We start from the raw sequence: 144,179 nt of genomic DNA on the forward strand, positions 1-144,179 counted from the left end.
ACCTCAAAGCCTCTTCATCTCTCACCTACTCTCTTGAAGTAGCCTTGCATTTGGAATTCCCAGACCACATTTCTCCCTGTCCAATATATCCTCCACCCATTTGTGATTAAACTTGTTACATTCATCCTATTATTTGCCGCAGTCTTGGCTGGGCACAAGATCACGAGCCACCACAGCCCACAAGGCTTTCTTTTCCAATTCTTTTCCAATACTTTCTGAATCTCACGAGAACTCAACGGGAACTCAAGGGAACTCAAGGAACGGGCATGCCTGAGGCAGCAGGATACACCCTATTCCCCCCCCCCCTTCAGGGTACACCTTAAACCTGGAACTTCCCTAAACCCAAGGACGGGATACTCCCTAAAACCTGATCAGCTCTAAACCCGGATCCGCCCTGGTCCTTGAGCAAGGTCACCTTACTAAAGCATACATGCAATGTCCCAGCGAATGTCCTCTAAGCAACATGGGGTACGCTGGCAAGGAAATTTCGATGCATCAATCCTACTTGGCAATGGCCCTCAGCAATTATTGAGCTGCAGAGAACCCAGTCCGTCCTGAGCTGAAGCACAGATTCCTGAGCACCCATGCAAAGGCCCACATGACCTGACCCCAATCTACCCTCTGACCCTGCCTCCCCTGGCCTCCTAAGACCATAAACAGGCAGCATGGATTATTCACAGATTCTTGATGATACCCTGTACTTCCTCACCCCCATGCTTTGATGACGGTAATTTGCCCCAGGACCCATATCAAATCATGCTAAGTCAAATAGACCTAGGAATCACCCTAAGAAAAACTGTATTTCTTGATTTCACATTCTGGCCTATTCTTTCCTTTAAAATCTTCCTGGTAAATTATTACTCCTGCATGGGTGGTTATTTATTTGCCTTTGGCAACTCTGCTTTCTGCTCTGATTTTGACCTGTCATCTTGAATCTAATAAGCTGTTATGAGTTGGACTGTTTTTCCCCCAAAAAAAGGTATGTTGAAGTTCCAACCCCTGGTACATTGGAATGTGATCTTATTTGGAAATAGAGTTTTTTACAGAGATAATCAATTTAAAATGCATTCATTAAGATGGACCCAAATCCAATCTGACTTCCAGCCTTATAAAAAGTCAATATTGGACATAGAAGCAGATACATAAAGAAAGAAAACTATATGAAGATACAAAGGGAAAAGACAGCGATGTACCTAGAGTGATATATCTGCAAACAAAAGAAGGCCATGGAATGCCAGAAAACACCAGAAACTAGAAGGTGAAAGGAAGGATCCTCCCCTAGAGCCACCTGAGAGCTTGGCACTGCTAGTACCTTGATTTCATACTTTCAGCCTCTAGAACTGTGATAATGCATTTCTGCTGTTTTAAACCACCTGGTTTTGGCCACAGGAAACTAATACCAGGTCTTTTCAGTTCTTAGCCTTCTGATTGCCCACTGCCTCTTCTTTGTTTCTCCTATTGTTCTTTCCTTTAGTCTCTTTTGGTAGCTCTCTTCACACCAGCAACAGCTACCTGCTAGCTTTATATTCCTCACAGTAGCTTTGCTATAACTTTTATGGATAGATAGATACATACATACATACATACACAAAGTATTTATACTATTTATAGTATATAAATACTATAATTTACCATATATATGGACATACATATGGTAAAGTGTACTATATATATATTATATATATATATATATATATATAATATGTATATAGAGACATATTAAAATCAATTCCAAAAGATGTCCTTGATTTTTTTATAGGAAACACATGAGTTGCCACCTTTATGTCTTTACATCTTAAAATCAGATATTTATCTCTTAACTCAGAGAACTCTAGCCCTCCTTTAGTGGGAAAGTCACCCTACATTCTAAATCATCTCTCAAGAGAGGGGGCAGCCCATAACTTGTACCTGTATCTTGAATGTGACCAATCAGGAGGATTTTCTGTAAGACCGGTAATTTTGAGACCTCTGGCTTTTTCTAAGTCATCCTTGCTTAGGGTCATCTACTTTTTCCAGGCAGGAGTAATGGATCCTGGGATCATTCAAATATAAACCAAGTGTTCCAAGTTTTCTTTATTTGCTTAACAGACATGTACTAAATGCCCAATATGCACCAAGCACGGGAGAGGACAAGTTGACAAACAGACACAACTGCTGCTGCAAGTGAGGTTGCTGGTGATGAGTGGGATGGACAGAAATGTACAATACCATAAAGGCTGCAGGGGAGTCTAGTGCAGCAGTATCTGGTCCAAGACTGGGCCCCCCGGGTGGAGCACAACATTCAGGTCCCAACATCCGGGCATGTGTGGTAGAGGGAATAATGCCCCCTCAAAGATGGTCATGTCCTCAAACCACAAACCTGCGAAGGTTTCCTCACATGACAAAAGAGACTTTGAAGATGTGATTAAGTCCCAGGAACCTGAGCTGGGAAGATTATCCTGGGTTATCTGGGTGGACCCAAAGTCATCACAAGGGTCCGCATAAGGCAAACTGGAAGGCAAAGAGCCAGAGTCAGAAGCTGCTGCAGTGATGGAAGCAGTCGGGGAGAAGGACGTGCGGAGACACCACACTCCTGGCTTTGCCAAAGGAAAAAGGGGCCACAAGGCTTGGAAGGCAGAAAACCTCAAGAAGGCAAGGAAATGGAAGCTCCTTAGGTCCTCCAGAGGAACACAGCCCTACTGATCTAATTTGGACTCTGACCTCCAGAACTAGAAGACAATAAATTCATGTTGTTTTAAGTCACCACGTTTGTTACAGGAGCCTTAGGAAACTGATACCCATGGGGAGGAGGGGATGTGCTGACGGACCGTACACTCTTTCAATCTGCACCACTGAGGACCAGTTCTAGCCCGTGGGCCTAAGTACTAGAGAATCTCTAGGAGTTCTTCAACTTCCCAAGGCTCTGAGGAGTGGGATACGGTACCCTGTGACAAGTACCTACCAGCCAGCATACATTCCAACCACTGCTGCACCCCACTGGAGCCCAGGGCCTGGCCTAATCACTGCTTACAACAAAGAGCTGTAATTCGTGGGTTCTCTATCATGGGGCAGGTATGCTGCTAGACCCACCACCATTTATACCAGGCCTAATTTCCCCACTCCACAGGGCAAGTGCTAATATTCCCATCTTAAAGAAAATGGGGCATTAAAGAGAAGCCACATAGACATGAGGCCTGGTTTATGGGACTTTAAATTCCATTCTTTTCATCCTCTACCATTAATGTTTCTGAGGTACCTAAAATGATGTTTCTTTGTGTTTGTGTCATTCTAGTTCCAGGTCTCACTGTCACATGTAGCAGGTGACAAACAACTCAATTTCACTAACTTCTGCTCCCACTTGAATAGCAGAAGACCTCCAGCCTCCTGTCGGAGGCTCCCGGCTACTTTGGTGAGACCTAGGGTGCATTTCCTGAAACTCACAAGGAGCCTCACTGTCTTCCCTCAAAGCCCATCACTCCCACTCCTGGAAGGCCCCAGCAGGAAGGTGACTCAGTCTAATGCAGAGGCTCCTGGGATGTCCTCTAACAGCAGGGTACCAACCCTCCCCAGAAGAATGTGGCTGCCATAGTCTCCCCAGAGTCACATGTTGAAACAAATTAACAAAGTGGTGGTATTAGGAAGGAAGCCTATGGAGGTGATTGGGCCTTTGGGAGTGGAATCAGGAACCTCATGACAGAAGCCCCCTAGAGCTTCCTGGCCAGTTCCACTGTGAGCACATTGTGAGCCCTCACCAGATGCTGAATCTACCAGCAACTTAATCCTGGGCTTCCCAGTTTGGAAGAACAGGAAGAATCAATGTCTATTGTTTATAAGCCTCCTAGCTTATGGTATTCTGTGATAGAAGATCAAGTCAGCAGCCTCCCCAGCAGCCCTCACCAAGCAGATGCAAGGCTAAGATCTGTACAGAGATGTGAAGAGGCCCAGAGCAACTTCTGGGTCTGACCAGATCCCTTTCCAAAACAAGCCCCTCAACACCAGCCGGCAGCCCTCTCTCCACAAAATGCTTGTCACACACAGTCCACACCCCTCCCCTCTCTGCCTTCCTCTTCACAGACCCCCACCTTCCCATACCCACCAACTGACAAGGCAAGTCATAAGATACCCTAAGACATGTGGATTATATGAATCCCGGGTCAGAGCACACCAGGACAGGCCACACAGCCATACAGTGTGTGCAACTGACAGGCCTTTCACATCCACTGCCACACCTGGTCTTCACAGTGTTTCTTCCAGGGGATGATATCACCCCAATCACTGTAGATGAAAAACAGACTGGAAACTTTAAGTGGTTAGCCAAGAGCAGTGGCACACGCCTGTAATCCCTGCGACTTGGGAGGCTGCAACAGGAGTACCATAAATTTCAAAGCCAGCCTCAGCAACTTTGTGAGGCCCTGACAACATAGCAAGACCCTGTCTCAAAATTTAAAAATAAATAAATAAAAAGGGATGGGGATGCTGGGCACGGTGGTGCAGTGGCTCAGGAGGCTGAGCTAGGAGGATCACAAGTTCAAAGCCAGCCTCAGCAACAGTGAGGTGCTAAGCAACTCAGTGAGAGCCTTTCTCTAAAGAAAACACAGAATAGGGATAGGGAAGTGGCTCAGCAGTTGAGTGCCCCTGAGTTCAATCCCTGGTACCCCCTGACAAAAAAAAAGGACAGGAGTGGGGGGCTATGGATGTGACTCAATGGGTAAGCACCCCAGAACCAAAAAAAAAAAAGTTAAGTGATTTATTCAGGGTTGCTAATAAATGGAGGAGCTAGGAACAGGATCTGGCCTTTACTCCTATTTCAGAGATAGTTCTAACCACCCATCCATAAAGAGGGAAAGGGCCCCTGAGAAGGAAAACTTCAAGGAAACCTGGAGAAATACAGCTGCTTGTGGGCCTCAACAGACCAATGGAGGCAGAGAGACAGCAAGAAAGTGTCTTTGGGGAGCATAGCTGGAACTCAGCCCTTGCCTCCTGCAGATACCCCGCTAGGCCAGTCGGCACACAGGCATTAAGGAGAGGAGGCAGAAGAGCCAGCCCAGGAAAACCCACCGTGCGCAGAACATGGGGAGAAAGTTTCACCCCCTGTACAGGAGACCAGCCTTGGTTGAGGTCATCTACCTTTTCCAAAGTATAAACTATAAAAGCCAGAAAGGCTTGAAACCCAACTGAGAAAAAAAAAACTTACAAAAGAAAAAGAAAACTGGAGAGAGACAAAAAAACAATAAAGATTGAGAATGAGGGTTTTATAAGTTAAAAAAAAAAATTGGCTCTCCATTCAGGTTAAAGGTTTGTTTTCCATGTTCACTAAAATAGAAAATGGCAAAGATAAATACATAAAGAATAAAGGGCTTTATCTGGAGTCCACAAGCTTCTCCAAATTAAACTCAGTGCAGAGAGGTATAAAGGGCCTTTTATATAAACTCAAACGTTCTCCAAGAAAATTATTTCCCAAGCAAGCAGGGCTGTGGGCTGGTCGGCGCTCTCTGCTTCTGCAGTCCCAGGGACGAGACTGAGATCTTTAAGTGTTGGATGGAGGAAGGGAAGGAAAATGGCTTCTTCGCTTTGGGGTGGGGGCAAGAGTTGAGGGCAGCTTGGTCTCTTTTATCATAACTTCTCCGGAAAGGCCCAGAGTGCATGAACACGACATTCTGAAGCAGAGACTGAATTTGAACTTCAGGATAAAATGTGCACTTTGAGAGAAGAGTAGGCATTTTCCGTGGCACACCTAGTGAGATTACCACTGAGTGTGCTGACACTCCCAAAACCCCACACCCTCACCTCTCTTCTGGGCCCAGTGGCTTCCTCAAGCAAGGGGACTCTATGGATGCTCCATGAGTGTTGCTCACTGCCCAGCGCCCAGTGCTTGAAGAGTTTGTGGCAGACTGTACATGCTCAATAAATAAATACTGAAGGACTGAGTAAATAAGGATATCAGCAAACTCACCCCAAGCACCATAGTAACCCCCCCCCATTTCTGAATAATCCAAGTACCAGGAAGTACCAATTTAGAATCCTAGTCATATATAGTTGACAGAAAATTTAAAATTTGACTGAGAAAGATCAATAGAGTAGAGGAAAGGGAACAGGGAGAGGAAGGAAGGGAAAGGGGAAATTCTGGGGACTGATTGGTGCAAATTCTATTTCATGTTTGCATAATCACGTCCAAATGATCCCCAATATTACATATAACTATAATGCATGAGCAAAAATATTTTTTAATTTAATTCATGATATGCAGTCTGCCTGAAATTCTCTGAGGCTACCAACGAAACCTGGAAGCACCAGATTTTGGCCACTGCTGGTTCACACTGCCCTGCCAGTATCTCCACTGTCCTGGGACTGATATATGATTTTTAACATAACAACACTCATAGAATATGCTTCCATCAAAGCACTCCATATATAGCTGATTGTAGATACTTCTAGAAAATCTGAAAGAGACTGACAACCTCTTAAGCTTATCTCCCAACTATTTCCACACAGAAAGTCTGCTTTGTTCATCATAGACTTTGCATGGATTCCCAAACATACCAGGTACCTTTCTGCACACACCAGGAATATTTTTGCCCAAGCCACTACCCCTACCAAGAATGACCTTATTTCCTCTTTAGTTGTCCAAGTCATATTGATTCATCAAAATTGTGAAAGCTTGTAAGACTTGAAGTCATGGTCTAGCTGAATGTTCTTAGGGAAGTCACTTAGTTGTGCTGAGTATCTGTTTCCTAGATTGTAAAATTGGAATAGCAAAAATAGCAATGATAATATATTACAAGATCATTGTGAGAATTAAGTGAAGCCCCGGGCATTCCAACTCCACTGTGTGGCACTTAGCAGAACACTCAGATAATTCATCTCATCCTCCTCCTTTGAGCCTCTGCTTCTTCATCTATAAAATGAAGGTCCTGATAATGTCCTCCTGGAAGGATTCTCATGGTGATGAGCTGAGATAAAACAGATGCAATCACTTTGAGAATGGTATCATTTTGGTGGTTTCTTCTAGCCTGGCTCACAGGAGCCAAGCAGAAGGTCAACACTCAGTGCTCAACAAGAGCTGTCTTCTTGGCCCTGCACGGAGAACTGCCTGGACCCCTCACAGAACCCAGCATAGACCATCTTAAGGTTTTTTGGTTGCTGTTATATTGGTTTATTCTGACTCTCTTAGTATTTGCTATCTTAACAAAATTAATACAAAATATTTATTTTAAAAAATAAAAGATGAAAGGATTAAGCATAATCCTCCAAACGGAATAAGTTAAAAAGAAAACTGCAGTGTTAAGAAAACTTTAAAGTTTAAAATGCTGCAGCAGAATTTAATCAACCTTTAAAAGAGGAGAAATGAAGAGTGCAGAAAATTAAATTGTATGGAGGATAAACATGAAAATTTCACCCATAAACACAGGAAAATATTGAAAGGGAAAATTATTTGTACAGATGACAAAATTGGCCCAGTATATGCAAGGTAATCAGAATAAGTGATGAAAGTGATATTCTAAAAATACTATTAAAAGAAGAAAATTTTCTAGGAACTGAGAAAGGGTTACCTTAACCAACAAAGTTATGGTAGTAGTTAGTGACATGTCAGGCTAGGTCATTAAAATGCCAGATGCTTCTGCCTTGTTCTGTTAGGATGCTCTCTGGAACCCAGCCACCATGACTTGAGAAAGTCAGGCAGCCACATGGAGAGGCCACGTGTAAGTGTCTTGGCTGACAGCTCTAACGTTCCAGCCACAGACTGCATTAAATGCCAGACATGTGAGTGAGCAAGGCTTCAAATGATCCCAGCCCCCAGCCATCCAGTCACCTCTAACCTTCAAGTGTCCCCAAGTGACATTCTGTGGAGCAAGATGAGCTATCCTTGCCAAGCCCTGACCAAATTGCAAGTTTATAACCAAACTAAATGTTGTTGTTGTTTTTTTAAGCCACTATGTTTGGGGTTTTATTATGCAACAATAGATAACTTAAGAACCAACCCAAAACTTCACAACTAAAAAGAGGTAGCACATTTTAAGAAGTGGCTTTTGCAGTGACTTGTGATTCTGCCTCAGAGACATGGGTAACATGGCAGAAGCAGAGGAGCCGGCAAAGGAGTCAGCTTTACATCCTTCCTTTATGTCATTATGGAGGAGGCTGCCCTGGGATGTTCTGTATCCTGAGAATACTAAATTCCCAGAGTATCTTTCCAAAACACTCCCTGTGTTGTTATCTAAGAGATTCCTTAGTAATCACCTGGGGTTGGAATATCTGTTTGATGAGTGTTCTATACACACACACACACACACACACACACACACACACACCACTGCTGTTATTAATGTGACCAATAAGAACATTTTTTAATGTTTAGAGCTCAACTTGGACAGAGTTCTTCTCCAAAAGAAAAGATCCAGGATCCACTTAGATGGGGTAAATACAGGGTTTTTTTGTTTTTGTTTTTGTTTTTGTTTTTTTTTTTTGCAATATTTTTAAACCAGTTTAGGACTGTAGCAAATTACAATTCCCAAAAGTTTGGGGGGGAGTGGAAACCAATGCCTAGCACCTGAAGACCTGAATTCTCTGGGCAATGCCCTACTCCTTTTGGTTCCCAAAGACCTTCTGCAGGTTACTTGCTATCAGCCGACTCCCCACCTAGCTGGGGCCATCCTGACCTGCAGAACCGGGAGCAGCCATCTGGTTGCAGGCAAAAAACACTGCTAGGTGACTCCCTCACCAGTCACAGAGGGACTGACTCATCTCCAACTTACTACCTCTGAAAAACTAAGAACATCAGTTTTAAGTCACACAATACTGGCCACATGGAAGGACTCAGAGCATGGGGGTAGCTATGCCAGGGAAAAAGGAAGCCCCTGGACCTTTGAAAATAAAGGGGTTTACAATGGAAAACATAACATAGGAATGATTAGCATTTGAGGAGATTGAAATGCTAACTACCCTGATTTGCTCATTATGCTTTGTATATTTATATTGAATTATCATATTATACTACATAAACTTGTGCCAAAATTATGTGTAAAACACAAAGGCTTAATATGCAGTGACCAATAAATACATAGAGTCCCTGACTTAACAATGGTTCAACTTAGTATTTTTCAACTTTGCAATAGTGTGAAAATATGCATTTAGTAGATATTAAATTTTGAATGTTGATCTTTTCCAAGTCTAGTGTGGCCCTAGAGTTTAGACTCTTAACCATCATGTCACACTGCTCACAAGACCTTGGGAAGAAAGGTTTGGGAAAACCCGCAACTTTCCATTTGCAGTAGAAAGAGGAATGAAAATCAAGTCAGAAATCAGCAGTAGCACAGAACAGCTGTGCGATATGGGAGGAGATACTTAAGTTTCTTCACTTCAGTTTTTTTTTTTTAATATATTATCTAGGAAGAACTATACTAACTCACAAGATAAATGTGGGAATAAAATAAGTGCATGGGGTAAAAGAGAAGAATACATTAGTTGGAAATTGCACTCCACTGCTTCATAACAGAAGCTAAATTTTTTTAAAATGTTGCCACAAGATGCCCATTCATTTAGTTCACACATTTTTAAACTCCCAGAGGTAGGTAGTCCCAGGAAGCTCTAGTTCTATGGTGTCATTAGTGACCCAGATACTTATCTTTCTCTATACTCCTTAGCACATGGCTCCATCCTCAAGGTTGTCTTATGATACAAATGGCTGCTACAACTCCAGCCATCAGGTCTACCTTCCAAGAGAAGTAGAATGAAGAAGTTTAGGATTTTTTTTAAAAGCTTGCATTAGCTGACTGTTCTCCCTTTTAAAACTTTCCCAGACTTTCTACCAAACAACTGCCTACAGTTTTTTAAAATTTTTTTTTAACTGTAGGTGGACATGACACCTTAATTTTATTTTATTTATTTTTATGTGATGCTGAGGATTCAACTCAGTGCCTCACACATTCCAGGCCAGTGGTCTACCACTGAGCTACAGCTACAGCTCTCTGCCTACATTGTATTGGTTATCAAGTCACATGACAATATTGTACAGTAAAGAAAGTTGGGAAACATGATCTTGTTACTGAGCATGCTTTCATCTAAATGAAATCAGGATCCGGTACTAAAAGAAAAGAAGAATGGATATTGGTTAGGCAATCAGCAGTCTGGCCACAGAAGGAAATTATATTGTATTGTTCATCAACTCTGGCCAGATACCTCACATAAATTTTATCACTTCATCCTAATAGTAATCTAGAAAGATTTAAAAGTTATAATTACATTTATAGATAAAGAAATGGGATCAAAGAGAACAAGCAAAACATATGAGGAAACAGATGTAAGCCCTATGTGACTTCAGAACTTGAACTCCATCCACAACACCATTCAACCTCCAAAGTTTCTCTAAGGAAAAGATTTTGTCAAGTTTCAGCACCTTTAAAACTGTTGCATTCATACTTAAAATTGTCTCTGTTACTTTCCTAGAGAAAGTGAGGAGCTAACTTCAGTTATTTTGCTTTATGCAAAAATGAAACTGCCTATCATTTCGGTTGGTAGAGGAGGAACAGTTACTGAGCATCCATACATAAATGTCGTGGTTACTGATGTGTTTGTGTTTGGAAAGCATTTCCTGGCCTCTCTCTCCAACCATCAGGATAAACAGGCAACAAAGGTCATTTCTGCAGAAAGCACACAGTCACTCTGAGCCACATTTATCCCTCAAGTCCCAGTCTCCTTTCCCGCAGCCACAGAGTGTTTACGTTAGAAAATATGATCATTAGGTTTTCTCTCCCCCAATTCATTCTGAAAAGAGATATGGCAGAGGACATAGAACCACATCCAAATTCTACAGTTCCATTTGCATCTGGGTCCATTCCAGAAATCCGAGTGTTGGAAGAATGAGAAGGTTCAAAGCAAGGAAGGAAACAGAAAAGTTTGATCGGCTGTAAACAAGCTCTTCAACACCCTTTGCTCAGTCTCCAGAGACACCTTCCTGAAATTCACTTCCTTGCTCTAACTAGAAGACAATTCTGATTTGCACAAACTGGAAATAAATTCTTGTCATTGCACTCTCTTCCTACAGTGTGACCTTGAGGACATGTAGGCACACTCCTGAAAGAGCCGGCTTTGTGGGGCCCACCATGCTGCAGCTACAGAGACCGTTGGCAGGCTCCCACCACACTGTGACTTCCATGGCCTTTCGAGTGTTCCAGAATACTTCCTTACTCCTCTGCCTGCAACATTTCTTTTGGAAGAACAAGTCTTTTTTACTTCACTTCAGAGATTCCACATATTACTATTGGTATTCTTACCTGAGAGCTGATTTTAGTAGGAAGGAGAGAATGGGGACAACACAAAGGTGGACAAAGACGGTCTGACAGCCAGAAGGTGAACGATCTCACAAGGTTTTCTTTTGGCAAGTTTTTAATACCTTTAACATAGCTTCCCTGAAAAAAAAAAAGTGTTCTGATGGCTTAAGGAAGAGGGAAAAAAGGGACAGGTATTTTCAAAGGACTGCAGGAAAGTAGTGGGGGTAAAGGAGAGAAAAGAGATGAGAGACAGCAGGCACCTGACACTTCAGAAATTTTCTAGGGCTGGGGTTGTGGCTCAGGGGCAGAGCGCTTGCCTCACACATGTGAGGCACTGGGTTTGATCCTCCACACCATATGAAAATAAATAAACAATATAAAGATATTGTGTCAATGTATAACTAAAAGAATACTTTTTTAAAAAAGGAGAAGAGATTTTCTGGAGGCAAGAGAGAGACAGAGGATGCCTTGGTGGTCTCCATCTGCCTGCAGCACAACATCCCCTAGAATTGGCCCTGAATCAGTTTTTAGAGAGGTTGAATTTAAACCAGGAGATTTCATGGTGCAATTTTCCTAGATTTTATGCTAGGAGGCAATAAGACTGGAGGGAAAATTAAACATAAGGAAATACAGAAAGGAGTCATTTCTGGTCTGTAATGTGGAGAAAATAGAGGAGTTACTCTCCTTCCTCCTACACTGGAGGCCTCGTCAGTGGGGTTTGTAAGGCTCTCTACACCAGCGAGAGCCAGCTCTGAAAGATGACATGATATCAGGGTGAAAGGAACCTCCGAATAGTGTTTTCAAGACCTTTCATACATTTCAGAGCTGCTCCTAGGCCTAGGTACGAGGGGTAATTAGGATACTCAGTTGTGACCTTGGCCATTTTTGATAGGGCAAGGAATCTGCATGGCCAGAGTGAGCTCACAGTCCCCTGCTAGCCCACTCTCTTGGAACTGAGGACCCTGGAGTTTCTTCCCAAGCATCCCAAGCTGCCTTGCAGGCCCATATGGGCTTTTCTCCAGATCTTTCTTCATAAGACTATACTGCCTGATGGTATGTGCCACTTAAGCCCAACGGGTAGTTTTTGAAAGAAGAGTGGCCATAACTTGGATGTGGCCACACAAGGCAGCTCTTGATGCCGATCAGACTTCATTCCTGGAAGGGAAATATACGAGTCAGCTCTGGAGACCCATTCTTCCTCACTACACCATTGCAATATGAATGCTACACAGATTTTGAGGAGTACACATTTAAAACTGTCTTATTAATTGAGATATGCTTATCAAGATGGAAAGATAGAACATATTTTATATAACACCTAGAGCCTGACTTATAACTTGCAATATATGCTTGGCCTGGCCCTGCATGGTGGAGGCTGAGTCCACATGGTTTTATTTGAAGTTCCTTCACTCATGTAGGAGAAGAGTGCTAGACCCAAGGCAGGACAGGGGAATTCTGTCTAGGCTCTGTCACCAACTTTAGTGCCCTGGGCTCAGACATGTGAACTCTTGGACTTCAGAGTCCTCTTAAGCCTAATGGGCTAGAAGTTGCATTAAGTTTCAACATTCAATGAACAAGGGACTTAAGGGCTCCATTCACCAATGAGAGATGGAGCAGACAAGGGTTTTGCCAACATGACTGCTAGAATTAGAGCGGAAGGAATTTCAATATCCTGCTTTGACACTGTACCTTTTCTATTGACAGAACTGCTTTCACAGAGGCCTGACTAATAAGAAAATCTTCCACAGACCTACAGCTTTGGAAATTCTCATACTCCAGGACCCACATGATCACATTTTTCTATGATTAGGACAAAGTTTCTCAGATAGGTGTTGTTTACATTACAGAAATGGTTCCAAAATCAATAAGAAGTGTTAATGCCTTATCTCTCCCCAAAGTAGAAAAACAATAAAGAATGTTGTAAGCCATGCCTGGGAGGCTGAGAAGTGCACACAGTCATTTCTAATGCAAAATGACCACAATCCTGGAGACAGCATTTATCTAACCTCATTTTAGAAAGCAGTTCCTCTAGCCAGAGGAATCATCCCAGAAGAAAACTATAAAGTGACTCTGCTTCCCTTGCCTCCTGCTTCTACCCCAAGTTAGGAAAGGGCATTAGGAAGCCTAGCATCATTAAAATATATGTTAATCTATGATTTCCATGGAAGAACAAACTTTTTTTTCAATTTTTTATTTTTAGAAATACATGACATTAGGGTGTATTTTAACATGGAGTATAATGTTCCAGTTTTGTGGTTGTACATGATGTGGAGTTACACTGATCATGTACTCATATATGAACATAAGAAAGTTATGTCCAATTCATTCTATTGACTTTCCTAATCCCATTCCCCCTCCCTTCCCTTCATTCTTCTTTGTCTAATGTACTGAGCTTCTATCCCACCCCCACCATTGTGTGTTAGCATATCAAAGAGAACATTTGCCCTTTGTTTTGGGAGGACTAACTTATTTCACTTAGTATATAGCCTCTAGTTCCATCCATTTACCTGTCAATGCCATAATTTTGTTCTCCTTTAAGTCTGAGTGATATTCCATTGTGTATATGTATCACATTTTCTTTATCCATTCATCCATTGAAAGATACCGAGTTTGGTTCCATAGCTTAGCTATTGTGAATTAAGCTGCTATAAACACTGAGGTGGCTGCATCACCATACTATGCTGATTTTAAGTCTTTTGGGTATAAGCCGAAGAGTGGGATAACTGGGTCAAATGGTGATGTCATTCCAAGTTTGGGAGAACAAACCTGATTCTACTAGAGTTATATCATAATCCTCTCATTTTTAAATTAGAACAAACACAAAGAACAATAGAGAGACGTAAATCATATCAAATGAAAGTGAAAAGTAACTACAGAAGTTAGGTGGCAACTACATGGAAGGATGCACAGTAATCAGTAGAATCTAAAGAAAATTGTGATAGGAGTGGTCTCACCTAGGACCATGGGAAAACAAATATGGAATGTGGAAGATGATGTTTAATGCCATGTATTGGGGGAAGAAAAAGGAGGAACCCAAAATAATACAAAACATTGACCTAGAGTGACTAAAGAAATGATGTCAACAAAAATAAATAATTCTGAGAGAAATCTGGAAGAATCTAAATTTAGATATAAGATGAAGGTGTTGACAAGGGCATCCAAGTGGAGCTGCTCAGGAGGCATTTGGATATTTGAGGCTGAAGCTGAGCAAAAAGAACATCGAGCTGTGGATTTGGGTGTCATTCCAAATGGAGGTCACAGATGAAGCCACAGAAGCAAGTGTATGCTAAGAGGAAGAAATCAGGAGAGCTATGAGAACAGCAGGTTGAGCCCACGGTCATGGGATGGAAGAGCAAAATGGATCCATCAGACCTCTAAAGAAAATGGTGTGAGGAGAGCTGGAAAGAGAACCAGCGCAGGACAGTGAAAGAAAGTTTCAAGAACAAGAGGTCACTCAAGTTCTTTCAAGAAGAATGATGCCTGGGAACACAGGGGGATCTTAATATCAGCAATGACCTTTATAGAAACCAATCTAGAGGGAAGGTCAGGGTTAATGTCAGGTTAACAAGTTAAGGATAAGAGCAGAAGATTCAGAAATAGCAAGTGCACAGTACTCTTTTGAGAAGTTTGGCACCAAAGGGATGATAGCCAAGGGATCAGCAGCAAGAGACACATGAGCATGATTTGAAGGAGAAGGGAAAACCAACCAAGTATCCAGGATACTGGCAACGGCAGGTCACTGAGGCCCACACTTACTCCAGGATTGCCAGAAGGAATAGGTTACCCCACAGCCACTGGGAGAGTGCCAAGAGGTCTCGTGGTACTCCCCTTCTGCTTCCCTGCTATCAGAGCTGATTAGACCTCAGTGTCGGGAATGTGCCTGGATTTTCTCAGAGAAAGGAGCAGTAGAAACACAAGCCCTTCCGATAAGCAGCCCAAGCACAAGAAACAAAAGTTGGCCAGAGCCATCCCAAAGGTAAGGGTTGATCTTTATGGGAAATGACTCAAAGGTCCCCATGGACCTCCTGAAATAGAGGTTTCACGACCTGAATACAATAGGCAATCAGCATGAATTTGAGACACAGGAAACCTGATTATGAACATACCTCTGCCATTCTTTTTATGTGAACCAGGTCAAGCTCTTCAACCTCTGAGCTGCCATTCTCATCATTGAGAAAAGAAAGAAAATCTCCTTGACCTTTCATACCTTCATGACCTTGGGAGATGAAGACCCTTTGTCAGTTACAGAGGTCTCTACAAATGTATATTTCAGAATCTTTGGTTATTCCGTTAAGACAAATAAAATTGTGTTATTAATGGCCTCAGAAACTTTAAACCAAAGTTTTAAGCCTTCTGTATCATGACAGTGTGGTGTTAAATTTGCAATAAAGTCTGCTGCCTGAAACACCGGGCTGGTGGGGGGACAGTTACACAGCAAGCTGAAGATAGTGACACAAGCAGTTTTAGGTAACATGTTTTTTTAAATACTTCTTTCAAAGTCTTACTTTCAGTGACATCAGAGAAAGAAAGAAAATCTGGGGTCCTTCCTATTAATCAGGAGACTTTAAAATTTTTAAAGTTTTGTTTCAGACTACTTGACAAAAAGATTTTTCATTTCATGTTTTATGTGAGTAGAGAATTGACTAACAAGGGACTAACTCAATCAAGCTGTTGTATTTTATGCATTCATCTGAATTTCCTGACTGAATTATAGCTTCTTAATTCAGGGTTTTTTTTTTCCATTTACGTTTTGTTGCTATAAAATATATTTCCATTAAAAAAAAAATCTGGTTTCAGCTGGGGTTGTGGCTCAGCAGCAGAGCGCTCACCTAGCATGCACGAGGCCCTGGGTTCAATCCTCAACACCACATAAAAATAAATAAACAAAAAAAGGTATTGTGTCTAACCAAAAAATAAATATTAAAAAAACCTGGTTTCTTTATGGGACATTTGTTGGCCTAAAATATAAAATTGGTAAATTTTTTAAGTTCAAAAAATTGGTAGTTTTTGTTCCTACAGAGAGAGAGAGAGAGAGAGAAATTAGCAGGAGTTATGATTAAATATCTAGATATGAAGATGAAAACAATTGATTCCAAAAATTTTAAATGGAGAATAGTTAAGATTGAAAATAAAGAATTTTCTTTAAGGAAATGAACTCAGCATACAACAGAGAAATCTGCATATGCATACTTTTGTGTATCATGATGCCAAGGTAGGGAATCAGCCTAGATGACCATTAATGAGTGAATGGATAAAGAAAATGAGGATACCTGACCTAATCAGGCAAGGAACTCAAAGCAGCATTCTCTGTCTCTCTGTCTGTGTTTCTCTCTCTCTCTCCCTTTCTCCCTCCTCTTCCTGTACTCTAAGATATCATCTTACTCCAGTCAGAATGGCAGCTATTATGAAGATAAACAACAATTGTGTTGACGAGGATGTGGAAGAAAGGTACACTCACACGTTGCTGGTGGGACTGCAAATTGGTGCAGCCAATACGGAAAGCAGTATGGAGATTCCTTGGAAAACTGGGAATGGAACCACCATTTGACCCAGCTATCCCTCTCCTCAGACTATACCCAAAGGACTTAAAAACAGCATGCTACAGGGAAACAGCCACGTCAATGTTTATAGCAGCACAATTCACAACAGCTAAACTGTGGAACCAACCTAGATGCCCTTTGGTAGAGGAATGGATTTAAAAAATGTGGCATATATACACAATGGAATATTACTCAGCAATAAAAGAGAATAAAATCATGGCATTAAAGGTAAATGGATGGAGTTGGAGAAAATAATGCCGAATGTTTTCTCTAATATAAGGTGACTGACTCATAATGGGGTAGGAAAGGGGAGCATGGGAGGAACAGATGAAACTCTAGATAGGGCAGAAGGGTTGGGGGGAGTGAGGGGGGCAGGGAGTTAGTAATGATGGTAGAATGTGATGGGCATCATTATCCAAAGTACTTGTATGAAGACATGAATTGGTGAGAACATACTTTATATACAAACAGAGATATGAAAAATTGTGGTATATATGTGTAATAAGGATTGTAATGCATTCCAATGTTATGTGTTTAAAAAATAAAATCAATTTAAAAAAATTAAAATGCATATGTGTGAGAGAAAAATGGTCAGACAGTTTGAGGAAGAATTGAAGTCAAATAAAAGGTTGTATTCTTGAGTACATACATACACACACACACACACACACACACACACAACTTATCAGTTTTAAAAAATGGAATCATGTCATTTGCAGAAAAATGGATGGAATGTTATTTTACATTAAGTAAAATAAGCCAGACTGAGAGAGACAGATAGTCTATATGTTTTATCTCATGTGGAAACTAAACAAAAAAATTTTTTTCAGTGACATGAAAATAGTAGGGGGACTATAAGGAAAGGAGAAAGGGACCAGGGGAAGGGAGTAAGAGAAGGTTGTAGGGAGGATGGATATGATCAAAGTACATTATATGCATGTATGAAATGGTCACAATGAAACCCTTTATTTTGTAACATTAACATATGCTAACAATTATAAGAAAAAAAGCTGAATTTTATTCAAGTATAAGAAAGACCTTATTTAAAATGGAATTCCAGTAATATTTTGGTCCTATTAAGACCAAATTAATGTCTCAGAGTCAGGAACATAATAGGTTTCCAATAACCATATGCTAAATAAGAACATTTTTATTAGTGCACATTAATTTTACAGAATAATGGGTTTCATTGTGGCATATTTATTATACATGAATATAATATATTTTGATCATTTCCACCCCACAGTACCCCCCTTGCCCTCCTCATCCCTCTACCCTGATCCTCTTATTCTCTCATAGTCTCCCTGATAAGAACATTTCTGCTATAAGGAGCTGAGACCACATGTGCAGGGTGGTTTCCTGAGTGGAATGACAGCCACACAAGGTAGAGTGAATTTCCTGGACACACAGTTGTGTTTGGACACCTCACTGGGAAAAAGTGAGGTTAAATAAAAGGCTGTACTCTTAACTTTTTATCCTCGTTTGCTTGAAGCTCTGCCTAACGACAAAACATTTCTAAACAACGTATCAAGTCCCTTCCCTTCTGGAATTCTATAAAATATCCAAAACAGAAGATGAAATAAATTAAAGGAAGTGCAGAAATTGAGCCAGAGGATATTCTTCTTCCATAGATGAAGCTTGGCTTCAGAAACCTACCTTTTGAAATGACTTGGAATGATTTGAACAAATAGAAAATATGGTGCCTTGGGGCTAGGGGTATAATTCAGTTGGCAGAGTGCTTGCTCACAGGCACAAGGCCCTGGGTTCAATTCCCAGCACCACACACATACACACACAAAAAGGAAGAAGAAGGAGGAGGAGGAGGAGAGGAGGAGGAGGAGAAGAAAATATGGTGCCTTCAAAGTTCAAAATTTACAAACATTATCATGCTTAATATAAGCCCCTTTTGCTTCACTGGAGAAAGAAAAATTTGTAAATTATCTGGATTTGACCTTGTTCCCTATGATATATCTCAGTTAACATTTAAGTGCATTTATTGAGTCTCTACTATGTGCTAACTGCTTTTATACTGCCTTCAAAATAATGCTGCAGAATTCAAAAAAGTAAGTAATATCTAGGTATTAATTGGCAGAATCTACATATATATCCAAATATACTTGGTTCAGCATTCATTTTAAGTACTTCTTTGTTAATATGTCTCCTTCTATATTACAAGAAAAATCCCAAGACAATGTGTGCTCTCACTTCTGCTCCTCCATGTGAAAGGAGAACATTGTATGTCAAATAGAACCCTCAACTTTTAACTAGGCACATGACTACCTAGGAAAAAAGATTTCCCAACTCCCCCTCAAGGGACTACGGAATCACCCTCTCTGTGAGCCATACTGTGATCTCCATAACCAATATGATGGAGCCTTAGACACACAAAGAACTATAGACACCTCCTCAACCCACCAAGAGTGGCTTTCAACAATGCTATAGATCAATCCCCCCAAAAGGGGCCATTGCCTCTAAATCAGATACTTTTCTCCTCAAAGAGAGTTTGTTTACTTCCGACTGCATGGATACCCAATATTTTCACTGGGATCATTAATAGAATGACCTCACAATTCTGTTTGCTGTGTCTGGTTTTATTTACTGCTTAATCTTCCACCTTTGTCCATATGCCCAGAGGCCTCTGCAATAGGAGGTTTTTATAAGTCTAATAAATAATTATATGCAATATTTACTGCAGTCCATTCTTGTTACATCAGGTCCCATTAAAATGAAAAGAAAAAAAATACTAATTCTTTTCCCAGAGCAACTATTATATGTTATAAAGTATCTCCATTTTGGGCAAAATAGGCAAATGGATTTGGACTATTTTAAGACCCTTTCCCTCAATTCAAATAATCAGTCTCTCTGATGTGACAACTCTTTGAAGATTTCTTTAAAAGTTGTTAGTAATGAGTGCCTCTCCCAATATGAGTCTGAACCCAGGCTAGTGATATTGAAATGCCAAAGGAAAATCCTTTATACTAGAGGCCATCATCTTTCTAATTATAATTGGGAAATCACATTGGAACATTTGCCTTTGAGACTTGTCTTCATAAAGTGAAGCCCCACATTTGCCCCTAGATCAGCCTCTATATAAAAGTTAATTTCTATTTTATTCAAAATATACATCCTGTTCTTCCTCTTTTGTCCATTTTCATAATAACAGAAATTGATTAAGAAAGTGTGAAAAATAATTTTTGTCTAATAATGTTTTAAGTGGTGCTTTCTGGTATACACAGCATTTCATAAATTCTACTTATTTAATTTTTATATTATTCTTGCTAAGACTTCATAAGATAAATATCATTATAGTGATTTCCCACAGAAGGAAACTGAGACTCAAAGAATCCTAATTCTGTGCCCAATATTGCACACCAGTGTAAAGAGTCAAATCCAGTTATTGATAATTAACAACTGTCTCCTAATATATTCTCTTTCTTCCTTTGGTTAATACTAGAAGCCCCAACTAGACATTTCCCAGCTCCCTTTATACCATCAAGTTTTATCCGAGGATATTCCAGAGAAAGACATATATATAGCATCTAGGCAGGGCCTGTGGGAAGTGGAAGGCCCTCCTCCATCCCATTCTTATTACTACTAGAATGTAGTCATGATGGCAGGAGCAGGGGAAGCCATCTTTTACCACAAGGTGACCATGAAGGTCATCCAGAGTAGAGCAACAAGGTAGAAGAAGCTGGCACCTCTGCAGACTCTTTTGTATAAAGTGGCCATACCATCCTGGACTGTCTACAACCTGACATTAACATGAAATACAAAAGAGAGATGGAAAAGAAAATTCCAACCTTGTTTAAGCTACTGTTATTTTGAGGTTACTAACAACTGAACTTAACCTTAACCAATAAGTCAGTCTTAACTGAAAAGTAGTTTGACTCCTTTCTAGTACATGAGGAAGATAAATGACTGGAAAAAGAAATGATCTGAGTAGGCCCTAGCAAATGGCCTAAAAACCAGTAGTGATAGGAAAACCTGCTGACTTCTGTAGGACTTGACCTAGCCATTTGATTACTTTATACAGAGAATCATTTTTCCAAGTACTCTTGGGTAGAAAAACAACTATATCAACATCCTCCCTCTAAATTGAATGATTCAGCTTCTTAAATGTCAAGCTTCCCCAAGAAGTAATGACCATGGAAAGAAATTATGGGGCTGAGAGATACATCCTTGGAGGCTGTGCTGTCCCCCTAATATCAAAAGCCTTCTTCCAATACCTAATCATGCAATACAGGCTTCATCTGAGACCAAGATGCAGACAGCTTGGTCCTTCCATGCCCTGATGTACCCCCGACAAGCGTACTTCTCTCTCTCTCACTCTCTAGCTCTCTATCTCTGTCTCTATCTCTGTCTCTATCTCTGTCTCTATCTCTTTCTGTAGAAGAGGCAGTTTATTTGAGGGCTCGTGGTATCGGAGGTCTTATTCCACAGAAGGCCGGCTCCATTCCACAGGGCTCAAGGTGAGGCTGAACATCACGGTGGGAGAGGGTGGCAGCTCACATTGTGGCGTGGCAACCAGGAGGCAGAGATTCACCCCTCCCTCTCTCCATCCTACCAAACTCAAATGAGGAAAGGCCGGTGAGGTACACATGCCTTCATACAGAGCACAAGTCCCTGTGCTGGGCAAATCTCTCTCTACCCAGCCCTCCTGTCTGGGAGTTTAATGATCATCCGTCTCAGAAGCCCCTCTGATTCCTCCACAAAAGTCACCTTCCAAGTGTTCCCAAATATTTTATGCCTGCCGCTATCTTCAATTTCTTCGTATTAAATTAAGATGCTCTGTTTGCTCAACTGTCTTCCTCATTAAACTCTGGAAGGGCAAAACTCTCGCTCACTCACCACTGATTCTAACAATCTGTAGTGTCTCTATATTTCATTTATATTGTCACATTTAATCCTTACAACAACCCTTATTGTCCTAACTCTGCAAATGAGGGACTAAGCACAAAGACATTACAGAATTTGACTAAACTACAGAGCTAACCTACACAAGAGGCAGAGATGGGGTTTAAATGCAGGCAGGAGGTTCCCCAGATCTCCTAACCACTCTTTCATACTGCCTCTTCTATGTCAGGTTAAGATCCCTCCCTCTGTCCCCCTTCCTCTATACTACTGGTCTTCCTTCTATTTATGTATTGGCTTTTAAAATTTGTGTTTAGTTGTTGATAGACCTTTATTTTATTTATTTGTATGTGGTGCTGAGAAGCGAACCCAGTTCCTCACATATTCCAGGCAAGTGTGCTACCACTGAGCCACAGCCTCAGCTCCTATTTATTGTTTTTTAATTGGTTCTTTACAGATATACAAACCAAATTCACTGTGGTATATGTGCATATGTACACAGCATCATTTGGTCAATTTCATTCTTCCAAGGCAGGGAGAAGGACGTACTGGAAACCAAAACTGAGGAAATAATCCCATATCTGTATGATTATGTCTAAATGAACCCTACCATTATGTAGAACGATAATGCACTGATAAAAAACACATCCCAAAAAGAGAGAGAGAGAGAGAGAGAGAGAGAGTTTTATCCTTGTTTTTGGATTAAAATCCCCTGGGGATTTTTGGTGGGGGGAGGGGAGGGAGGCAGTTGGGATGGGTGTTATTTATGAAAAGAAAAGAGTGTTACTTTGCCATGTCATTTTCAGGCCTGAAATGCAAGCCTGCCATAGCAGATATTACCCTTGCCCTGTCTAAGTTCCTGGGGTTCCCGTGTTCCAGTGACCTCCCAGTGCCCATGTTTGCATCTGTTACCTCAGGGATTTTATTCTCCGCAGAAATTTGCCTTGCCCATAAGCAGCAGGCCAGAGAGGCTGGGAGATAGCACCTTCTGGAAGTTTCCCAGGACCAACGGCTCTAGTGCATTTGTGTATATATGCCCCAGTTCCCTCCTCCCTTGAGTGGGATCATTCAAGGTTTGCACCATTTTCCACAGCTCTCCAAGGACTAAACTCCAGTTACCTGCCGTGGTAGCTGGCTCAGAGCATGGCTATATTACTGTCCTCTGCCCATATCATTCCCTACTTCCCTGGTGGTGCTCTCTATACTTTCCCAATAAGCTGCTTGTATTTTTATCTCAAAGTCTACTTCTGGGAGAGCCCAGGTGTTGTGTTGTACCACTCCAGATGGCCCAATTTCACTACAGTCTGTGGGAACGTGTCCCTGGAATTGTGCTGTGTACAACCCAGATGACAACCAAGAGAGGGAAGATGCTCTGGGTTGACTGCCCTATCTTAATTAGCTATCTTCCTAGCACATCACCAAACATCTGTCATGGGCATAGCAGTATGAACACGAGCCTGTTGCTTGATTTCCCTCTTGAACACAATAAGTCTATCTCCCAATAATCTGTAAGTCTCCTGATCAGAACACGATTGTCATTGCACCTTCAGTGGCTGGTCATGCAACCAAAACTAGGAGAACAAAGGAAAGGATGACAGGGAAGCTCTTAAGACAAGTTTGGCTGGTAAAGAGGCTTTGGAGCAGAGCGAGGGAGTGGAAATTGCAGAATGACTTGAAATAGGACAGAAATCTAACAGAAAAGAACCTGGTAAGAATCAACCTGTACACAGAATTTGAATTTCTTCAAAAACTCTCAGTCCTCAACATTTTTAACAGTAATTATCGGGACATGAAGATTCTCAAAGTATTGCTTGACAAAGCAGAAAAGAGAGAGGTATTCATTTCTAGATAGTGGAAATTGTACATTAAAACCATAACACCTCTTTAATATGCACCTTTATTTTTTTTTGAATTTTGCCATTATCAAAATACACCAGAGGAAGTGATTTTGTTGGTAGATTTCACTTTGTGCTTCCATTACAAAAGGAAAGTGAGCACCCTCTTGACAGTCACACTTTGCAATAACTAGTGAACGTAGCTGGGCTCAGCCCTTGTGGGGAGTCTGAAAGCACAGTCTGGACCATTTCAATTCCAGTTTCAACTCTTAAATTTCAGAGAACTCACATTTCCCCCCTCCCATCACATCACCCATGTACATTCTGTAGATGAATAATCACCAAGAGGTGGAACACGGAGGGGTGCAACAGTGAGATACAGTTAACCGCCTTCCAGCTTCCCATGTAAAAGAGCCTTTCTTGGTATCTGGAGGGTAAAGATCAACAAACCATTTTTTCTTTCTACTTGAGAATTTGACTTCCAGTTAACTTTCTCCCTCTGTCCCCTGGTTAACCTGATAAACTTGGTGTCAGCTCTGTTGTCAACTGTTTTACTGAAGGTAAAAATGACTCCTGATCAGTAGCTTGATTCTGGACTAGGCAGAATTAAGAAAAAAACATAAACACCTGATGGAAGTTGTTTAAGCGGAATTGGCTCCTGTGGATCATGAGGCTGGCTCTATACCCACTGGGTATGAGTCTAATTCCTTGCATACAGGAAGCCAAAACAGACCCTTCTGGTTTGTTGCAAGGACAATAGTAAAGACTGCAGCAGAGGAGGGCCTGACATGGCACACTGGCACTCTGGGGTCCCTGTCCCATAGCATTCTGAGAAGAATGGGGCCAAGGGTCGCCTGGGGTCATCATGAAAATATAATATGTACTTGAGCCTAAGGTGAGGGTGCCCTGGTGGGTACTGCAGTATCCATGCACAAACCCTTCATTTAACTTGCAAAATGTCACTTCCCCTAAAAGCCAACAGTGAGAAAAGATGACAAAATAACCATTTACTTTCTCCTCTCCTTGTCCCATCACCATGGCACCCATGCTTTAAAAAGCTCCCATTAGTCATTACTGATTAGGAATCATTTCTTTCCTCCTGTGAAAGGCCCTCCTCTCCTCACGACCTAGGCTCCATCAGTCCCCAGCACGCCAGCAACTCTTCAGTCAAGCTGCTTTTCACACCTTTAGTTTCTCTGGTTCATTTTAAATTCAACCAGTGTCGGCTTTCTTTCTAGACAGTTTTCCTGTTCGTGGTTTTCTCAGGCCTTATTTCAAAGTCCCCCTGTGCTCGCGCATCAACATCCAGCTCTTCGTGAACATGTTCTTATCTACTTGGTCCTCTTCCCTCTCGTCTTCATTCACACTTATCTCAACACTCCTCTCTGTCCCCCAAGAATACTTTTCAGTACTGCCAAGAATATGCTGTTTGGGGAATAATATCTCCTTAGCAAAATTCACATCTTTACTGAGCCTGTTTTTTTTTTTTTCCTTTTCCTGTTTTCTTTTATTTGGAGACAAGTTCTGGCTAAGTTGCCCAGACTAGCCTTGAACTTGCTATCTCCTGCTTCAGCCTCCCAAGTAGATGGGCTTACAGGCATCCGCCACTGCAACCAACTGAGGCTTTTTTATCATTGCATAAATCCTTCAAGCTGTGGCTACTTGAGCCCCCATCCCCTCCAAAAAAAATGAATATTAGGTAAATAAACTTATAAATATGACAATGGCCCGTTTTGTCTTAGACTGGTTCTTTACTGGAATTTTTTTATTTCCTGCTATTATCTTGAAATAAATTTTCATGAGCACCCTCTAGATTACAGAAAAAAGAAGTTAGATGCACAGGGTTCTCAATACAGTGGTATTGGAACATTATTAGTCCTTTCTACTATGGCTAGGAAAGGAGCTCATGTGGGTTCTCACAACTCATCTAAAGATAGGACTATGATTTTCAAGTTCTCAAAATATCTAGCAGGAGAGCTGTGCATATACTAGAGACCCCACTAAGAATCTGGTCTTGAAAAAAATTAATAATGATTCCTTAAGAAGAATGGGGCTTGGAAGCTGGGAACAGGTAGCTTTCTTTCCAAGGAAGAAACTGTTCTGTTTTTTTTTAGGTAAAACAATACAAAATTGTAGGTGAGAGTGTTTAGGTACTATTAAGAATCAATTAAGGGGCTGGGGATGTGGCTCAAGCAGTAGCGCGCTAGCTTGGCATGCGTGCGGCTCGGGTTCGATCCTCAGCACCACATACAAACAAAGATGTTGTGTCCGCCGAGAACTAAAAAATAAATATTAAAATTCTCTCTCTCTCTCTCTCTCTCTCTCTCTCTCTCTCTCTCTCTCTCTCTCCCCCCCTCACTCTCTCTTTAAAAAAAAAAAAGAATCAATTAAAATTAAAATTTTATATCAGATCATCTATATAGTATTTTATTTATATAAATATATTTATATTTATTGCTTGTCTCAATTCATTCTGAAATTCCAGGTGGGTTAGCTAAAGAAGATAAGTTTTTTAATTCTACATAAAATAAAATACTAAAATTCCTTTCTGTGTGCATGAGAAGTTGGATCTTGGAGACCGTGACTGCCGACTACCCCTTTGCTGGTGCTACAGATGATTGCAAGTGCAGCTACTGAGCAGGAAAATTTAACCTCTGAGGCTTACAGGTTACCAGGAGCATCATAGCTCTGAAGCTGTGTCTATTGCTGTTTTGTTTTGAGTTTCCTTTGTTTACTGTCTGACATTTAAACCAAGTTGAAAAGGTAGACAAAAGGCTAACCAAGAAGAGTAGAGAAGAAGTTCAAAACAAAGGGAAGACTAGTTTCAAGTTCATTCGGTTTACATGTAACTTTACAGTAGGCACTGATCTTTGTACTTTTGTCTTCTTGACTTGAATTAAAATGTGTCATGCTAAGATTCTGCTTGGACAGAGACAAGTTTTCATTAATCAATAAAATATTGCTCTGTTCTATGAGGTCCAAACATACTCTCATCACGGCCAAGTACAGCAAACGTCTAGACGCCATAACCACTTGTCATCAGAAACCAGTCAAAGAAACTCCTGGAAGAAATAAATCTTCGGAATGGCTCCAGTCCCATTTTAGCTCTCAACACCCTCACTCTCTCCACTAATCATTGGCTTTATTTCAGCTGCTCATGTGCTCCAAGGCTTCTCCATGTCCACTTGGAATATCATGGTGCTTCTGTCCTGTTCCCTGCTTGACTCATTTCTGTTACACATCTCATGTCACTGTCACTTCCCTCAGGGAGGCCCTCCCAGGTCCCTCATGCAGTGCCCTGAAGAGCACCACCACACTAGTAACTCATCATTTAAGGTGCACAGTCCCTGCTGGACTCCATATTTTCATGGAAGGAGGGACCATTTTTCTGTATTTGCCTGGAACACAGTATAACTCCTCGCGCCCAGTAATGCTAGCAAAGATTTATTAAGTAAATATAAACAACAAAATATTTACATGTAAACAAAGACCTGCTCCAATCTAACACCAAATTAATACACGGCATTCCTATATGGACTGATAGAGTCAAGAGTGGGCTAGCAATTCAAGCTCATAAAAGCCAAATAGTTACAAGTCCAAAAACAAGGAGACTCTTCAGCCCTTGACATCAAAAGCCAAAGATCAATTCAGAAAGTTAAGCCATTAAATCAACTAAGAGATCAAGTTGTTAAAAACAAACCAAAGAAAAAGCAAAAAAAAAAAAAAAAAGATCAGTCATAACTCAATATAAGAAGAGCCCAAGAAGCTATGTGCGATTTTGGGCTGTTCTTGGTTCATTTCCAGAACACCATGTAGGAGGCTTAGCACATTGAAGCAGAGATGATAGATTGAAAATAGAAAATGTATGCGTAAGTCTTGGATCAGAAATAGAGGCAAGCAAGTCAAGTCTTTGGAAAAGCAATTTTCAGAAGGACTAGAAGAGGATTATAGGTGGTCAAAAGTGACCTGAAACGGAAATAAAATCAAGGTCCAAAATAAGAGCAGCAGCTGCCTTCAGTGAGCAGTCACTCTGCTTTGCAACGCAGTAGGCGCTGCAAGCGTTGCGCACTTAGTCTTTGAACCACCCTGTAAGGTGGGCATTGTTACGCTCTAAGTTCATAAGAGGTAACTGAGGTTTTAAACAGTGAAGTCGTCTTCCCACATTCTTGCAGTTAGTGTGAAAACTCATATTCAAACCTACATTTGAGGGCCCAAATTCTTAAGGGCCCAAATTCTTAAGCTTACTGTTCTACAAATTACACATATCTGAAGATCTTCTGCCCCATTTCTACTAACTGCACATCATTTCTGCCCCTTTATTGACATTTCCAGCCTCCTCCGCCCCCCTCTCAAGGTGTTCTGGTAAAAATATCAGAAGACTTAGGTTTAAGTCCTTCTCTCCAGAGTAGCTGCAGAATGTTCCATAAAGAAATACTGAGAAGGGCTCCAAAATAAGGTCAGCCAACTTCTGGTGTGCAGCCCCCTGTTAAGGTCCATAATGACAATACAATTGTAAAGTCTCACTTACATATTTTTCAATTCAGCATATGTGTCACTGCATGTGCATGCTTCTGTGGGTCTCTGTACATGCATGTGAGCTCAAGATACTGTCTAGAAACATGAACACCAAACTTTCACACAGTGATTGATGGGAAGGAGAATAGAATTAGAAGCAGGGATGAAGGAGAGATATTCTGTCTAAGGCTTCATCTTTCTACAATGCTCTTACATTTTACATGTCAACTAGGTTATACTTTAATTTAAAAAATAAGTCAGTGAGCCCGTTTTTTCTGCTTGATAGGAGTAGTCTGTGGCAAGTCAGTCTCTTCTTTCCCATCTCCACTATTGCACAATCTGCTGATACTTCCCTGGTGGATACTAAATTCCTTGCTTCTGCAAGAGCTTGCTGCAATTTCAGCCTATTGCTTTTCTTTATCCTTTGTTCAACATACTAGTACTTCTTTGATAATGGACACTATGATCACATTGAATTTGACCACAATGAACATATTTCTTGACAGTGCCCAGGACATTTTAGGGTTCCATAGTCTCTTTGACCACAGAAACCTACACAAACCTCAGGGATGATCTGCCCTCAAATGAGTGGCCCATGCAAACGATTGCAATGGGTTCTACTAGCCCATCAAGTTTCATGTCAATTCACCTGCAGGATGAAATCTGAAATAATCTTTAATTCATCTGTCCCCCTTATATCCCAAATCCCCAGTTTCTGTTTTCCCCCATGTTATTGTTTTTATAAAACATATACCATCAGCATATGAATATGTTCTTTATGAAAGAGTAAAACCATGCTAAAATGTATCAAGTAGAAAGTGAAAAACCCACCCTTGCCTTTTCCTTGAACTGTCAAGTTAATCACTAAAAACAGCTTGTATGTACTTCTTTCAAACATTTTCAGGCACACAATATTGTTCTGTGACTTACTTTTATCATTTTCTCATTCCCAATATATTTCAGATCTTCTCTTGTCAGCACATTTGGGTCTGCTTAATTCCTTGAATCATTCCATGGAATGATTATATCCTCAATAATTTAACCACTACAGTATTGATGAGCATTTAGAACACTTCCACTTTAAAACTATCACAAACATTGCTGCAGTGAACACCCTAGCACATGTATCCTAGCACAGTTTTTAAATTCCCACTTTTGTCAGTTTTGACAAATATTAACAAATTGCTCTCTAAAAATATGCCAATGTTGTTTCATTCTCTAGCATTTTGTTGTTGTTGTTTTTCCTATCTACTAAGCTGAAAGAGTCTCCATCCTTCATGAATTGTTCTTATTTTTCAAAATTGTCTTGGTGCAGTTCTCCTTCAGGGCAATTTTACAATCAAATTTTCAAGTTCTATGATTGTGTGTGTGTGTGTGTGTGTGTGTGTGTGTGTGTGTGTGATGTAAGCAGCCAGTGCCTTGAGAAGCAGGCCTCTGAGCCCATCCATTGCCCAGGTGTGGACGGTCCCTTTTATCCTCAGTGCTCAGTGTGCAGGGGAGATGCAAAAAGGCAGGGCTCTGGATCCCACTGCACCTATGGATTTCCTACCTCTGTGGCAGTAATATCAAGGGTCTCAGGCAGCAGAAAAAGAAACAGGTCTACTCTAAGGCCTCATCTCACAGAGTATGAAGGACAGGCCCAAGCAGCCACATAGCACATGGAGGGGAAAAGGTTTGGGGACCAGAGAGGGCAGGCTGTGACCTCAGCCTGCCCTAGTGTCTGTGTGAGTCCAGGTAAGTCACATGACCAATCTAAGCCACAGTCTCCTCATAAGTCAGTAACATAGAGTTAGGTACCAGCACATCAGAGGTCTGCCGGAAGGACTAGATATAGTGTGGAAAGTGTCCAGCACAGTGTCTGAGGCAGGAAGTAGCAAGAAGTTAATAAAAGGAGAAGTTGCTTTCACTAATTTTCCGTCAAACCCTCTTCAGGAACCTGGTGCTTTTGTAATTTCTCCTCTCTACTCTGTACTTCTACTCTTCCAAAGTTCTACTTGATATCACACTACTGGGTGTGAGTGTCTTAAAGATTGGAGTCTGTGTCTTAGGCCTTGCTGAGGACTGAGAAGCCTGAGCTCTGGGTGTCTCTGTAGGCCACGGCTCTGCACCAACCCCCACTGCCTTATATTTTCCCCTAAGGCTGTGTTCTTCATTGTCCCCGCTACTGACTTCACAAGTATTTAGAGAGCACCTCCTCTGACCTATACACCAGTGGAACTAGTGGATACAGTGGAGGCCCCATGGATGGCCCTGCCCAGGGCAGCACACGTCTTCTCGCCTCCACTCTTGCACAAGCATGTCGACGTTGGCCACCATCCCAGATCTATTTTCAACATGTCTCTCTCTGTTCTATACCACCACCCTCTGCCAAGCTCCCTCCACATGTCCTACACACCTCTCTCCTTTAAGGATGAGCTTCTTCCAGCAAGCAGCCAGGACATAACCCTCTCTCTTTTAAAAAGTCATAGCATCATCAAGGATATTATACTGAAAAGCACTAAAATCGTGCACATTGAGAAACCTGGCTGTTAGAAAATCATATCTGGAATTGCAAAGCCAAAATAAGCCAGCTTTAACCCAAGACAGATGGAATGCTGAGTGTGTTAAAGCAGCCCTGTCTTGCTCTAGGAGTCGATCGGTATCCTTGTCACCACTTCTGTTAATCAGAATCATCTGTGCTAATGTGTATAAGTTCCAGCTAATGTGTATAAGTTCTGCTCTAGCACAGCTTGGAGAGACCAAATTCCCAAATGCAGGGCCCACATGCCTGGCAAGTTTAATAAACTGAAGGCTGTTTTTCATGACTGGGATCTGTTATCTCATCCACAATGCTCAATGCTTAATTCCAGCACCTTCGTGACTGTAGTCCCTCAAGCATAATGGCTAGTCCTTTAGGGTGAGCTGACCAAGTACAGAAAATGACAAGATATGCCACTAAGAGATTTTTCAAGTGAGGGAAGGTGAACTCAGAAAAAGGGATACAAGGTCAGTAAAGAGTCTTGATTCTGTAGATTTGAACATGATGTAATTCTATTTCCAGCAAATTGGACCAACAATCCCCTCTCAAGTCCCCAACTCCTGTTGGAGGAAAGACTTCTAAAAAGATATACCAGAATAATTCATAATTTTTCAATCACATACAGCCGTGAAGACAGATTTATTTCCATTCTTTAGATTCAATGAGTTTAGTTGTAAAGCTTTAGTCTTGTCTTAGAGTGAGTACTGTGGGGGTTTTAGAGGAGAAAGGAAATGTGGGATGTACCCGTTCCTCAAAGTCATGGTTTCATGCTCTCCTTCCTACCTGAAGGGTTAAGTAAAACCTGACACTCAAAAGCTGACTTGAGGACCTTTGTTCTTTGCCAGGCAGGAGAGCTCCTGGAGTACACAAGTGTTGCTGAGGGCAGAAGAAGGGTGAGAAGGAGTTCACCTGCACTCCATTAGCATATATCAACTCTGCTGCACACATGATTTCAAGAAAAATTCATGCTTAACTCATAAATGCTGGAGCATTAACATTTCTGAGTAAAATTAATGCTGCTGACAATTATTTCTGGGTATTTACCAAAAGCCTGTTAGCCTCTCACCTTCTTGACACATCTGATCAATTCTATTATTAAGTTTATTTGATTCATTGATGAACTGTGTCCATGGATACTGAATATTCAGTTGCTCACATCATGGTCTGCATTTGACATCAGAAGCGAAAAGCAAACTGTGAGTCCAACCTCACATATGTATAATGTAAATAGGATAGAATTTATTCAATAGGCGTGAGGATACTAAAAATAGCACGGCATTTGTAGCTGCAGAACCTACAAGCAGGCTGTTCACTTTGCAAGCAAAGAAACAATGAGAAGCACCATTAGTACCAATCAGGATGAAGCTAACAGATTCAGGTGTTCACTTGAGAGAAATATTTTTTAAATAAAAAAAGAAGAGCTATGAAAATGTGACTTCTGTTTAAGCAATACAAAAAAGCACTGCTCAAGGGACATTTAGTATGATAAGTCAAGATCATGTGCTGTCATGTGTAACTAATTAAAACAAACAAATAAATAAATAAAACTTAAAAAGGGACATTTAATAATAGAGCCTTTTTTATACGTATAGCATTAATTCTGAGCTAAAAGTACACTTTGAATGATTCATTGACAATTATGAAAAACGTGAATTTCAATTTATATAGAGATGAGTAAGACAGGCAGAATATGAATAGATATAGAAACACATACACACCAGGATGTTGGGAAAAGGGCCTAGGGGAACAAGAAGACAAGCAAGTCAGCATCAGATTGATTTCTTTTGAAGAACAATGGAGAAAAGTGTCTTGGAAAGTAAAGTTCTTCTTCCAGGAAGGCTATATTTGGCCTTAGTTCTTGGTTCCCCCTACCAGCAAGTTGGCTCAGTAAAGAGCTGGTTAAAAATGACAGGCTGTTGAATGTTTTTGGGTTTTTTGTTATTTGTTTTTGTTTGCTTTTTGCTTTAATGCTTCTGTTGTCATAGGAACAGCATCATCTATTTTCTAAAAGGTGGTTAATAATTACATTTGGGAGGAACCAAATTTTGTCCCAAACATTAATTCAGCTCGTTACTATCTCTGATTCTATCATCCTAAATGTTAGTACTGAAAATCCAGAATATCTTGGGAACTAATATCAAGGAAAAGACACTAGGTCTAGATTCCAAAAAATCTATTCAGACCCCTTCGTATGGGTCTATGAGGTCTAATTACAAAATCATGATGCATGTGTGTGTTTCTGCAAGCAAACCAGAACTTGCCTAAAGAAAGGCAAGCTGTGTCCTGCAAACTCAATGGGAGTGTGTGCTTAGTCCAACAATGCTGCCATTGTTTGAAACTTTTCTAGAACTCTTCTTGTTTTAGTACTTTCAGAGCCAGTTTAGAAGCCCCACTGGAAAATCCATTTCCTAACCTTACAGACATATCTAGTGCAGTGAATAATGTTATGTCCCTATCAAAAGCCACTATGGTGCCAGAGAGAGAAAGAATGAACTATTCTCATTTGAACTACGAGCAACAAACCATCCTTACAAAATATGTCTATGCACACTCATTAGGTGGCAGTTATCAAGGAAATAGAAAATAAGTGTTGGTGGAAATATTGGAATGCTTGTGCATTGCTAGTGGGAGTGTAAAATGATACAGCTGCCATGTAAGGCAGTGTGATGTTTCATCAAAATAAATAAATAAATATAGAATCACCATATGATGCAGCAATTCCACTTCTAGACATGTGTTCAAAAAAATTGAAAACAGGAGCTTGAATGATATTTGTACACCAAAGGTCATAGCAGCATGATTGATAATAGCTAAAATGGGACACAACCCAATGACCATGAGCAGATGAAGGGATAGACAAAATGGGAATATTCTTCCCCCAAAAGGAATAAAATTCCAGTACTTGCTACAACATGGATGAACCTTGACAATATTATGCAAAGAGAAATAAGCCAGATACAAAAGGACAAATATCATATGATTACACTAATATGAGATACCTGGAGTAGTCAAATTCACAGAGACAGAAAACAGTGATGGTTGTTAGAGATCTGGGAGCAAGGGAGAAGGGGAAATTATTGGTACAACTCTTCAATTTGGGAAGGTGAAAAGGCTCTGGAAATGGATAGTGCTGATTGCACAACAAGATGCATGTACTTAATGCCAATGAACTCTACATTTAAAAAAGATAAAGGTAGGTGTGGTGATGCACACCCATAATCTCAGCTACTTAGGAGGCTGGGTCAGGAGGATGGCAAGCTCCAGGATAACCTGGACAACTCAGTGAGATTCTGTCTCAAAATAAAAAGTAGAAAGGGCTAGGAATGCAGCTCAGTGGTAGAGCAACCCTGGGTTTAATCTCCTGTACTGAGGGGGAAAAAAGGATTAAAGTGATCAACTTTGTTACATATATCCTACCACAATGTTTTTAAGCAGCTATTAAAACCAAAAGCATCCTGAGTCTCTTTAGACCTGCAAGTTCTTTTCTCATGTCCACAGCTTGGTATATATAGAAATTCTCCAGCATCAATCAAAACATTTAAAGTTAAGTTAGCTTTCCTATCACTCTTGACTGGACCCTGTTTTTCACTAAGAGAAAAGCAATTCCTTAGCCATGAGACTTAGTGCAAAGTTGGGTTGCCAGATTTATCAAATGAATACACAGGACACCCAACTGAATTTGAGATGAATCACAAATAATGTTTTAGGATACCTATGTCCTAAATGTTGTGTGGTACAAATTTATACTAAAAGCAAAAAAAAAATTTTTTTGGCGGGGGGGATGTATTTATCTTATGTTCAAATTTAAATGGGTGTTTTGTATTTTGTCAAATTCCAAATGAAATTGCTTCTAGTCTATGACATCACGTCTTGCCTGAAAAGGATGACTCAAAAGCCTGTCACTGCTGTAGTCTGCTGCATTTGGACATAAACCATGGGGGTCATTAAACCCTCTAGAACAGAGAGTAGAAAATGAAGCACAGATCTGGTCACAGCCCATGTCTCCTATTACACAATAGTCAATACATCTCCCAAATCCAACACTTCAGCTGTTGTCCTCGGCCCTGGGGTTAAGTAATATTCCATTCTACCCATTATCTTAGCTCTCCGCGGGGTCTGGAGCTAGAGGAGCCTGATGGATTGTATCAGTCTCCCCTAATTGCTCATTAGATTTAGGAATATCACATTGAAAAGCTGTTTACCATATCACTTGGAGCTCTCTTATCTAAATATGTCTGTGATGATTTCCAGCAACAGGAAGGCCATTTTAAAATGATCACTGCCAAGTTCTTCTGTAAATACACCCCCAGGAATATTGAACGTGTGTAGTACAATTCTCAAGTAAGCTTCATGAAAAGGACAATAGAGTCTCCATTTTACACCTAAAGGAGCAGCATGGTGTGGGGTGTGGTGGTGAAGGCCTGTAATCCCAGCTACTCGGGAGGCTGAGGCAAGAGAACCGCAAGTTCAGGGCCAGTCTGAGCAATTTAATGAGACTCTGTCTCAAAATAAAAATTTAAAAGCAAGGCATGGAGCTCAAAGGCATAGTGCTCCAGGGTTCAATCCACAGTATCACCAAGAAAAGAACAGGAAAGAGAAGAAGCAGGAGGAGGAGGAGGAGGAGGAGGAGGAGGAGGAGGAGGAGGACCAGGAGGAAGAGGAGGAGAAAAAACACAAGAAGCACCAGCAAAATGATCACTGGTTTTCTTGGCCAATAGTCCATTTCCAGTCCATCACTTCCTTCTCCCCACCTGCTTTTCCATGTCCCTGTGTGCTGCTGTCTTATCATCTGGTGTCAGAGTCAGACATGTCTATGTGTCTTCCTTGATCAACTTGTTGGTTTTCTTGGGCTTGATAATCCTCATGGTTACGCTGGCCAGAACAAAAGAAACAAAAGATAGATGATAGACAGATAGATAGATAGATAGATAGATAGATAGATAGATAGATAAAATGAATATGGACTTCACTGTGTCACTCCTAGCTCAGCTACTAAAGGAAGCCAAGGCACAAGGAACATTTATAACTCTGTCCTCAGGCTATTGTGCTCTTGGTTCTCCAGAACACAAATATGCACTTTAATTCGACAAGGACCCATAGGGTTCCCATTATACCTACAACATCATTAACTGAAGCAAAGGAGTCAAATTATTAAGACCTTGTCACTATCCATAAGGCATTTGTAAACTAAAAGCAATCTGGGGAAGGCCTTTCCTGATTTTCTATGAAACACCGGGCCATCCTTTCTCTCCATTTTATATCTACTCCTATGAATCTAGTTTCCTTGGAGATCTAACCTTGATCTACCTCACTTTTATCCTACAATCTGTTCAATGACTTCAACTCCCACATCTATGTGTGTCCGCCAAAATTCCTTACCCTGCCCTATGCCTGGATTTCCCAACTTCCCACTGGACATCCCTACCTGGATATCTGTTCAATGTGCTTCCAACCTAACATCATCTTTCTCCCAGATTCTTGCTCCCAGCCCCCTCATGTCAATGGCTTAACTATACACTAAACAGTGGAAAGTCTGAAACTCCTCCCTCCTCACCTCTCCAAGCGCAGTTATAATATTCACCCAGTTACACTATGCATTGTGTCTCCTGTCTCTGCCTTTCGCCCATCTCACCAGCCTTGCCTAAGCTCTCTTCCTCATCCTCATATCTGTGGGCTACAGCAGCTCTGTAGCTATTACTCTGCCTTCACTCTTCCTTCTCAAATGCGTCTTTAAAACTTCTACCAGACTCATACTGCAACCACTAGTTAAATCACATTACTCTCTCATGCAAAAATTCATACTGCCTCCACATTGCCTGGAGGGGGAAAAAAAGTTTAGAGTGATAGTGATATTCAAGGTTCTGCTATTTAGCCCCAACCTCATTTTTTTTTTAATACAGGGATTGAACCCACGGCCTCCAAACAAGCATATCACACACTCTACCACTGATTTCTGCCTCCCAACCTCATTTTTAGTTCTTTTTTTCCATTGCCCCAAACATCTTACTTTTGAGCCGCATAAAACCTTGCATTTTCTACACGATTGCTTGTGGAACTCTCTGCTCAGTGTCTCCTCCTTATGGACTGTCCTTCTCTCTTGGAGGAAGCACAGGTGCCAAAGAATCTGAATTCAAATGCATTGTGTGATATTGGTCAAATTATGTTTACCTCACTTTCCTGAGTTAAAACAAACAGTTTGGAGATCCAACATGGCGGCGGGCATGGAGAGATCAAGTCTCTGACCTCTTCAGCTGTGCAGGCATAGGGAGTCGTAAACAGTCTAAATACTGTTTGCTCAGGATCACTAGGCAATGCTGAGCTAATGTGGATCTGGGGCGAACAGTCTGGGCCTCTCAGAACACACACTGAGCCTGGATCGGCTGATTTCAAGCTCCTGTTCGCCTGCTTCCCGCAGACAAACAGCTGTGACTCAGCACTAATCCATCCTGCTGAAACATCTGGTCAGCCCTGCTGATCCTACGGAGGTAAATGCCAACTGAGCCTTCATAGGTAGTGGCCACAGGTTTGAAACGGGGCTTGGGAGAGACAGTAAGGACCCACCCATTGCATTGGTCATCCGGCAAAGGGAAACGAACTGTCACCATTTGCAAGAGATACCACCATGGCAGAGAACTGACGTCACCAGACTGCGGTGGCGGAGGAGATAACTTCATTGAAACCTGCGGCTACAGGTGTGTAATCCCCTAGCCTTCCTTCTCCACACATCGGGGAAACCTTAAGGGCCCCTCCCAGCTCTCCTGTGAGCGCCATAGCCAGACCGAGGGAATCAGAAGTGGCGCGGGACCCGTGACACAGAACTCCCGGCTACCGCTCCCACCAGTGCTGACAACTGAGGTCTCTTGCACCAGCTACCGGGGGCGTGGCTACCAGAGGGCAAGTAAAATTTGCTAAGGATTCTCAGCCCCAAGCTCTACAAACTTAGGGTCTGAGGGAATGGCAAACAGGGAGAGTGTGCCAAGTCGTTCATGAAAACAGGGCTGCTGGGAACAGCAGACCTGGCGTGTAGCCAGTATTGTGGTGAGCATCACCGGTGAGAGTAGCCTGGCTAGAGGAAAAGTGGGGAAGTGACTAGACACAAGAGGAGGCCCTAGGCACTAAGGATTGGAGACTCGCCCAGTCTGGGAGGAGGAGCTGCTGCAAAGTGATTGGTTCCCGCGTATTGACAGGAGAAGCTTGGCCTGGTGGGCACAGCTCCACCTACTGAAAGAGAAGGTAATCAAACGCTAAGACTGCATTTATTAGGTTTTTTTTTTTTTTTTGGTTTTTTTTTTTTACTTGAGATTTTTTTATTTTCATTTTTCTTTCTTGTTGTTTTTTAATTTTCTTTTAATTTTTTTAAATTTTTTTTCTTCTAATTTTAATTTTTTTTATTATTATTATTTTTTAAAAATTTTTTTTCTTTTTTATTTCCTATTTTTTTTTTCTTTTCTCTTTTCATTTCTTTTCAATTTTCTTATTCCCCCTTCCTTGGATTCTACCTGCTTACTCTCATTCTCTTTAGTGACTTCTTCCCTTCCCTTCTAATACCTTTCCTCCCAAGCATCAAATAAATTTATAGGAGTAAACAGTAACTCAGCAGTCAAACAGAACAAGAAGTAACATGAGCAGCTTTAAAAAGCAAGGAAGAAAAGGAGTACAAACAATGCAGGACAGCCTAAATATTCAGGAGGAGCGAGAGTCAGCAGAAAAATGGTCATATAAAGAACTCAAGGTACACCTTAGACAGATGGAATGGAACCTTAAAGAGGATATGAGACAGCAAATTCAAACAGTGAAAGAACACATTGAAAACGAATTACATAAACAGATAAAAGAAGAAGTTAAGCATCTTTATCAGGAGATACAGATTATAAAAATATCAAACAACAATTCTAGAAATGAAGGAAACGATAAACCAAATTAAAAACTCAAATGAGAGTATCACTAACAGAGTGGAGCAAGTAGAAGCCAGAACGTCAGATAATGAAGACAAAATATATCATCTTGAAGAGTCTAGCCAACACAGAATGGCAGGTAAAAAAATCACAAGAAAAACATCCAAGAGATATGGGATAACATAAAAAACCAAACTTAAGAGTCATCGGGATAGAGGAAGGTATAGAGAATCAAACCAAGGGAATGAGTAACCTGCTGAATGAAATAATTACAGAAAACTTTCCAGAAATAAAAAAGGAAACGGATATACAAATTGTTGATGCATACAGGACACCGAGCATACAAAATCACAGTAGACCAACGCCAAGACACATTGTTATGAAGATATCCAATATACAGAACAAAGAGAAAATATTAAAAGCTACAAGAGAAAGGAGGCAGATTACATTCAGGGGTAAACCAATAAGGTTAACAACCGATTTTTAATCACAGACACTGAAAGCAAGAAGGTCATGGAACAATGTATTTCAAACACTGAAAGACAATGGATGACAACCAAGAATTCTGTATCCAGCAAAATTAAGCTTCAGGTATGACAACAAAATAAAAATCTTTCATGAAAAACAAAAGTTAAAAGAATTTGCAGCCAGAAAACCAGCATTGCAAAGCATCTTGAGCAAAACACTACACGAGGAAGAAATGAAAAACAATAACCAAAACCATCAGTGGGAAGTGCCTTGGTAAAGACAGAGGGTGGGGAGAAAGATAATCATGGAGAAACAAACTAAATTTTAAAAAAAGGATAAATAATCAAACATGGCTGGAAGTACAAACCATATATCAATAGTAACTCTAAATGTTAATGGCTTAAACTCTCCAATAAAGCGACATAGGCTGGTATCATGGATTAAAAAAACAAATCCAACAATATGCTGCCTCCAGGAGACACATCTGATTGGAAAAGACATACACAGGCTGAAGGTGAAAGGATGGGAAAAAATATACCACGCACACGGTCCTCATAAGCAAGCAGGGGTGGCCATTCTCATATCAAATAAAATCGACTTCAAGACTAAGTTAATCAAAAGGGATAAGGAAGGACATTATATACTGTTAAAAGGAACCATTCACCAACAAGACATAACAATTATCAATATTTATGCACCAAATAATGGTGCTGCGACATTCATAAAACAAATTCTCCTCAAGTTCAAGAATCAAATAGACCACAACACAATAATTATGGGTGACTTTAACACACCTCTCTCACCATTGCACAGATCCTCCAAACAAAAGTTGAATAAAGAAATTATAGAACTCAATACCACAATCAATAACCTAGACATAACTGACATATATAGAATATATCAACCATCATCAAATGGATGTACTTTTTTCTCAGCAGCACATGGATCCTTCTCAAAAATAGACCATATATTATGCCATAGGGCAACCCTCAGTAAATATAAAGGGGTGGAGATAATACCATGCATTTTATCTGATCATAATGGAATGAAACTGGAAATCAATGATAAAAGAAGGAAGGAAAAATCCTACATCACATGGAAAATGAACAATATGTTACTGAATGATCAATGGGTTACAGAAGACATAAAGGAGGAAATCAAAAAATTCTTAGAGATAAATGAAAATACAGACACAACATATCGGAATCTATGGGACACAATGAAAGCAGTTTTAAGAGGGAAATTCATTGCCTGGAGGTCATTCCTCAAAAAAAGAAAAAACCAACAAATAAATGAGCTCACACTTCATCTCAAAGCCTAGAAAAGGAAGAGCAAAACAACAGCAAATGAAGCAGAAGGCAAGAAATAATTAAAATCAGAGAGGAAATCAATGAAATTGAAACAAAAGAAACTATTGAAAAAATTAACAAAACTAAAAGTTGGTTCTTTGAAAAACTAAATAAGATTGACAGTCCTTTAGCCATGCTAACAAAGAGAAGAAGAGAGAGAACTCAAATTACTAACATATGGGATGAAAAAGGCAATATCACAACAGATGCTACAGAAATACAGAAGACAATTAGAAATTATTTTGAAAACCTATATTCCAATAAAATAGAAGATAGTGAAGACATCGATAAATTTCTTAAGTCATATGATTTGCCCAGATTGAGTCAGGAGGATACATAGAATTTGAACAGACCAATATCAATGGATGAAATTGAAGAAGCAACAACAGACTACCAACCAAGAAAAGCCCAGGACCGGATGGGTATACAGCGAAGTTTTACAAAACCTTTAAAGAAGAATTAATACCAATACTTTTCAAGTTATTTCAGGAAATAGAAAAAGAGGGAGCTCTGCCAAATTCATTCTATGAGGCCAACATCACCCTGATTCCGAAACCAGACAAAGACACCTCAAAGAAAGAAAACTACAGACCAATATCTCTGATGAACCTAGATGCAAAAATCCTCAATAAAATTCTGGTGAATCGAATACAAAAACACATCAAAAAAATTGTGCAACATGATCAAGTAGGATTCATCCCTGGGATGAAAGGATGGTTCAATATACAAAAATCGATAAATGTTATTCACCACATCAATAGACTTAAAGATAAGAACCATATGATCATCTCGATAGACGCAGAAAAAGCATTTGACAAAGTACAGCATCCCTTTATGTTCAAAGCATTAGAAAAACTAGGGATAACAGGAACTTACCTCAACATTGTAAAAGCTATCTATGCTAAGCCTCAGGCTAGCATCATTCTGAATGGAGAAAAATTGAAGGCATTCCCTCTAAAATCTGGAACAAGACAGGGATGCCCTCTCTCACCACTTCTATTCAATATAGTTCTCGAAACACTGGCCAGAGCAATTAGACAGACAAAAGAAATTAAAGGCATAAAAATTGGAAAAGAAGAACTTAAATTATCACTATTTGCGGATGACATGATTCTATACCTAGAAGACCCAAAAGGGTCTACAAAGAAACTACTAGAACTAATAAATGAATTCAGCAAAGTGGCAGGATATAAAATCAACACGCATAAATCAAAGGCATTTCTGTATATCAGCGACAAAACTTCTGAAACGGAAATGAGGAAAAACACTCCATTCACAATATCCTCAAAAAAAAAAAATACTTGGGAATCAACCTAACAAAAGAGGTGAAAGATTTATACAATGAAAACTACAGAACCCTAAAGAGAGAAGTAGAAGAAGATCTTAGAAGATGGAAAAATATACCCTGTTCATGGATAGGCAGAACTAACATCATCAAAATGGCGATATTACCAAAAGTTCTCTATAGGTTTAATGCAATGCCAATCAAAATCCCAACGGCATTTCTTGTAGCAATAGATAAAGCAATCATGAAATTCATATGGAAAAATAAAAGACCCAGAATAGCAAAAGCAATTCTAAGCAGGAAGTGTGAATCAGGCGGTATAGCGATACCAGATTTCAAACTATATTACAGAGCAATAGTGACAAAAACAGCATGGTACTGGTACCAAAACAGGCGGGTGGACCAATGGTATAGAATAGAGGACACAGAGACTAATCCACAAAGTTACAACTATCTTATATTTGATAAAGGGGCTAAAAGCATGCAATGGAGGAAGGATAGCATCTTTAACAAATGGTGTTGGGAAAACTGGAAATCCATATGCAACAAAATGAAACTGAATCCCTTTCTCTCGCCATGCACAAAAGTTAACTCAAAATGGATCAAGGAGCTTGATATCAAATCAGAGACTCTGCGTCTGATAGAAGAAAAAGTTGGCTCCGATCTATATATGTGGGGTCGGGCTCCAAATTCCTTAATAGGACACCCATAGCACAAGAGTTAATAACAAGAATCAACAAATGGGACTTAATTAAACTAAAAAGTTTTTTCTCAGCAAGAGAAACAATAAGAGAGGTAAATAGGGAGCCTACATTCTGGGAACAAATTTTTACTCCTCACACTTCAGATAGAGCCCTAATATCCAGAGTATACAAAGAACTCAAAAAATTAGACAATAAGATAACAAATAACCCAATCAACAAATGGGCCAAGGACCTGAACAGACACTTCTCAGAGGAGGACATACAATCAATCAACAAGTACATGAAAAAATGCTCACCATCTCTAGCAGTCAGAGAAATGCAAATCAAAACCACTCTAAGATACCATCTCACTCCAGTAAGATTGGCAGCCACTATGAAGTCAAACAACAACAAGTGCTGGCGAGGATGTGGAGAAAAGGGTACACTTGTACATTGCTGGTGGGACTGCAAATTGGTGCGGCCAATTTGGAAAGCAGTTTGGAGATTCCTGGGAAAGCTGGGAATGGAACCACAATTTGACTCTGCTATTGCCCTTCTCGGACTATTCCCTGAAGACCTTAAAAGAGCATACTACAGGGATACTGCCACATCGATGTTCATAGCAGCACAATTCACAATAGCTAGACTGTGGAACCAACCCAGATGCCCTTCAATAGATGAATGGATAAAAAAAATGTGGCATTTATACTCCATGGAATATTACACAACACTAAAAAATGACAAAATCATGGAATTTGCAGGGAAATGGATGGCACTAGAGCAGATTATGCTTAGTGAAGCTAGCCAATCCCTAAAAAACAAATACCAAATGTCTTCTTTGATATAATGAGAGCAACTATGAACAGAGCAGGGAGGAAGAGCAGGAAGAAAAGATTAGCATTAAACAGAGACATGAGATGGGAGGGAAAGGGAGAGAAAAGGGAAATTGCATGGAAATGAAGGGAGACCCTCATTGCTATACAAAATTACATATAAGAGGTTGTGAGGGGAATGGGAAAATAAACAAGGAGAGAAATGAATTACAGTAGATGGGGTAGAGAGAGAAGTTGGGAGGGAATGGGAGGGGGGATAATAGGGGATAGGAAAGGTAGCAGAATACAACAGTTACTAATAGGGCATTATGTAAAATTGTGGATGTGTAACCAACGTGATTCTGCAATCTGCATTTGGGGTAAAAATTGGGAGTTCATAACCCACTTCAATCTAATGTATGAAATATGATATGTCAAGAGCTTTGTAATGTTGTGAACAACCAATAAAAAAAATAGGGGAAAAAAAGAAAAAAAAAACAGCTTAACATATATTTTTCTGCTCTTGGAATGTGCCCCTAATTATACTAAACTCTTACTTAACCACGTTTTTCCATTTTTTAAATAATAGAAACAAAATCTAAATATAGACAAAATTTTGTGTACCTTGTGCACGTTTTGTGAGTTATAAGATAATATATTTAAAAGACCTTACAATGCTTAATGTATTCAGTTTTAGTTTGTGTCATTGTCATTGTTAATTTACCTGTATTTGTCAATTATTACTCATCCCTCAAGGCCCTGATAAGATGGCACCTCTTATAGATACTTCCTTGATTGCCAAAAACCATCATTAACTTTTCCTTTCACCTCTCATCAGTAAGTTCATCCCTCAAGTTAGCTCATTTCATTCTGCCCTGCATTTGAATTTCTTCCTTATAGGGATACCCTTCCAATCCCTTCTCTCCACCTGCACACCTCACCTAAAAAACACAGGACAGCAACCTCCCATTTATTCAGGGCCATTTGGGGCTCCAGCCAAAACTTTCAATTCAGATCTGAAGATCAAATGAAACTCACTGTTGTTCAGACCTAACCTCCCACTGACAACACTGCTCTCAACAGTACTTGAGAATACAGAAAAGCTTTTCATTTTCTATTTTTATTCCTGTTGCTACAGTAAGTTGCCAGTTCCCCCTCATTTTTTCTGCTCTTGGAATGTGACCCTAATTACACTAAATTCTTACTTAACAATGTTCTTTCAATTTTTAAAAAAATATATGTATTTTCTAATTCCAAATTTCTCTTAAGTTTTCCTTAAATTCTGTTGACCCGTTTATCGGTGCCCCCAAAAGAACTTTGAGAAAAGTTGGAATGATATCAAAAAACAGATGAGCAATTACAAATTATGTACTTGGGTCTGTTGAGAGCTCCCAAACTCATCAAGTGTAGCTCATACAAAAAGATGTACACATTTTCCAAGGAAATTCATGGTCTATAGTTAAAATATTTTCAATGTCAAAAATTGCATATTTTATTCATTTTTTGTTAGGATACAATGGCTTGCCAAACTAATAATATTGACTGGATTTTGCTCAAAAGATATACTCCCATTATAATTAGAGAGCAGACTGAAGCTAATGGAAATTTTACCCGAGCAATGGTGTTGTGGTTTCATACCAGAAGCTCTACTTCTCACTCATCATCTTTGCTAAAGCAAATCCTGAGGAAGGTGAACACAACCCAAACCTCATAGTTTTGCCTAGATGCTTTTTTTCCTCAAGTATTTTCAAATTCAAAATAAGGTTAATTTACAGGAAGTCGAAAGTTATTCTGTTTATGCCACACATTTGGGGGCTGTGCATACAAATATTTACTGGACTTGAAAATTCAACGTCCTAACACAAACCATCTGACTTTAGGAAATCAAATACATACAGCAATGATTAACAACAGATGAAAATGTTGTGTTCTCGGAGTTCCACATTTTGAACTTGGGCATAACCCTCAGGGTAGGCACTCCTAAAACTATGTAGGGCTTTTGAGAAGTGTGTTTTTATTGCTAAGTTCTGTTTCTATAGTCCCACTCAAACACAGAGGAAAACATTATTCTCTAAATGAAGTGTGGTTAAGAATAGAAAGTAAATTAATAGTCTTTGAGACTTCCTGAGTTGAACTTTGACCCTTTCCAAGAAGAACTTATTGTGAAATCTTTCTTTTCAGCTAAAATGAGTGAATAACTAAATACAGCAATAGAAGTACCATAGCATTGCAAGTTATAAAGATCTTTTCCCTTCCCAAGAAGACAAGACAAAACTTGAACTTCAGTTCTGTATGATGATGTTTCTCAGTTTTCATATTTAAAATCATGTAGGTATTCCATGGTCAGTAATGATTCACAGGACTATAGAACTCTGGACTGCCACTATTTCACCTTATAGATTTAAAAAAAAAAAAACCAGAAACTTGCACTAGGTAAAGTTTCTACTTATTTAATAATGTTGAGACAAGAATGCAGATCATCCCATCTTTCACTTCAGTGTTCTTTTTACTCCATAACTAAATGTATCACCACCTTCTGCCAGAATCACAATATCATGGGTTGCAAGATCCTGAGGGACAAGACAATGTGGAGGCCAAGTATCTAAAGCAAGTTGTCCATCTCCTTTACTGGGCAGACCCTGCAATTTCCAAGATAGAGACACCCACTCCTACTCTGAGTATGTGCCCTCACCCCAAACATTCTTGAGTGGCCAGAGCCCACCACCAGGAAGAAGCCAGAGTAGATGTGAGCAGGATTAGAGTTCTTCCTATGGTCACACCAGCTGAGGAAACCCAGTTTCCCACCTAAAGGAAGGATATTTACTGCAGGTTGAAACCACCAGCTTTTCTCTGGACAGGACTTTTTGCCTCTCTAGTAGGATCAAGGCCGCCCTGTATTTGTCAGCTAAGGAAACCATTGGGAAGTACCACAGACTGGATCACTTAAACAGAAATTTATTTCCTCTCAATTCTAGAAGATGAAAGTCCAAGATCAATGTGTTGGCAGGGTTGGTCTCTTCCGAGGCCTTTCATTGGCTTGTAGATATCTGTCTCCTCCCTGTGCCTCTGTACATCCCTATGTCTTAATTTCCTCTACCTATAATGGCATGACTTGGACTAGAGCCTCCCCTAACGACCCTGTTTTAACCTAATTACCTCTTCAAAGACTTTATCTCTAACTATAGTCACTTTCTGACTTTCTAGGAATTAGAATTACAACATATATATTTGGAAGGAAAAAAGTTAAGCCCATAACATATCCAAGCTCCTGAACATATCCAAGAACCAACCAAGACAATCCAATAGCCTGTTTTCCTTGCTCCATTTCTTGCTTCTAATTGTACCAGATGCAAATTCAGGTTGGTGCTGATCCTGCCAGTGGGGTCGGTCTTCATGTAGATTCAAAACATCACACCGTCTGCACCATTTCCCAGGCTGTCTCTTTCTGCTAAACTCCAGAAAACACATATGCACTGTCTTCCCTGAACACACACACACATACACACACACACACACACACACACACACACACACACACACAGGAGAAGTTTTCCACCCTGCAGCAGATCTACTATAGATCAGACCCTGCAATTCTATACTCACAGAGAATTCCCTAAGTTCCAAAGAACTTCAAAAGAAGCCCATTGAAATCCACTGTGGAAGAAGCTCTCGTGATCCTATTTAACTCACTGTGACAGGCACAATTTTAAAGATGTCACCCTGAGATTCCCACCCCTGGTTATTCAAACATTAATCTAGATACTACTGTGAAGGGATGTTGCAGATGGGATCAAGGTTACCTACAAGTGGGCTTTAGGAGAGAAAGATTATTCTGGATTATCCAGGTAGGCCTGATATAATATCATAAGTCCTTAAAAACAGAAGATGAAGGTAGAAGAATCCCTCAGAGAGATGCTAGAACAGAGATGGGACCAAAGAAGAGGTCAGAAGAATTCAAAGTGTGAGGAGGACTCCTTCTGTCAAACGTGGCTTTGAAGATGGAGGAAGGAGTCCGTAAGCTAAGGAATAAAGTTGTCCCAAAATGTGGAGAAGAACCCCTAGGCCGAGATTCAGAAAGTAGTACCTCAGTAGTACCAACACATGAAACTGGATTTGACCAAGAACTTGAAGGTGCTTGGAAACAGATTCTTCCCCCAGAACCTACAGTAAGAAATATATTCTGATGAAAACCTTAATTTTGGTCTCGTGAAGCCTGGAGCAGAGGAATCAGCCATGCCAACCTGAACTTCTGACTTCCAGACTTGTGAAATGATTAGTCTGCATTGTTTTAAACACTTAAGTCTATAGTGGCTTCTTATAGTAGCAACAAAAACTAAGAGACCTATTCTGTTACTAAATTTTGTCTTTTTTAGGAATAAATTCCTTCTCATATCATGTAAGCACAGAGGTAGGTATTACCACTAATTAATTAAGCATCATGTGAAAAGTTATACAGAGCCTATAAATGATTCTACAGATGGGTAGTTTACATCATCCTAAACATGACGCCACACTCCTACAGTCCACAATTGTATTCTTTGCCCTGAATTCTCCCCATGTTAGGGGACCCTCTGGATGTCACGGATTCCTCAGTGAAAAACTACCCTTCAGGTAAATTCTGAATCTGGTCCCAGAAGGAACTGTTCTGATCTGCCTCGTTGCTTTTTGCAATATTCCACTCTTCTGACCTCACATGGCATTTGGAAACAATAGTGGCATGGACTTTTTTTTTTAAATCACTGGTTTGAAATAAATGAAATGAGAATTTAGAAAAAATGACACCATCAAATGGATAAAAATAGCAATGAGAAAAAAGAACAACACAAGCTCTAGGCAAGAATCTCCTGAGAGAACAATAGAAGAACATAATCCCATTTTGGCACAAGAGTCTCAGGAGGTAAATTGTTCCAACTCACCTCCAGGACTCAGCCACCTCATGGCCCTGAGCCCTCCTCAGCTCAAACCCTGGGTCTGTAACTATGGGGAACTGGGATTTCTTTGAACTGAACAAAAAGGCCTTAAAATCTGCAATAAACTCCCATAGCTTCTCCCAAGTGTTAATCCCAAATCCTGGGTCCCTGTCACTGGTTGCCTGCTCTCAGATACCACTGGAACATAACTAATGCTATCACTGTTCTCTGCAAAGCACACCAGCTCCCACTTTCTCTTTCCTTTAAACTGTGGCTCCTTGAACCACACTTTATGAGCAATATTCATTTAAACTTACAAACTTTTTACAAGTGTAGAAAGCGCATTTCAGAGAGGTTAAATTGATTTTTAAGGTTAGGACTAACTTTGCTGAGAATAATTCTTGTCTTCTCTGGAAAAAAGCTCCTCCCTCCTCCTCAGGGTTGTGCTAAACTCTAAAGGAGGATGTTCCACCCTGGACTGCTGATAGCCACCTTCAGCCATCTTCCCTGTCACAGGTAGGAAGAGTGAAGCAGAGAGAATAGAGCCAGAAGGTGACTGGGTGGGCGATGAAGCAAAGAGAGGGACTCGTCTGTCAACATCATTTGAGTGTTCGGATCAGCTGCCCGAAGCCACTTCTACGGTATTGTTCAGTTTTGTGGTGAGAAAATTCTCCTTTGTGCTTGACCCCCATTGAGTAAAGTTCTGTTACAATCAAAAGTCTTGACTAATAAAGCCCCGAGTTCAAGAAAATTGCTGCTACTTTTCATTTTATTTTCCTCTTCATTTTGGTATGAACCTATGATTGATGAGGTAATACCACTGCATTTGGGATTTTAGTTAATAATTCAAATACATTTGACATAATAAATCACTTGTGTAGTGTTTCCAAAAGTTGGAGTTCCAGTTCTTTTTTTATTGTTGTTTATTTGTTTGGTTTTAATTTTTTATTTTATTTATTTATTCTAATTTGTTATATATGTGTTTGTTTGTTTTTGTTTTTGTTTTTGGTACCATGGATTAAACCCAGAGCATTTACTACTGAGCCACATGTCCAATCCTTTTTATTTTTTTATTTTGAGACAGGGTATCACCAAGTTGCTTAGGACCTCTCTATATTGCTGAAGTTGGCCTTGAACTTGCCATCCACTGGCTTCAGCCTCCTGAGCTGCTGGGATGATAGGCATGCACCACCACACCTGGCTTGATTGTCTTTTTGTTGTTTATTTTGCATAAAGTTGCCCAAAATTTTATTGGCTACTAAAAGGTTTTGACTTCTCCAATAGAGGAAATAATATAGCTCAAATGAAAAAAAAAATACCTTCAAAAAAATGCTCACCATCTCTAGCAGTCAGAGAAATGCAAATCAAAACCACCCTAAGATACCATCTCACTCCAGTAAGATTGGCAGCCACTATGAAGTCAAACAACAACAAGTGCTGGCGAGGATGTGGAGAAAAGGGTACACTTGTTCATTGCTGGCGGGACTGCAAATTGGTGCGGCCAATTTGGAAAGCAGTTTGGAGATTCCTGGGAAAGCTGGGAATGGAACCACCATTTGACCCTGCTATTGCCCTTCTCAGACTATTCCCTGAAGACCTTAAAAGAGCATGCTACAGGGATACTGCCACATCGATGTTCATAGCAGCACAATTCACAACAGCTAGACTGTGGAACCAACCCAGATGCCCTTCAATAGATGAATGGATAAAAAAAATGTGGCATCTATACACAATGGAGTACTATGCAGCAATAAAAAATGACAAAATCATAGAATTTGCAGGGAAATGGATGGCACTAGAGCAGATTATGCTTAGTGAAGCTAGCCAATCCCTAAAAAACAAATACCAAATGTCTTCTTTGATATAATGAGAGCAACTATGAACAGAGCAGGGAGGAAGAGCAGGAAGAAAAGATTAACATTAAACAGAGACATGAGATGGGAGGGAAAGCGAGAGAAAAGGGAAATTGCATGGAAATGAAAGGAGACCCTCATTGCTATACAAAATTACATATAAGAGGTTGTGAGGGGAATGGGAAAATAAACAAAGAGAGAAATGAATTACAGTAGATGGGGTAGAGAGAGAAGATGGGAGGAGAGGGGAGGGGGGATGGGAGGGGAGGGGAGGGGGGATAGTAGGGGATAGGAAAGGTAGCAGAATACAACAGTTACTAATAGGGCATTATGTAAAATTGTGGATGTGTAACCGACGTGATTCTGCAATCTGCATTTGGGGTAAAATTGGGAGTTCATAACCCACTTCAATCTAATGTATGAAATATGATATGTCAAGAGCTTTGTAATGTTGTGAACAACCAATAAAAAATAAAATTAAACTATAAAAAAATACCTTCATTAGGACTTACTCCAATTTGTATATTCTAGTATATTCTAAGTGTTTTCATAATATAATATTTTCCATCAATAATTTTAATTCTGTAATAAAGTCACATTTAAATTCTTAAATTGGATCTAGAGATTCTAACAGATATTGAATAATATCTTTGATTATTTACTATTTTTCAAGGTATTTTATTTGAAAAAATAAAGTTTCTAGGTAAATAATAAACGGACAAACATACTCCCCAAATTGGAGCTATGTCCATGGTCAAGAAGCTGGCCTGTTTGGGCCTGTGTTTCTTGCCCACTGGCTTCCGGTTGGGTTCGGCCAGCAGGAAGCCCCTGCCAGGAGTGAGGGAGCAGAAGGCCACAGGGGTAGGTTTCTCAGCTCCTTCTCTGCAGCATCACTTCAGGATTGATGGTGCCTGGCTCTCTTCTTCTGGGTTCTGAAGCTGCTCCCTCACGCTCTCAGCCCTTGGGAGGTGATGGATGGCCCTCCTACTCCTACAGCACCTTTGTAAAAAGTGCCAGTATTAAACTCTCCCCAAATATAATCATCTGCATGTGCTGTCTCCAGCTAGTGCATTCTCTTTCATCTCAGCTTACATGTCACTTCCTCAGAGAAACAGACCCACCGACTAAGTCACCGTGCAATAACGTGGTACTCTGTTAATTTATAGTACTATGATAGCTTTCAGATATACTGATTTCCACATTTCATATCTCCTCCCCGCCCCCACCATGGTACGCTCCTCACTAATAGACTGTAAGCTCCTTGAAGACAAACTCCACATCTTCTTTTTCTCCCTGGTAGCCACAGTATCTAGCTCAGAGTGTCCCATGTGATAATAAATAGTACTTGCTATCTGACCTACTACTAATCTCTGGATTAATGGGTTTAAAAAAATGTTTAGTTGTAGATGAACACAATACCTTTATTTTGTTTATTGTATTTTTATGTGGTGCTCAGGATCAAACCCAATGCCTCACATGTGCAAGGCAAGCGATCTACCACTGAGCCACAAGCCCAGCCCTGGATTGTTTTATTATTGCTTATATTCTTGCAGTGGGTTTTTCCCCCCTTCAGAAGAATTAAAGCATTGATCCTCCCTCCTTCCCTCCCCTCTCTTTCTCTCTCTCTCCCTTCTTTCTGTATCACTACCCTGCATGTAGACATTATTAGCAAACATTTATTGCACTAAATGGAAAGGGCTGCAGGGAATGATCTACTTATTTAATAGGATGCCTTTGACAATATTCACTTTGGCTCAGACTTTGGAAAAACACCAAAGATCAAATACATTCTAAGAATAGCGAATGAACCATCTGGAGGGAAAATACACTATTCTTAGAGTTACATTTATTTTCCTTATGATGTGAACTTCTTTTATCTTTTGTCAATACATATGTACTCCATTAAATTGAAAAGGTTTTATTCCCTTATTATGCAATTTCATAATGTCTTTCCCCAAAATTGATATCCCTCGGTTGTTCTAAATCTTGTTTGGTTAAAAAAAAAATTCTTCCTCTAAACTGAGTAAAGAAAATAGAAGTGAACTAACATGGATGTAATTATATCCTGAAAGAAATTGTAGCAGCTGGTGTGGAAAGTTGAAGATAACCAGTGTTGAGGCTTACAATGAATGACAGGTGAAATTTTCTAAGTTTATGAGTTATTTTATGACTCTGTTCACTAGTGTATTCTAAAATGAGTGTAGTCAAGACAATCATTACTAAGGAATTAGTATAAGATAGATCATTTCAAAGGTCATATGTATAAAGCAGCATATATGTTCTCAGTATAAGAACCATATGATTTAGGATCATATCCTGCACCATAAGACATGGCATACACATATTCTCAATAATAGCATCAGTGATCCTGATGTGCTAATGAGTAAACAGAATGTAGAAAAAAATGAAAACTTTGAGGATCATTAATTTGGCCCAAAAGATATTTAGCTGAGATAACAAACATCAATAAAACATTTGTTGATAATCATTTTGCCTATCTTATTCTTTAGAGTTTAGAAGAGTTTATCACATACAATTCATATAGTCTATGTATCTTTTTTAAAAAGAATCTTTTACCAAGTTGTTTACACACATGCTCATTTCTTGTATGTTTGCAGGCACCGAGATTAAGATTTTATCCATTGCTATTACAACTCTTTTAAAAGTGGGGATTGCCAGGTGCGGTGGTACACGCCTGTTATGCCAGTAGCCAGGGAAGCTGAGTCATAAGCATAATGAGTTCAAAGCCAGTCTCAGCAATAGTGAGGCACTAAGCAATTCAATGAGATCCTGTCTCTAAATAAAATACAAAATAGGGCTGGGAATGTGGCTCAGTGACCAGGTGTCCCTGAGTTCAATCCCCAGTAACAAAAAAATAAATAAATATATAAGCAAACACATAAATAAATGTGGGGACTATCCTTTTCAAAATAACTATTGTAAAATCTAAATATTCGTATTTGCATCAAAAATTTTAGTTATAAGAGAAGATTCATGGAACTGATATTCACATTCCTTTTTTCCTTTACTTCCATAATGTTATGGAATCTCAGGAGCAAAAGGCAAGAGAGAGATGTATAACAAATGCTTTAACTGTTCAAAGGATTGGAATTGGAACCAGGAGAAAAGGACAATTCCATATTCAATTGATTCACTCCGGTTTCTTCTTTATCTGATTTGGATCAGACCTGACAAGGGCAGGGTCAAGGTAGAGAAGCTGGGTTGTGCATCCTGCTTAGAAGTTTATATAACCATCCCATAAACATCTAATGGCAAGGGCCCCCAAATTATAGTGAGGCATAATACAGGCAAAAATCTATGTGCATTTCAAAAGAAAATGACAGTTGAGGTGGATTCCTAGATTTTTACTTCTAAAAGTACTCAAAGCCTGACATGTCTGTGAATTAGCACCTTGAAAGCCCATCCTCTTCTGTCATCAAATTTCCCAGAAAATGTCCCTGATTCAAGCCCAGAGGTGGGACTTCAGAAATAGAGCTGGGAAGTCCTGCACTCAGGTGCGCTCACTTACTTAGCTTCCCTGCAAGGGCACATGACCAGTGATCAAACCCACCCACCCTCAGACAACTCAAAGAAATCTTCACTCTGAGAGGCCTGGGTCTCTCCTCCCAACTCCCACTGCTTTTCAATTTCCTCCCAAATCACTGAAATAAATGCCAGGTCATGACGATAAATTTCCAAATGGAAAAATACAGACTTAATAGGCACTGCAGAAGGACAAAGCACACGGATGTCTTTTAAAAGAGCAAACTGATGAATGGCTTAATAAATAGGCTTCCTCTCTGAATGAGGCAAACGTAAGTTGAATGACAATCCCAAGTTAAAAAGAGATTGTAATGGAACTATCTCCTGACCCTTAATTACCACAGGTTAGGTCAGGAGACAGCTCTAATGAGCAGGCAACTGCAAGAATTAATGACTTTCTAAAATGGCTTCTGGCTTAACATTTTTAGAATGTGTCCACCAAACCACCTACATTATAAATCAGGAATTTGTGTCCCTGAGAAAGACAGAATCTCTCCGAACCTCTGTTCCTTACCTATAAAATAGCTAATGTTTATAAAAATGAACTTCAGTGTACATACGGATAACTTGGGGAGTTTATTAAAAATATAAGTTGCTAAAGTATCATTCCAAGAGCTTTTGATTCAGTAAGTCTTGGGTAGGATTTTATTTTCTATACAGATAGTTCCTAAATTTCATTTCACAATGTAAAATGTGCATGTGGTTTTGTTTTCTATTTTAAAAATTCTATCTCTATAATTCTTCAATTTTTAAATATTATGAAATGAACAGCTTCTATTGACAAAATATAAAATAGATACAGATTTGGGCAACATACATTAGAAAAGAAAAATATTGATATCCTTTGATTCAATAATTTTAATTCAAAAAACAAACAATCCTTGGGGCAGAGAGAGTTTTTGTACAAAGATGCTCACATATGAATTATTTTGTGGAGATGGAAAAAAATTCAAAATGACAAAAATGGAACAGTCATTTTAGTTAAGTTATGTTACATTTATAAATAAAATATTTCATAATATCAAGTAGTTAAAATTGCTACTATGTATAATTGTAATGATCTGTTCTTTATACATATTTAATCTCCAATGTTATGTGAAAAAATAGTATAAACATATATGCACCTACATGTACACATAGAGGTTACTCCATCCACACACCCTCATTGGTACACTGTAATCCTGCTAGAATAGCACAGGAGAAAAAGGCCACATGAGGACCACAGTCAAGGTGATCTTTCCTTTTTTTTTTTTTAACATCCTTTAGCCTAAAACTTAAAAAGTGATAATTCCAGAGGAATAATGTGGCCAAAGGGTCCACATACCTGTTTTAATAGGTTTCCTAATTATTTAGATATGGTAAGGCCAACAGAACAGGCGATGACTTCCATTGAAAAGACAAGGGACCACACAGACCATCACCAGGCCCTTTCACAAGGCAGAGGGAGGGAGAACCTATGAGCAAATACCTTTATTGTGGCTTACAGAGGTAGGAGCCAATAAGAGATGAATCTACTATTACAATTGGAGACCTCAACATGCCTTTATCAGAAAAGGACAGATCCAGTAGGCAGAAAATAAGTAAGTAAGGTCACAACAACATCATCAATAAACTGGATGTAATGCACATCTGCATAGTATTTCATCCAACAACAGCAGAACAGACATTGTTCTCAAGCTCATGTGAAACATTCACTAAGATAGACTATATTCCACCCATAAAACACACCTTAATAATTTAAAAAAATAGAAATCATACAATGTCTGTTCTCATACCACAATGGAATTAAACTAGATGTCAATAACAGAAAGACAACTGGAGGATCTCAAAACACATAGAGATTAAACAACACACTTCCAAATAAAACATAAGTTAGGGCTGGGGTTGTGGCTCAGTGACAGAGTGCTTGCCTCACATATAGAGGCACTGGGTTCGATCCTCAGCACCACATAAAAATAAATAAACAAAATAAAGATATTGTGCCTATGGGAAAAAATGAGTTAAAGAGGAAATCTTTGAACTAAATGAAAATGAAAATGTATCTAATCAAAATTTGGGGAATGCAGCAAAAGCAACACTTAGAGGGAAATTTATAGCATTGAGTGCATATGTTAGAAAGAAGAAAGATTCAAATCAACAACTTAAGCTTCCACCTTAGGAAATTAAAAAAAGAAGAGAAATTAAATCCAAATAAGCAGAAGAAAAGAAATGCAAAGTAGAGCAGAAAATTATATTGAAACCAGAAAATCAATGGAGAAAGTTAATGAAGCCAAAAAGTGTTCTTTGAAAAGATAAATAAAATTGACAAAACTAGGAGGCAAAATGAGAACAAAAATTATTAACATCAGAAATGAAAAATGTCATACTACCACTGAACCAATGGGCATAAAGAGAACAATAGAGGTATATTCTGAACAATGTTATCCCCACAAATTTAATAACTCAGATGAAATGGAGCAATTCCTTGAAAAACACAATCAGCCAAATATTTATATAAGCAAAAACTGACTCTCTGAAAGGCAATATCTATTCAAGAGGGTGAATCAGTAATTAATATTCTATCAAAACAGAACACATCAGCCCCAGATGGTTCTCTTTTCACTTCGATTTTTAACAAACATTTAAGGAAGAATCGTACCAATTCTCTACAATTCTGTTAGTATTCCCACTAAGTTCAGGAACAAGGCAAAGATGTTTCCCCTCTCATCACTCCCTTTCAACTTTGTACTGAAAGTTCTAGCTCATAAAATATGGTAAGAAAAAGGATTTAAAGTATATGTAGATTGGGAAGGAAGAAATAAAACTATCTTTGTTTGCAGAGGACATTATCATTTATGTAGGAAATTCAAAAGAATTCTCTTACCCTCCCTCTTTCTCTTTTTCTTTCTCCCCCTTCCTTCTTTCCTCCCTCCTTCCCCTGGAACTAAGAAGAGATTATATAGAAAAGTTGCAGGACACAAGATCAACATTCAAAATCAACCACTTTCCTATATACCAGCAGTGAACAAGAGAAATTTAAAATTCAAAACACAATACCATTTATATTATTACCCCCAAATGAAATACTTAAATATAAATCTAACAAAATATATACAAGATCTATACAAAAAAAAAAACTACAAAACTCTAATGAAAGAAATGGACAGACCCACAGGCAGAAAATCAGCAAGGAATTAGTTGGATTATTTGAAATAAATAAAAGACGAGATACAAGTGCTCATGGAAAGACATAACATTATCAAGATGTCTGTTTTTCCCAATCTGATCTACAGATCAATGCAATCCCAATCAAATCCCAACTAGCTTGTAGATATAGAGATACAGATATGGATAGGTACTGGGGATTGAACCCAGGGGGCATGTAACCACTGAGCCACATCCCCAGCCCTTTTTTATATCTTATTTAGAGACAAGTCTTGCTGAGTTGCTTAGGGCCTCGCTAAGTTGCTAAGACTGGCTTTGAACTTGCAATCGTCCTTCCTCAGCCTCCCAAACTGCTGGGATTACAGCATGCACTACCACATCTGCTAGATGAGTTTGTAGATATTAACAAATTAATTCTGAAATTTATATGGAAAGGCAAAAGACCCAGAATTGTCAAAAAAATTGAAGAACAATTAGAAAACTGACATTACCTGACTTCAAGACTTACTATAAAGTTTGAGAACTAAAGACAGTGTGGTGTTGGTTAAAGAATAGACAAAAAAAAAAAAAAAAAAAAAAAAGAATAGACAAATACATCAACTGAATAAATAGAGATCCCAGAAATAGATTCACTAGAGTTAAATTGACACAAAATAGTTAACTGAGTTTTTTCTTTGTTTTGTTTTGTTTTTATTTAGTTTTGTTTTGTTTTGTTTATTTTGTTCTGTTTTTACTGGGGGTTGAATTCAGGGGCACTCAACCACTGAGCCACATCCTCAGGCCTATTTTGTATTTTATTTAGAGTCAGGGTCTCACTGAATTGCTTAGCATCTCACTTTTGCTGAGACTGGCTTTAAAATCGTTATCCTCCGGCCTCAGCTTCTAGAGCCACTGGGATTACAAGCGTGCACCAAAATGCCCAGTTTAGTCAACTGATTTTTGACAAAGGAGCAAAGGCAATAGAGAGAAAAAAAATCCTTCAACAAATAGAGCTAGAATAAGTGGACATTTTCATGTACAAAATAATAATGATCTTAATAATGAATTTAGACATATGTCTTACATCTTCCACAAGAACAAACTCAAAATGAATCAAAGATTTAAACATAAAATACAAAACTATAAACCTTAGAAGATAACAGGAGAAAATCCAGATGACCTTGCGTTTGATGATGATATTTTAGATACAACATCAAAGCCATGATCCATGAAAGAAATGATTGGTAAGCTGGATTTTATTAAAAATAAAAATTTCTATTCTGCAAAAGACTCCATCAAGAGACTATCTGGGGAAAAAAATTTGAAGAAGATATATTTGATAAAGGATTCTTATCCAATATATGCAAAGAACTCCTAAATTTCAAAGATAACAGTTTGATTGAAAAATGAACCTTAACAGACACCTCACCAAAGAAGACACACAGATAGCAAATAAGCATACAAAATGTGCTACAATGTGTCACCAGGGAAATGCAAATTAAGTACCACTACATACCTACTGAAATGGCCAGAATCCAGAATGCTGACAACACCAAATGCTGATGAGAATGTGTAACGGCAGGAATAACAAGAACTCTTACTACTGGTGGGAGCACTATGTAGTTTAGGCATTTGGGAGGAAAGTTTGGTGGTTTCTTACAAAACTAAACATACTCGTACCATACAATCCAGCACTTTAACTCCTTGGTATCTACGTAAAGGAGTTGAAACTTAAATTCACACAAAAACTGGCACACAGACATTTATAGAAGCTTTATTCATAATTTCAAAACTTGGAGGCAATAAAGGTGTCCTCTATAGATGAATAGAAAAGTAAACTTTGATATATCCAGACAATAGATACACAACAAAATATTAATATGAGCAATATCAATATCAACACAAAAGGTAAATGGTATATCAAGCCATAAAAAGACATGGAGAAACCTCATGCATCTTACTAAATGAGAGAAGCCATTCCTAAAAGGCTGCGTACTGTATGCTTTTAACTATCTGAAATTCTATAAAAGGCAAAATTATGGAAACAGGGATTGCCAGGAATACAAGTCTTTCTAAACTTGTCCAATCTGCAAAACACTAAGGGGAAGCCCTAATGTCAACTATGGACTTGGGGTAAAAGCCCATAGTTGAGAGTATGGGACTTTGTCCATTTCCTTAACAATGTACCAAAGTAGGTTCATCAGTTATAACAAATGCACTCTGGTGGGTGATGCTGATGATGGAAGAGATTGTTCACGTGTGGGGAGTTGAAGCCTATGGGATATCTTTATACATCCTCTCAATTTTGCTATGAACCTGAAACTAAAGTAAGTTGGTCTTTAAAAAAATGATCAGTGAGAGAAGAGGGGAGGGGAGGGGAGGGGAGGGGAGGGGGGATACTAGAGGATAGGAAAGGCAGCAGAATACATCAGACACTAGAATGGCAATATGTAAATCAATGGAAGTGTAACTGATGTGATTCTGCAATCTGTATACAGGGTAAAAATGGGAGTTCATAACCCACTTGAATCAAAGTGTGAAATATGATATATCAATAACTATGTAATGTTTTGAACAACCAACAATAAAAATTAAAAAAATAATAAAAAAATGATCAGTAAAACTGATGCCATAAATATTAGAAATGTAATACGTTAACTGTTAGAGAACCAAGAATGCTATTACCAAGAGGCAGACCTAGCCCCTCTGGGCTGGCTCAGTTATGTGTGATTATATATCATTTATTCTGTATATCATTACCAAGGAAGAGCCCAACTAGTAACTTTATCAATCCCACCTTGTTTGGTTGTTACAAATAGAGTTATTATACTTACTCAGGTACAGTGCTCTTGTCATGCATCATTATCTTACATATATCACATCCAAAGAAAAATGAAGGTAGAAACCCAGTCAAGGTGCAGGTCACCTGATTTTGACCACCAGCATCACTAAAATTTTAACTCTGATGGTTATGTAAGGTCTGTAGTCAGGGTCCACCTGCCCATTGTTTATGCACATATCTATCCATGTGTATGTGTCTATTCACCCACCCATATGTCAATCTCAATCCAACTATGAACAAATTCTTTAACTCAGAGACAAGTAAATATCTGAAGGAATTCTAACACCAACTTTTAATTCTTCTTCCCTGGAAAATTGGTGTTAAAAAATGCTATATTCCATTGACTAGAAGAACATTCTCCATCCTGTCTAGTCCTCTTCACCTATTTAATTTTTCCTTTGTTTCACATTATCAATGCCAAGATTCTGCATTGTATTTTAGGGCCTTTATTATAAGTTGGTCACAGATATTTTATGATGGTTTTCTTTTACATAATCGTCCAAGGACAGTTTTTCAGTCAAATCTTCTATCAATGAATATTTAAAGGCTTTGCTTGTTCTCAATATGCAAATCACTGGATTCTGATTTTTATTTTTTAATGTTATGCTGTTACCCAGAAGAAGTTATCAGTCTCTCTCTCTCTCTCTCTCTCTCTCTCTCTCTCTCTCTGTCTCTCTCTCTCTCTCTCTCTCTCCTGTCCTCTACAGATCTGTGACTGGTTTATTTGAGTATGCATGTGTATACTCTTAGCAACAGTACTTTGGAGAGTTTCTGCATTGCATCAAGGCTGTAAACTGTAATAACCACTAGCCAGGTATACCTTTGACTAGTTTGGCCAAACAGCACTTTAAAATCTTGGACTTCAGTGTCAAATTTTAAAATCAGAAATTTTTTTTTAAAAAAATAGTATTTTCTTGAGGTCCTACTGAAAATTTAAGTTCTGGCAACATTGAGCTGGAAGTTAGTAAGAGACATTAGTGTTTCAATCATTTGCAAAAAACACTTTGTCATTCAAGGCATCTGGGTCTCATCCCTGGTTTAACCACATCATGCCTCATATCATGTGGCTGAAAACACATGTAAAGTAATGTATAACAGCTCTGATTCTGTGGTTGGAATATAACACTGTCAAGCAGCCCTTCTCCAGTGCTACCACATTCCAGAAATTCTACATTCTGTCATGAACTCCAGGGAGTCTTGTTATCCTGCTGTCAGAGCACATCCACTGACTTGCATGTCCAACCCTAGGGATCAAGGGTTCTCTACTCCCTGCCCTTGGGTTACCCAGACTCAGTGAAATCCTCATCAGCTGATCTCATGTAATCTGAAGCACACAGAATGGTGAGAGTCACCTGAAAGTATGAGGATTCTGTCCACTTACTTTACAATCCCACGTTCTCTTGTTTCCTCTTATTTTTCTCCCACATCACATTTTGACAATAAGTCATTTCCAGGACCTCTCCAAACTTTTCAAGGGAACACATCTTAATAATCACACATATTCTAACATAAAATCTTACATTTAGACCATTAAGAATTGGTAACCATTCAGACATTAGAAACCACTGCTTTCTTTTCTGAAGTTCTCACAATTACAAAGATCATCAACAACCCACGGATACAAAGAGAGTCCCTAAATTCATTATCAGTGTTTGGGCTGCCTACATGCTTCATCCAGATTGATCATCCAGCCCCTAATAGGCCAGCACCCTTGACCATCAGACCCTGCCTGGGATAACGCTCTGCAACTCTGCATTCAAAAAATCTCAGAAAATCCTGAGACCTCAGCAAAAATTGCTCACTGGCTCTTTAAAATTTAAAAAAAAAAAAAAACCAACATCATTTCACATTAGTCACATCTGGGCCTGACATTGTAGGTTGAAAGTGAATCATCATTCAGAAATTATTTTGGTGCAAAAGCTAAACATAAAGACTCCACCAGATAAACAGTTTTTATAAAAAGGTTTCATGAGACAACAGTCTCTTCTCTGGCATCACCTCCCGGAAATGATGAAATATGATTCATTAGCATAGATCAACTCATATTCCAAACAGAGTACAATTGCTGCTGGGAAACCTGTTCCCCAGCACAGAGTCCTTATCTCTTAGGGCCCAGAGGCCAGCCTGGGTGATGAGGCACCCTTTGTCCTTATATAATCAGCTTTTGTTTCAAACTCAAGTTGGATCATTTCCACCCTGCAAAGGTAATGGCCCAGCTCTGTTCCCACTGCTTTCATGAGAACTGCCCCAAATAAAGTGGCCCATGACAATATCCCTTCCAGGAGGCCAAAGCACTTGTGTGGTTTGCTTATGACCTACTATTATCCACTGCTTTATGAGTTAATGTCCTAATAGTCATCTTTCCCTATAATTGAAGCCCCCTTATTCCAAATTGTAATATCACAGGATTCTTCACCAGGAGAATTTCTTTTCTAATAATACAATTATGAAAAATGGAAATTACTTATGTTGATAAAAATTGGAAAAAGAGATAGGAAGGAACCTTCACTTGACTATTCAGAGGGAGCACAGTCCTCCTGACTGGTTTTAGACATCTAGCCCCCAAAACCATGGAAGAATATAAATTATTCTGGCTTTAAGGCATCAAAGTTCACAGTATTTTTGTGATTGCAGCCCTGGGAAACTAATACATGTCATAGGCTTCCGCCATTTCCTTAAGAAGTTCCCTTCACATAGCTGCTGCTCTTTGAGCCTGGATTCCAGCAATGGACATACAGGGAGCAGATCTGATCCCAACCCACAGTAAAGGCCAACCTGGCCAGGCTTGCAGCTGAGGCAGAGCCAACCAGACAAGCCCACCTAGATGCACCAGGCTGCAGTCAGCCTGCAAAGCCATGAGGCTAGACAATGAATTCCCTCTGTTTCACAAGCTACTGAGTTTTAGGTGATCTGTGACGTAGCATTGTCATTACTGTAGAGTAGATACAGTGTCTCAGACTCCTCTGAAGTTAGGTGAGATCATTTGACCAAGTCCTAATCAATGCAATGTGGGCTGACATGATGTACACCTCTGGCCCTGAACATCCCCACCTATAACCCTCTTCCATGCTCTTTACTCTTCCACAGCAGCCTGAAACCCAGGGGCTGAGCAGGGAAAGCATGGAGCCCCACATCAACTCACTGCTCTACAGATCCTGCTTCCCAGTTTACTAAAAATAAACTTCCACTGAGGCGCAGTGGTGCATGCCTGTAATCCCAGTGGCTCAGGAGGCTGATACAGGAGGATTGCAAATTCAAAGCCAGCCTCAACAACAGCGAGGCACTAAGCAACTCAGTGAGACCCTGTCTCTAAATAAAATATACATTGACAGTTTTTTTATATTAAATGCTGTTATTAAAATGTATTTTCTAATTCATTAGCAAAGGATGAAGGTTCTACCTCTAGGTGCCTAGATCAAACTTTCTTTTACTTTACTTTAGTTTAAATGTTCATCAATTCTCTCTCAGGATTACTTTAACTGCTTCATAAATGAATCTCCTCATCCACTGTCTCTACTCCTCTAGCCCACTTTTGTAAATTGTGGCCAAATAATCTTCCTAGATTACAGCTCCTCTTGTGTTACTCACCACTCAACTACCTTCAGTGGCTCCCATTGACTCCAGACTTTCCCCTCACCACTCCCCTTCACACACATTATCGTACCCTTCATTTTTCTTATTCTTTCTTAAATATGGCTATGATTTCTCTCCCTCTATGACATGGCTTTCCCATCATCTCCAATTCCCTAATCTAGTTCACCTTTCAAATAAACTTTCCTCATGAGTTTTACTTTCCCCTCTGTTGCAGCACTACCCTAATAAATAATATGTGCTTCTCTTTCTCATTATCAAGGCTCTTGTTTTGTGTGTCTTTCATGTAATATATCACAATTTGCTTTTTATTGTAGTTATTTCAGTGCTTGGCTAATTCAGTCATACAATGTAAGGTCATTGAAAGCAGAAGAAGATTGTGCCAGATGTGGTGCAAGTGCAGTGGATCAGAAATAAATGTTGACTGAACCTTTAAGCATAATATGAATAACTTATTGCCCCTATTAAAGTAGAATCCCCTTGCTGGTAGGACCATATCTAACTTACCATTATATCCTCCATAGCATTTAACCAGAGTTCTGCACAAGAGCAAGTACTCAGTTAACATTTGCAAAATGAGTAAAGCGGTAGATTAGATGTATGGATGAAAGAATATATGGCTGTAAATATTATAGACTCATGGTTGCATGGAAGAAAAGGTGGATGGATGGATGGATAAAATGTGTACATCTCTCTATAATTCATTGGTTATTATTAGTTCTTGTCATTGGCCCAGTTGCCAATTCACTTTGAAAGAAGCAATACTCAACAATGGCCATTAGTGAAAAATAAGCTATAGAGGAAATCACTGACTCACTTTTGACAAAGTAGACATGCATTTAAACCCAATCTACCTTCCTGAAAGACTAATGAGCTGTTTGGCAGGGGATATTCTCTGAGCAATGTGAATGAAATTCTGTACCTGACTACCAGTGATCAACTGAGGAGGAACAGTTGGGACCACTGTGACCTACCCAGCCATTGCCCACAGCAGACCATAACCTCCACTGTGAATAGCCCTCTGGGTCTGTTCTTAAAGGATAAATGCAGAGCTGACTGTAGAGAAAGCTGAAGAAGCAGTCATTTTGGCCATGCAGGTCCTATGCAAAATCATGAAGAAAGGAGAAGTGTTTTCAGTGATTCCTACTTACTCTTCCTGTCCAGATTTTTCTAAACCTTTTTTCATCCCATAGACATATTTAAGCTGTCATGTGCCACTACAGAAGAAGTCTAACAAAGTAGATCAAAACTAACACACACTAACATTATGGTGCTCTCTCAAGGAGAATTATATTTTATAACAAAGAACCACTGAGAAAAAAAAAAAAGAATGTTAATCCAAAGAACTGACACCCTAATGCTACAATATTTGGTGCAGTTTCTCAATCTATTTGTCTCTTCCAGAAAACAGAGTTTAAATCAGATATGAACCCAGAAATGTGTTTCTTATGTGACAATCCCATATACTTAGAAGAATGGAGGAATGGATGAAAGAATGAATGAATGGATGGCTTTCTGGCCTGGCCAGAATTTTTAGACCCAGAATCTAGACTCCAGAGACTTCTTGCTGAGGCAGCAAATTATTTGTATGCCCCAGTAAGAATCCTGGATACTGAGGTACAAAAAGCATTTGATTTTGCACAATTGCAATCTAGAAGACTTTGCATTCAGCATTCAGCAAGGCTGAACAAGACCAACAAACCTGGGGGGAAGGAGGGACTCCTCCATGAAATACAAGAACCACTGACAGGAAACCACACCAACTCACTCACATCTTGTGTTGTTTTCTCCTTTTACACTGCTGATAACTAGCTGGGGGAAGAGTGGATCAAATAAAAGCAAACTTGAACAAAATCCCAGGCATTTCTCTCACCTATCTCAAAGTCAGGCCATTCCCTGGGTCTGGCCTGACATAGTAGTTACCAGAACCTTCCAAACAAATTGCAAAGGGTGTTAGGGGTTTTTTAGGGATTATTCTCAGAGCATCTATGCAGATCATATAGAAGGGAAGCAGAGTCCATTGGTCTTTTTTTGTTTGTCTCAATGTTAAATAAAGATAATATTATATATTTAGAAAATTCTACTATTAATATATTTGTGTTCAAATTTTTGGAAAATTACCACACTGTGTGAATATATTATATCGTGGATGAGAAATCCCTATTACCATATATCATAGATGAGAAATCCCTATTACCAAAGTTATTTATAAATCAGGAAGTTAAGTGGTATTTATAAAGTGATCTTCTATTGATAACATTGCTTTTAGATACATCATCTCAAGTCCTCAAACCAACCCTGTAAGTTTGGGATTATTATTTTTATTGTTATTAACATCATTATTAATTTATAGATTTGGAAATTTATGCTAACTAGCTTCCCTGAAGTAACAGCAACTAGTAAATGATGGTTCTAGGACTCAAATTCAGATTTCATAATCAATATTCGATGTTCTTTCCATTTCATTGTGATTCTTCAGCAAAATCTTCCAGCATTTTCCCCCTTTCTACTAGACTAGTGATCTTGTGAACTCCTGAAGATAGGTCCTCTGAAGTGACTGCTACCCTCTGCAGTTTCCAAACTGCCAAGCATATGCCAATCAGTGTATTTGGCCTAGGTTTGGGGCCCTCCAGAAATGCTCATGATCCCCATAAGTGTTCTCTGAACAAATGGATTCTTGGGTCTCTAGACCATACATGCTCACTCAGAGGGCCTCAATCAACTTGTAGGATTGAGGAGGATTTTAGAATATATACACACACATGTACACGTGTTTATGTGTATGTATCTGTGTGCTAGTTCACCTCCCAATCAATTACCCTCAAGCCTCCCCAGGAGTTAATCAGGATCTAATTTATATGTGGTGTAAAGCTATAATTTAGAGATCTCTGATGTTCATGAACACCACAATTACTTTCAATGACTAACCAGGAGGTGCTGACAGCCACATAAAATCTCCTGTTCCATCAACACATCTCAAAAATATAGTAGAAACTGCACCTGCAACTTAAATTCCTTAATATGTGTCACTGACTTTTTGAAAAGCACTAATAAATGTCAATGGCATGAAGGGCAGGGATTATAGGCTTCTTTCTTAGGAAAATACTACTATGTGCTGGCTGGAAGCCAGCAGCATGTCATTAACTGGGATTGTTCAGCCATTGATGCAGCTTATCACTCAGTGGTGTTGGGAGAGACTAGGGACTGGGGCTTTGCTGTGCTCTTGGAAGTCCATTCAGTCTCACCAGGGAAGCTCACAAATAACAGAACTAAACTCTCATAAATTGTATCTTGCTTATCGGAATTGAGATCTGCAAATTGCAGGGAAATGCAGTGATGTTAGCCAGAATTCTGTAGGATGTCCATCTCTTCTGGTATATGAATCTAGGAAATTAATCTGTGGACTCAGTAACTAGGAAATTTGATGCAAAGAGGTTAGTATTGGAGATAGATATGCTAGAATGGTGCTATCTAAAATAAATATAATGTGGGTCATACATGTAATTTTTAATTTTCAAGTAGCCACATGGAATATCACTTTGACATATGCCTAATATAAAAATTATTGAACTACTTTACATTTTCCTTAGTACTAAGTCTTTGAAATTCAGTATGTACACTTTCATATCAATTTGTACTAACTCACCTTTCATTACTCAAAAGTTACACATATTTAGTGGCTACTGTATATTTCCCCAAATAATGGAAAGACTACATGAAAATGCAACTAGGTTAGCTGGGTTTCTCTAGGCTTTGACATATAAAAGTAGCTTAAGCAAAGAGGGGATAGGGCAGGGATACTGCTCAGCCTCAGAGATCACTATCAGATATCAATGATCTCTCTTATTCCCACTTCTTCCCCATGCAGGTTTGGTCTCTCCCCTAGTGTTCCCCACGAGCTAGATCTACAGGTTGCCAGGAGAGTCTGGACTCACAACTTCCAGCATTATCTTAGAGAAGAGAAAGTTCTTCTCCATCAGCTTCAGTGTGAAAAAATCCCAAGGAACCACTCTGGTTGGCCCAGACTGGGGAACATGTCCACCTATGTGACTAGGAGCACAGGATGCTGTAATCCCATATTGCACGGTGCTCTCTATATATTGTGTTCCTCAGAGTCCACCCTAGAACCTTACAGCTGGAGTGAAAGGAGACTTGGCTTCCAAAGAAAGGGGATAGGTATTTCCCAAAAGAAGGGGAGGTTCAAGCATAAAAGGCCAATAATACTGAGCCACTGTCTCATAGAACTTAGGGAAGAATGTCTCCAAGCAGCCCTTTCCACAGACCAATTAGGAGGTGCCAGCAGCCACAAAAGCCCTACTGGTCCTAAACACTCAAAAATAACCAGAGAAAGATAGAACTTGGGTCCAGGTTTGCAATCTCAGAATTCAGCCTTCCTTTCAATATATGGATGATTTTAAGTGGAAGTGGTACTCACCTAAAGTATGTTTTTAACATTGGAGGGGGGGCATTTTTGATTGTCATATGATTAGTGCTATTGGAATTTAATAGGCAAGGGCCAGAGATGTTAGTCATCTTTCTCACTGAGTTGCTTAGCACCTCACTTTTGCTGAGGCTGGTTTTGAACTCAAGATCCTCCTGTCTCAGCCTCCAGAGCCACTGGGATTATAGGTGCAAGCCAGCAAACCCACCACATGTCATCCTCTTGAAGTGGCTTTTATCCAGGGTGTCATCAAGTAAAATTTTCCTAAAAGAAGCCTCTGAGACTCTGAGCAGACTTAACCCATGAAGGCTCCTGGTTATTATCCCAAAATGGCTACTGTGACAACACTGAAACCAATATCAATTACTACAGAAAGGTTGGCTGGTTAGTCACTCCACTTCTAAGGCATTAAAAGGGGGATATGAGATTTTAGAGGCTACCATCAAATGATGATAGCCAAATGATACCCTTGATTTCTGTTCTGTTTTCGTTTACTAGATGCACTTAGCAATCTGGAACACAGCCATCATTTTTTTTCAGTTTTTGTTGTTGTTCTCTGGTTTTAATCAATTGATGAGGTATTAACCCAAATTCACACATGATAGACCAACAAATTCTATCTGAACCAGCCTTGCCAATCACTGTCACCATCAGTATATCTTTCCTCCCTTCTGACATTTTGATGTGCCAACCATTGTGGTGAGCCGTTTCTGCGGACTGTGGTCGCCATTACAAGATGGCGCTGGCTCCGCTGTGGTCTGTGACAAACAACTCCTTATTTGGGAGAGTTGGCACGTGATGTTTTAACACCCTATGAGAAAGCTCCACGTAGCAGCTTCGCATTGGGGCTTGGGATGCTTTATTAAGGCTGGGAGGGGCGTCCGAGAGAAAGAAGAAGAAACATCAGGGGCCTGAATAAACGGCTGAAAGAAGATTCCTGTTGTTGCGTCTTCCTTGCGGGCAAGGGGTCGCGACAAACCATGGAGTAGGTCAGACAGACAAATGGCAAAAGGAATGTGCTCTAACTCCTGGATACTAAGAATACCTCATTAGGAACACCAATAATTTTGTCACCTGTACACAATAAGCATGTTCACTTCACCACATGTTTTTAAGGAAAAGGAGGAACTTAAAAACTCAAGTTCTGAACAAGAGTTTACTTAAGAGGAAAGCTGGATTTGTTCTAATGATGCCATCCAGATCTAGAAAGTGAAATTTCCTAATCATCCATGGAGAAACATAATAAAAAACATTCTTGGCTAAAGCCATGATATCTGGTTCTATGGACAAAGGAGCCAGTCAACTTGTCATGAGTTCTAATGACTCTCTCACTTCTGTAAAGCCTGTTCTCATCCTGCTGCACAGAGGATTTTAACACTCAGAAACCACGTTACCACCCTATATATATACCCTCCATAACACATAAACCATTTGTTTTCTTATTTTTTATTTGTTTTCTTATTTATTGTGACACACACCTACGACATCAAGACATGACATTTTGGACTATAAGAGCTGAGTCTTTCAATCCAAAGTAGGGTGACCTGAGAGCAGGTACCTTGGACCTAAAACTAGAGGACTCCACATTGGATCCTCAGCTTGGCAACTTGCTTACCTTCCATGAGTCCATTTCCCATCTGAAACATGGAGAGATCTAACTCAAAGGTTGCTGAAGATCAAATGAGTCAGTTTTATGGTCTCTGGGGTTTCTTTTGCTTACTCATCCAGCCTTCCACCTCTAAGCTTTTTTTCAAAGTCCCTAGACTTCCTGTCTGTAATAGTCAGGATTTTTTCAATTGCAAACAACAGATACCCAACATGAGTGGCTTAAGCAAAAAAAAAAAAAAAAAAAAAAAAAAGAATGTACAGGCTTTGAGATACTGAATATACAAACAGGCCGTGCACACACCAAGAACCCTGGTTCACAGCTTCTTCAGCAATCATCCCAGGAAGCCAAACTATGCCTCTGCAGCAGTGAGCTCAAGTCTTGGTCAATAACTTCCAGTTTCCCTAATTTTTTCACTCTGCTTCCAACTTAGGACCAATTAGAGAAAACCAAAGATGTCTCCCTCACCAGTTACATACATTGGCACGCTTCCTAGCCTTCCTCCAGTTTCCTGTGCCAACAACCTCCAACTAGGGCACACCTGAAGTCTTCCCACATTTCCACTCTTCAGCTTGCCCACTCCTTGGCCTCCCTTGGAATCTCTGCCAAACACAAATGATGGTGGCCAACTCCTTTGCAAGCACTGATTAATAGTCTCCTCTCATTCACATCTGGGTGGTATTAATTTCCACAGCTTGAAAGCTATCAGAGGATGTGTGGGTGGTGAGACTAGAAGCAGGCAGTTCAAGTTATGCCCTGTAACTCTTTCTTTCTGTTACTCGCCTTAGCCTCCTTCCCAGTGTCGGTGTTCCTCTTCCCCTTCTGGAGTCAGGCTTCTTCCAAACAGGTAGGCAAAGGACCAGGCTTATGTGGCACAATTCAGGAGCCAAAGCAAAGAAGACCTCTCCTCTCCCAACTTCTCTGACAACATCCTCAACCCTGCTGTCCCATGGCCACCTCCCACCCCCAGTCTTTTTTTTTTTAAAGAGAGAGTGAGAGAGAGAGAGAAAGAGAGAGATAATTTTTCAATGTTTATTTTTCAGTTCTCGGCGGACACAACATCTTTGTTTGTATGTGGTGCTGAGGATCGAACCCAGGCCGCACGCATGCCAGGCGAGCGCACTACAGCTTGAGCCACATCCCCAGCCCACCCCCAGTCTTAATCCTGCCCTTGGTGGGATATTAGAGAGACACAGAACTTCTGCTTCTGGGAAGATTTTTTCTTCCTCTTATGGTTTAGGTATGAGATGTCTCCAAAAAACTCATGCATGAGACAATGCAAGAAAGCTTATATGAGAAAGCTTGGGTTAAAAAAGCCTTAACCCTCCCATCTACATATAGTGGGGTTGGGCTCCAAATTCCTTAATAGGACACCCATAGCCCAAGAGTTAATAACAAGAATAAACAAATGGGACTTACTTAAACTAAAAAGTTTTTTCTCAGCAAGGGAAACAATAAAAGAGGTAAATAGAGAGCCTACATCATGGGAACAAATTTTTACCCCTCACACCTCAGATAGAGCCCTAATATCCAGAATGTACAAAGAACTCAAAAAATTAAACAATAAGATAGCAAATAACCCAATCAACAAATGGGCCAAGGACCTGAACAGACACTTCTCAGAGGAGGACATACAATCAATCAACAAGTACATGAAAAAATGCTCACCATCTCTAGCAATCAGAGAAATGCAAATCAAAACCACCCTAAGATACCATCTCACTCCAGTAAGATTGGCAGCCATTATGAAGTCAAACAACAATAAGTGTTGGCGGGGATGTGGGGAAAAGGGTACACTTGTACACTGCTGGTGGGACTGCAAAATGGTGAGGCCAATTTGGAAAGCAGTATGGAGATTCCTGGGAAAGCTGGGAATGGATCCACCATTTGACCCAGCTATCGCACTTCTCGGACTATTCCCTGAGGACCTTAAAAGAGCACACTATAGGGATACGGCTGCATCAATGATTATAGCGACACAATTCACAATAGCTAGACTGTGGAACCAACCTAGATGCCCTTCAATAGATGAATGGATAAAAAAAATGTGGCATCTATACACAATGGAGTATTATGCAGCACTAAGAAATGACAAAATCATAGAATTTGCAGGGAAATGGATGGCATTAGAGCAGATTATGCTAAGTGAAGCCAGCCAAGCCCTAAAAAACAAATGCCAAATGTCTTCTTTGATATAAAGAGAGCAAATAAGAATAGAACAGGAAGGAAGAGCATGAGGAAAAGACTAACAGTAAACAAAGACAAATGGGGGGAGAGAAAGGGAGAGAGAAGGGAAAGCATATGGAAATGGTTGGAGACCTTCAATGATACACAAAATTATAAGAGGTTATGAGGGGCAAGGGGGAGGGGGGAAAGGGGAGAGAATTGAACAACAGCAGAGGAGATAGAGAGGGAAGATGGGAGGGGAGGGGAGAGGAGGGGGGATAGTAGGGGATAGGAAAGGTAGCAGAATACAACAGTCACTAATATGCCATTATGTAATAATGTGAGTATGTAACAGTTGTGATTCTGCAATCTGTATTTGGGGTAAAAATGGGAGTTCAAAACCCAATTGAGTCTAATGTATGAAAAATGATATATCATGAGCTCTGTAATGTTTTGAACAATCAATAAAAAAAATAAAAATAAAAAAATAAAATTTTTTTTAAAAAGCCTTAACCTAATCAGTGACTTAATCCCCTGATAGGGATTACCTAGTGAGAACTGAAGAGAGTGTAGCTGGAGCAGGGGGGGTCCTTGGGGACGTGTCTTTGGGTTTTTATTTTGTTGTGGAGAGGAGAGTCTTTCTCCCTCTGCTTCCTGGTGCCATGTTCCCAGCTGCTTTCCTCCACCACACACTTTGTCATGATGTCCTGCCTCACCTCAAGCCTCGAGGAATGGAATCAGCCATCTATGGACTGAGATCTATGAAACTGTGAGCTCCAAAATAACTTTTCCTCTTTAAAATTGTTCTTATTGTGTCTTTTGGTCCCATCATCAAAAAAGCTGACTAAACCACCCCTCTATTTGACATGTCCAATTTTCTCCTTTCCATGTTATCGTTCCCATTAGTATCTAAGTGTGCTGTAAAGTCTCCTTATTAAAAAGCAAAACAAAACAAAAACTCTCCCTTACCCACAACTCTCTTTCAATCTGCTTCATTTCTCTGCTTCCCTTTAGAGTAAAATTCCTCAAAAGGTACAGTGCTTCGTGTCTCCTTCTCTCTCTCTCTCTCTCTCTCTCTCTCTCTCTCTCTCTCTCTCTCTTCCTCTCTCCCTCTCCCCCTCTCCCCCTCTCCCCCTCTCCCCCTCTCCCCCTCTCTCCCCCCCCCACTATAACAAGGCTGTAAACGCCCAATTCTCTAACTACTCTTCTAACTACTTCCGCCTTGCCCAGTGCAAACATCAGTGCCGCCCTCAGTTGAGCTCCCCTCCCTTGGCATCCGTACCTGGTCCCTTGCACCTTAATTTTCTTCATACACCTTCTACAAAATCCACACTGTCCAGGTTTACTCCTACCTCAGAACCTATTTTCTTCTCTATTTTTCAGTGCTGGGTGGTACCCTAGGGATTCCTTGTTGGATCCTCTCTCCAGCTATTGAAGACCTTTATAGGTGTCCTCATCCAAATCTAGGTCATTGCATTATTTAATCAGATGACATCTAAATTCTCCCCTAAACTCTGAACTTATATATCTGCTATCGTGGGATCTGAATAAGCCCCCCAAAGACCCATGTATTAAAGCCTTGTTCCCCAGTGTGGCACTACTGGGGGGTAGATGCTTTAGGATATGGGACCTAGTGTGAGGTCTTAGATCATTGGGTCATGCCCTTGAAGGGTATTACAAATTAGAACAAAAAGTATATATAAAGTCATTTTTATTAAATTTTTAAATATTGCTGGAACAAATAGTTAAATCAAAATAACTAACAGACTAAAACTGAAAATAGAAAATTTTAAAAGATTTTTTTAAAACTTCATTAAAGAATGACATTTTGTTGAAAAATAAAAATTGACCTGGGGAAATATTAATAAAAAGTATATGAAATTAGCCACAACTGACTCCATGTGATGTAATCTGACAGACCAATTAACCCAACCCTCTTGACTAAATTTGGATCTATAACATTGTAACTGGGTAAGTTGAACTTGTTCAACATAATGACCACAAAATAAATAGTACAACTATAAACTTATAAGTTGTCTCTCTGAATTTCCCATGAAAAAGAATTTACTTAAATGAAACTAATTTTGGCAAGATCATAATAAAAATAGAAAATAATATTTTTTACCGTTCTGAAGATAAAATTGATTAAGCCATTGAACTAGCTTCGTGGAGTTAGCTCCATAGAATATGCTGTCATAAAATTTTATCAAAGTTAGGATAATGCAGAGTAATACTCCATTGTATATAAATGCCACATTTTTTTGAAAAAAAAGGGGGGGGAATGAATTACAGTAGATGGGGTAGAGAGAGAAGAGGGGAGGGGAGGGGAGGGGAGGGGGGATAGTAGAGGATAGGAAGGGCAGCAGAATACAACAGACACTAGTATGCAATAGGTAAATCAATGGATGTGTAACCGATGTGATTCTGCAATCTGTATACGGGGTAAAAATGGGAGTTCATAACCCACTTGAATCAAAGTGTGAAATATGATATATCAAGAACTATGTAATGTTTTGAACAACCAACAATAAAAATTTTTTAAAAAGTTAGGATAACACTATTTAAAATATTACATTCAGAAACACAGAAATCAAGTTAGTAGGATAAAACCATCTACTTGATTGAAACTGTAAGACTGAAATCTCCTTCTCTTCCAGGTAGAGTTTCCTAATCTCTTAGACTGGCCTATTGCTTTGCCAACATTTTTTTTTAATAGCAACTGCTGAAATTACTACAAGAAAGTAAGACCCTCATGAGCAGAGTTGCTTCACATCTAATACGTAGTACTTAGGACATGTGCAATGATTGCCCAACAAAAAAATTAACTCCATAATTCAACACCTGGTTAAAGTTTCTCAATTTAATGTGCATCAGGATCACCCAGAGAATTTGTTTAACATGCAAATGCAAAGACCCCCAATCCCAAGAATTTCTGAATCACTGTCCAGAACCCCAAGTAATTTCAATACAAATGTTCCAAAAAGCACATTTTGAAAAGCACAACACCAGGCATAAATAATTATAATAACTAGAAAGTAGTCATGATATGCATCAGTTAAGAATGTTTCTAGCTATAAGTAAGAGAAAGCTGGACCTATGGAAGCTTACAAGCAAGAAGTCAGGTGGTGTGCAGGTGCTGGCACTGGTTCTGCAGCTTAAGAATTTTCAGGCTGGTATCTCTGCAAGTCACTTGCCTGCCCAGTTATTTGTCGCCCCATGTGTGATAAATGCCTGCTACAGTTATAGACATCACATCCATATTCAAAGGAAAAAGAGGGGTGAGCAGTGATTCCTTTTTATAGAGCAAGAAAACAACTTTCCAAGATATTGTCCTATAGACTTTCCCTTACATCCCATTGACTAAAACTGTGCAAGTGGCCATCCCTAGCTACAAGGGAAACTGAAGGCAAATATCAGCTTTTCCTGTGCCTAAGGTGAAAGGCATAAGGAGAAAGGGATTGAGAATATTTGTTGGTTTTCTCAAATATCTGCCATATTGTAATCCCCAGAATCCCTTCATCTACCTAGCTCACCAAAGAATAATCCTCACAACAGCCCTGTGAGAGAGTCCGTTACTCGCCCCTATTCTATAGATGAAGAAACTGAGGCACTGATGGGGTAAGCAGCTTGCCCAGAGTCATTCAGCAGGTGAGAGAGTCCAACCCAGGCAGTTGGCTGCAGAATCCATGATCTTAACCTTACCTTGAGTTATTTCTAACTCCGTTCTGTGGAGTTAAAAATAAACTCAAGGTGAGCAAGTCTTGAGCTGGCATCCAACACAGATGATGTCGACCTTTACTGCACCATAACATCTAGTAAATCAGGCCTTCAAATGCCACCTGTATCTTTATGCCTCCCTTTCAAATGCAGCCTCAGGATGAGGTAACATTTTTAATACACATTAAAATTCAAAACTTGTCATAGTGCCTGGTTTATTTTGGGTCTGGTTATCGTTCATCCTACAACTTGGCACAAGAACCTTGTCCAACCTGCAAGCAGGCTAAGAAAGTGGTGCAAATGAGGTCCCAAGACAACAGTAGGCATGTCCTTATTATAGGCCTGTTTTCCAAAATGGAAATTTGTTTTTCAAATTCTCAGTAACACTGAGTCCCTGAGGTCCCGGTAACAACTAAACTGATTTATTCTAACTAAGATGTGTTCAGGAAGTTCAAACATCCAAAAAAAGATAACCTTTCCCTGGAGCTGTGCATATGGGCAATGAAAATAAAACAAGACAAAATGTAAAGTTGTGAACAACCAATAAAAAAAAGACAAAATGGTAAAATTAAGATTTACCTCCTTTAGAAAGCCAGAACATTTTTCCTTTCCCTGATCACAGCGAAGTGATGTTATCTCCAAATAAATTGTTATAGAAATTTAAATATTAAGAATTAGGCATGTATGTCATTATCTCCGACTGTTGAAAGTAAGGAGATGTCACTCATTTTTTTAATTAAAACTTTTGTTCTTATATCAAAAATTATATGTGTGTGTGTGTGTATGCACATGGAGATAAATAGATACACACAAAAAATAATATTTGTTTTTAGTCAGCTATGCATGGTTGTGAACAAATTAACTGACAAGAACAACTGAGATGAGGAAATTTTTATTTAGAGCACATAGTTTCAGAGGTCTCAGCCCACAGATGGCCAACTCCATTGCTCTGGGCCCAAGGTAAGGCAGCACACCATGGAGGGAAGGGCCTAGCACGTGGAAACTGCTACCTTCATGGAATCAAGGAAGCAATGAGAGAGGGTGGGGGAGAAAGGGGCCACAGGGAAGTTGCACTCTTCCAGGGCATGCCCCCAGTGACCCTTCTCCAGCCACATTGCACCTGCCTACAGTCACCACCCAACCAGTCCATTCAAACTGGGATGGACTGAATAGGTTACAGTTCTCATAAACTATTCAGTTCACTTCTGAATATGCCTGCACTAACGGGAGCTTTGGGGAGACACCTTGTATCCAAACCATAACAACATTGTAGAAGATTTAACACACACACACACACACACACACACACACACACACAAAATAATAAAAGGAAGAAAAATTTTAAAACCCAGAATCTCACCATTCATGGGCAACCACTGTTAATATCTTGGTATATGATCCCCAGATGGTTTCCTGTTGGCTGTGTATTAACAACTAATGTTATTAAACTGAGCCAAGGTTAATTCTCTTCTCCTAGATACTAACACTGGGCATCCGGCTGGTGGGGGGAGCAAAGAAGGGATTGAACTGGGAGCAGAGAGTTAGCAGGGAGCTAACAGGAGCCAAAGGGGATAAAGGAGTGAGAATCTAGAAACAAAGACCAGTCCAATTGAGGCAATGCCAATCCCCCTAGTGACACTTGAGCTAACACACACCGAAAGTATGGCTTTGGAAGTATGTCACAGACATAGTAGGTAAAGGCATGGATCATTCCTGGAATTCCATTGATAACAGAATTGGGCCCAGCCCTAGTGCTTGGTACACCAAGGCATAAAGGGGGCTGTTATCAACCTGTTGGTTGATAATCAGGGACCCCCAGCAAAACCAGAAATAGGGTGGGATAAGATTAGCTCAGAGGAAAAGAAAATGTCAATATTCCAAAGGGGGCCAGATGGGCCACTCACCTGATCCAAGCAGTTACTTGTTTTGATGAAACAGTGTAAAGAGCACACACCCAGAGGTGGAGCAATCACAGGTATTTCTAGGCCCTGTTAATTTGCTTCCTGTTGGTTCTGAAGGAGAAGGGCATATAATTAAAAGTGATGGTTATCCTGAACAGCAGAAAAAGGCTGGTATTGGGGTAGAGACCATCTAATATAGGCCAGTGGCATGGTCTGATTGTTAGAAGTACAAAAGACACTACCTTAGCATCCACTATACCACCTAGGACCCTGATGTCAGGTAAACAAGCCAAAACATCATTTTAAGCACATAATATTAATACTGTAGCTAATGTCAGAATGGAAGCCTAATGAGCCAAGCATGCTAGAACTAACCAGAGAAAACCCCTTCCTCCTGTAGCATCCCTCCTGGGCTCTCTATTGATGAAGGTTAACAACACTGTGCTTGTTGCAAAACACAAATGCTTAAAGGGTCCAGCTTTATTATCTCAGAGCAGGCAATGAAGGGCAGATATGGATCTGAAAGGTAATGAAGTGGAAACTAACTGACTCAAATGCCTTTCAGAAGTTTGTAGAGTTTGAGTCATTTTTTCACCTTTATTTTGTTGTTGTTGTTGTTGTTGTTGTTGTTGCAATATTGTTGTTTCAATTAAAACTATTTTATGTGTATAAGGATATGGTTTCCAAATATTTCTTCCAGGGCCATTTTACAACCCCCAAAACTGTAAAATCATCTCTATCCCTTGAAATGTCACCGTGTTTCATGCTGAAGTGTGTGGATTCCAACCACTTATTACCACTCCCTCTGCCACCCTGGTCCAGCCATCATCATCTCTTACCTGAGTCATTGGAAGTCATTCAACTGATCCCCGCTGCTTCTTACCTTGCTTATGTATCCCCTGCAAACTATTCTCCACACAGCGGCCAGTAGGATCTTTAACATCAAAATCAGTTCATGCTAATCATCTGCTCAAAACCCATCAGTGGTTCCAGTTTCCCTCAGAGTAAAACCCAATGTCTTGCCATGGCCTAGTGAAGCCCTATTATGATCTCCCTCTCTCTACTAGAATGTCACTCTGAGAGGGTAGGTATTTTTGTAAGTTTTATTCATTGCTATAATTTCTGCACCTAAAATAATACCTGATTTAGAGTAATTATATTTATTGAATGAACAAATGCCCAAACCTAAAACCGCCTCACCTCTGAACTTCTCACTTGTAAGATTGCTGCAGTCCGGCTGCAGCAAAATAACCAGGGGGTGACGAACAACTTGTGTATATTGATACAGCAGGAGTGGGAGCCGTTTATTGTAGGACAGGAGGGGTATATATACATTCCACACAGCTCATCTTAATTAACATAAACTAGATACGGCAGTCAACCAATAAGGAATCTCCACACTTAATGGCTCGCTGGCGTTACTTCATAAACCACTCCCTCTGGCAAAATGCCAGGCACCATCCTGACTTGTTTACAGACCCTAACATAAGATAATACTTTTCGGAGTTCGGGATTGCAGAGGGGGAAGGAAGCGGTACAGCCCCATCCCCCACAAGGGACACTCCACTAAGGCAACCAGCGGCCACCATCTTGGAGAGCTGAAGTATCCACTGCCACTCTCCGACAGATTGCAACAACAAAACAGGAGAAACCAAGACTAGCAGGAGAAACCAGGAGACCAGAGGCAAGGCCCTCGCGACTGGGCAGCTGTAAACTGCAGGCCCGCCGGCGACAGTTCACCCACTGCCCGCGTAACTGGGCGGTAGGAGAACGCCCACCCGCTGGCGACTGATCACCTGCCCGTGGCCTGTGATACTGGGTGGCTGGAGACTGCCCGCCTGCCGCGACCGGGAGCTGAAACCAAACAGAGACAGTCCAGTCACACCCCCCCATTAGGGCACCCCGGCAAGGAGACTGGGGCCCGTCATAGCAGAGTAGTGTCGTCACTGGAGCTCGGATGTCGGAATTCCTTCCCAGCGGAATCCACGTTAGCAGGCATAGTTTAACAACACAAAGGAGAGACATCAGAGTAATACAGAAACAAAACAAATCTATAGAAGAGAGCAGAAACACGACAATCAAAAAGAGCTGGAAAGTAACGTGGACAACATGAGAAAACAAGGGAAAAAAGGATTACAAACAATGCGAGACAACTCAATTCTATAGGAGGACATAGAAACATCAGAAATAGGGATAGGGAAAGAACTCAAGGCATACCTAACTCGAATGGAAAGGAATATTAGAGAAGACATGAGACAGCAAGTCCAAGAAATAAAAGTATATTTTGAAAATGAATTAAACAAACAAATTCAAATGGCAAAGAACGAGCTCTACCAGGAGATAGAGATCTTAAAAAAAAATCAAACAATAATCCTAGAATTGCAGGAAACTATAAACCAAATTAAAAACTCAAACGAGAATATTACAAATAGACTTGATCAAGTAGAAGTCAGAACATCAGATAATGAAGACAAGGTTTACCACTTGAAAAGAATATAGTCAACACAGAAAAGATGCTTAAATCCCACGAGCAATCTATTCAAGAGATATGGGATGTCATAAAAAAAACAAATCTGAGAGTCATAGGGATAGAAGAAGGCACAGAGATTCAAACCAAAGGAATGGACAGCATATTAAATGAAATAATTCTAGAAAACTTCCCAGAGATGAAAGATGGAATGGATTGCCAAATCCTGGAAGCCTACAGGACCCCAAACATTCAAAACCATAATAGACCAACTCCAAGACATATAATTATGAAGATAGCCAACGTACAGAACAAGGAGAGAATACTAAAAGCTACGAGACAAAAGAGGCAGATTACATTCAGGGGTAAACCAATTAGGTTAACGACCGATTTCTCATCACAAACTTTGAAAGCGAGAAGATCCTGGAATAATGTATTTCAAACGCTGAAAAATAATGGATTCCAACCAAGAATACTATATCCAGCAAAATTGAGCTTCAAATTTGACAATGAAATTAAAATCTTTCACGATAAACAAAAGCTAAAAGAATTTGCAGCAAGAAAACCAGCTCTGCAAAGCATTTTGAACAAAACACTACAAGAAGAGGAATTGAAAAATAGTGCCCAAAACTAACAGCAGGAGGTATCTCAGTAAAGGGGGAGGAAAATAACCAAAAAGCAAAACTAGCCAAACTAAAATAAATAAATAAAGAAGCATGACTGGAAGTACAAATCATATCTCAATTGTAACCTTAAATGTTAATGGCCTAAACTCACCAATCAAGAGACATAGGCTAGTAACCTGGATCAAAAAAACAAATCCAACAATATGCTGCCTTCAGGAGACTCATATGATAGGAAAAGACATACACAGGCTGAAGGTAAAAGGTTGGGAAAAATCATACCACTCACATGGCCCTCGGAAGCAAGCAGGAGTGGCCATACTCATATCAAATAAAATCAACTTCAAACCTAAGTTAATCAAGAAGGATAAAGAAGGTCACTATATACTGTTAAAAGGAACCATCCACCAACAAGACATAACAATCATCAATTTGTATGCACTAAACAATGGAGCTGCAACGTTCATAAAACAAACTCTCCTCAAGTTCAAGAGTCAAATAGACCACAACACAATAATTATGGGTGACTTCAACACACCGCTCTCACCATTAGACAGATCCTCTAGACAAAAGCTGAATAAAGAAACTATAGAACTCAACAGCACAATCAATAACCTAGACTTAACCGACATATATAGAATATATCAACCATCATCAAGTGGATACACGTTCTTCTCAGCAGCACATGGATCCTACTCAAAGATAGACCATATATTATGCCATAAGGCAACTCTTAGTAAATATAAAGGCGTGGAGATAATACCATGCACCATATCTGATCATAATGGAATGAAATTGGAAATCAATGATAAAAGAAGGAAGGAAAAATCCTACATCACATGGAAAATGAACAATATGTTATTGAATGATCAATGGGTTATAGAAGACATAAAGGAGGAGATGAAAAAATTCTTAGAATCAAATGATAACACAGACACAACATACCAGAATCTATGGGACACAATGAAAGCAGTTTTAAGAGGGAAATTAATTTCATGGAGTTCTTACCTCAAAAAAAGAAAAAACCAACAAATAAATGAACTCACGCAACACCTCAAAAACCTAGAAAAGGAAGAGCAAAACAACAGCAAATGTAGTAGAAGACAAGAAATAATTAAAATTAGAGCAGAAATCAACGAAATTGAAACAAAAGAAACCATTGAAAAAATTGATAAAACTAAAAGTTGGTTCTTTGAAAAAATAAATAAGATAGACAAGCCCTTAGCCATGCTAACGAAAAGAAGAAGAGAGAGAACTCAAATTACTAACATACGGGATGAAAAAGGCAATATCACAACAGACACTACAGAAATACAGAAGACAATTAGAAAGTATTTTGAAACCCTATATTCCAATAAAATAGAAGATAATGAAGATATCGATAAATTTCTTAAGGCATATGATTTGCCCAGATTGAGACAGGAAGACACACACAATTTAAACAGACCAATAACAAAAGAAGAAATAGAAGAAGCCATCAAAAGACTACCAACCAAGAAAAGCCCTGGACCGGATGGGTATACAGCGGAGTTCTACAAAACCTTCAAAGAAGAATTAATACCAATACTTTTCAAGCTATTTCAAGAAATAGAAAAAGAAGGAGCTCTTCCAAATTCATTCTATGAGGCCAACATCACTTTGATCCCAAAACCAGACAAAGATACTTCAAAGAAAGAAAACTACAGACCAATATCTCTAATGAACTTGGATGCAAAAATTCTCAATAAAATTCTGGCGAATCGAACACAAAAACATATCAGAAAACTTGTGCACCATGATCAAGTAGTATTCATTCCTGGGATGCAAGGATGGTTCAATAAACGGAAATCAATAAATGCTATTCACCACATCAATAGACTTAAAGACAAGAACCACATGATCATCTCGATGGATGCAGAAAAAGCATTTGACAAAGTACAGCATCCCTTTATTTTCAAAACACTAGAAAAACTAGGGATAACAGGAACTTACCTCAACATTGTAAAAGCTATATATGCTAAACCTCAGGCTAGCATCATCCTAAACGGAGAAAAACTGAAGGCATTTCCTCTAAAATCTGGAACAAGACAGGGATGCCCTCTATCACCACTTCTATTCAATTTAGTTCTCGAAGTACTAGCCAGAGCAATTAGACAGACAAAAGAAATTAAAGGCATAAAAATAGGAAAAGAAGAAATTAAACTATCGCTATTTGCGGATGACATGATAATATACTTAACAGACCCAAAAGAGTCTACAAAGAAGCTGCTAGAGTTAATAAATGAATTCAGCAAAGTGGCAGGTTATAAAATCAACACGGATAAATCAAAGGCATTCCTGTATATCAGCAACAAAACCTCTGAAATGGAAATAAGGAAAACCACTCCATTCACAATATCCTCAAAGAAAATAAGATACTTGGGAATCAACCTAACAAAAGAGGTGAAAGACTTATACAATGAAAACTACAGAACCCTAAAGAGAGAGATAGAAGAAGATCTCAGAAGATGGAAAAATGTACCCTGTTCATGGATAGGCAGAACTAACATCATCAAAATGGCGATATTACCCAAAGTTCTCTACAGGTTTAATGCGATGCCAATCAAAATCCCAACAGCATTTCTTGTAGAAATAGTCAAAGCAATCATGAAATTCATATGGAAAAACAAAAGACCCAGAATAGCAAAAGCAATTCTAAGCAGGAAGTGTGAATCTGGAGGTATAGCGATACCAGAGGTCAAACTGTACTACAAAGCAATAGTAACAAAAACAGCATGGTACTGGTACCAAAACAGGCAGGTGGACCAATGGTATAGAATAGAGGACACAGAGACTAATCCACAAAGTTACAACTATCTTATATTTGATAAAGGGGCTAAAAGCATGCAATGGAGGAAGGATAGCATCTTCAACAAATGGTGCTGGGAAAATTGGAAATCCATATGCAACAAAATGAAATTGAATCCCTTTCTCTCGCCATCCACAAAAATTAACTCCAAATGGATCAGGGAGCTAGATATCAAATCAGAGACACTGCGTCTGATAGAAGAAAAAGTTGGCTCCGATCTACATATTGTGGGGTCGGGCTCCAAATTCCTTAATAGGACACCCATAGCACAAGAGTTAACAACAAGAATAAACAAATGGGACTTACTTAAACTAAAAAGTTTTTTCTCAGCAAGGGAAACAATAAAAGAGGTAAATAGAGAGCCTACATCCTAGGAACAAATTTTTACCCCCCACACCTCCGATAGAGCCCTAATATCCAGAATGTACAAAGAACTCAAAAAATTAAACAATAAGATAACAAATAACCCAATTAACAAATGGGCCAAGGACCTGAACAGACACTTCTCAGAGGAGGACATACAATCAATCAACAAGTACATGAAAAAATGCTCACCATCTCTAGCAATCAGAGAAATGCAAATCAAAACCACCCTAAGATACCATCTCACTCCAGTAAGATTGGCAGCCATTTTGAAGTCAAACAACAATAAGTGTTGGCGGGGATGTGGGGAAAAGGGTACACTTGTACACTGCTGGTGGGGCTGCAAAATGGTGAGGCCAATTTGGAAAGCAGTATGGAGATTCCTGGGAAAGCTGGGAATGGATCCACCATTTGACCCAGCTATCGCACTTCTCGGACTATTCCCTGAGGACCTTAAAAGAGCACACTATAGGGATACGGCTGCATCAATGATTATAGCAGCACAATTCACAATAGCTAGACTGTGGAGCCAATCTAGATGCCCCTCAATAGATGAATGGATAAAAAAAATGTGGCATCTATACACAATGGAGTATTATGCAGCACTAAGAAATGACAAAATCATAGAATTTGCAGGGAAATGGATGGCATTAGAGCAGATTATGCTAAGCGAAGCTAGCCAAGCCCTAAAAAACAAATGCCAAATGTCTGCTTTGATATAAAGAGAACAACTAAGAACAGAACAGGAAGGAAGAACATGAGGAAAAGACTACAGTAAACAAAGACGAATGGGGGGAGAGAAACGGAGAGAGAAGGGAAAGCACATGGAAATAGTAGGAGACCTTCAATGATACATAGAATTATAAGAGGTTATGAGGGGCAAGGGGGAGGGAAAAAAAGGGAGCGAATTGAACAACAGCAGGGGAGGTAGAGAGGGAAGATGGGAGGGGAGGGGAGGGGAGGGGTGATAGTAGGGGATAGGAAAGGTAGCAGAATACAACAGTCACTAATATGGCATTATGTAAAAATGTGAATATGTAACAGATGTGATTCTGCAATCTGTATTTGGGGTGAAAATGGGAGTTCAAAACACAATTTGAGTCAAATGTATGAAAGATGATATATCATGAGCTATGTAATGCTTTAAATAATCAATTAAAAAAATAAATTAAAAAAAAAAGATAATACTTTTCTTTCTTGAAGTACTTAACTTGAATAAGGAAATATTGTTATTTGCAGCCCACTACATCTAGCTTGTCAAATATGTATCAAATATACTCTTCTATATAATCCCAAGAAATCAACTAGAACTTACCTGATACCACTGTTTGGAAAAGAAGGAATAGAAGAAGGAAGTGATTGAGGAAAAGAAGAGAAATTATTAGCTTGACCCAAAAAGCTTTCAAGTATTTGGCCAGTGTCTATTTTATTTTCTAATGAGAGGCATTTTCTGTAACCTGGGTCTATTACTTAGAGGCTCAAGTTCTCAAAGCAAGGTGAAGAAAGAAGAACTAATGGAATAAGATTGTAAGTATTCAGACAATAAATTTACTTCTTTCTTCTTCCTTCCAAACTTTCATTCCTACCAAACACTTCTATTAAGGTTAACATGATGCTTCCATTATGAACAAAGCACAATAGTATTCATTCAAGTGTCTTTTTTGATCTCCATATGTAGATAGTATTAACAGTCCTCCTCATATACCCATTCCATTAGTCACCCTACAGTATTAATGCAACCAACCCTGCGATTCATAATATTTAAGCAATATTTTTATTAAATTATTTATTTATTCTAATTTGTTACATATGATGGCAGAATGCAATTCATTTCATATTATATAGAGAGAGCACAATTTTTCAAATTACTGGTTGTACATAAAGTATTTTCACATCATTTGTGTCTTCATACATGTACTAAGAGTAATAATGTCTAACTCATTCCATGGTCTTTCCTACCCCCATGCACTCCCTCCACTTTGCCTTATCTAAAGTTCCTTCATTCCTCCTTTGTTCCCCACCCCTTCACCATTTTAAGTCAGCATCTTCATATCAAAGAAAACATTCAGCCTTTGGTTTGGGGGCATTGGTTTACTTCACTTAGCATAATATTCTCCAACTCCATCCATTTACCTACAAATGCCATGATTTTATTCTCTTTTAATGCGGAGTAATATTCCATTGTGTATATATACCACAGTTTCATTATCCATTCATCTACTTGAGGGCATCTAGGTTGGTTCCACAGTTTATCTATTGTGAATTGTGCTGCTATAAACATTGATGTGGCTGTGTCCCTATAGTATGCTGTTTTTAAGTGGGGGTATAGACCAAGAAGTAGGATAGCTGGGTCAAATGGTGGTTTCATTTCCAGTTTTCCAAGGATACTCCATACTGCTTTCCATATTGGTTGCACCAATTTGCAATTCCACCTGCAATGTATGAGTGTACTTTTCTCCCTGCATCCTTACAACACTTATTGTTGTTTCTGTTCTTGATAGCTTCCATTCTGACTGGAGTGGGATGCAATCTTAGAGTAGTTTTGATTTACATTTCTCTAACTGCTAGAGATGTTGAACTTTTTTTCATATATTTGTTGATTGATTGTATATCCTTCTTCTGAGAGGTGTGTATTCAGTTCCTTGGTCCATTTATTGATTGGGTTATTCGTGGTTTTGGTGTTAAGATTTTTGAGTTCTTTATATATCCTGAGATTAGTGCTCTATCTGATGTGCTTATGGTAAAGATTTGCTCCAATTCTGTAGACTCTCTATTCACCTCACTGATTGTTTCTTTTGCTGAGAAGAAGCTTTTTAGGTTGAATCCATCCCATTTATTGATTCTTGATTTTAATTCTTGCATTATAGGAGTCTTATTAAGGAAGTTGGGGCCTAATCCCACATGATGGAGATTTGGGCCTACTTTTTTTCCATTAGGCACAAGGTCTCTGGTTTAATTCCTAGGTCCTTGATCCACTTTGAGTTGAGTTCTGTGCATGGTGAGAGATAGAGGTTAAATTTTATTTTGTTACATGTGTATTTCCAGTTTTCCCAACACCATTTGTTGAAGAGGCTATCTTTTCTCCAATATGTGTTTTTGGCGCCTTTGTCTAATATGAGATAATTATAATTATGTAGGTTTGTCTCTGTGTCCTCTATTCTGTACCATTGGTCTACAAGTCTATTTTGGTGCCAACCCCATGCTGTTTTTGTTACTATTGCTCTGTAGTATAGTTTAAGGTCTGGTATAGCGATGCCACCTACTTCCCTCTTCTTGCTAAGTATTGCTTAAGCTATTCTGGGTCTCTTATTTTTCCAGATGAATTTCATGATTGCTTTTTCTATTTCTATGAGGAATGCCATTGGGATTTTGATTGGAACTGCTTTAAATCTGTATAATGCTTTTCGTAGTATGGTCATTTTGACAATATTAATTCTGCCTATCTAAGAACAAGGGAGATCTTTCTACCTTCTAAGGTCTTCTTTAATTTCTTTCTTTGGCATTCTGTAGTTTTCATTGTCGAGGTCTTTCACTTCTTTCATTAAGTTGATTCCCAAGTTTTTTGGTTTTGGGTTTTTGTTGGTTTTTGTTGTTGTTGTTGTTGTTGTTGTTGTTGTTGAGGACTATTGTAAATGAGGTGGCTTTCCTAGTTTCTCTTTCTGAGGACTTGTCACTAATATACAGAAATGCCTTTAATTTATGAGTGTTAGGATTTTAGATCCTGCTACTTTGCTGAATTCATTTATTAGTTCTAGAAGATTTCTGGATATTTAAGCAAAATTAATCATAATAAATACCTGAGAGCCATAATTTACTTTCTGCAACTCTTAATTAAAAAACAATCATCAAGTCTAGAATATATCTGGAATGAAGACTTCCAGAGAGGTAAGAGAAAAATATAAATGCCCTACTTGAAATCATTAATTAATCTAATTAATATTTATTAGACAACTATTATGTACTCTAGTGAATAAAATAAATATATCCCCTGCTTCATGGAGTTTATATATCAGAAATTAATCAATAAAATTTTCATATGAAGAGCCAGATAAAAAATATTTTAGGCTTTGTTATTCAAGAGGTCACATACTGTGCCATTGTGGTGTGAAAATATTCATAAACAATACACAAATAAATAAACCTGGCTCTACTCTCAAATCATATGGTGCCTGTGGAAATCCTGCATTTCTGATAGCAGTTACCATTCCCTAAGTAGGAGCAACCACAGAAGATACATCCCATATACTCTGCTACCTACATTACATCCATACCAGAGTGCCCAAACTCTCATAAGACTCACAGAGACCATGGGTCTCTCCAAATGCACTATGGCATGCTCTGTGCCCAAACCTATAAAGCAAAAACCAAAGGAGCTATAAGAAGATTACATGATGAATCCCAGTTATCAATAAACTCAACATTACAGAACATTCCAAGTCAGGAAAAAGCCACATACCAAGGACATCACATAAAAGTAGAAGAGATATCCATTCCAACAAATGCACAAATATCCACATAAAAACAAAGAAATACAAAAACAAACAAACAAGATAATGTGCCACCTCCTAAAGTTCACAACTCTATAGTAACAGATTCCAGAGATATTAAAGCAGACGAAATGCCAAGGAATTCAAATAATAATTTTTTTAAAAGTTCAATGAAATCCAAGAGGGTACAAATAAATAGTTGAATGAGCTGAGGAACACAATGCAGGACATGAGTGAGAAATTCAATGAGAGAGAGAGAGAGAGAGAGAGAGAGAGAGAGAGAGAGAGAGAGAGATTTTTTTTAAAAAGAACCAAACACACATCTTGGAAATGTGAAGGTTAAAAATCAGATTTTAAAAAACTCAGTTGAAAACCTCAACAAGAGACCAGATGAAGCAGAGGAAAAGATACTGGAGCTTGAATCTAGTCCCACCATATTACATTAAGACAGTAATAAATACATAAAATAAGAAATAATGAAGAGAATATATGAGATTTCTGGGACACCATTAAAAGATCAAATGTCCACATTATCAGCATGCAGGAGGGAAAAGAGCTGTAAGCTCAGAACATGGAAAACCTACCCAATGAAATAATAGCAGAAAATTTCCCAAATCCTGGGAAAGACATGAATAACCAGTTACAGGAGACATTTATAACCCCAAGAAAACATAACCAGAAAAAAACTCTCTATGACATATTATAGTTAAATTGACAAATGTACAGAAGAAATAATATTTTAAAATGCAAGAGAGAATTCCAAGTCACATTTAAAGGAAAACCCATTAGACCTGAAAGAAAGTCACTGTGACCAACATTACTATACCCAACAATTTATCCTTCAGAATCAAAGAATAAAGACCCACCCAGATAAGCATGAATTAAAGTGATTCATGTCCATTAAACCAACACTACTAAGATTCTAAGGGAATCTTACAGCCAAAAGAGAAAGAAAGAAAAACAAAATCATGAGAACATGTGAAAGAATAAATTCCATTAGAAATGTAAACACAGAGAGAAATAGGAAAGAATCAAAATTATCAATACAGTAAATGATCAAACTACTAAAATGAATAAGAGAGGAAGAAACATACAAACAACAATCAAAACAATCAGAGAAAATCATCAAAATGATAAGAATAAGCACTTACCATTCAATAATAACTCTGAATGCAATTGTCTTAACTCTCCAATGAAAAGTCACAGACTGGTTAAATGGATTTAAAAAATACCCAACAGTATACTACATACAAGAAACTCATCTCACCTTCAAATAGTACACAGACTAAAAGTAAAAGGATGGGAAAAGATTGAAATAATTGCATGATCATCTTATGATGCAGAAAATGTCTTTGATAAATTCAACATTCTCCAAAATAAAAGACCTGAATAAATTAGATATAGAATGATCACAACTCCACATAATAAAGGTTGTATGTGATGAATACATAGCCAGCATCATGCTGCATAGGTAAAAGTAAAACACAGAAAGAACTACTTATATTCCTACTTACATCCATCAAAATAGAGAAGTCATTTGTAAAAACAAAGAAAGTGATTATATATTGATTAAAAGAGCAATACTTCAAGAAGATATAACAGTTATGTATGCACCAAATATCAGAGCACCTAATTTTATAAAACAAACACTATTGACCATAAAGGGAAATATATGCTCCAATTCAATAAAAGTGAGTTTAATATCTACTCTCAGCAGTAGATAGATCATCCAGACCAAAAACAACAGCAACAACAAAGAACATCAGAGTTAAATCACTGTATAGATCAAATGGACTTAATAGATATCTACAGAATATTACATCCAAAAGCTGCATATGGAATTTTTTTCAAAACAAATCATATGTTAGGTCATAAAACAAGCCTTAGCAAATTCAAAAAAGTTAAAAATAATTTCTTGCATCTTATCAAGCCACAATTGTATGAAAATAGAAAGCAACAGCAAAAGAAACTGCATAAATTGTACAAACATATGGAGATTGAACAACACACTATTGAATTATGAGTGAGTCACTAAAGAAGTCAGAGTGAATTTTTTAAAATTCCTTAAATAAAATGAAAATTGAAACACAACATATCAAAATTTGTGGGATACAACCAAAGTAGTACTAACAGAAAAGTTTACAGTGACATGTGCCCACATCAAATAAATAAATAAATAAATAAATAAATAAAAGCAATCTCAAGTAAATAACCTAATGATGCACCTTGAGTATTAAAAAAAGAAAAAATCAGTAGAAGGAAAGGAATTGTGAAATGAAATAGAAACTAATAGAACAATACAAGAAATCAATAAAACTGAGTTGGTTCCTGGAACAGATAAACAAAATTGATAATTCCAGCAGCTTGGGAGGCTGAGGCAGGAGCATCACAAGTTCAAAGCCATCCTTAGCAAACACAAGGTGGTAAGCAACTCAGTCTCTGAATAAAATACTAAATAGAGATGAGAATGTGGCTCAGTGGTTGAGTGACCATGAGTTCCTTCCCTGGCACCCTCTCAAAAAATTGATAAAGCTTTAGCTGAACTAGCCAAAGGAAGAAAAAGAAGAGCCAAAATAAATAAAATTAAAGAAGAGTAGGAGACATTATAACAGATAGCTTTGAAATTCAAAGAATAATTAGGGAAAACTATATGCCAATAAACTAGTAAGTCTAGAAGAAGTGAACAAATTTCTGGACACGTGCTACCTACCAAAATTATAGAAGAGTGACAAGTAATAAAATTGAAGCAATAATAGTCTCCCAACACAATACCAACACAACAACAATTAAAAAAGCACTGGGTGAAAGAACTTTTTTTTTTCTTCTTGGTACCAGGGATTGAACTCAGGAGCACTCAACCACTGACTCACATCCCTATTTTATTTAGAGACAAGGTCTCACTGAATTGCTTAGCACCTCACTGTTGCTGAGGCTGGCTTTGAACTCATGATCCTCTTGCCTAAGCCTCCCATGCACCCAACATAAAAGAACTTTTAAAAAGAACTAATACTAATGTTTTTCACTCTGTTGCATGAAGCCAGTATTATCCTGCTACCAAAACCTGATAAAGGCACAACAAAAAAAGAAAACTATAGATCAATATCCCTGATGAACATAGATGCAAAAATCTTCAAAAAAATACTTGCAAATTGAATTCAAAAGCACATTTTTTAAGAAATTATATACTGTGATTGAGTTACTTTTATTCCAGGGATGCAATGATAATTAAATATATGCAAATTAACAAACATAATGCAACACATAAGGAGAACCAAAGACAAAAATTATATATGATCATCCCAATAGATACAGGAAAAATCTCTGATAAAATTGTACATTTTTTCGTGATAAAATCCCTGAATAAATTAAGTATAGAATAATCATACCTCAACATGATGAAAGCTATATATGACAAACTCATAGCCATCATCATACTGAATGAATAAAAACTAAAAGCATTTCTTGCAAGATCAGAAAAAAAGACAGGGTGTCCACTGCCACCACTGTTATTCAATATAGGACTAGAAATTTCAGCCAAAATATCAAGCAAGGGAAAGAAGTAAAAGGGATACAAATTGGAAAGGATAAAGATAAATCAGCCCTGTTTGTGAATAATATAATTCACACATATACGTAGAGAATCCTGAAGACCACCAAAAGACTTCAAGAACTCTTAAGCAAATTCAGTAAAGGAACAGGACACAAAATCAACATTAAAAAACTAGAAGCTTTTCTATATACCAATAATGAACTCATGAAAAAAGAAATCAGGGCCCAGTGAAGTGGTTCACACCTGTAAATATAGCAGTTTGGGAGGCTGAGGTAGAAACATCACAAGTTCAAAACCAGCCTCAGCAACTTAGCAAGTCCCTAAGCAACTTAGGAAACACTGTCTCTAAGTAAAGGTGAAAGATCTATACAATGAAAACTACAGAACCTTAAAGAGAGAAATCAAAAAAGATCTTAGAAGATGGAAAGATCTACCTTGCTCTTGGATAGGCAGAATTAATATTATCCAAATGACCATACTACCAAAAGCACTATACAGATTTAATGAAATTCCAATCAAAATCCCAATGGCATTCCTCATAGAAATAGAAAAAGCAATCATAAAATTCATCTGGAAAAATAATAGACCCAGAATAGCTAAAACAATCCTTAGCAGGAAGAGTGAAGCAGGTGGCATCACTATACCAGACCTTAAACTATACTACAGAGCAATAGTAACAAAAACAGTATTGTATTGGCACCAAAACAGATTGGTAGACCAATGGTACAGAATAGAGGACACAGAAACTAACACAAAAAATTACAATTATCTTATATTAGACAAAGGTACCAAAAACATGCACTGGAGAAAAGATAGCCTCTTCAACAAATGTTGCTTGGAAAACTGGAAATCCATATGCAACAAGATGAAATTAAACCCCTATCTCTCACCATGCACAGAACTTAACTCAAAATGAATCAAGGACCTAGGAATTAAACCAGAGATTCTGTGTCTAATAGAAGAAAAAGTAGGACCTAATCTTCATCATGTGGGATTAGGCCCCAAAAATAATAAGACTCCTAATAGCACAATAATTAAAACCAAGAATCAATAAATGAGATGAAATCAAACTAAAAATTTCTTCTAAGCAAAAGAAACAATCTGTGAGGTTAACAGAGAGCCTATATCCTGGGAAAAAATTTTTCCACTTCACACATCACATAGAGCTCTAATCTCTAGGGTATATCTCTAGGGTATATAAAGAACTCAAAAAGCTAAGCACCAATAAAACAAATGACCCAATCAACAAATGGGCCAAGGACCTGAACAGACACTTCTCAGAAGAGGATATACACTCAATCAACAAATATATGAAAAAATGCTCATCATCTCTAGCAATTAGAGAAATGCAAAACAAAACTACTCTAAGATATCATCTCACTCCAGTCAGAATGGCAGCTATCAAGAATACAAACAACAATAAGTGTTGGCGAGGATGTGGGGGAAAAGGTACATTCATACATTGCTGGTGGAACTGCAAATTGGTGCAGCCAATATGGAAAACAGTATGGAGATTCCTTGGAAAGCTGGGAATGGAACCACCATTTGACCCACCTATCCCTCTCCTCGGGCTATACCCAAAGGACTTAAAAACAGCATACTACAGGGACACACCCACACCAATGTTTATAGCACACAATTCACAATAGTTAAACTGTGGAGCCAACCTAGATGCCCTTCAGTAGATGAATGGATTTTTTTAAAATGTGGCATATATATATATATATATATATATATATATATATATATATATATATATATACAATGGAAATTTACTCAGCATTAAAAGAGAATAAAATTGTGGCATCTGCAGGTAAATGGATAGTGTTGGAGAAGAAAATGCTAAGTGAAGTTAGCCAATCCCAAAAAAACAAATGCCGAATGTTTTCTCTGATATAAGGAGGCTGACTCATAATGGGGTAGGGAGGGGGAGCATGGGAGGATTAGATGAATTCTAGATAGAGAAGAGGGGTGGGAGGAAATGGGAGGAGGCAGGGGATTAGCAAGAATGGTAAAATGTGATGGACATCATTATCCAAAGTACATGTATGATGACTCGAATTGGGTGTCAACATACTTCACATACAAACAGAGATATGAAAAATTGTGGTATATATGTGTAATAAGAATTGTAATGCAATGTGAATTTGGTGCCAACATACCTTATATATAATCAGAGATATGATAAATTATGTTATAATGGTGTATTAAGAATTGTAATGCAAAAATAAATAAATAAATAAGAATTGTGATGCAAAAAAAACAAAGTACATGTATAAAGGCATGAATTGGTGTGAACATACTTTATATACAAAGATATGAAAAATTGTGCTCTATACGTGTAATAAGAATTGTAATGCATTCCTCTGTCATGTATTTTAAAAAAATAAAATCAATTAAAAAAAAGGATTGAGCTTGAGTTGTAGTTCAGTAATTAAGCACCCCTGGGTTCAATCTCCAGTGCTGAAAAAGAAGAAAGAAAGAGGGAAAGGTGTGAGGGTATGGGGTTAATCTAACTTAGCAACTTTGGAGGAGAACTCTAATAGACAGGGGGTAATTTACAGAAAACTGGAAATCCATATGCAGCAAGATGAAATGAGTCCCTATCTCTCACCATGCACAAAAGTTAACTCAAAATGGATCAAGGACCTAGGAATTAGACCAGAGACTCTGTGTCTAATAGAAGAAAGAGTAGGCCCTAATCTTCATCATGTGGGTTTAGGCCCCAATTTCCTTAATAAGACTCCTGTAGCACAAGAATTCAAACCAAGATTTAACAAATGGGATGGATTCAAACTAAAAACTTTCTTCTTAGCAAAAGAAATAATCTGTGAGGTGAATAGAGAGCCTACATCCTGGGAACAAATTTTTACCCCTCACACATCAGATAGAGCTCTAATCTCTAGGTTATATAAAGAGCTCATCAAGATAAGCACCAAAAAAAAATAACCCAATCAATAAATGGGCCAATGACCTGAACAGACACTTCTCAGAAGAGGACATACAATCAATCAACAAAAAATGAAAAAATACTCATCATCTCTAGCAATTAGAGAAATGCAAATCAAAACTACTCTAAGATACCATCTCACCCCAGTAAGAAAGGCAGCTATTTTGAAGACAAACAACAACAAGTGTTGGTGAGGATGTGGGGGAAAAGGCACACTCATACAATGCTGGTAGGACTGCAAATTGGTGCAGCCAATATGGAAAGCAGTATGGAGATTCCTTGGAAAGCTGGGAATGGAACCACCATTTGACCCAGCTATTCCTTTTCTCAGACTATACCTAAAGGACTTAAAAACAACATAGTACAGGTACTCAGCCACATCAACATTTATAGAAGCACAATTCACAATAGCTAAACTGTGGAGCCAGCCTAGATGTTCTTCAGTGGATGAATGGATTTTTTTTAAATGTGGCATTTATACACAATGGAATATTACTCAGCACTAAAAATAATAAAATCATGGCATTTGCAGGGAATTGGATGGCATGAGATAAGATTATGCTAAGTGAAGTTAGACAATCCCAAAAAAACAAATGCCAAATGTTTTCTGATATAAGGGGGGTAACTCAAAGTGGGGTAGGGAGGGAGAGCATGGGTGGAAAATTACCTCTAGATAGGGAATGGGGTGGGAGGGAAAGGGAGGAAGAATGGGAATAGCAAGGATAGTGTAAGGAGATGGTCATCATTATACAAAATTCATGTGTAAAGATGTGAATTTGGTGTCAACATATCTTATATACAAACAGAGATTTGATAAATTGTGGTATAAAGGTGTATTAAGAATTTTAATGCAAAAAAAAATCATGCGTATAATGCACTCCTCTATTGTGATGTATGTAAGAAATGATAAACACAGAAAGAAAGAAAAAAGAAAAGAAAGAAATTTTTCTTTTCTTTCTTTGAGTGTGTGAATATTCTTTTTGGAAAAAAAGAAATTTTCCAAAAAGAAAGAAAGAAATCAGGAAAACAATCCCATTCACAGTAGCCACCAAAAAAAAAATACTCAAATATAAACCTAACTAAGATGAAAAATTACAAAGCACTAAGGAAAGAAATTGAAGTCTCTAGAGGATACAAAGACTTCCCATGTTCATAGATTAGGAGAATTAATATTGCTAAAATGGCCACCCTATCCAAAACAATTTACCAATTCAGTGCAATCTCCATCAAAATACTAATGACATATTTCATAAAATTAGAAAAAAATCCTAACATTAATATGGAAATACAAAAGACACCAAATAGCCAAAGTCATCCAAAGGGCAACACTAAACAAATCATAAAATCTGATTTCAAAACATACTACAGAGCCATAGTAGCAAAAACAGCATAATATTGTCATGAAAACAGCATGTTATTGGCATAAAAACAGACCCAGAGACCAATGGAACAGAATAGAGGACCCATAAATATATCCATGCATATTCAACAAACTGATTCTTTTTTATAATTTTTCTACTTAATGTTTAATAATGGTATATATACCTTATATATATTGAACATATTTCTATTTCCACAAACTACATATTACTGTTTTTTACTTGTTTTTCTTTTTTTTTTTTACTTGTTTTTCAATTGAGTTGTCAACAAACTGATTTCTATCTAAGGTTAGGAAAAAAATAGAGCTACCACATACATTGGAGAAAGGACAGCCTCTTCATAACTGGTACATAGAAAACTGGATATTCACACACTCGAGATTGAAACTAGACCTCTATCTCAACCTGCACAAAAATTAACTCAAAATAAATCAAAAATGTTAATGTAAGACCTAAATCTTTGAAACTTAGGAAAACAAATGTAGGGGAAACACTTCAAGACACTGGCAGCAATAATCACTGGATCAAATACACAGGCATTATCCTGGATAGAATTCCAATAGTACAGGATACAAAAACAAGAATAATCAAGTGGAATTACATCAAAGTACAAAGCTTTTACACAGCAAAGGAAACAATTAACAGAGTAAAGAGAAAGCACTTCACAAGAGAGTAAAGATAAAGGTCCAATAAATATATGAAAAATGATGTTCAATATCTTTAGCCATGGGCTGGGGTTATGGCTCAGTGGTAGAGTCTTGCTTAGCACATGTGAGGAACTAGGTTCAAACCTCAGCACCACATAAATAAATAAATTAAATTAAGGTATAAAAATATATCTTTAGCTATGAGGGAAGTGCAAATCAAAATCACATTGAGATTCCATCTCACTCCAGTTAGAATGGCTATTATCAAAATAATAATGATAATACATGCAGTCAGTAAAGACGTGGAGGGATGTTGGTGGGAATGTAAATGAGTACAGCCACTATGGAAGACAGTGTGTAAATTCCACCAGAAACTAAAAATAGAGCTACCACGTGATCCAGCTACACCACTCTTGGGTGTACATCTGAAGAAAATAAAGTCAGCCCACAAAAGAGATAACTGCATACCCATGTGTTTTGTGGCACTATGAACAATAGCCAAGACATGGAACCAGCCTAGGTGCCCATCAACAGATGAATACACAAGAAAACATGGATATGTACACAATAGAGTGTTGTTCAGCCATAAAGAATGAAATCCTGAGGCTGGGATTTTGGCTTAGTGGTAGAGCGCTTGCCTAGCAAGTGTGAATCATGGGTTCGATTCTCAGCACCACATTAAAAAAAAAAAGTACAATAAATATATTGTGTTCATCTTCAGCTAAAAATATTTTTTAAATAGAAAAAGAATGAAATCCTGTCATTTGCAAGGAAATAGAACTGTAAAACATCAGGTTAGGCTAAATAAAGCAGATACAGAAAGAAAACTATAGTATCTTTTCTCTCATATGTAAAAACAGGAACAACCAAAAAAAACAAACAAACCTGGAATTAGAAGAGGGACTATTAGGTTTTGAGAGAGGAGTTTGGTGAAGTAGAGAGAAGTGTGAGAATAAGTAGAAGAAGGGGGGGGGGACCATGACCAAATCTCAATATATGTTTGTATGGACATACCACAGTGAAACCCATTAATTTCTACAACTAATATTTAATTTTTTACAATTAATAAGTATAATAATAATAAGTAAATAACAAAATAAACAAGGAAAAAAATATCTCTAAGAGAAGTTGTTAAAAATTTTAGATTCTGACAATCCCACCTCTAGAGATTCTGATTCAGTAGCCCTGGTATCTGCATTTTTACAAGCATGAGGTGATCTAATCTAAACAGTACTCAATTCTTTCAGAACTTTCTCAGTCTTTTATGGAAAGCAGTTCCAGCCTCCCTGATATTTCTCTTGAAGTTCTCAACTTAGTTGTATTTATTGATGAAGAAGGAAGTTTGCAATGATATACAGAAACAAGTCACAGACAGTAGAGTCTTTTGTAATACCTAAGTGGTTCCAGGCTTACGTGGTTAATAATGCTCAGAAATGATCAGCAGCATTTGCAGAAATTTTTTCACTGACCCAAGAGAAAAAAACTTTTCATTGAGTGTCTTAATTCTTTAATGAAATAACTTAAACACTAAATATCCAGGAACTTGACTGAAAAGTGTCAGTTGAAGGACAGGCTCTCCTCTGATTGGCAACAAGGAGATTTAGGATGGAGGACAAGAACACAGCAAGTTGAGCTTTCCATATGTCTCAGGAGTCATGAACAAAAAAAGTGTCTCTCTCTGGTATGTCACTTTCCAGGATTCTCTTTTGCTATTTGTCTAGTTTTTCCCCAACTGACCCACTGATTTTTTTTTCCAGGCAGTAGGTGATGACAGCACATAAAGGTGAAAACCGTATACTCAAATACACAGACAAATTGATTTCATGTTTGTAGCATGATTTTCTGTTTTGATAGATTCAAATACAACTTATGTGCACTGGTGCTTCCCAAAAAAAATGAAAATAAAAAGAGGCACCACAAATATGAAAACACCTTCTTATAAAAAGCTGTAAAGATGCCAGCTGCATTGGCCCATGCCTGTAATTCTGGCAACTCAGAAGGCTGAGTCAGAAGGATGGAAAGTTCAAGGCCAGTCTCAGCAACTTAGTGATGCACTAGGCAATTTAGTGAGATTCTGTTTCAAAAAAAGAAAAAGAAAAGAAAAGGGGTGAGAAATTTCTCTCAGTGGTTGTGCCCCGAGGTTTAATCTGTGTTTCAAAAAAAAAAAAAAACAGTAAAGAAATAAGACAAGGAGAGGATCCAAGATGGCAGGCTAGAGGAAGGCTGCATTCTGTGTCCCTCTAGGATCTGGGATTCAAGAAGTGGGAATACTGTCTCTGCAAGTGATTAGAGGACCCCCAGCAGCTGCTCCTACGCAGGAATAATGGCCAACGTGTCGCACAGGTCTCCAGGATTCAGTGTCAGCACAGGACTCCCTGAAAGCTAGAAGATCCTGGAACAACATATACCAACATCTGAAAGAAAATATATGCCAACCAAGAATCTTATATCCAGCAAAATTAAGCTTTAGATTTGATGATGAAATAAAAACCTTTCATGATAAACAAAAGTTAAAAGAATTTACAACTAGAAAGCCTACACTACAGAGCATCTTCAGCAAAATATTCCATGAGGAGGAAATAAAAAAACAACAATGAAAATTAACAATGGGAGGTATTAAACTAAAGGAAATGCCAATCAAAGGAGAAAACTAAATCAAGTTAAATACCAAAAATAAACAAATGTGACCAGGAATACAGATCACGTCTCAATAATCACCCTGAATGTTAATGACCTAAACTCACCAATCAAAAGACATAGACTGGCAGATTGGATTAAAAAAAGAAAAAAGAACCAACAATATGCTGCCTTCAAGAGAATCATCTCATAAGAAAAGACATCCACAGACAGAAGGTGAAAGGTTGGGGAAAAACATATCATTCATAAGGACTGCAGAAACAAGCAGGGGTTTCAATCCTCATATCAAATAAAGTAGACTTCAAGCCAAAGTTGACCAAAAGGGAAAAAGAAGGACATTTAATACTGCTCAAGGGAACCATACATCAACAAGACATAACATTATATATGTATATACCCCAAACAATGGAACATCTACATTCATCAAACAAACTCAAGAGTAAAATAGAAGACAACACAATAATTTGAGTGACTTTTAACACACCTCTTTTAGCACTGGATACATCTTCCAAACAAAAGCTGAACAAAGAAACTATAGAACTCAATAATACAATCAATAACTTTTACTTAACTGACATATATAGAATATTTCTTCCATCAATGAGTAAATACACTTTTATCTCAGCAGCACATGAATCCTTCTCTAAAATAGACTATATATTATGCCACAAAGCAACTCTTAGCAAATATAAGAAAATAGAGATACTATCCTATATTCTATCAGATCATAATGAAGTGAAACAAGAAATCAAGATAAAATTAAAAATGGGAGCTACTCCGACACCTGGGGAGTAAATAATATGCTACTGAATGAACAATGGCTTGCAAAAGACATCAAAGAGGAGATTAAAAAATTCTTAGTGGTAAATGAGAACACTGATACAACATATCAAATCTCTGGTACACTATGAAGGCAATACTAAGAGATAAGTTTATTGCATGAAGTTCATTCCTTAAAAGAAGAAAAAGTCAACAAATAAATGACCTAACATTACAACTCAAAACCCTAGAAAAAGAAGAACAAATCAACATCAAAAGCAAAAGAAGGCAGGAAATCATTAAAATCAGAACTGAAATCAATGAAATTGAAACAAAAGAAACAATTCAAAAAATTGAGGGACTAGGATTGTGGCTCAGCGGTAGAACACTCACCAAGCATGTTCAAGGCCCTGAGTTCGATCCTCAGCACCACATAAAAATAAATAAATAAATAAAATAAAGGTATTGGGTCCAACTACAACAAAAAAATAAATTTAAAAAAATTGACAAAACAAAAAGTTGGTACTTTGAAAAAATAAATAAAACTGATAAACACTTAGCCATGCTAATGAAGAGAAGGAGAAAGAAAACTGAAATTAATAACATATGGAAATATAGAAGATAACTAGAAACTATTTTGAAAATTTATACTCCAACAAAATATAAAATACTGAAGGCATTGACAAATTTCTTGAGTCATAAGATTTGCCCAAATTTAATCAGGATGATATACGAAAGTTAAACAGATCATTTTCAAGCAACGAAATAAGAAGACACCATCAGAAGCCTACCAACCAAGAAAAGCCCAAGACCAGATGGATACATAGCTGAGTTGTACAAGAACTTCAAAGAAGAATTAATACCAATACTCTTCAATTTATTTATGGAAATAGCAAAAGAGGGAGCACTTCTAAACACATTCTATGAAGCCAATATCACGACCTGATTCCAAAGCCAAAGACACATCAAAGAAAGAAAACTTCAGACCAATATTGTTATGATGTGAGCTGATCAATATAATCATTAAGTCATAAATATAGGTTATGGGTGGAAGACAAGTTAGAATAGATAATCAATAAACTATAGACATGGATTAGAAACTATAGGAATAAGGTAAGATAACATAAATGAGTGATAGTAAGGCATAAGTTTATTAGGAATAATCCTTAATAATAGTTGAAAAATAATGTAACTGAAAACATAGGGTTTAAGCCATAGGATAAGTCAGTGTGTCCGTACAGTTATAAAAAAAAATAAGCAAGTAGGTTAATATAGATATAGATAAGGTTAGATTAACAGCAAACTTTGGACAGATCCTCCAAACAAAAGTTGAACAAAGAAGCTATTGACCTCAATATCACAATCAATAACCTAGACTTAACTGACATATATAAAATATATCAACCATCATCAAGAGGATATACTTTTTTCTCAGCAGCACATGGATCCTTCTCAAAAACAGACCATATATTATGCCATAGGGCAACCCTCAGTAAATATAAAGGGGTGGAGATAATACCATGCATTCTATCGGATCATAATGGAATGAAACTGGAAATCAATGATAAAAGAAGGAAGGAAAAATCCTACATCACATGGATAATGAACAATCTGTTACTGAATGATCAATGGGTTACAGAAGACATAAAGGAGGAAATCAAAAAATTCTTAGAGATAAATGAAAATGCAGACACAACATATCGGAATCTATGGGACACAATGAAAGCAGTTTTAAGAGGGAAATTCATCACCTGGAGGTCATTCCTCAAAAAAAGGAAAAACCAACAAATAAATGAGCTCACACTTCATCTCAAAGTCCTAGAAAAGGAAGAGCAAAACAACAGCAAATGTAGCAGAAGGCAAGAAATAATTAAAATCAGAGCAGAAATCAACGAATTTGAAACAAAATAAACTATTGAAAAAATTAACAAAACTAAAAGTTGGTTCTTTGAAAAAATAAATAAGATCGACAGACCCTTAGCCATGCTAACGAAGAGAAGAAGAGAGAGAACTCAAATTACTAACATACGGGATGAAAAAGGCAATATCACAACAGATGCTACAGAAATACAGAAGACAATTAGAAATTATTTTGAAAACCTATATTCCAATAAAATAGAAGATAGTGAAGACATTGATAAATTTCTTAGGTCATATGATTTGCCCAGACTAAGTCAGGAGGATACACACAATTTAAACAGACCAATATCAATGGATAAAATAGAAGAAGAAATCAAAAGACTACCAGAGTATACAAAGAACTCAAAAAATTAGACAATAAGATAACAAATAACCCAATCAACAAATGGGCCAAGGACATGAACAAACACTTCACAGAGGAGGACATACAAACAATCAACAAGTACATGAAAAAATGCTCACCATCTCTAGCAGTCAAGGAAATGCAAATCAAAACCACCCTAAGATACCATCTCACCCCAGTAAGATTGGCAGCCATTATGAAGTCAAACAACAACGAGTGCTGGCGAGGATGTGGAGAAAAGGGTACACTTGTACATTGCTGGTGGGACTGCAAATTGGTGCGGCCAATTTGGAAAGCAGTTTGGAGATTCCTGGGAAAGATGGGAATGGAACCACCATTTGACCCTGCTATTGCCCTTCTCGGACTATTCCCTGAAGACCTTAAAAGAACGCACTACAGGGACACTGCCACATCGATGTTCATAGCAGCACAATTCACAATTGCTAGACTGTGGAATCAACCCAGATGCCCTTCAATAGATGAATGGATAAAAAAAATGTGGCATTTATACACCATGGAGTATTACGCAGCACTAAAAAATGACAAAATCATGGAATTTGCAGGGAAATGGATGGCATTAGAGCAGATTATGCTTAGTGAAGCTAGCCAATCCCTAAAAAACAAATACCAAATGTCTTCTTTGATATAATGAGAGCAACTAAGAACAGAGCATGGAGGAAGAGCAGGAAGAAAAGATTAACATTAAACAGAGACATGAGGTGGGAGGGAAAGGGAGAAAAAAGGGAAATTGCATGGAAATGGAGGGAGACCCTCATTGTTATACAAAATTACATATAAGAGGTTGTGAGGGGAATGGGATAATAAACAAGGAGGGAAATGAATTATAGTAGATGGGGTAGAGAGAGAATTGGGAGGGGAGGGGAGGGGGGATAGTAGAGGATAGGAAAGGTAGCAGAATACAACAGTCACTAATATGGCAGTATGTAAAAATGTGGATGAGTAACCAATGTGATTCTGCAATCTGTATTTGGGGTAAAAATGGGAGTTCATAACCCACTTGATTCTAATGTATGAAATATGCTATGTCAAGAGCTTTGTAATGTTGTGAACAACCAATTAAAAAAAAGATTACAGACAATAATAAGTGTTGACAAGGGTGTGGGGAGAAAGGCACACTCATACATTGCAGGTGGGACTGCAAATTGGTGCAACCAATATGGAAAGCAGTATGGAGATTCCTTGGAAATCTGGGAATGGAACCACCATTTGACCCAGCTATCCCATTCTTTGTTCTATAACCAAAGGACTTAAAAACAGAATACTATAGGAACACAGCCACAGCGATGTTTTTAGCTGTAAAATTCACAATAGATAAACTGTGGAAGCAACCCAGATGCCGTTTAGTAGATGAATGGATAAAGAAACTGTGAGATATAGATATAGATATAGATATAGATATAGATATAGATATAGATATAGATATAGATATAGATACACACACACAATTGAATATTACTCAGTATTAAAAGAGAATAAAATCATGGCACTTGCAGGTAAATGGATGGAGCTGGAGAATATAATGCCTAGTGAAATTAGCCAATCCAAAAAAAAAATGCAGAATGGTTTCTTTGATTTAAGAATGCTGATCGATAATATGCTGCAGGGGTGGGGGGAGGATTAAATTAACTCTAGATAGGACAAAAGGAGAAAGGGGAGGACGAAAAGGGAGAGGCATAGGAGTGGGAAAGATGGTGAAATGTGATAGTCATCCTTACCCTAAGTACATGTATGAAGACACAAAGGCTGTGACTGTACATTGTGTACAACCAGAGATATGAAAATTTGTGCTCTATATGTGTAATATGAATTGTAATGCATTCTGTTGTTATGTATAACAAATTAAAAATTTTTTAAAAAATGTTCTCTGATGGATGAATTTGGAGAATATTATGCTAAGTGAAGTAAGCCAATCCCAGAAAACCAAAGGCGAATGTTTTCTCTAATGTGAGGATGCCACCCATCATGAGGATGGGGGGAGCATGGGAGGAATGGAGGAACATTAGATAGGGCAATGGGAGGGAGGGGACAGAGGGTAGGAAAGACAGTGGAATGAGGTGAACATCATACCCCAAGTACATGTATGAAGACATGAGTGGTGTGATTCTACTTTGTGTACAACCAGAGACATAAAAAAATGTGCTCTAACTATAAGGATACAGCTGCATCAATGATTATAGCGGCACAATTCACAATAGCTAGACTGTGGAACCAACCTAGATGCCCCTCAATAGATGAATGGATAAAAAAAAATGTGGCATCTATACACAATGGAGTATTATGCAGCACTAAGAAATGACAAAATCATAGAATTTGCAGGGAAATGGATGGCATTAGAGCAGATTATGCTAAGCGAAGCTAGCCAAGCCCTAAAAAACAAATGCCAAATGTCTTCTTTGATATAAAGAGAGCAACTAAGAATAGAACAGGAAGGAAGAGCATGAGGAAAAGACTACAGTAAACAAAGACGAATGGGGGGAGAGAAAGGGAGAGAGAAGGGAAAGCACATGGAAATAGTAGGAGACCTTCAATGATACATAAAATTATAAGAGGTTATGAGGGGCAAGGGGGAGGGAAAAAAAGGGAGAGAATTGAACAACAGCAGAGGAGGTAGAGAGGGAAGATGGGAGGGGAGGGGAGGGGAAGGGGGATAGTAGGGGATAGGAAAGGTAGCAGAATACAACAGTCACTAATATGGCATTATGTAAAAATGTGAATATGTAACAGATGTGATTCTGCAATCTGTATTTGGGGTGAAAATGGGAGTTCAAAACACAATTTGAGTCAAATGTATGAAAGATGATACATCATGAGCTATGTAATGTTTTAAATAATCAATAAAAAATTGTGCTCTATATGTGCATTATAAATTGAAATGCAGAATGCATTTCAATTAGAAAATTAGAATAAATAAATAATTTTTTAAAAAAAGAAATAAGACAAAAGCAAAAGCACCAACTTTGTGGATCGGGGAAAAAAATGCCTAATTCTTCACCTCAGAGAGCTTAAGAGCAGGCAAATATTACACTACATCAGAAGAGGTGATATGTTGTGACATCAGTGAACAGTGAGTTATCCTAGGGAAACCAGCTCTGATACTATGAATGTAAAATTCTAAATTTCTGTTATGTTAGGTGACTTTCTCCAACTTGTACTTCAAACAAGTCCTATCTTGATGATTTTGTGTTCTAGAAAACAGTATAAAATGCAAGATAAAAGGCTCTTACAGCCCCACTTTAGAGATTGGAGAGAAAGGAGGGAAAGAACCCAGGAACCAGAAAGCAAATTCCAGATCCTCAAGAATAAGCCCAGGCAGAAGGAGGAGAAAAATGTGGATAAAAGGCAAAAGCAGAACCAAACAAAGTGATGACTTTAACACCAGAAGGGAAAAGAACAAGCTCTCCAAAGTTCCTGCTCCCCTGACAGAATGGATCCCAGGGGCTATGCATGGATGATTTCCTTCAGTGATACAGAAGTAAAGAATGGAGCCCTGCTGGGGCGAGTTTGCCTTACTTTGAATCCTCGCTCCAACATTTACTGTAGGTTGCTCTTGGGAAAATTGCTTAATCCTAAAGTTAGTTTTCCCAACTAGAAGAATGGATGATTTAAAAAAAAAAAGTATGGATGATAATAGTACCTTTGTCATAATAATATCTTGAGAATTAAAAATATATATATTGCATAAAATGTACTTAAAATAGTTACTGGCATTTAGTAAATCTCTTGACAATTATTAATCTATGATCATCTGAATATCATTTGAGAGAAAAAGGCTCACAGTAAGAAGTTCTTTTAAACCCTTGCCTCATTACTTTCAGGATCTAAAGTTCAAAGCAATTGTCTTTTATATATGAAAAGCTCAAATGTACCACTGCCCTCCCCAAAATCTAAACTACAAGGTATTTCTTATAAAACTCCAAGTGAAATCATTTACCGGTTTCTCCAAGTTTATTTCTTTAGGGTGTTTCTACTCCCTTATTTTGGGGAGTCCATCGAGAAAAGAGAAGTTATACATATAAACGCACAGAATATCCCCAAATGTTTGCACCCAGGTCAATACATCACTAAAGGAGTGGGAAAGAGGAAGACATACTTTTCATTGTTTATCTTTTTGTAACCTTTTGAATTTCAAACCAGAGACATGTGTTACACATTCATTACAAATTTCACTAAATTGTTAACAAAAGGTATGAATGCTCAAGATAATGCAGTGTGAGGTTTAAAAAAAATACTAGACTGGGACCCAGGAGACCTGGGCACTATCACTTACATACTATGAGATCATGGCGAGACACTTAATATCTTCTTGGATTTCACAGATGCAAAATAATGCCTCCCAAACTACTTCACTCGGTTTATGTGAGGGTCAAGTGAGATTATAGAGCTGCTTTCCAATGTACGAAGCACTGTACAAATATAAGATATCATTATTATTGCTGGAACCCTTATTACTGGAACCAGCTTCCTTGGTTGTTTTGGCTCCTGGAATCACAGAAGATTGAAAAGTTTGGCTTTAAGAATTCTACTCTTGGCAGAGTAGATGATGTCCTTTTCAAACTAAACCCTTGTCCACTTCATATGGCACCCCCCAATCCCATCACCATGGAACACTGTCTACGAGATGAGACCAAAAGAGTGAAATGTCCATTGTGATCTAAATGTCACCTCTCCAATATCCATCTATCAATAGATGAGATGAATTCCAAATGTAGACACATGCCATGGACCAATTACGATATAGATAGTATATCCCAGCTCTACTATCTGACTTCTCTAATCACAAAAGGAGGCTGTGCAAACTTTCCAAAGGCAAAGAAGGACTTCTCTGCCAGCTGGCCTTGTTAATAGGTAGGAAAACTCAAGATGTTGGAAAAACAAAAGCCAGCAACATGTTTGGACACTCCAGGAATTCAGACCTCTGCCCTTGGAATTGAACCCATGTGCAATTAGCTCAATTCCAACTAAATAGCTCTCTTAAGCCTCCCAAGCAGTTCCTGTTGCATGAAGAATATTGCAACCTTGTGCCTGAGAGGTTCACCTACAATTACTCTCTGTCAATCACATCTCATGGCTTCATGAGAAGCTGTATCAGTTTTATGGGCTTTGCCTTGTAAAAGTAGACCAATTATTTACTAAGCATTTATTGTTGATCAGACTCTTTCAAATATATAATCTTGTTTATCCTTGAAAACTTATGAAAACGCCACTAATAATCTTGTTATATAGTTAAGAAATCTGAGATTCTGAGAGTCCTGAAGAAGCCCCCGTACATGATTATCTAGCAAAGTTTGAATCCAGGTTCCCAGACATCAGATCCAGTGTTCTTTCCCTTCATTCTGGTGTTCCCAAAACTAAATTTACCACAGAGAATGCCCTTAAACATTAAACACTGTAAGAGAAAGATTTTGCTGCAATACATAAAGAATTGAAGATAAAAGCAAAATTCAGATTATGAGTCAGATATTTGAAGTTAAAACATAGGCTTAAAATGCAGATAGGCCAGAGGCAGTGGAGATACCTTGTTATGATACATCAGTGATACAGGTGGTTGTGGCTCCTCCTTGATTCACTGCACAGAGTTGTGCAAATCACACATCACTTTGTGTGTGTGTGTGTGTGTGTGTGTGTATTACCTTATGGATGTCAGTGCACACCCTCAACAACTGTTCACACAACCCCAATTCTCCCCTTGGCTATAATTTGCAACTTTAACTATAAAGCGTCAAAGTCTAATTCTGTTTGGAAAGATAAACTCACCATGCTCTTACATTGCTGGTGGAACTGCAAATCGGTACAATCACTCTAGAAAGCAGTATGAAGATTCTTCAGAAAACTTGGAATGGAACCACCATTAGATCCAGTTATCCCATTCCTCAACACATATTCAAAAGACTTAGAATCAGCATACTACAGTGATGCAGCCAAATCAATGTTTATAGCAGCTCAATTCACAATAGCTAAGCTTTGAAAACAACCTAGGTGCCCTTCAATAGACAAATGGATAAAGAAAATGTGGTACATATACACAATAGAATATTATTCAACCATAAAGAAAAATGAAATTATGGCATTTGCAGGTAAATGGATGCAACTGGAGAATACTATGCTAAGTGAAATGTGGATGCTGACACAAAATGAGAGAGGGAAGGAATAGAAGTTCATTGGATTAGACAAAAGGGAATGAAGGGAAGGGAGGAGAATTGGAATAGGAAAGACAGTAGAAGGAATCAAACATAACTTCTTTATGTTTATATATGAATACACAACCCATGTAACTCCACATCATGTACAACCTCAAGAATGGGAAGTTAAACTCCATGTTTGTACAATATGTCAAAATACACTCTACTGTCATGTTTATCTAAAGAGAACAAATTTTAAAAATATATTTTTAAGCAGGCTACCACCAGCCCCTCAACCTTGAACTAGAACTGTGAGCCAAATTAAACCTATTTTCTTTATTTAAAAAAAAAAAACTCACCCTGCCACATACCCAGCCACTTTATACTTCAAGGCCCACTGAGAAGGAAAAAAAATTAGCTTTTAACACTAATTTCAGCCTGGAAGTTAACAGATAACTTTATAGATTAGATAAGTTAATAGATTTTGTTATTTTTAGAAGGATTGGAAGCTAAATAAGAGATGTAGAAATGACCATCACTCAATAATTTTATTCAAATTAACACTATAGCCAACACATCAATTTCCAAATAAATTACACTCCATGTCCTAGAACTACAGTTCCAAATTCGCAAAAAAAAAAAAAATGCTCTGAACTTATCCAACTATCTGGACATGTAGAAGGAGTCAGAAAATTAGATCATCATGGTCAAGTCTCTGCATTTACCTCCTGAAAATCAAGGGTAAGGAACTAAACCAGAGAAATCTCAGTCTGTCCCTTTCAAGTGTAGTAGAAAATGACATCTATGGAAATAGGGTTATCTGGCTCCTGTAGCCATCCAGGTCCTGTGAGGAAGCAGGTGTCAGACTTGGCATAAGATACTCCGAGGATGATTTACCTACTAAGCTGTGGGGTGTACAGCAACCATGGGGAGAGCTCAGGATTGTGCAGCTTAATAGTAGTGGAACTGTTACCAACTAGGCTTAAAGAGAGGAGGAAGAGGAGGGAGAGAATACATAGAGGTCAAATTGAGAAAGCCGTGACCTTCGATAGATGGATGCAGCTGATCCAGGCAATCCAGAGGCAGGCAGCCAGGGGAATAAGTACTTGACCCCTATTCATCTCTCCCTCTGATATCCTGCTAGGACTCCTTCAAGGACAAACCCAAGGGGAAGCCAGAAGACAAGCAAAAGATTTGTATTGTGCTCATAGGTCAGTTTTGCAGAACAGAGAGCCAAGGGAAATAGAGGGAAGGATGAGAGAAGGAAGGCTTTAGGGACAAGAGGAAGACCTGGCACTGCACCTAAGCCATCTGAGACCAAAACCTCTACCTCCAGAGTTCCTCCATGCACCTCGATTCTGTCTCCACCCTCACACATATTGAAATTTATTCCACTTACATTTTTTTATTATTATTTTGAGGAGCAAAGCTCTAAAGCCATCTTCACCAACACAGCCCACACTGAATCCACTTCTCCAGAAGCACGTGGCCCCTGGGATGATCAGTCTGAAAAGGGGTATTACCTTGGCAATATTTATACAGAAAGAATGTATTTCTCCTCATTTTGGGGGAATAGGTGCTTTTAAAACTTCAACTCTTCTTAAATCAAGTGCTATAAATATGTAGCCTAACCTCTGAGGAACAATCTTGCTGGAAATTACTTCACCAGCTTGCCCAGTGGGGACATGAGACAGAGGGTGTTAGCCACTGGAGTCTGAAAGAAAATTAGTGGCAATGCTTCTGGTCCAAGGTTCCTACCCCAGAGAATTGTTGTTTGAATGTGCACTAACTTCCTTCTGGAAAAATGTTTTATGGGTCTTCTCAGTTATTCCATCAAGGCTGGAGATGAAGTGTCTCAGCTAAAGAGAATATTCCCTGGACCTCTGGTCCTAAGGGCCTCTGGACTACCCCCAGTCCCACTGCCTGAGGTTCAGTAATTCACTGAGCTTCAAAAACCAAACCTCTAGAGTATGTGAGATCAGGGTCTGGGAGGAGGAGAGTTCAGAAACACCCTCCACCAGCCCGGAGCTGAATGCTCTGCCATTATTTGTTTCTTTACAAATTTGCAAAGAGGTAGGACTGGAGTCAATAAACAGGGAGCCAGCAGGAAATGCCATATTTCATAGAATCTAAGATGTCAACAATTTGTAGGATATACCATTTTTTTATAGCTACAAAAAAAAACTGCCAATTAGTTACACAAACTCCTGGCTTCTTTGAATTTCTTTTATTTATTCCAAGGGATTTGGAAATTCCTACTGCCTTTAGCTGCAGTGCTTATCCTATTGCAGGCAATCCTTTTCACACACTCAGGAAAACATGTAATATAGCTACATTTGGAGATCTTTTGGGAATCTTCCTTCCTTTCCTTATTTTTCCCACTACTAGGAATGGAACCCAGGTTTCTCTACCACTGAGCTACATCTCCAAGCCTTTTTATTTTTTATTTTGAGAGTCTCCTTAAGTTGCCAAGATTGGCCCCTAACTTGCCATCTTCCTGCCTCAACATCCCTAGTCGAAATATGATATATCAAGAACTATGTAATGTTTTGAACAACCAACAATAAAAATTATAAAAAAAAAATCCCTAGTCACTGGGATTATAGCCCCTGACATCAAAATTATGCTTCACTGCTCTGTTCCACTCCTTTTTGGACACAATTACTTCATTCCAGAACTGAATCATAGTGTAAACTTTCTGAAAATATTTTAAACAGCAGTGAACAGTAGCAACAATGAACATAATTCAGTTAAAATGAGGACTCTATGACCATCAATGCCCTAGATCACTCAGGCACAGGAAAACACTGGCAGATGTCCATTGGTAATGAGTGAAACATCATTTGCAAATCTCATCCTGATTTCACTAAAATATATGTGGGGGGGTTACATCTTATAATCATTAAAATATGATATATAGCAACGTATCTACATTAGCTGGCTAGTACCCTAGAAAAAGGGTACATTGTTAAACAGTTTGGTCTTAGATTCTGGGTAGGATTCCAAGTGGAAATAGATGGCCACACAAAAGGAGGTGATTACAAAGAATTTTAAAAGAGGCTATTTATCAAGGTGCAGGCAGAGTTAAGGAAAACCAGCAAGTGTCTCTGGGTTAGTAACAGCAAGAAATTGCTAGAACCCCTGGTCTGAGGATGTAAGAGGAAACAGAAGCCACCTGATCCCTGAAAAACCTGCAGTGCAGAGCAGGGCACCCAGCAGGAGCCAGAGCCTGGTAGAAGAAAGCCACCACTTCCAGGTGGGGAGCAGGGAGGGAGCCAAAGAAGGGCACATGTCACCTCTGCTCATGGTCTCTGCCATAGGCCTCCAGTCCAGCAGTGGGAGGGGACATGGCCCATGGAGATAAGCATCTCAGGTCAGAGGGCAAGGTGGAGACTGAGACCCAGGTGAAAGAGAATGTCCAACATTGAGGCTCCACCAGAGAGCTAAACAGTTTGAGCTTCAAGTTGTGTTTTCTGTGGTTGCCTTATGAAGATTTTATGGCCAAGGTAGATAATTTTGTAAATCCTTGATGAAAATTATTATAATCAGAGAACCCAGGAATTTGGAACTTAACTGATGGATATGACATTTGCCTGATCATTACACAATGAATATAAGCATCAAAACATCACACTGTACCCCATAAACATGTACAATTACTAAGTGCCAATCAAAAATAAAATAAAATTTGTTAAAAATGAAATAAGCGGGATAGAATCACTTTCCTGCATAAATATTCCTTCTACTGCACTTAGAAGCAAATCTAAATCCTTCCAGGATCAGACCTTTAGCTGGCTCCAGTTCATCTCCTGCTCATGGGTCCCATTTCACACACTAGGGCCATGCTGGGCTTCCCTCACTTCCTCTAGCACTCCCAGCTCTTTCCCCCAACACCTTGGTATATGCTACTCTGGCTTCCTAGATTGAATGACCTTCCCCTCCAACCATGGAAGGTCAAGTGCCTTCTCATCTTTTGTCAGGTCAACTGACACCTGCTCAGAGACCTCTTCTGAGCAGCCCACCCAAAGTGGGGTCATCCATCTGTAGCATCTGCATTTTAACCTCTCTTAGGCCCTTGTTTGTTTCCTTTGCAGCTTCCCATGATCTATGTGTAGGTGTGTCAGGGACGGGGGAAGGTGTGTTTCGCTCCCAGTAGGACTTAAGTCCTCTGTATGGGCATCACTTCTGACTTGGTCCTCCTCCCACCCCCACCCCCACCTCCCCATATCATTCTCTCAGCTGCTGTACTGTTATAACTTGCTAATTCTTTGTTTTCTTTTTGTCTGTTCTTAAATCATCTCCCCACAAAAAAACCAAAGTTCCTTTCCTCACCACTCTATCCTCAGCACCTGTATCTCTACTTGACAAGTTAATGACCAATTTGTCCAAGGCTTTGGAGGTCACTGAATGGGCAGGATTTGCACTTAGGCCTTCTCCAAAGCCATCCCTTTACTCCAGCTCTTTGGAAATGACCTTCCTCCCCCTCAAGGAAGGAGGACACAAATGCTGCACAGTCTGTCCATGTGGTCTGCCTCTATGATGGACAATCACACGTCTATCTCCCGTGTCCCCCACCCAAGCTGGCTGAACTGACTGAAAGAACATATGCTACTGAGCTAAAAAAGAAAACAGCACCTTATCTCTGAACCTAGTTGCTCTAATCTGCAGAGAAACTAGTTCTGCTTCCACACAGGTGGAAGAAGCAGCTCCAGCTGGAATTCAAAAGTCAAAGGCAAAGGCAGCAGGGTTACCCCAGGTGCTGGCTCTGGTGTAAGACCAGCTTTCCCTCCCTCCCCACAGCATTCATTCCTTTCAGTTGAATCACAAAAGCAACATGTTGTAAAAAGCCACACATGGCATCATCTTCTCCTGGGAAATATGTTGCTCCCATTTTGTGTAAATCCACTGAAGCTTTTATAGATGTCCTTCCTCTGGTGCTACTTCCTGCTTTTCTCTGCCTTCCTAACTACTCCACTACTTACTTTCTGCTAAGTAAAGACAAGTACACCTGTCTTTTTTTTAATTTTTTTTTATTGGTTGTTCACAACATTACAAAGCTCTTGACATATCATATTTCGTACATTAGATTGAAGTGGGTTATGAACCCCCAATTTTACCCCAAATGCAGATTGCAGAATCACGTCGGTTACACATCCACAATTTTACATAATGCCCTATTAGTAATTGTTGTATTCTGCTACCTTTCCTATCCCCTACTATCCCCCCTCCCCTCCCCTCCCATCTTCTCTCTCTACCCCATCTACTGTAATTCATTTCTCTCCTTGTTTATTTTCCCATTCCCCTCACAACCTCTTATATGTAATTTTGTATAGCAATGAGGGTCTCCCTTCATTTCCATGCAATTTCCCTTTTCTCTCCCTTTCCCTCCCATCTCATGTCTCTGTTTAATGTTAATCTTTTCTTCCTGCTCTTCCTCCTTGCTCTGTTCATAGTTGCTCTCATTATATCAAAGAAGACATTTGGTATTTGTTTTTTAGGGATTGGCTAGCTTCACTAAGCATAATCTGCTCTAGTGCCATCCATTTCCCTGCAAATTCTATGATTTTGTCATTTTTTATTGCTGCATAGTACTCCATTGTGTATAGATGCCACAGTTTTTTTATCTATTCATCTATTGAAGGGCATCTGGGTTGGTTCCACAGTCTAGCTATTGTGAATTGTGCTGCTATGAACATCGATGTGGCAGTATCTCTGTAGCATGCTCTTTTAAGGTCTTCAGGGAATAGTCCGAGAAGGGCAATAGCAGGGTCAAATGGTGGTTCCATTCCCATCTTTCCCAGGAATCTCCAAACTGCTTTCCAAATTGGCCGCACCAATTTGCAGTCCCACCAGCAATGTACGAGTGTACCCTTTTCTCCACATCCTCGCCAGCACTTGTTGTTGTTTGACTTCATAGTGGCTGCCAATCTTACTGGAGTGAGATGGTATCTTAGGGTGGTTTTGATTTGCATTTCTCTGACTGCTAGAGATGGTGAGCATTTTTTCATGTACTTGTTGATTGATTGTATATCCTCCTCTGAGAAGTGTCTGTTCATGTCCTTGGCCCATTTGTTGATTGGGTTATTTGTTATCTTATTGTCTAATTTTTTGAGTTCTTTGTATACTCTGGATATTAGGGCTCTATCTGAAGTGTGAGGAGTAAAAATTTGTTCCCAGGATGTAGGCTCCCTATTTACCTCTCTTATTGTTTCTCTTGCTGAGAAAAAACTTTTAAGTTTAATTAAGTCCCATTTGTTGATTCTTGTTATTAACTCTTGTGCTATGGGTGTCCTATTAAGGAATTTGGAGCCCGACCCCACATATGTAGATCGGAGCCAACTTTTTCTTCTATCAGACGCAGAGTCTCTGATTTGATATCAAGCTCCTTGATCCATTTTGAGTTAACTTTTGTGCATGGCGAGAGAAAGGGATTCAGTTTCATTTTGTTGCATATGGATTTCCAGTTTTCCCAACACCATTTGTTGAAGATGCTATCCTTCCTCCACTGCATGCTTTTAGCCCCTTTATCAAATATAAGATAGTTGTAACTTTGTGGATTAGTCTCTGTGTCCTCTATTCTATACCATTGGTCCACCCGCCTGTTTTGGTACCAGTACCATGCTGTTTTTGTCACTATTGCTCTGTAATATAGTTTGAAATCTGGTATCGCTATACCGCCTGATTCACACTTCCTGCTTAGAATTGCTTTTGCTATTCTGGGTCTTTTATTTTTCCATATGAATTTCATGATTGCTTTATCTATTGCTACAAGAAATGCCGTTGGGATTTTGATTGGCATTGCATTAAACCTATAGAGAACTTTTGGTAATATCGCCATTTTGATGATGTTAGTTCTGCCTATCCATGAACAGGGTATATTTTTCCATCTTCTAAGATCTTCTTCTACTTCTCTCTTTAGGGTTCTGTAGTTTTCATTGTATAAATCTTTCACCTCTTTTGTTAGGTTGATTCCCAAGTATTTTTTTTTTTTGAGGATATTGTGAATGGAGTGTTTTTCCTCATTTCCGTTTCAGAAGTTTTGTCGCTGATATACAGAAATGCCTTTGATTTATGTGTGTTGATTTTATATCCTGCCACTTTGCTGAATTCAAGTACACCTGTCTTTAAAGCACAACTTTGTATTTACAGCAGAGGAGCAAGAATCCTTGTGGCTAAACTAATTCAACAACCTTCAATTACTTGTGGAATATTTATTAAGTAGGAAGAGAACAATGGTTCCACCATTTGTTTTTAGTCCAAGATCTATCACCAGGAAAGTCACCTTAGCCTAAAATGCAAGAGTGGTTAATGACCAAAGTTGGAAACTGTTTATACACAGAGGTCATTGGACACACATCTCTTATATCTCATGGGATACATAGAAAATAGGGTTTGTGGGAGAGAAGATATGGCAAGCAGAGAAGTACAGAAGGCACACAGTCCCCTGAGCTGCCATTACACCAAGAGCTTCAGTCAGGTGTACAGGAGCCCCAAGTCCATGGTCAGCTGTTCTTTATTTTTTTATATGATGACTAGTCAGGAATGGCCACAAAAAAAAGACAAAGGAGAGGACAACAAATTATATCATATCCACAGGTCCTAGAAACAGGAGTTACAGTAGGCCACACAGCAGGCAGAAAACAGAAACAAGTGAAAGGTTTAGGCCACAGTCTTTATGGGGGTTTCCATGGGAAAGACAAGATAAGGCAGGATGAACGATTTAGCATTGGCTGGTTTTCAGTAGGTTTTGGATGGCATACAGGTGGTCTCCAGTCATTTAGTACTGGTCCTGGCATGAATAAGACAGGGTAATGCTGTATCCTGGGGTGTATGAGCCATGTAAAGGAGATATACAGCTGTATCTGATGGTTTGCATATCAAAGGCATGCTCCTAACTAGGCCCTTTGCTATCTCTAAGAATTAGGGGCAGTCTCTCCTCAGCCAGAGGGATTTTTTAAGATTGTCAACCATTGTAATATAGACAAAAATTTAAAATATATTCAACACATGTGATGGCTAATTTTATGTGTTAACTTGACTGGGCCATGAGATGCCCAGATAACTGATTAAATATTATTTCTGGGCGTGTCTATGAGAGAGTTTCCAGAGAGATTAGCATTTGACTTGGGGGTCTGGGTAAAGCAGATGCCCCCCCCACACACAATATGGCAGGCATCATCCAATCTGAGAGGCTGAATAGAACAAAGAGGAAGAAGAAAGGATTCACTCTGCCTGCCTGCTTTGAGCTGAGACACCAAGTTTCTCCTGCCCTCAGCACTTGTAGTACTTACCCATGTGAGACTGGAACCTAAACCACTCATTCTCCATCCCTTAGACCTTAGAACTACACCAGTGGCTTTCCTGGGTCTCCAGCTTGCAGACCCATGGCAGACGGCAGGACTTTTTTACCTTCCAGAATCCTGTGAGCCAATACCTTATAATAAATTTATTTCTAGATAAAAATATAGATATATGAGACACAGAGATATATCTTATTTTTCTATTTCTCTGAGAACCCTGACCAGTGTTCTGGAAGAGTAGAGGCCACCACCATTAAGCTCCAAATATTTTCAGGGACAGAGAACAGGGACTATCTGTGCAATTATAGCACTGGCAGCTCTTTTGTCAAGGAACTGGCCTTGTCATAAATGGAGCCAGGAGCTGAGTTTAGCCTGTTCTGCAATGGCACTAATGTAGGCCTGCTGAGCCAGCTTTCGGTAGATTATACCGAGAGGTGAAAAGAGACAGACCTCCAGGGCCACCATACTATCCTCTCCTCAAAGGCTAAATGGGGAGGGAAATGAATTACAGTAGATGGGGTAGAGAGAGAAGATGGGAGGGGAGGGGAGGGGGGATAGTAGAGGATAGGAAAGGCAGCAGAATACAACAGTCACTAATATGGCAGTATGTAAAAACGTGATCTGTAACCGATGTGATTCTGCAATCTGTATTTGGGGTAAAAATGGGAGTTCATAACCCAATTGATTCTAATCTATGAAATATGATTTGTCAAGAGCTTTGTAATGTTGTGAACAACCAATAAAAAAAAAAAGGCTAAATGGGTTCATCTCCCATTTGATGGGAACAGGGACTGGAACTATTGGGTCCACTTGAGAAGCAGCCAAATTATGCTTGATTCATTCATCAGCTCTTTGATCTCAGGAGAACACAATCACCACACGGTTTGGGATTACTGGGTATTTGGAGTTTGGCATGAGTTCCCAGGCTGATTGCAGAAACCTGGGGAAACATATTCCATGTGGATGGAGAATTGAATCTATGATTCAGTCCCACCCAGAGCTTGAACTAGGACTTTGTAAGTACAGAGAATTAGAAGGCAGAAGTGGTTAGAAAAGTAGGGGATGGAAAGGAGGCAAGAATGCCTCCCAGGCAGTGAAAATGTCTCAAGGAGCAGAAGCAGAAAAGACGCCCCCGCCCCCCATGATCCTGTACACCAGGCTTTCGGTCGTCACAAAAGTCATTCCTTTCCTACAACTCTTTTAAAAATCAGATATGTAATGTGCTCAAAAAAGAATATTAAAACGAATGTGTGAGGTACACTGGGGACAGCACGGCTGCCTCAGAGGGGTAGTGAGAACCACGAGAAGCAACGCCCACACGGGGGCCAGCGCAGTCCTGCACTCAGAGACATCAGCGGAGGCAGCTTCTTCCCCTTCCTTCTCCTGCCTCCCTTCCCTGATTCTGCCTCATCCCACATCTGCCTCTGGCTCATGGCCAGCACCACTCTGAGTAATGTGGAATCGTCCCCTGCAAGAATCTTTTGAGAAGTAATTAATTTTAGATGAGGTCACGAGGATGGAGCCCCCAATCCTAGAATTACTGTTCTTATGAAGTGAGGGAAATATTGGAGCTCGTTCACTCTCTTCTTGGAAACACAACAACCAAGGGCCTGAAGACAGCTATCCACCTTCCAGGAAGAGAGCACTGGCAGGATCAGACCATGCCGGCAGCCTAATCTCAGACTCCAGCCTCCAAATCTATGAGAAATGGATGTCTATTATTTAAACTGTCCAGTTTGTGGTGTTTTGTTAATACAGCCAAGGTTAACAGACTCTCAAACCTCCCGGAAAAACAAAATGCTTAGCCAAAAAAAAAAAAAAAAAAAATGTTGCCTTTGATGAAATTATCCTGAGACATACAGATCAACAACCTGTGTCTCTTTTAATGAATTGAACTAGAGAAAATAAATAAATAAGTCACAGAACAGCAGAGTCTCTATGGGTAGAGGATTATGATTCAAGAAGTCAAGACCCTCACCCCCACAAACTGCCTACACAACTGATACCAATATTTCTCAAAATGTGGTTCCATGATCACCTTTATCAGAAATTAACCAGAGTGCCTGTTTTAAAAATCAGATGTCTGTCACTACAGTCATACTGCTGGAAAGCTCATTGGGATCCCATAGCAGAGGCTTTTAATAAGCTCCCCAGGGGATTCTCAGGAACAGCATGTGAGAACCATTCCTGAATACCTTACTACAACGTGGGACTCAGATGGCCATAGCAAACCTTCTCTAAACCCTTACACTCAAAACATGGTCTATGCACCACAGCATCACAATACTTGTGAACCTACTAGAAATGCAAACCCTCAAGCCCCAGCCCTGGCCTACTGCTTCAAAGTGCATTTTCCCATTAGAGTTTAGAAGCACAGCTCTGCTCCTGTGAACCCAGGCTGCTCCCAAAACTTGAGTGAATTCCTTCAGGGTCTGCTAAGCTGTTCCTATTGTCAGGGTTTCAAAATCAAATTAAGCTATTTAGAAAAATGCAGAGAAGAACCAGTTGGATTGCAGATCAATTGCCTTTATTTTTTTTTCTTTTTTTTTTAATTTTTTATTGGTTGTTCACAACATTACAAAGCTCTTGACATATCATATTTCATATATTAGATTGAAGTGGGTTATGAACCCCCAATTTTACCCCCAATGCAGATTGCAGAATCACGTCGGTTACACATCCACAATTTTACAAAATGCCCTATTAGTAATTGTTGTATTCTGCTACCTTTCCTATCCCCTACTATCCCCCCTCCCCTCCCCTCCCAACTTCTCTCTCTACCCCATCTACTGTAGTTCATTTCTCTCCTTGTTTATTTTCCCATTCCCCTCACAACCTCTTACATGTAATTTTGTATAGCAATGAGGGTCTCCCTCCATTTCCATGCAATTTCCCTTTTCTCTCCCTTCCCCTCCCACCTCATGTCTCTGTTAAAAGTTATTCTTTTCTTCCTGCTCTTCCTCCCTACTCTGTTCATAGTTGCTCTCATTATATCAAAGAAGACATTTGGTATTTGTTTTTTAGGGATTGGCTAGCTTCACTAAGCATAATCTGCTCTAGTGCCATCCATTTCCCTGAAAGTTCTATGATTTTGTCATTTTTTATTGCTGCATAGTACTCCATTGTGAGATCAATTGCCTTTAGAACCTACTCCCCACTGAGAATCTAATCGAGTACAACTAGAGAGAAAGGTAATATTTGCATGGTCAGTGTGACAAGTTTTGCCATTGAATATCCTAGGTGCCCTTTTTACCCCTATGCAGAGATCACAAGTTGGTGTCATACACCAACCAATCTCCTGTTTTCTTATAATAGACCCCCTGACATTTAGCTAGAATTCTACTTCCAAAAATAGAGACTACGTTTCTCAGCCTCTGCTGAAACTAGGGTGTCTGAATGTCTCTTTATGTAAGCAAAATTATCTTCTGGGACCTGTTCTTTTAAGAATGAAATATGCCCTTCTTCACCCTTTCCTTTCTCCTTGTATGAAAGTAGATACCCTTTCCTTTCTCCTTGCTGGATATCAAGGTGCCATGTTGGATGATGGTTAGAAGCTATTTGCTAAGTGAGAACAATGGTTGAATTAAATACTTACCACTAGACTTCCTAAATTTCTATTTTGTTCATACATTTTATTGGGGTCTTTTATAATTCTCAGCTAAACCTGTTCCTAACTAACATTTCTCCCCTTTATTCTATAATGTAGTTCAGGCAATATGAGCAGAGTGACTCAAGGCTGAGGGTCTTGAATTTAAGAAGGGTCCTGTCACTCAGGAAGATTCGGTGTCATTCAACACGTGGCTGTGTCTCCAGCAGGTAGTAAACAGAAGGGTATATAAGAGGGGAATACGGGACAGATTTTAAAGGTCCTTCTCCTTTCTTCTGTGTGGGGCTCTGCTTAATCCTTTTGTTGCCGTAGATACCTCCAGGAAAAACTTCACTGAAGCCCTTAGCAAGAGCTCCTGCTTACAGCTGGGAATTCTAACCTAAATTTTTCTTATTGCAATTTAGATAAGTCCCTCTTCATCATCTTCAAGTAGAAAGAGAAATACAAGAACTTCCTGCTACAAACAACATTTCAGTATAAAATCTCTATTCATCCATTATATAAACTTAGTTCAGGGCATACAATATGGTAGGCTTGGAACAGAATGAAGTCTTCCTGAAAGCTGTTTCTGATTAGTGTGTGTTTGTCTCTAAAAACCAACCCCTGACTCTAGGCAACAGGCCAATTATTTCGAATCAAGATTTGGGCCTTGACCTTGAAAACATTATTCAGGAATTAAATCCTTCTATAAATCAGGGGGGGGGAAATGCTTTGGTTGGGTTTGGAGTGGGGTTATTTATTTATTTATTGTATATATAATTACCTGCCTTCTGCTTCCCCTCAATTTCTAAATGCCTTTTCGTGACACTCATATAAATTACCCTTCTCCAATGATTCAGAATTAATTCTCCGAATGGTTCTAATTCATATTCATCCTCCGCTTTCCCCAAGATATATTCTTATGCATGGTGAAGACCCTAGTGCATTTCCAGGCACATTGTAGGTCTTCAATAAGTTTTACCTAAAACTGATTTATTCAGTTCTTTATGTTCTGTGTGCTCTCACACAGTAATACCCTACTATTTAGTAAATACTTGTATTAGGGGGTGTCTTAGTTTGCATGTGTATTTGTGCTGCTATAAAAAAAAAAAACTGAGATTGGGTACTTTATAAAGAGCAGAGATGTATTTCTACAGTTCTAGAGCTGGGAAGTCCAAGGTCAAGGGGCTCACATCTGGAAGGCAGAAGAGCAGAAGAGACAAGAGAAAGAGACTAAATACACAGCCTCAAGCCCTTTATGTTTGTTTATTTGTTTTTGCAATACTGGGTATTGAATCTAGGACCATGCTACCATTGAGCTATACACCCAGCCCTATTTTTTAATTTTTTTATATTCATTCTAATTAGTTATACATGACAGCAGAATGCATTTCGATTCATTGTACACAAATGAAGCACAGCTTTTCATTTCTCTGGTAGTATATGATATAGAGTTGCACCATACGTGCAGTCATACTTGTACCTAGGATAATGATGTCCATCTCATTCCACCATCTTTCCTACCCTCCCTTATTATATCCCCTTCTGTTCCTCCCCTTTGCCCAAAGTTACTCCATTTTTTCCATGCCCCCCCCATTATGGATTAGCATCCAGTTATCAGGGAGAACATTCAGCCTTTGGTTTTTTTGGGATTGGCTTACTTCATTTATCATGAAATTCTTCAACTCCATCCATTTACCTGTAAATGCCATAATTTTATTATCTTTAAATGCTGAGCAATACTCCATTGTGTATATATACCACAGTGTCTTTATCCATTCATCTATTGAAGGGCATCTGGGTTGGTTCCACTGTTTAGCTATTGTGAATTGAGCTGCTATAAACATTGATGTGGCTGCACCACTATAGTATGCTGATTTTAAGTTCTGGGGTATAGGAGTGGTATAGCTGGCAAATTCCAGCACTTTTTAAAAGTTTTTACTTTGAGACAGTGTCTCCCAAAATTGCTGAGACTGACCTCAAATTTGTGATCCTCCTGCCTTAGCCTCCTAAATAGCTGGGATTACAGACTTGTGCCACCCATCCAGCCTCAAGCCCTTTTCTAATCAGCATCAATCCATTCAGGAGGGCAGGGCCCTTGTGACCTAGTCACCTCACCAAGATCCCACCTCTTAGCACTGCTGCACTAGAGATTGTCCTCAACATGTGCTTTGGGTTGGGAGGGGCACATTCAAAATATAGCATTAGGAGTCATGGCTTTTTCATTATTTTTATATTCTAAATATTACTACTGATTACTATTTATAGACATTTTCAGGAGGTTTGTCCAGGTGCCATAATTCAAAATATGAGGCAGTCCTTATATAACACATATCTATTGTTGTAACATCTTTCTGTGGTCACATCTGAAAGAGGAAGTGTCTCCTCTGAAACCACAGTAAGAAATCACTTCAACTAAGTCAGACCATAATGCATGAATATCTGTACCAGAAGCAACTGGAGAACTAGCAGCTTCCTCAGGGCTTTTTGGGTTGAAGGGAAAAAAATCTGTGGGACACCCTCTTAATGGGGTGTGAAACTGGGAAGCTGTGCTAACCAGGAGTCAGCCTCCTCCCCAGACACAAGCAGGCGGAGCTGCCTATTTTCACAGCTTGCCTCACCACTTCCCTGGCAGCTAATGAAATATTTTCATGTGAAAAGGTTTTTCCAGAGCCAATAGATGCAGCTGCTGCAGATCATCCCCAGCATGACAGAGGGGCACCCTGCATCCAGGGAGCTGAGGATCCAAAGTCATTCCCCAGGGCTGGGTCCACCTCCTCCTATTGGAGATGGGCTGGTTTGGCATAGACCAACTCTTCCTACACATTAAACTTGACCCACCCTACCTTATGGCCTGGGGCTGGTGGGCACACACACTGCTAACACCAGAAGTCTCCATTAAAAAGGAGGATTTCGGGGCACGTCTTACGTCTGAAGGAAACAACTGGGGTAATTTTCTAAAGGCCAGCCTTTGTATAAACAACGTAGACACACTTAACAACGTATTTGTTCACATACAAGAAATTTTCTTACCGGTTTCTTTTTCACAATTTTGAAGTTATATGCATAAAAAGAAACAGGGCTTTTTCCATTCATGTGGTTTGGTGTACTATTTTTTCTTATCCGTTTCTCTCAACATCCTGTTGGGCCTACGCTGCTATGAAAGCCTCTCACATATTTGGGGTTTGCAGGGGGGTAGAACCCGGAGTTGGGAGGATGTAGGGAAGCATGTGATGAATTTGAACAGGAAATGTCTTTGACAAATGAAGTCTCTCTTCCCTTGCCTAATTTTGAAATGCCTCTGGCTTGAAAGTTCTCCATATGCTCGTCATTTATGTATACCACGCAAATTCTAAACAAAGAGCTCCATTCTTCCCTGCCACACACACACACACACAGCCTGGAACAGGGAGGAAATTTTCCACCAGAGAAATATAGGGGAATGCAGAGCAGAACGAGACCATGGGCAAAAGCCGATAAAATGACATGGACAGTGTGGGGCATATCAATCTTCCAGGGAGGAGTTTGTTTCCAGAAAGGCCAAACTTTCAGGACAGTGCCTGTGCTTGTTTTGCTAGGGCTGCTGTTACAAAGTGCCATAGACTGTGTTTTCAACAACAGAAATTTATTGTCTTCATAATTCTGGAGGCCAGAAGTCCAAGATCCAGGTACTGGCAGGACTGTGAGGGAGCACCTATGCTCTGCCTCTCTCCTCATCTCTGGCGGTTAGTGGGCAACTTTCAGCATCCCGGGCCTGTAGAAGGACCCCTCTGATCTCTGCCTTCATGTTCACTAGGTATTCTCCCTGTGGATGCCTGTGGGTCCAATTTCCCCTTTTTATAAGCACATCGAGTATTGGATCAGTTATCACCCTAAGGACTTAATATATGCAGAGACCCTGTTTTTAAATAAGGCCACATTCACAGGAGGTACTGGGGTTAGGACTTCAACATACAATTTAGGGGGACACAATTCAACCCACAACAATGTCCAGTGTGAACCATTATCTCAGCAAAGCTGATAACCCTGCCCCAGAGGCAACCTTTAGAACAACGGTGCCTCGGCTTTTTTAAAGAAAATGATTTGGCCATTTTAGATGTCAGTGGGCAGTTTTCTAAGCCACAGAAGTCCTCAGGAAAGAGCTAAGCCCTGAAATGTTCTCTTGAGAAATGAGGTAGGAGACCATTTATGACAGAGTGGCTATGCCTGAGGCCTCTGGTACCCAGCTTTCTGGCCCCTTCTCTCAGCCAACAGAAGAAAAGAATTTCACTAAATTAGAAGCCAGCAGTGGGTGGGATGGGCCCTGCCCAAGGCTCCCCTCCTTGGAACCAGCCTTCTCCATTGTTTCCCTTTAGACATTCAAGGAGGGAGAGAAGTTAGAGATAAGAAATCATCTCTTGGATGGTCAGTCTTAATTCACTGCTACTCCTCCTTGAACTATTTCCATTTGGTTTCCTTCTGCTTTATTCCCTTCTACCCTGAAAACCAAGAATAGTAACCATAGGAAAGTTTAAGGAAGACATAAAAAAAAAAGAATTTTGCATACAGCAATGTGTTTGATATTTCCAAGTCCCCCCATACACCCCGCTCTGATTCCAAAGCCCATAGCACCTCTCCAGTGTTGACCAGTAAGTACTTGCATCTTCTCATTCCAGTTTTGATGGAACTTTCTCAGAACTCAAGGGAGTAGACCAGACCTTGGTGTGAACTGTCTTTCAAGTCACTCTATGATTATTCGCTTGTTATTTGTTTCCTCCAGAATCTCTGCTCCACAGTGTGAGAAACACACTCACCTGCCCAAATTCAAAGAATGTACTCCAAGACACGTTTTATAACAAAAGCAAAACTTTTACTCATGGTCTTGCAAGGTGTTTGAGAGGCAGGCTCACCCCAGGGCTGTAAGAATCAGTTTTGCATCCCCTAGTGTGCAAGGTCCCTCCCCTGGTTCCTTATTGGCTGAGTACTATGGGGTACACAATTTTCCTGGATATTGCCTAGGTTTTACTCTCTCCTCTTGGGTTAAAGAAGTGTACCTTTAGTTGTCTCCACTTCCCTTTGTTCTCTTGTGACAGGAAGGCCTTTCTGGGGTGAGTGAATTTGGGCACATACACAATTCTGACGTCTTGCTTAAGTTACTATTCCTTAACAGAGATATTTTTATCTCTGTTGGTAGGCCAGCCCCGTCCCCCACCTCCTGTTTGTATTGTGTACGTTAACTACTGATGACAATTCTGCTTTACTTTCCCTCTGTCTGCTTTCCTTACATCCCCAGTAATTTTACATTGAAGGCCAAATACAGTACTTTGAAAATGAACCGCCAGAGTGTTTATTTCTCACAATAGCAGAAGAAGGCTCCAGAGAAAGCAGGTGGAGGAGAGGTGCCAGGAGTGGGACAGAGATGCTGACTTCCTTCTTCCCAAGGCCACGCCCAAGTGTGACAGAGCCTTGGCCTGCATGGTGGATGATTAAAATGGACTTGGAAGGCTGGGATGCAGCTCGGTGGTAGAGCACTTGCCTAGCATGTGCAAGGCCCTGGGTTCAATTCTCAGCACCACAAAATAATAACAATTATTTTTATGGAGACTGGAAGCTTCAGTGCACCAACAGGACTTGTCAACTAGTGGATTTCACTATGTAGGGAAACAAGGAAGAAATTTACTGTTTCCTTGAAAGACCCCCCCCCCCAAATACAAGTACCTATAGACCTCTTCAGCCAATTTCCCTGAAAAGAACACTTCCGTTTCCCCGGGAAACAGAGGGATTGCTGGAGCCAACATTGAAGGAGAAAGCTGGAGCTTTCTCACCAAAGGTAGCAGAACATGGTAAGAAAACCAATCTCTGTAACCCTTCCAGACAGGCAGGAAATGCCCCTTTCACTACCATACAGGGTAGTGGGTCCAGCCTCTTCCATCACAGGCACAGCCTTGTCCAGCAGCCAGGACCAGCTCCTGACTTTGCCCCTCCATGCATCCTCACCATACCCTTGACCCAGACTCTACCATCTCCTGCCTGAATTACTATAATTGAAGCCAGATTTAAAGATAGGTAGTTAGTGTAGCTAGGTAAATCAGGTCTAATATCTAGTAAGATAAAGAAAATGGAGGCCATTATCGAGAATTGAGTCCAGGAAACGACTGAAACCCATTCTAAGAAACTGTTAATGAAACAGCTCCCAGCAAACAGGGAGGTGCTAATCAAAAACCACCCCAGGCCCTTCCTGCCCAGGTTACTCCTCCAGCCCACCTGTCTCCCACCTTTTGACCTTCCCACCTGCATTCTATCACTGCAGGATAAAGGGAAACAAAGGACAGGAGGGTGGGAGAACTAAAAGAAGACCTTAGCTATAAAAAGGGAAGACCTCCCCCTTCCAGGGATTCCGCCTTTTGGGAACCTCTCTTCCTCCAGGGAGAAGTCTTTTCTGCTGTCCTTTCATAAAGCTTCTACTTTCCACTCTAAACTTGCCTGGGCGTGCTTCTGTGGTGTTATACTTTAGCATTTGGGGAAGCAAGGACTCGTCACCGGTAAACAGTGGTAACATAATCATTTCCATTTCAGAGGGACTAAAAAAAAATGTTTTACTCAATTTGTAGTTAGTACAAAATCGCACTTACCCAATAGATGGGAAGACAGATGGTCAGTCCAGGGCTGACCTGAAGAAACCCACCTGACACTTTATCCACTCCACATGTGCAGGCCCTGAAAGGGTCAAACCCTTTGCAATTGGGATTAAAAGCAGCCATGGAGACTTTGGGGGCTGTTTGTTAAATGTTCATTAACTTTTATGACACCTAACTCCAAAATCTGTTAAGTTTACAATCTAATGTATAAATTTAGAGCTTCCGGTGTAAGATGTCAGACGCCATTTTATTTATTTAGTAAATATAGTATTCACTGTTCATCTAAAACTGTTCTATATGCCCTTTGAAAATATTAAGGTCATTTAAATCAATAAACCCATAAAAGGCGGGTGCAAGTATTTTCATCCTTAATTACAAATGAGTTAAATGAAATACAGAAAGGGTTTAATCACTTGCCTAAAGACATGCCATCTCGTAAGGGGCAGAGCTAGGACTGAACCCTAATGTCTGTACTCAACTACTGCACTGAGCATCAGCCATAAATCTAAATATATCAAGGAAGCAAAGAGAAGGAGGAAACATTTGAAAAGATGCAATTGAAATGAGACTCCATGGGAGAGAACCCACGACCTTTCTCCAGCTTGACCAGGTGGCCAGAGATTAGCAAAAATGTGATCCATTTTGGCACTGAAGTATAGTCATGCCTATCAAAAAGGGATTCACTGGGCTGGGGCTGTAGCTCAGTGGCAGAGCACCTGCCTAGCATGTGTGAGGCACTGGGTTTGATCCTCAGCACCACATTAAAAAAACTAAACAAATAAAGGCATGCTGTCCATCTACAACTATGAAAAAAAATTTTTTTAAAAAAAGGGATTCATTAGCCATGGCACACCTATAATCTCAGCAGCTCAGGAGGCTGAGACAGAAGGATCACAAGTTAAAAGCCAGCCTCAGTAAGTGAAGCTAGCCAATCCCTAAAAAACAAATGCAAAATGTCTTCTTTGATATAAGGAGAACAACTAAGAGCAGAGTAGGGAAGAAGAGCATGAGAAGAAGATGAACATTAAACAGGGATAAGAGGTGGGAGGGAAAGGGAGAGAGAAGGGAAATTGCATGGAAATGGAAGGAGACCCTCATTGTTATACAAAATTACATACAAGATGAAGTGAGGGGAAAGGGAAAAAAAACAAGGGGGAGAAATGAAGTACAGTAGAGGGGGTAGAGAGAGAAGATGGGAGGGGAGGGGAGGGGAGAGGGATAGTAGAGGATAGGAAAGGCAACAGGACACAACAGACACTAGTATGGCAATATGTAAAACAGTGGATGTGTAACTGATGTGATTCTGCAATCTGTATACAGGGTAAAAATGGGAGTTCATAACCCACTTGAATCAAATGTATGAAATATGATATGTCAAGAGCTTTGTAATGTTTTGAACAACTAATAATAAAAAAATTTTTAAAAAGCCAGCCTCAGCAAAAGCAAGGCACTAAGCAACCCATGGGACTCTTGTCTCATGGGGATGTGGCTCGGTGGTCAAGTGCCCCGAGTTCAAACCCTGGTATCAAAAAAAAGGGGGGGGGGATGCACCTACTCTTAATGAGATAGTACAGGATGTCTGAGGGAGGCTGGGCTGGCCGGTAGTTTCTTCTCACAACTGAGCTTTCACTCTTCACCTGCTCTTATATAGATGGGAATTCAAATGCAGAATTTTTTTAAAATCTTGTGCAATTTTTAATCAAGTGTATTTTTCTCCACCAATAGCAAGAAAACTAATTTCCAAATCACGTGTCATTTCAGGTCAGTCACTGGCTCACTGATGTACACCTCCCACAGGGACCTCAGGAGCCTGTCCTCAGAGCGGGGAGTCAGTGGTTGGACTGGCCTCTTTGGTCCTTAAGATGGCTCTTTCAGGGAGGAAGATGACCATTATTTTGCCCCCTTGGAAAGCACTCCGAAGTCATCATTTGGCAAATCCAGCTGCGCCCCCACATTTGCTGCTTCTCAGCAAATGGAAGAACCACAGTGATTATGCTGTTCACTAAATTAAACTTAACAGCCTCGTTTACTCTCACAGGTTCCTGGTAAACAGCACCGCAGCTGAAAAGGCTTATCCTGTTTATGTTAGCATGACATGTCCTGGCTGGGGCTTGGGGCGGGCAGAGGCTGCACTCACTCAGTGCCAGTTGTTTGAAGGGCTTTGTGTTTTGACAAATAGTGTTTAGGTAAGAAAACCACTGTTGATGCGATCTTTGGTATCAACTTTGAGCATCTGACGTAGATAGACATTGTTCTATTTCAGGATACGCCAGGACTTCTTCAGGAGAATCATCAAAATGTTCAAGGATTGCAACTTCCCCTTTGGCCAAACCTCCCTACGCAGCATGACCTCCCGGAGTGTTTCTATGTCAGAGTCTTTCAACATCAGCACTATTAACATTTGAGCTGGATAATCTTTGTCATGGGGCCGTTTAGTGCATTGTAGGATATTTAGCAGCCTCCCCTCCAAGTTATGATGACCAAAATTGCCTACAGATATTGCCAAATTTCCCCTAGGGGAAGGGACAAAATCAGAGCCTTACCCACCCACCCACTCACATTGAGAAACCCTACCCAAAAATAAAAAGAACATTATTCTTCTAGAGACCAGCAAGGAAAGAGATCATTTGTAGAACAGAATATTCAGGACAGTCTGGTCTGCTCCTTCATCCATGTCTACAAGGAATCCAACCTGTCCTGCTTGTTGAAACTTGGAGATATGGATATTTTAAAGACTTTAAGAAGCATTGCCAGAAAAATTTAAAACCAGCCAATAAATACTGTGTAAGCAACCTCCACTTGTCCTCTATGTAGTCTGTTCTCTAAATTCTTTTAAAAATGTCTGTCCCATCAGCCTTAAATAAGGAAAGATTTCTGACTTGCTACAATACGGGATGAAGCTTATAGGCATTATGCTAAGCAAGATAAGCTGGTTACCAAAAAAAAGCAAATACTGCATAATTCCACTTATGTGGGGTACCAGAAGTCATCAGTCCTTAGAGGCAGAAAACAGAATGGTGGTTCCCAGGAGGTGGGGGAGGAGTAATTGGGAGTTGTTTAACTGGGGTTGTGGCTCAGTGGTTAAGCACTTGCCTCACATGTGTGAGTCACTGGGTTCAATCCTCAGCACCACATAAAAAATAAATAAATAAAATATTGTGTTCATCTACAACTAAAAAAAATTTTAAAAAACAATAATAATACATAAACAATAAAAGGGAAGAAAAATAATAGTCTTCTCCTAGGACTAGATCAGAGGCACTGAGTTCTCTAGAGACCCAGGCATCCCATAGTCCCCTCACTCCTAACCCCTAATCTGAATCCTGATAATTATCTGAATTCACCCAACATCTTAATGTACAAGTCAAAAACTTCTATTCGTTAACTGACTCTTGTTTCACCAATAAATCGTTTTAGGATGTTTTAAAATACGTGTATTAGAAACCATCTCCTCTCCCTATTTTGGCCAAATTTCTAAAGGAATTTTAGTGAGACTTGAAATAGCTCAAAGTACTGATTTTTCCAAATTGTTAATCATACCCCAAAGAATCTGTGGTTGAAAGGTGATGATTTATTGAGAAATCCCCACACCAGGTCTACTTCCACGCATAACAGAGCAGCAAGAGTGCCTTCAGGTAGGTGAGATGAGGCAAGGGACAGAGAGACAGAGAATGTGACTGAAGGAGTCTGACCCTTCCCAGAAGTTTCCCTAGTGGTCAAGAAAGGACTCCCAAACTTTAAAATTCATGTGATAAGTGCTCATCTGCAGTTTCCTGTTCTCGGCTCAGTAAAAACAAATGTGGAAAATCACACAAGACTCAGATGATCTTTTTATGATTTTTCAGAACAGTTGTCCATGCTTTCTACTAATTTCCCCTTCTGGGGATATCTCATGGGAGTAGAATGTGTTGTGCTAGCATCCTGCTTGAGGGCCCAAACCCGCCCTCAGTGAATATTTCAGGCTGCCTTACCTGCCTTCCTTTTTAATTTGGGTTCCTTTGGCTAGTACCACTTTGGGGAGGGTGTTTTGCTGCTCAATGGCATTCTGCATTCTTTTTTAACTTCTAACAGTATTTCCAAACTACATCTCTAATAGCACCACGTGTACACAATGTATATATAATAGTATATGTAATATATAGTGTATGTGTGAGCTTTCCATTGCTGTGATAAACTACCTGAGAAAATCAACTTAAAGGAGAAAATACTTATATTGGCTCATAGCTTCAGAGGTTTCAGTCCTCAGTCGCTTGGCTTTCTTGTTTCTGGACCATAGTGAGAAAGGACATCATGGTGGGAAGTATGTGGTGAAGCAAAGCTGCTCGCCTTATGGCAGCTAGGAAGTAGAAAAAGCATGCAAGCAGGGGCCAGGAACAAGATATACCCTTCCAGGGCCTGTCTCCAGTGATCTACTTCCTCTAAGTAGGCTCTACCTCTGACAGTCTCTACCACCTCCCAGTAATGCTATCAAATCGTAAATCCATAAAAAGAAAGAGGGGCAGGAATCTCATGAAAATCAAAGGGAGATCAGTAGAGTATAAAGCAAGGGGATGAAAGGAGGAGAGTGAGGAAGTTCTAGGGAGTGATATAGAACAAGTTATATTGTTACATGGTGTTCATGTACAAATATGTAACAACAAATCCCATTATATGTACAACTATAATGCACCAATAAAAAAATGCAGAAAGAGAAAACAATAGAAATTATCTTTAAAACATTATGAATTCCTTAATAAAATATTGGCAAATCACATATAAAAACATATTTAAAAGATAGTGCACCATGATCCAGTGGGGTTCATCCCAGAGATGTAAGGTTGGTTCAGCTTACTAAAATCAATAAACATAGTTCATCACATCAATATACTTAAAGACAAGAATCACATAATTATCTCAATAGATGCAGAAAAAGCATTTGACAAAATACAGTACCCCTTCATGTTCAAAACACTAGAAAAACTAGGGATGGTAGGAACATATCTCAATGTTGTAAAAACTATCTATGCTAAGCCCAAGGCCAATATCATTGGGGAAAAATTGAAAGCATCCCCTCTAAAGACTGGAACAAGACAGGGATGCCCGCTTTCAACACTTCTATTCAATATAGTCCTTGAAACACTAGCCAGTGCAATTAGACACACAAAAGAAATTAAAGGAATACCAATAGAAAAAAAAAAGAACTTAAACTATCCCTATTTGCTGACAACATGATTTTATATTTAGAAGACCAAAAAAATTCCACCAAAAAACTTCTAGAACTCATAAATAAATTCAGCAAAGTAGTAGGATATAAAATTAACATTCCTAAACATCAGTGATGAATCAACTGAAAGAGAAATTAGGAAAACTACCCCCTTCAAAATAGTTGCAAAAATAATAATAATATACTTGGGAAACAATCTAACAAAGAGGTGATTTACCTCCACAATGAAAACTACAGAACACTAAAGAAAGAAATTGAAGAAGATCTTAGAAGATGGAAAGATCGCCCATTTTTGTGAATTGGCAGAATTAACATTGTCAAAATGGCCAAAAGTGCTATACAGATTTAATGCAATTCCTATTAAATGATAAGACATTCATCATAGAATTAGAAAAGGTAGCCATAAATTTTATTTGAAAAAATAAGATACCCAGAATAGCCAAAGCAATCCTCAGTAAGAAAAGTGAAGCAAGAGGTTAAATTATAGTACAAAGCTTAAATTATAGTACAAAGCTACAGCAACAAAAACAGTCTGGTATTGGCACCAGACATGAACTACAATGGTACAGAAAAAAAGACACAGAGACAAACCCACATAAATGCAGTTCTCTCACACTAAAAAAAGGCAACTTGAACATCAGTGGAGAAAAGGTAGCCTCTTCAACAAATGGGGCTGAGAACACTGGAAATCCATATGTAGCAAAATAAAATTAAACCCCTATCTCTCACCATGCAAAAAACTCAACTCAAAGTGAGTCAAGGACCTAGGCATTAGACCAGAGATCCTGTGCCTATTAGAAAATGTAGGTCCAAATCTTCATTCATGTTGGTTTAGGAAATGAATTCCTCAACAAGACTCCTGAAGCACAAGAAGTAAAATCAAGAATCAATAAAAAGCTTCCTCATAGCAAAAGAAACAATCAAGAAAGTGAAGAGAGAGCTTACAGAATGGGAGGAAAATTTTTGTCACCTGCACCTCAGATAAAGCATTAAACTCCAGGATATAAAAAGAACTCAAAAAAGCCAAGCATGTTGGTGCACACCTGTAATCCCAGTGGCTCAGGAGACTGAAGCAGGAGAATTGCAAGTTCAAAGCCAGAGTAAGCAACTTAGCAAGGCCTTAAGCAACTCAGCAAGACCCTGTCTCTAAATAAAATACAGAAAAGTGCTGTGGATGTGTCTCAATGGTTACACACCCCTGGGTTCAATCCTCAGTACAAAAAAAAAAAAAAAAAAAAAAAAAAAAAACCTCAACACCAAAGAAGAAATAATAATTATAATAATAATAATAATAATAATAATAATAATAATAATCCAATCAATAAATGGGCAAACTAAACAGAAAAGAAGACATACAAATATATAAAAAAATGTTCAACATATCTAGCAATTAGAGAAATGGAAATCAAAACTACAGTGAGATTTCATCTCATTCCAGTCAGAATGGCAATTATCAAGAATACAAGTAACAGGGCTGGGGATGTGGCTCAAGCGGTATCGCGCTCGCCTGGCATGCATGTGGCCCGGGTTTGATCCTCAGCACCACATACAAACAAAGATGTTGTGTCCGCCAAAAACTAAAGACTAAATATTAAAAAATTCCAAAAAAAAAAAGAATACAAGTAACAATACATGTTGACAAGGATGTGGGGGGAAAGGTACATTCATAACGCTGCTGGTGGAACTGTAAATTGGCACAACCACTATGGAAATCAGTCTGGAGATTCCTCAGAAAACTTGGAATGGAACCACTATTTGACCCAATTATCCCACTCCTCATTATATACCCAAAGAACTTAAAATCAGCATACTATAATGACTCAGCCACATTGATGTGTGTAGCCACTCAATTCACAATAGCTAAACTATGGAATCAACTTAGGTGCCCCTCAATAGTTGAATGGATAAAGAAATGTGGTATGCATACACAATTGAATATTACTAAGCCGTAAAGCATGAAATTATGACATTTGCTGGTAAATCGATGAATCTGGAGACTACCATACTAAGTGAAATAAGCCAATCTCAAAAAACCAAAGGCAGAATGTTCTCTGTGATATGTAGATGCTAACATACAAAGGGAGAGGGAGGGATGGTAACAAAGAATAGAAGTACTTTGGATTAGACAAAGGATAATGAAGGAAAGGGAGGAGGGATGGAAATTGGAGAGAAAATAGAATGAATTGGACGTAACTTTTCTGTATGAATATGTTCCTGTATGAATACACTACCAGCATAACCCCACCTTCTGTAAAACCACAAGAATGGGAAGTTATACTCCACGTATGTGTAATGTGTAAAAATATATATTATACTGTCATGTATAACTAAAAAAAATAAAAATAAAAATTTTAGAAACATATTAATTTATCAATGGATTAATCCCCTATATGAAGTTAGACCTCTCATGATTTAATCACCCAAGAGTCGCCACCCCTGAACATTACTGTATTACAGAAAAAGCCTTCAACACATGAGCCTTTGGGTGACATTCCAATCCAAACCATAATAGTAAATGTACTATATGTAATATATAATAGTGTACATTATATATATATATATATATATATATATATATATATATATATATATATATATCACATACAATAGCATAGAGAGAAAGAGATAGGTACACCCATATAGATAGGTAGGTAGATAGTTACAAGAATGCTAAACACATTGATATAGCTTTTTTTTTCCTGTTTCAAAGAAGTTTTTTCTCTCTTGTTAATGTTTATGAAATCAACATGATCTTAGCAATTGAAATATGGTATTTTTTTCTTTTTTCCTTAAAAAATATTATTAAAACAATGGTGCAAGAACTCTTGTCTCAAACCAATGAAACTTTGTATTATGTAACCATTTTGGTGGTCACTTGACCCTGGGATATTCCCACAGGTAGACAAGGCACCAGGTTCTGGCATTCATGCAAAAGGTGAATAGATGGGGCAAAGCCTATCTCCAAAGAAGATAGCTGTCTCCTAAAAGATGGCAGTTCTTGGACATGTGTTGATCTTAAAATATCAACAAATACTTTTTATACTAAATGTGTATTTTACTCATTCATCTCCATGGTGCTATTTCTGAAAGAGAGTTATTTTGCATAGAGGTTTGTGGTTTTCAAAGTGTATCTAAATCAAATGTGAAAAAAAATTATAATTTTCCAAAGTAATAATAAAAATGTCAATCTTTGTTTTCTAATAAATTGGGGAATAATATATACAATACACAATAGTTTATGAATTTTAAAGCAGTCTGATTCTTCTTGGCCTAAATATTGTAAAATATACAGCTGATATTCATCTTCCTTTGTTAAACATTTCTAATGTGAAACATAATTGTTCAATTATATTTCAATTTAAAATACATAAGAATATACTCTATACTAGTTAAAAATCTAATTCAGGAATACCACAAAATAGGAAATATGAAATTATAGACATAGAAAAATGATCAAAATACTGTTCTCATCAAAAAAAAAAAAAGAGGATCTCAGAAGATGGAAAGACCTCCCATGTTCATGGATAGGCAGAATTAATCTTGTTAAAATAGCCATACTAGCAAAAGCAATATACGTTTTCAATGCAATCCCCATCAAAATACCAATGACATCATTCACAGAACTAGAAAAAAACTGTCCTAAAATCCATTTGGAAGAATAAAAGACCCAGAATAGCCAAACAATTCTAAGCCAAAAAATAAATACTGGCAGCATAACAATACCTGACTTCAAATTATACTACAGAGCTATGGCATTTGGTATAAAAGCAGGCACAAAGTACAGAAAAGAAAACACAGAGACAAACTCACACATCTATAGTCATCTGATCCTTGACAAAGGTACCAAAAACATATATTAGAGAAAAGATAGACTTTTAATAAATTGTGCTTAGAGAAACTGGTTATCCATATGTAGAAAAATGAAACTAGACCTTTATCTCTCACCCTGCACAAAAATCAACTCAAAATGGATCAAAAACCTAGGAATTAAACCAGAAACTGCAATTCCTAGAAGAAAACATAGGGTCAACAATCCAGCATATAGGCTCAGGCAATGACTTTCTCAATAGGACAACTAAAGCTCAGAAATAATGCCAAGAGTTAATAAATGGGATGGCATCAAATTAAAAAGCTTCTGAAGCTTCTGCCTATCAAAGGACACAATTGTGAGTGGGAAGAGAGAACCCACAGAATGGGAGAAAAGTTTTGCTAGCTACATTTCTAACAGAGGATTAATGTCTAAAATATATAAAGAACTTTAAAAACTTTACACCAAAAAAAATCAAATAACCCAATTAATAAACGGGCAACAAGTTAAATAGACCTTTCTTAGAAGAATAAATGAAAATTGCCAGGAAATAGATGAAAAAATGTTCAACATCATTAACAATTAGGGAAATCTCAAAACTATGCCGAGGTTTTATCTCACCCCAGTCAGAATGGCAGTCATCAAGAATACAAATAATAATAAATAGTAAAAGGATATGAAGAAAAAGGAACAATTTTACAATGTTTATGGGTTATAAATTAGTACAACCACAATGAAAAACAGTATGAAATTTCCTCTAAAGACTAGGCATGAAACCACCATATAATCCAGTATATGCATACCCATATTTATAGCAGCACATTCATAATAGCCTAACTATGGAAACAGCCTAAGTACCTATAAATGGATGAATGATACAATAGCTAAGCTATGGAATCAACCTAGGTGCCCTTTAGTAAATGAATGGATAAAGAAAATGTGGTAAATATACACAATGGAATATTACTCAGCCATAAATAAGAATGAAAGCACAACATTTATCAATAAATGGATGGAACTGGAGGCTATCATGCTAAGTGAAATAGGCCAATCTCAGAAAATCAAAGACCAAATGCTCTCTCTGATATGTGGATGCTGACTCACAATAGATGGGCAGGGAAGAGTGGAGGTTCACCAGATGGGGGAGTGGGGAGAACAACAGGGAATGAGAAAACAGTAGAATGAGTGAGACATAATTTTCCTATGTTCACATATGAATACACAACCAATGTAACTCCATGTTATATACAACCACAAGAATGGGAAATTACACTCCACATATGTACAATATGTCAAAATATATTCTACTGTCATGTAAAAGTGAAAAGAACAAATAAAAACATGGGTGAATGAATATAGAAAATGTGTTATATATGCACAATGGAGTTTTATTCATCCATAAAGAAAAATAAAATTACATCATTTGCAAGAAAATGGATGGAACTAGAGACTATTGTGTTAAGTGAAATAAGTCAAGCTCAGAAGGTCAAGGAACATATTTGCATCAGAAAAATCTTTTCTGTCATATGTGGAAGATAGGGAGGAAAAAAGGAAAAGAAAGGTGGAGGTGAATCTCTTGGAAATCAGTAGAGGAAAGGGACCAAGGAGTGGAAAGAAGAAAAGTGCTAGGGAACGATGATGGCAAATTATATTTTTATATTTTGTGCATGTATGAATATTTAACAAAAAATCCCCAAATGGTGTTCAACTATAATGCAATAATTTTTAAAATGTGGGGAAAAGATTCATTTAAAAAGGTTCATTAAAAACACTGTTCTCAGTAAAAGCTATAAAATATATTTTTGTTCTATCAAGATATAGTTTATTTTTATTCTTATTTTTTAAATATATTTTTTTTATTTCTTAGTTGTAGATGGTCAATACCTTTATTTAATCATTTTTATGTGTTGCTGAGGCTTGAACCCAGTGCCTCACACATGCTAGGCAAGCGCTCTACCACTGAGCCACAACCCAGCCACTGTTTTTTTTTTTTGATGTTTTTTTTTTTTTAAGGAGAACAAGTCTTTATTTGCAGATTATCTGATATTTCTACTCAATAAATGCTAACAGAATGCTTCACATTGTGACAATGAAAAATTACCATACACATTACTAAAATCCCCCTCGAGAGCAAAACATGCCCATAGACAATAACTAGTGTAAATATGTGAGTCACAAACATATTCACACAAACTTTACTTAGTAATGCCTGTCCATGCACATGAAATTTTATGAAGTTTATCAAAATACCAAATATCATTGTTAAGTTACTATATGAAATAAAACAATTTCAAAAACAATTAGATGAGTTTGCCTATCCATTGTACTTAAAAGTGCTGCCATTTCTTAAGATAATCACATTATTTTTTGTCAGACAACAAAGTTTTTTATTTTTTATTTTTTTACTTTTTATTTTAATTTGTTACATATGATAGAAGTATGCATCAAAATTCATATTACACATATAGAGCACAATTTTTCATATCTCTGGTTGTACACAAAGTAGTCAAACCATTCGTGTCTTCATACATGTACTTAGGGTAATGATAATCATCTCATTCCACTGCCTTTCCTACCCCCATGCCCCCTCCCCTCCCCTCCCTTCTCTTTTCCCCTTTGCCCTATCTAGAGTTATTCTAATCCTCCCATGCTCCCCCCCCCCCGCAACCCCGTTATGAATCAGCATCTTTAAATCAGAGAAAACATTTGGCATTTGGTTTTTGGGGATTGGCTTACTTCACTTAGCATAATATTCTCCAACTCCATCCATTTACCTACAAATGCCATGATTTTATTCTCTTTTAATGCTGAGTAATATTCCATTGTGTATATATACCACAGTTTCATTATCCATTCATCTACTTGAGGGCATCTAGGTTGGTTCCACAGTTTATCTATTGTGAATTGTGCTGCTATAAACATTGATGTGGTTGCGTACCTGTAGTATGCTGATTTTAAGTCCTTTGGGTATAGACTGAGGAGAGGGATAGCTAGGTTAAATGGTACTTCCACTTTCAGTTTTCCAAGGATTCTCCATACTGCTTTCCATATTGGTTGCACCAATTTGCAGTACCACCTGCAATGCATGAGTGTGCCTTTCTCCCCACATCCTTGCCAACACTTATTGTTGCTTGTATTCTTAATAGCTGCCATTCTGACTGGAGTGAGATGAAATTTTACAGTAGATTTTGATTTGCATTTCTCTAATTGCTAGAGATGTTGAACATTTTTACATATTTTTGTTGATTGATTGTATATCTTCTGAGAAGTGTCTATTCAGTTCCTTGGCCCATTTATTAATGGGGTTATTTGGTTTTTTAGTGTTATGATTTTTGAGTTTCTTTATATATTCTAGAGATTAGTGTTCTATCTGATGTGCTTGTGGTAAAAATTTGTTCCCAAATTGAAAGCTCTCTATTCACCTCACTGATTGTTTCTTTTGCTGAGAAGTTTTTCAGTTTGAATCCATCCCATTTATTGATTATTAGTTTTAATACTTGTGCTATAGAAGTCTTATTAAGGAAATTGGGGCCTAATCCAACATGATGGAGATTTGGGCCTACTTTTTCTTCTAACAGACACAGTGTCTCTGGTTTAATTCCTAGGTCCTTGATCCACTTTGAGTTGAGTTCTGTGCATAGTGAAAGAGGGGCTTAATTTCACTTTGTTGCATATGGATTTCCAGTTTTCCCAGCAACATTTGTTGAAGAGGCTATCCTTTCTCCAATGTATGTTTTTGGTGCCTTTGTCAAATATAAGATAACTGTAATTATGTGAGTTAGTCTCTGTGTCCTCTATTCTGTACCATTGGTCTACAAGTCTATGTTGGTGCCAATACCATGCCATTTTTGTTACTATTGCTCTGTAGTGTAGTTTAAGGTCTGGTATAGTGATTCCACCTGCTTCTCTCTTCTTGCTAAGGATTGCTTTAGCTATTCTGGGTCTCTTATTTTTCCAGATAAATTTCATGATTGCTTTTCCTATTTCTATGAGGAATGCCATTGAGATTTTGATTGGAATTGCATTAAATCTGTATAATGCTTTTGGTAGTATGGTCATTTTGATAATATTAATTCTGCCTATCCAAGAACAAGAGAGATCTTATCATCTTCTTTAATTTCTTTCTTTGGCATTCTGTAATTTCATTGTAGACATCTTTTATCTCTTTCATTAAGGTGATTCACATGCTTTTTTGGTTTTTTTGAGGCTATTGTAAATGGGGTAGTTTTCCTAGTTTCTTTTTCAGAGGATTTGTCACTGATGTACAGAAATGCCTTTGATTTATGGTGTTTATTTTATATCCTGCTTTTCTGGTGAATTTTTTTGGATATTCTATGTATAGAAGCATATCATTGGCAAATAGTACTAATTTGAGTTCTTCTTTTCCTGTCCTTATACCTTTAATTTCTTTCATCTATCTAATTGCTCTGGCCAATGTTTCATGAGCTATGTTAAATACAAGTAGTGAAAGAGGTCATCCCTGTCTTTTTCCAGTTTTTAGAGGGAATGCCTTAAACTTTTTTCCATTTAGAATGATGTTGGCCTGGGGCTTAGCATAGATAGCTTTTAAGATGTTGAGATATGTTCCTGTTATCCCTAGTTTTTCTATTGTTTTGATCATGAAGGGATGTTGTATTTTGTTAAATGCTTTTTCTGTGTCTATTGAGATGACCATATGATTCTTATCTTTAAGTCTATTGATGTGATGAATTACATTTATTGATTTCCATATATTGAACCAACCTTACATTCCTGGGATGAACCCCACTTGATCGTGGTGCACAATCTTTTTGATATTTTTTTGTATTCAATTTGCCAGAATTTTATTGAGAATTTTTGCATCTATGTTCATTAGAGATATTGGTCTGAAGTTTTCTTTCTTTGATGTGTTTTTGCCTGGTTTTGGAATCAGAGTGATATTGTGATGAGACAGAAGTCTTGACTATAGTGACTCTATTTTGTTTAGTAACTCCATTTTGTGAAACAGCCATGACAAATAGAAAGGTCATGACTGGGGCAAGTTGTTTTTCCTTTTGTCGTGGAAACCCTCAAGAACATGGAACTATCTAACTGGGCTCTGTTTCTGTAACTGGGGTAACTGGGCTTATTCTGATTGGCTAAGTCTCCCGCCACCTGACTGCAATCTCCCACTTCTGTGACTTGGCTTGCTTGCATTGGATAAACCTCCAAACATCCCTTTTGTGGTTTTTTGGCTTAAATATGAGGTCAAGCTGAAGGTGGCACGTCACTCTATCTCACTTTTAGAGAGTAGAGTGTCCACCACTGGCCATCAATAAAGGCTTAATTGGTTTGGCAATGTGTGGTCTGAGAGTTATTTGAGGGTCTTGGTATCAGTATAACAATATTGGCCTCATATAATGAGTTTGGAAGAGCTCTCTCTTTTTCTATTTCATGAAGTAAATTGAAGAGTATTGGTATTAGTTCTTCTTTAAAGGTCTTGTAGAGCTCAGCTATGTATCCATCTGGTCCTGGGTTTTTCTTGGTTGGTAGGCTTCTGATGGCATCTTCTATTTCATCACTTGAAATGGATTTGTTTAAATTGTGTATAACATCCTGATTCAATGTGGGCAAATCATATGAGTCTATAAGTTTGTTGATTCCTTTGATATTTTCTATTTTATTGGAGTATAAGTTTTCAAAATAATTTCTAATTATCTTCTATATTTCTGTCATGATAAGAAGCAGTTGTAGTACAGTAACATCAAACTTCAGATTTCTTATAGCCACTTTACAAGGAGGGGAGCCAGGTAAGGAAACCAGAGCTTTATGAGGCTAAATGAGATGGTGACCAAAAGGTGATCCACCAAACCCCTAAAGTTCCTCAGAGGCCACCCTGTGGAGGTTGTCAGAGGGAAGGATGAGAAGACAGTATCTTGCTCCATCCACCCATTTCACCCGGAGCAACTCACTTGCACATCGGCTTCCACCTAATATTTCTGCTTCCAAACTTGTAAAACCCCTAGATGAGGAACAACTCCAGCTTCCTTTGTCAATTAACTACCCTGTTTGTTCTGGGGGTGAAATTAGTGGTAGAGCCTTTGTGGCCCATCCTCAAAGCCCTAGGTTCCATCCCCAGCACACACATACCCTATTTATCCCAGTAGAGCTGGCTCATTATTTATTTTATCATTTAGGCATTCAATTTCCCCCCCCAAAAAAATGGAGTCCCAGATATAATGTGAGTTAATCATTTAGAAAAGTAAATAACCTGCAGTTCCTGACTCATGAAACTCATGGTGTAATGGGATCCAACAATGTGCAAACCAAAACATGACTGTCCAGTATTCTAGCTGAGGGACCTATAAGGTAATGTGGAAGCAAAAATAAATAAATAGATAGATAGATAGATAGATAAACAAATAAAAGAAGTCTTTACCTAGAGAAGACAAGAAAGCAGATTTAGCAAAGGGGGCAGGCTAGATCGTACCATCTGTGTCACCTCCAACCATCTCTATAAGTGGCACATCCAGAGGAGGAAACCACAGCCCATACACCACTAGTCATAAGTTTCCTAGAGCTACTATAACAAAGTTCTACAAGTTTGGTGGTATTAACAGAAATTTATCGTCTCACAGCTCTGGAGACTGGAAATCTGAGAAGGTGTTGGTAGAGCCATGTTCTCTCTGAAACCTATAGGGAAATCCTCCCTTGTTTCCTCATGGTGTCTGGTGATTTTGAATCTTTGACATCCCTGATCTTGTAGATGCACCACCCCAATTCTCTCTCTTCATACAAAGACACCACTCACATTGGATCAGCTTTCTCCAATATAACCTCACCTTAACTAACTGCATCCACAATTAAACTACTTCCACAAAAAGTCACATTTTGAGGATCTGGGAGTCAGAACTTCAACATACCTTTTTTAAGAGATGCAGTTCAACCCATTCCAGACAGAAACTGGGTTTTTTTCTGCAAAAACTTTGAAAAGAAAACCTTAGATCTGTTCCCTTTGGTTGCACCTAGAAATCTCTCTTACTATAAGGTCAAAGACAACAGACTGAGGTATAATCCAACAAGGAAAACAAATGGAGCTCAATTCTTTCAAGAGCAAAAGATATAGAAAATAATAACGCAAAAAGAATATATTAACTTGAAACTCTAAGTTAAAATCCATGGGCTGTGCCTCCGAAATTCATAGATTTGACTTCTCCATAAACATCAGTAATCTGCAATTTGCCTCATTATACAAGACCATGCAGTACTTTATAGAAACATAAAATTGGCAACTCAGTCCTTGAACCATATGTTTTAATAAGTAGCAGATAATCAGGCAAAGCGTTTGCATGTCTACTATTTTGGGACTATTTCAACATCTCCCAGGGATTGTAAATGTCATTATTTTCAGATAACTGTACCCAAGGTAGTAGCAAAATATAAGCCACAGCTATGCAATTATGCTACTGTGAGAATATGTTCTCAGCAGGTGAGAAAGTAAATGCAGGGGAGATCATTAGGAAAGAAACTTAGCCTAGCAGTGGAGAGAAGAGTGGGGCAGAGACAAGGTGAGGAAATGACTCTCATGTAGCTCAAAGAATATGAGCTACACCGGAAGATGACTTGTCTTCCAGCCTAAAACTGACCTTGCTAAAACCTTGGCTCAAAAAAGAGCTGTACTTACTTTGAACTGAGAGAGAAAGGAGATTGAGATGAGAGAAGTGAGCTGCTCCTCTTTGTTTCTAAGAGCTCTTAGAGAACCAACTGACCTTTCTCTTTCTGAAATAGGAAAAAATCACCTTTCCAAGTGACTTTTGCTGCCTCTACGAAGGATAAATACTCATTAAGCAAGGATGGTAGTATCATTTGGAAGCTTTCTTCTTGCACACTTCCAGGGGTCATCACACCTTAAATTCCACCAGCAGAGTCATTTGAGGGAAATGTTCCTCCTTTGAAGGGGATCTTGATTTATAATGTAATGATTCAGACTTTCAGATTCAACCAGAGCACAATCTCCACTAAGTGGGCTTTGGGGATTCTGTTCCAGGACCCCTCCCACAATCAACTGGCGGAGCCACGCTTACACAATAGTCTCCTCTCTGCTCTCATTACCTTTTGGTTTGGGTTTTTTTTTTTTTTTTCTGGTCCTGGGAACTGAACTCAGGGCCTAATGCAAGGCAAGAGCTCTACCACTGAGCTATGTCCCCAGCCCCTCTCATAACCTTTTATGACAGGTGACCTACATCCTCCTTTCCACCATTTCACTGTCATTTTTTTAGCATTCCTTTTCACTCTCTAAATTGTCCCAATTTGGATTTAAAATTTCACAGTCTCAGTAGAGGAAACAGACCAAAGGGTGAGAGGCAAGAGGGAGGGAGGAGGTGTTGGGGAGTGATATTGACCAAACTGTTACATTGTGTGCACGTATGAATATATAACAACAAATCCCATCATTATGGACAACTATAATGCACCAAGGAAAAAACGTGGAAAGAGAAAACAAAAAATAAAAGTTCATGGGCAACTTACCCTTTCTTGCCCTGTCCCCACCCTGCCACAATGCCTACCATCTCCTGTTAGAAAGGACAGATAATGTATTGTCTCTCTCTCCAGCAGCTAGAGACCCTTGGCCTGTGGTAGACAGCCAATCATTTGTAACTAAATTGAAATGCACTTCGGTCATTAGCACTGTACTGTCCAATCACTTAGCAGCTCACCAGACAGGGAGAACTCTAACATCAGGGGAACCCTGGGCCAGGAGGGCAAAAGAGTCCACAAGAAGAACAGCAAATGTCAAACAAAGGCTTTTCCTAATTCACCATCCTACCCTCAGGCAGCTGAGGACCAGGGCCCACCTATGGATGTACGTCCTAGACACCTGAAGGCGGTGCCCAGAGGTCCCGTGTGGCCACCTACTTCTGGCTCCAA

This window comes from Spermophilus citellus (genome assembly GCF_964194105.1).
Source record: "Spermophilus citellus genome assembly, chromosome: 1".
Classification (NCBI taxonomy): Eukaryota; Metazoa; Chordata; class Mammalia; order Rodentia; family Sciuridae; genus Spermophilus; species Spermophilus citellus.